We start from the raw sequence: 144,179 nt of genomic DNA, 5'->3' as shown, positions 1-144,179 counted from the left end.
TGTCAAAGAACCATACAAGGACAGGCAACAAACTGATTTAATGTGCTGTGACATGTTTATGGCTGCTTTTTTTTTTATTGCTACAACAATTGTCGCAGAACAGAATGTTTCTTTTCCCTGTGTTCTTAATCAGCAATCGCAAGCAGCGAAAAAAAAACGAGGCGCGGCTGATGTGTGTGTAGGGTGAACGGGAAACTGAAGGCGAGGATTCACAAAGGGTAGCAACGTACGAGGCAAAGGCTGAGGGAATCGCAGCACCTGCCATGGAGATCTTGCATTTATGCAGATATCCTGTTTTCTTGAACAGTATGTAATGGAACCGACGAGGGAGCAAGCTATCCTAGATCTAGTACTGTGTAATGAGACAGGAATAATTAATGACCTCATGGTTAGGGATCCTCTTGGAAGGAGTGATCACAGTATGCTTGAATTTAGAATACAGATGGAGAGTGCGAAGATAAAATCCAATACCAGGGTCCTGTGCTTGAACAAGGGGGACTACAATAGAATGAGGGAGGACTTGGCTAAAGTGGACTGAAAACAAAGATTTTACGGTGGGACAGTTGACGAGCAGTGGAGGACTTTCAAAGCAATTTTTCAAAGTGCTCAGCAAAAGTATATTCCAGTGAAAAGGAAGGACTGGAAGAAAAGGGGTAATCTGCCATGGGTGTCTAAGGAAATAAGGGAGGCTATCAAATTGAAAAAGAAGGCATACAAAGTGGCCAAAAGCAGCATGAAACTAAAAGATTGGGAAAACTTTAAAGGTCAACAGAAAGCTACAAAAAGAGCTATAAAGAAAAGTAAGATGGAACATGAGATAAAACTAGCACAGAATATAAAGACTGATAGCAAAAGTTGCTATAAATATATAAAACGAAAAAGAGTGGCTAAAGTAAATGTTGGTCCTTTAGAGGATGAGAAGGGGAATTTAGTTATGGGATATGATGAAATGGTCGAGGCACTGAACAGGTATTTTGTATCGGTCTTCACAGTGGAGGACAATAATAACATGCCAGTAATTGACAAAGAGACGAACGTAGGTGAGGACCTGGGAACAATCATTATTACGGAAGAGGTAGTGTTGGGCAAGCTAATGGAGCTAAGGATTGATAAGTCTCCTGGCCCTGATGGAATGCATCCCAGGATACTAAAAGAGATGGCGGGAGAAATAGCAGGTGCACTGACGGTAATTTTCCAAAATTCGCTGGACTCTGGGGTAGTCCCAGTTGATTGGAAAACAGCAGATGTGACGCCACTGTTTAAAAAGGGAGGTAGACAAAAGATGGGGAATTATAGACCGATTAGCTTAACCTCTGTAGTGGGGAAGATGCTTGAGTCTATTATCAAGGAAGAAATACCAGGGCATCTCGATAGAAATTGTCCCGTTGGGCAGACGCAGCATGGGTTCATGAAGGGCAGATCATGCTTGACAAATCTTTTGGAATTCTATGATGACATTACGAGCAAGGTGGACAATGGGGACCCAGTGGATGTGGTGTACCTAGATTTCCAAAAGGCCTTTGACAAGGTGCCGCACAAGAGGCTGCTGCATAAGATAAGGATGCATGGCGTTAGGGGTAAAGTATTAGCATGGATAGAGGATTGGTTGGCTAACAGGAAGCAGACAGTGGGGATAAATGAGTGCTATTCTGGTTGGCAATCAGTCACTAGTGGTGCTGCCTCAGGGATCGGTGTTGGGACCGCAATTATTTACAATTTATATAGACGATTTGGAGTTGGGGACCACTTGTAGGGTGTCAAAGTTTGCAGATGACACTAAGATGAGTGGCAGAGCAAAGTGTGCAGATGACTGTGAAACTTTGCAGAGGAACATAGATACATTGAGTGAGTGGGCAAAGGTCTGGCAGATGGAATACAATGTTAATAAATGTGAAGTCATTCATTTCGGTAGGAGTAACAGGAAAAAGGATTATTACTTGAATGGTAAAAAGTTGCAGCATGCTGCTATGCAGAGGGACCTGGGTGTCCTTGTGCATGAATCGCAGAAGGTTGGTCTGCAGGTACAGCAAGTAATTAGGAAGGCAAATGGAATTTTGTCCTTCATTGCTAAAGGGATTGAGTTTAAAAGCAGAGAGGTTATTTTGCAGCTGTATAAGGTACTGGTGAGGCCGCACCTGGAGTACTGTGTGCAGTTTTGGTCTCCTTACTTGAGAAAGGATATACTGGCACTGGAGAGGGTGCAGAGGAGGTTCACTAGGTTGATTCCGGAATTGAGGGGGTTGGCTAATGAGGAGAGACTGAGTAGATTGGGATTATATTCATTGGAGTTCAGAAGAATGAGGGGGGATCTTATAGAAACATATAAAATCATGAAGGGAATAGATAAGATACAAGTAGAGAGGGTGTTTCCACTGGCAGGTGAAGCTAGGACAAGAGGGCATAGCCTCAAGATCAGAGGGAGCAGATTTAGGACTGAATTAAGAAGGAACTTCTTCACCCAGAGGGTTGTTAATCTATGGAATTCCTTGCCCAGTGAAGTAGTTGACGCTTCTTCAGTAAACGTCTTTAAAGCTAAGGTAGATATCTTTTTGAACAATAAAGGAATTAAGGGATACGGTGGGAGCGCAGGTAAGTGGATCTGAGTCCACAAAAAGATCAGCCATGAGCTTATTGAATGGCGGAGCAGGCTCGAGGGGCCGGACAGCCTACTCCTGCTCCCAGTTCTTATGATCTTATGATCCTCCATTCTAGACCTGTTTGCAACCTCCTGGGAAATGCTAAACAGAGGAAGTCTGGAAGAATGCAACTATGAACTCCACAATACACTGATCCATCCTCATAGAGACATGTCAAACAGTGCCTACGGACGCAGTGGGACAGTCCACAATTGAAGAGAGTTCATCGAACACCATGGAATAAGAGACACAGTCCCTTTACTCCTGTGCCCTCTCTCTGAAAGAGCTCTCCCCTCAGTCCCTTTCCCCATTCACCCCATGTACCATGTCTCTCTGAAAGAGCTCTCCCCTCAGTCCCTTTCCCCATTCACCCCATGTACCATCTCTCTCTGAAAGAGCTCTCCCCTCAGTCCCTTTCCCCATTCACCCCATGTACCATCTCTCTCTGAAAGAGTTCTCCCCTCAGTCCCTTTCCCCATTGCCCCCTTTGCCCTCTCTCTGAAAGAGCTCTCCCCAGTCCCTTTCTCCAATTGCCCTCTGTACGACTATCTCTGAAAGAGCTCTCCCCTCAGTCCCTTTCCCCATTGTCCCCTGTGCCCTCTCTCTCTGAAAGAGCTCTCCCCTCAGTCCCTTTCCCCATTCACCCACTGTGCCCTCTCTCTGAAAGAGCTCTCCCCTCAGTCCCTTTCCCCATTCACCCCATGTACCATCTCTCTCTGAAAGAGCTCTCCCCTCAGTCCCTTTCCCCATTCACCCCATGTACCATCTCTCTCTGAAAGAGTTCTCCCCTCAGTCCCTTTCCCCATTGCCCCCTTTGCCCTCTCTCTGAAAGAGCTCTCCCCAGTCCCTTTCTCCAATTGCCCTCTGTACGACTATCTCTGAAAGAGCTCTCCCCTCAGTCCCTTTCCCCATTGTCCCCTGTGCCCTCTCTCTCTGAAAGAGCTCTCCCCTCAGTCCCTTTCCCCATTCACCCCCTTTGCCCTCTCTCTCTGAGAGCTCTCCCCTCAGTCCCTTTCCCCATTCACCCTAGTGCCTAGATACATAGAAAATAGGAGCAGGAGTAGGCCATTCGGCCCTTCTAGCCTGTTCCGCCATTCATTATGATCATGGCTGATCATCCAACTCAGTAGCCTGTTCCCGCTTTTCCCCCATACCCTTTGATCCCTTTAGACCCAAGAGCTATATCTAACTCCTTCCTGAAAAAATACAATGTTTTGGCCTCAACTGCTTTCTGTGGTAGTGAATTCCACAGGCTCACCACTCTCTGGGTGAAGAGATTCTCCTCATCTCAGTCGTGAAAGGTTTACCCCGTATCCTTAGACTATGACCCCTGGTTCTGGACTCCCCCACCATCGGGAACATCCTTCCTGCATCTACCCTGTCAAGTCCTGTTAGAATTTTATAGGTTTCTTTGAGTACCCCCTCATTCTTCTGAACTCCAGTGAATATAATCCTAACCGACTCAATCTCTCCTCATACGTCAGTCCCTCCATCCCAGGAATCAGTCTGGTAAACCTTCGCTGCACTCCCTCTATAGCAAGAACATCCTTCCTCAGATAAGGAGACCAAAACTGCACACAATATTCCAGGTGTGGCCTCACCAAGGCCCTGTATAATTGCAGCAAGACATCCCTGCTCCTGTACTCGAATCCTCTCGCTATGAAGGCCAACATACCATTTGACTTTTTTACCGCCTGTTGCACCTGCATGCTTATCTTCAGCGACTGGTGTACGAGAACACCCAGGTCTTGCTGCATATTCCCCTCTCTCAGTTTATAGCCGTTCAGATAATAATCTGCCTTCCTGTTTTTGCTACCAAAGTGAATAACCTCAGATTTATCCACATTATACTGCATCTGCCATGCATTAGCCCACTCACTCAACTTGTCCAAATCACCCTGAAGCCTCTCTGCATCCTCCTCACAACTCACCCTCCCATCCAGTTTAGTGTCATCTGCAAATCTGGAGATATTACATTTAGTTCCCTCATCTAAATCATTAATGTATATTGTGAATAGCTGGGGTCCGAGCACCGATCCGTTCGGTACCCCAGGAGTCACTGCCTGTCATTCGGAAAAAGACCCATTTATCCCTACTCTTTGTTTCCTGTCCGCCAACCAATTTTCTAACCATCGCAATACATGTTCTTTAATTTTACACAATCTCTGATGTGGGACTTTGTCGAAAGCCTTCTGAAAGTTCAAATAAACCACATCCACTGGCTCCCCTTCACCAACTCTACCAGTTACATCCTTGAACAGTAGATTTCCAGTAGATTAGTCAAGCATGACTTCCCTTTCGTAAATCTATGCTGGCTCTGCTCGATTCTACCACTATTCTCCAAGTGCTCTGTTATAAAACCTTTGACAATATAGTCTAAAATTTTCCCCACTACCGACGTCAGGCTGACTGGTCTATAATTCCCTGCTTTCTCTCTACCTCCCTTTTTAAATAGTGGGGTTACATTAGCTACCCTCCAATCTGTAGGAACTGTTCCAGAGTCTATAGAATCTTGGAAGATGATCACCAATGCATCCACTAATTCTAGGGCCACTTGCTGAAGTACTCTGGGATGCAGACCATCAGGTTTTTTATTTTATTCATTCATGGGATTTGGGCGTCGCTGGCTCGGCCAGCATTTTTGCCCATCCCTAATTGCCCTTGAGAAGGTGGTGGTGAGCTGCCTTCTTGAACCACGACAGTCCATGTGGGGTAGGTACACCTGCAGTGCTGTTCGGAAGGGAGTTCCAGGATTTTGACCCAGCGACAGTGAAGGAACAGTGATATAGTTCCAAGTCAGGATGGTGTGTGTACCAAAGGGAACGTGCAGGTGGTGGTGTTCGCATGTATTTGCTGCCCTTGTCCTTCTAATTGGTAGAGGTCGCGGGTTTGGAAGGTGCTGTCTAAGGAGCCTTGGTGCGTTGCTGCAGTGCATCTTGTAGATGGTACACACTGCTGCCACTGAGCGTCGGTGGTGGAGGGAGTGAATGTTTGTAGATGGGGTGCCAATCAAGCGGTCTGCTTTGTCCTGGATGGTGTCGAGCTTCTTGAGTGTTGTTGGAGCTGCACCCATCCAGGCAAGTGAAGAGTATTCCATCACACTCCTGACTGGTGCCTTGTGGATGGTGGACAGGCTTTGGGGAGTCACGAAGTGAGTTACTCGCCTCAGGATTCCCAGCCTCTGACCTACTCATGTTGCCACGGTATTAATATGGCTACTCCAGTTCAGTTTCTGGTCAATGGCCCTGGGATTTATCAGCCTTCAAACCCATCAATTTCCCCAACACCATTTCTCTACTAATACTGATTTCTTTCAGTTCCTGTCTCTCACTAAACCCTATGTTCCCCAACATTTCTGGTATGATATTGGTGTCCTCCTTTGTGAAGACAGAAACAAAGTATGCATTTAGTTGGTCTGCCATTTAAATTCCCCTGTTTCTGACTGTAACCTCTCCCTTAAAGGGCTCGACCCTCAGTCGCCTTCCCCATTGCTCCCTGTGCCATATCCCACCAACTGAACCACTAGCCTCAGGAATTGCTCGATGCACCAAATCCCCAAATTAATCCCACTGCCCCGCTCGCTCCCCATAGCCCTGTATCAATCCCAAACTAATCCCACTGCCCCACTTACTCCCCAAAACCCTGGATCAAACCCAAACTAATCCCACTGCCCCACTTACTCCCCAAAACCCTGGATCAAACCCAAACTAATCCCACTGCCCGACTTGCTCCACAAAACCCTGGATCAAACCCAAACTAATCCCACTGCCCGACTTGCTCCATAAAACCCTGGATCAAACCCAAACTAATCCCACTGCCCCCCTCTCTCCCCATAGCCCTGTATCAATCCCAAACTAATCCCACTGCCCCCCTCTCTCCCCATAGCCTTGTATCAATCCCAAACTAATCCCACTGCCCCCCTCTCTCCCCATAGCCTTGTATCAATCCCAAACTAATCCCACTGCCCGACTTGCTCCACAAAACCCTGGATCAAACCCAAACTAATCCCACTGCCCCCCTCTCTCCCCATAGCCCTGTATCAATCCCAAACTAATCCCACTGCCCCCCTCTCTCCCCATAGCCAGCATGAATCTCAAACTAATCAAACTGCCCCGCACTCTCTCCATAGCCCTGGATCAATCTCAAACTAATCCCACTGCCCACTCTTTCGCCATAGCCCTGCATCACTCCCAAACTAATTCCACTGCCCCACTCACTCCCCAAAACCCTGGATCAATCCCAAACTAATCCCACTGCCCCCCTCTCTCCCCATAGCCCTGTATCAATCCCCAAACTAATCCCACTGCCCCCCTCTCTCCCCATAGCCCTGCATCACTTCCAAACTAATCCCACTGCCCCCCTCTCTCCCCAAAACCCTGTATCAATCCCAAACTAATTCCACTGCCCCCCTCTCTCCCCATAGCCTGCATGAATCTCAAACTAATCAAACTGCCCCGCACTCTCTCCATAGCCCTGGATCAATCTCAAACTAATCCCACTGCCCACTCTTTCGCCATAGCCCTGCATCACTCCCAAACTAATTCCACTGCCCCACTCTCTCCCCATCACCCTGCATCAATCACAAACTAATCCCACTTCTCCACTCTCTCCCCATAGCCCTGTATCAATCCCCAAACTAATCCCACTACCTGGCTCTCTCCCCATAGCCAGGTATCAATCTCAAACTAATCCCACTGCCCACTCTCTCACCATAGCCCTGCATCAATCCCTAAACAAATCCCGCTGCCCAATCTCTCCCCATAGCCCTGTATCAATCCCCAAACTAACCCCACTGCCCCGCTCTCTCCTCCTAGCCCTCTAACAATCCCCAAACTAAACCCACTGCCCCGCTCTCTCCCCATAGCCCTGTGTCAATCCCAAACCAATCAAACTGCCCTGCTCTCTCTCCATAGCCCTGCATCAAACTCCAAACATATCCCACTGCCCTGCTCACTCCCCATAGCCCTGTATCAATCCAAAAACTAATCCCACTGCCCCGCTCTCTTGCCATAGCCCTGTATCCATCCCCAAACTAATCCCACTGTACTGCTCTCTCCCCATAGCCCTAAACCAATCCCCAAACTAATCCCACTGCCCCGCTCTCTCTCCCCATAATCCTGTGTCAATCCCCAAACTAATCCCACTGCCCCGCTCTCTCCCCACAGCCCTGTCAATCCCAAACTCTACCCACTGCCCCACTCTCTCCCCATAGCCCTGTATTAATCCCCAAACTAATCCCACTGCCCAATTTCTCCCCATAGCCCTGTATCAATCCCCAAGCAAATCCCACTGCTCCAGTCTATCCCCATTGCCCTTTATCAATCCCAAACTAATCCCACTGCCCTGCTCTCTCCCCATTCGCCCTGTATCAATCCCAAACTAATCCCACAACCTGGCTCTCTCCCCATAGCCTTGTATGAATCCCAACCTAATCCCACAGTCCTGTTCTCACCCCATAGCCCTGTGTCAATCCCAAACTAATCCCACTGCCTTGCTCACTCCCCGTAGCCCTGTATCAATCCCAAACTAATTCCACTGCCCCACTCGCTCCCCATAGCCCTGTATCAATCCCAAACTAATTCCACTTCCCCACTCTCTCCCCATAGCCCTGGATCACTCCCAAACTCATCCCACTGCTCCACTCTCTCCCCATAGCCCTGTATCAATCCCAAACTAATCCCACTGCCCCACTCGCTCCCCATAGCCCTGTATCAATCCCCAAACTAATTCCACTTCCCCACTCTCTCCCCATAGCCCTGGATCACTCCCAAACTCATCCCACTGCTCCACTCTCTCCCCATAGCCCTGTATCAATCCCTAAACTAATCCCACTGCCCTGCTCTCTTCTTCGCCCTGTATCAACCCCTACACTCATCCCACTGCTCCTGCAACCTCCTCTGCTTTGAATGGCTCTTCAATTTTTGTTTGAAAGATACTGGGTTTTGGATCACACTGTGGCAAAGGATTCCGTACTCCAATAACCCTCTGCGCAAAGTAATTTTTTTTGACCTCTCTCCTCATGTCTCACAGTGACGATTTTGAATTTCTGGCCCCCACATATAACTGACATCCCAGCCAAAGAAAATACAAATTCATTATTCATGCTATAAAAATGTTTTTCAAAAAATGTAATTCAAAAACCTCCTTAGCCTCCCCTGCACTATTTTAAGTGAGCAACGTATTGGAATGACGCAGCATTGCAAAGCCTGCTATTTCCCTCTAGCCATGCCTTCGCTGCATATCGGACTTCAATCAGCTACACATTTTCTGAAGCTGTTTGATCAGTGATCCACATCGCTGATGTTTGATGATTGGTCACATAAACTGGCAGGCTGCTCGACTCAATCGTCTCACGCTCAGCTTGTGTTCTTTCAAATACAGGTCGTGATCTGGCAGGTGAGGTCGACGGTGGGCAAATGAGCCAAAAGCCATGGCGGAATTGCGGAACGCTTCAGCCTTAAAGCACTTGAGATATGCTGTGCACCGTCCTGACCTCGAATCTTCCACTAATCCCTAACAGTCACGGTAAATTAATTTTTTTCAACAAAGATTGAAAACAAAGAATTTTCATTGAAAGGCTAAAAAAAAGTCAATGCTCATTTCTAAAGATCCAGGGCTGCCCTAGATCCTAAATAATGTGATATTTTTTCTCTATCAGGCAACATCCGCCCCCACTCCACCCCATCCTCCCTGCAACCACATGCGCAGATGATGCTAATTTGAAGCTGAGCTCAGGATTAGGCATGGAGGGACCTTGGAGTGCATGTCCACAGATCCTTGAGGGTGGCAGGACAGGTAGAAAAAAATGGCCTCATCAGAAGGCTCCGGGTTGAAGTCCCACTCCAGCACTTGAGCACAGAAGTCAAAGCTGACACTCCCATGCAGTGCTTAGGGGGTGCCACACTATCGGAGGGTCAGTGCAGTGGGAGCGCTGCACTGATGAAGGGTCAGTACAGCGGGGTGTGCTGCAGTAACACAGATTTGGATGAGACATTAAACTAAGGCCCTATCTGCCCCCTCAGGTGGAGGAAAAAGAGCCCATGGCACTATTTTGAAGAACAGGGAAGTTCCTGGCCAATATTTATTGTTCATTCAACATCACAAAAAAACAGATTTTCTGGTTATTTGTGGGAGCTTGCTGTGTGCAAATTGGCCGCTGTGTTTCTTACATTTTACAACGATGACTGTGTTGCTATGTACGTGTTATTCTATCATGCTGCTACGTTCTCTCTTGTTTTGTACTACTCTCTCTGTACACTTGTTGCTTTCTCAGTCTCTCTCTCTTGGTTCTGTGTCTGTTTCTGTGTCGCTGGACCTGATTTCCTTCTGGAGTCAGGAAATGGACAATGGGAGTGTTTGTGGGTCCTAAACTGCACCCCCCCCCCCCACTGTGTTTCACAGGGACGACCTGTCAATTGAGTGGCTGGAGGGCAGATTGGCAATCAGCAAACGTGGGGGCATGAATGGAAGCCAAGCTGAGTGAGCGTGGGCAGAATTTAAACCGACCATGACAGCCACTGCTGTCAATTGCAGTAGCAAACATGGTGCAGGAAAGGCAGAGGGCAGTGAGGTAGAGGAGGGTGGTCCTCTTTCCAGAGAGTGACTAGGGGAAGGTCACCCTCCCAAACCATGCAGACCTGGTTACATGTGGCTGAGAACATGTGCGCAGACAGTGTGGTCAGGAGGAACTGAGTTCGGTTGTAGGACAAGACTTATTCGCTCTGGCGCGATGAATGCAATATCAGACCCTAGTGCTCCTAATGTCAATGAGCTGATAGCAATAGCCATTAGAGGCTAGCAGTGCCTTATCTATCTCTCTTTTGTCCTTGCAAGAAAAGAGGACGTGTAATGCCTGTGAACAGACGCCGACTGGAGGAGGAGTGCCCATTCTACACATCTGGACCACTACGAAGGAGGGAGCAATGGAGATTGTCAGGGTGGCTCACCATGAGCAGGTTGGGAAGACAAGATGGGGGTCCCTGGTGGTGCGGGTGAGTAAATACTGCAGTGCATAGATGAAGGGGGCACAGCGAACTGCGGCATGTCCGCCTGACAACACGCCACAAATTCAGCTGCGTCGGGAAGCTTCAGCGCTGCAGAGACTGTTACTCACCAAGGCTACTTCTCGTGATCTCTTCTTGCATGGCCCACAGGTCCAGTTGTCGAGGGGGGTGGGGGAGAAGGCCAGATTTCTGTGTCCTCACTGGACGAGTGCTGCCAGCAGAGACATCAGAGCCATCACCATGACTATCGCATGCCACGCTCCGTAGCATTAACTGGTCAGTGGTGCTGGTAGTGCAGAGACATTTGGAAAGGGGTGCCAATTGAACCCCAACTGGTGGACTCCTCCAGCCATCTGGAGCGTCAGCCAAGGGCTGAGACGATCACCAAGGAGGAAGAGGGTGCCACCTCTCACAGAGTGCCACCATCAGCCTCCTTGGCCCCTCTGACTGAGAGACTGTGCAACAGGGTCCTGTAATGGAGGCTACCCCTGCATTGATGCCAGAGCAGCAGCCTCTGGAGGTGGCCCCACGGGCACGTCTGCGACCAAGATAACCGTCACGTGCAACTCAGCCATTAGAAGAGACAAGTGAGCCAGTTTCCTCCACCCCCATTGAGGCTAAAGTGGACCATCACATCGAAGGGGCTGAGAGCAGAGGCTCTCGCATTGGACAGGGAACTGAGTGGGTCACTGGGGGGGACTCGTTTCACCCGTAACTGTGCACTATTTCTATTTTTTGACGCTGAACGATCTGTACTTGGCAAAGGACTCAGTTTTATCCACTTATGCCCCCACCTCAATGAATTTCGTACTCGTCATGACGTTGAACTCTTCTTCCATCGCCTTTACCTATGGACTTACTCCTTTGGCCAGGAGTACTCACCTCACTACCACCCCCCCACCGCCCCCACCCCCCCGACCAGCAGACACATTCACCAGCCTCCAGTATTCTCCCTCCACCTGGAGTTCTCCCTCTGGCCTCTTACCCACTCTTAATCTTTTCATTGAGAACTGCTGGCGTGACATCTGCCTCTGCTCCTCTCACTCACTCTAACCTGTCTCCCTCTGAACTTGCTGCACTCCGTTCTCTCAGGTCTAACCCCGACATTGTTAAACCTGCTGTTGTTATCTGGTGTACTGATCTCTATCATGCAGAGGCTGAGCACCAACTCTCAGACACTTCTTTCTACCTCCCCCTGGACCATGATCTCACCATCAAACACTGTCTCCAGGACTGTCACTGACGTCATCTCCTCTGGAGACCTTCCCTCTATAGCTACTCACCTCATAGTCCCACAACCCCAGACTGCCCATTTCTACCTCCACCCCAGAATCGACAAACAGGACCAACTGTTTCAGTCTAATCCTGCCCACTGAACTTATTTCTTCCTATCTTGACTCCATCTTTTCTCCCCTGGTCCAGTCTCTTCCCACCTACATCCGTGATTCTTCTGACGCCCTATGTCATTTCAACAATTTCCAGTTTCCTGGCCGTAACCGCCTCCTCTTCACTATGGACGTCCAATCGCTCGAAACCTCCATCCCCCACCAGGATAGTCTGAGCTCTCCGCTTCTTCCTTGAACAGAGGCCCAACCAGTCCCCATCCACCACCACCCTCCTCCTCTCACATTAAACAACTTCTCCTTCAACTCCACTCACTTCCTCCAAATAAAAGATGTTGCTATGGGTTTCCGCATGGGTCCCGGTCATGTCTATCATTTCGGGTCACTGACCCGAAACGTTAACTCTGCTTCTCTTTCCACAGATGCTGCCAGACCTGCTGAGTGATTCCAGCATTTCTTGTTTTTGTTTCAGATTTCCAGCATCCGCAGTATTTTGCTTTTATTCCCTTGTTCCAGTCCTACTCAGGCCCCCTTCCCCAACTCTTTTTCCGGTACATTGATGACTGTATCGGTGCCGTTTCCTGCTCCCGCCCCGAACTGGAAAACTTTATCAACTTTGTTTCCAGTTTACACTCTTCTCCCACCTTCACCTCCAACATTTCCCTTCCCTTCCTCGACTTCTCTGTCTCCATCTCTGGGGTTAGGCTGTCTATTAATATTCATTATAAGCCCAACATCTCCCACAACAATATTAAAATAAAAGCAAAATACTGCTGATGCTGGAAATCTGAAATAAAAATACTCAGCAGGTCTGACAGCATCTGTGCAGAGAGAAGCAGAGTTAACGTTTCAAGTCAGAGACCCTTCTTCCCACAGCTACCTCGACTACACTTCCTCACACCCTGCCTCCTGTAAGGACTTCATTCCATTCTCCCAGTTTCTCCGTCTCCGAAGCATTTGCTCTGATGATGCTACCGTCCATGACGGTGCTTCTGATATGTCTACCTTTTCCTCAACCGAGGATTCTCCCCCACTGTGGTTGACAGGGCCCTCAACCGTGTCCAGCGCATTTCCCGCACCTCTGCCCTCACCCCTTCCCCTCCCTTCCAGAACTGTGAAAGGGTTCTTCTTGTTCACATTTTCCATCCGAACAGCCTCCACATCCAAATGATCATCCTCCGCTATTTCCGCCACCTCCAACACGATGCCACCACCAAATACATCTTCCCTTCCTCTCCCCTGTCAGCATTCTGAAGGGATCGTTCCCTCCACGACACCCTGGTCCACTCCTCCATCGCCCCCAACACCTCGTCCCCTTTCCACGTCACCTTCCCATGCAATCGCAGGAGGTGTAATACCTGCCCTTTCACCTCCTCTCTCCTCACTATCCCAGGCCCCAAACACTCCTTCCAGGTGAAGCAGTGATTTACTAGTACTCCTTTCAATTCAGTATACTGTATTCACAGCTCACAATGCAGCCAACTCTACCAAACGCCGCTTTGGGGGACCGTTTTGTGGAACACTTCCACTCAGACTGCAAGCATGACCTCGAGCTTCTGGTTGCATTTCAACACCCCTACCCCCCCCACCCCACTGCTCTCACGCCAACATTTCTGTCCTTGGCCTGCTGCAGTGTTCCAGTGAACCTCAACGCAAGCTCGAGAAACAAACACCTCATTTTCTGATTAGGAACTCTACAGCCTTCCGGACTGAACATTGAATTCATCAATTTCAGAGCATGGTTGCTGTTTTTTGAAATCAATTTAATTTTGTTTTGTTTTATTTTACTTCATTCCATTTTTTTTAACCATGGGCCTGTCGAAAACTTGTTTTTCGGTTTTTGGACAGAGCTGTTCATTATTCTGCCATTAACACCCTCTCTGGACTAATGTTTTGGATTTTCACACAACTATTAACACTCCCTTTGCCTTTGTTCCGTGACATCGTTGTCATTTAATCTCTCCAGCCCTCTGCCCCATCACACACCTTCCCTTTTGTTGTCCTTCCCCTCCCCCCTATTCGCTGGCTAACCTTTCCCAGTCCTGATGAATGGTGAAAGTCCTGAAAGGTTAACTCTGTTTCTCTCTCCACAGATGCTGCCAGATCTGAGAAGTATTTACAGCACTTTCTGTTTCAAGAACAAGAACAAAGAACAGTACGGCACAGGAACAGGCCATTCGGCCCTCCAAGCCTGTGCCGATCTTGATGCCTGTCTAAACTAAAACCTTCTGCACTTCCGGCGCCCATATCCCTCTATTCCCTTCCTATTCATATATTTGTCAAGATGTCTCTTAAACGTCGCTATCGTACCTGCTTCCACCACCTCCCCTGGCAGCAAGTTCCAGGCCCCCACCACCCTCTGTGTAAAAAACATGCCTCACACATCCCCTCTAAACTTTGCCCCTCGCACCTTAAACCTATGTCCCCTGGTAACTGACTCTTCCACCCTAGGAAAAAGCTTCTGACTATCCAATCTGTTCATGCCGCTGAGAACTTTGTAAACCTCTCTCATGTCGCCCCTCCACCTCCGTCGTTCCAGTGAAAACAATCCGAGTTTATCCAACCGCTCCTCATACCTAATGCCCTCCAGACCAGGCAACATCCTGGTAAACCTCCTCTGTACCCTCTCCAAAGCCTCCACGTCCTTCTGGTAGTGTGGCGACCAGAATTGCACACAATATTCTAAGTGTGGCCGAAATAAGGTTCTGTACAGCTGCAACATGACTTGCCAATTTTTATACTCTATGCCCCAAACGATGAAGGCAAGCATGCCGTATGCCTTCTTGACTACCTTATCCACCTGTGTTGCCACTTTCAGTGACCTGTGGACCTGTATGCCCAGATCTCTCTGCCTGTCAATACTCCTCAGGGTTCTGCCATTTACTGTATACTTCCCACCTGGATTAGATCTTCCAAAATGCATTACCTCATATTTGTCCGAATTAAACTGCATCTGCCATTTCTCTGCCCAAGTGTCCAACCGATCTCTATCCTGCTGTATCCTCTGACAATCCTCATTACTGTCCGTAACTCCACCAACCTTTGTGTCGTCCGCAAACTTACTAATCAGACCAGCTACATTTTCCTCCAAATCATTTATATATACTACAAACAGCAAAGGTCCCAGCACTGATCCCTGAAGAACACCACTAGTTACATCCCTCCATTCAGAAAAAAAACCCATCCACTGTTACCCTCTGTCTTCTGTGACTGAGCCAGTTCTGTATCCATCTTGCCAGCTCACCTCTGATCCAGTGTGACTTCACCTTTTGTACCAGTCTGCCATGTGGGACCTTGTCAAAGGCTTTCCTAAAGTCCATATAGACAACATCCACCGCCCTTCCCTCATCAATCATCTTCATCACTTCCTCAAAAAACTCAATCAAATTAGTAAGACACGACCTCCCCTCAGAAAACCATACTGCCTCTCGCTGATAAGTTTGTTTGTTTCCAAATGGGAGTAAATCCTGTCCCGAAGAATCCTCTCTAGTAGTTTCCCGACCACTGACGTAAGGCTCACCAGCCTATAATTTCCTGGATTATCCTTGCTACCCTTCTTAAACAAAGGAACAACATTGGCTATTCTCCAGTCCTCTGGGACCTCACCTGTAGCCAATGAGGATGCAAAGATTTCTGTCAAGGCCCCAGCAATTTCTTCCCTTGCCTCCCTCAGTATTCTAGGGTAGATCCCATCAGGCCCTGGGGACCTATCTACCTTAATGCTTTGCAAGACACCCAACACCTCCTCCTTTTTGATAATGAGATGACTGAGACTATCTGCACTCCCTTCCCTAGGCTCATCATCCACCAAGTCCTTTTCCTTGGTGAATACTGATGCAAAGTACTCATTTAGCACCTCACCCATTTCCTCTGGCTCCACACATAGATTCCCATCTCTGTCCTTGAGTGGGCCAACCCTTTCCCTGGTTACCCTCTTGCTCTTTATATACGTATAAAAAGCCTTGGGATTTTCCTTAATCCTGTTTGCCAATGACTTTTCATGACCCATTTTAGCCCTCCTAACTCCTTGCTTAAGTTCCTTCCTACTGTCTTTATATTCCTCAAGTGCTTTGTCTGTTCCTAGCCTTCCAGCCCTTACAAATGCTTCCTTTTTCTTTTTGACTAGGCTCACAATATCCCGCGTTATCTAAGCTTCCCAAAACTTGCCAAACTTTTCTTTCTTCCTCACAGGAACATGCTGGTCCTGGATTCTAATCAGTTGACATTTGAAAGACTCCCACATGTCAGATGTTGATTTACCCTCAAACAGCCGCCCCCAATCTAAATTCTTCAGTTCCTGCCTAATATTGTTATAATTAGTCTTTCCCCAATTTAGCACCTTCACCCGAGGACTATTCTTATCCTTATCCACTAGTACCTTAAAACTTATGGAATTATGGTCACTGTTCCCGAAATGCTCCCCGACTGAAACTTTGACCACCTGGCCGGGCTCATTCCCCAATACCAGGTCCAGAATGGCCCCATCCCTAGTTGGACTATCTACATATTGTTTCAAGAAGCCCTCCTGGATGCTCCTCACAAATTCTGCCCCATCCAGGCCCCTAGCGCTAAGTGAGTCCCAGTCAATATTGCGGAAGTTAAAATCACCCACCACTACAACTCTGTTACCTTTACATCTTTCCAAAATCTCTCTACAGATCTGCTCTTCTACCTCCCGCTGGCTGCTGGGAGGCCTGTAGTAAACCCCCAACATCGTGACTGCACCCTTCCTATTCCTGAGCTCCATCCATATTGCCTCGCTGCATGACCCCTCTGAGGTGTCCTCCCGCAGTACAGCTGTGATATTCTCCTTAACCAGTAATGCAACTCCCCCACCCCTTTTACATCCCCCTCTGTCCCACCTGAAGCTTCTAAAGCTTGGAACATTTAGCTGCCAATCCTGCCCTTCCCTCAACCAAGTCTCTGTAACAGCAACAACATCATATTTCCAAGTACTAATCCAAGCTCTAAGTTCATCTGCCTTACCTGTTATACTTCTCGCATTGAAACAAATGCACTTCAGACCACCAGTCCCGCTGTGCTCAGCAACATCTCCCTGCCTGATCTTCCTCTTAGTCCTACTGGCCTTATTTACTATGTCCTCCTCATTTACTTCACTAGCTGTCCTACATCTCTGGTTCCCACCCCCCTGCCATACTAGTTTAAACCCTCCCGAGTGACGCTAGCAAACCTTGCAGCCAGGATATTAGTGCCCTTCCAGTTTAGATGCAACCCGTCCTTCTTGTACAGTCCCATCTGTCCCTGAAGAGAGCCCAATGGTCCAGATATCTGACACCCTCCCTTCTACACCAGCTGCTCAGCCACGTGTTTAGTTGCACTATCTTCCTATTTCTAGCCTCACTGGCACGTGGCACAGGGAGTAATCCAGAGATTACAACCCGAGAGGTCCTGTTTTTTAACTTACTACCAAACTCCCTAAACTCCCTCTGCAGGACCTTATCACTCTTCCTGCCTCTGTCATTGGTACCGATGTGTACCACAACCTCTGGCTGTTCACCCTCCCCCTTCAGAATGCCCTCTGTCCGTTCAGAGACATCCTTGACCCTGGCACCAGGGAGGCAACATACCATCCTGGAGTCTCTTTCACGTCCACAAAAGCGCCTATCTGTGCCCCTGACTATAGAGTTCCCTATAACTATTGATCTTCTGCGCTTTGTCCCGCCCTGCTGAACAACAGTGCCAGCCGTGGTGCCACTGCTCTGGCTGCTGCTGTTTTCCCCTGATAGGCCATCCTCCCCAACAGTATCCAAAACGAGAGGGGGAGAGCCACAGGGGATTCCTGCACTGACTGCCTGCCCCTTCTAGCAGTCACCCATCTATCTGCCTGCACCTTGGGTGTAACCACTTCTCTAAAACTCCTGCCTATGACACTTTCTGCCACCTGCATGCTCCTAAGTGCATCCAGTTGCCGCTCCAACTGATCCATGCGGTCTGTGAGGAGCTGCAACTGGGTACACTTCCTGCAGATGTAGTCGCCCGGAACGCTGGAAGCGTCACAGACCGCCCACATCTCACAGGTGAAGCACTTCACCCCTCTAACTGACATTTCTAGCACTAATTAGTTAATTAATATAAAACAGTGTACAAAATCATGAGAGGTATAGACAGGGTGGAAAACAAGAAGCTTTTTCCCAGAGTGGGGGATTCAATTACTAGGGGTCACTAGTTCAAAGTGAGAGGGGAAAAGTTTAGGGGGGATATGCGTGGAAAGTTCTTTACGCAGAGGGTGGAGGGTGCCTGGAACACGTTGCCAGTGGAGGTGGTAGACGCGGGCACGATAGCGTCTTTTAAGATGTATCTAGACAGATACATGAATGGGCAGGAAGCAAAGAGATACAGACCCTTAGAAAATAGGCGACATGTTTAGATAGTGGATCTGGATCGGCGCAGGCTTGGAGGGCCGAAGGGCCTGTTCCTGTGCTGTAATTTTCTTTGTTCTTTGTACTTATTAAATCCTTACTAAATTATGATACACTTCACTATGTGATCCCTAGTGTGAGATTTCTGCAGTAAATATTCCTTCAAGTGGTGAACCTTGTCCCTGAGAAGCCATCCGCATTGATTCGTGGGTGGGGGAAGGGTGGGGGGGGAAGGCATCCTGGACTGCCGGAGGATGAAGGAGTCATGGCAGCTGGCCAGCAAGATAAAGGGCACACATGCAGGAAGTGCTTGTTGTGCCTGCAGACCTGTTGTACGCGGAGGGAGTGGAAGCCCTTTGGTTGATAGACCTCACTAGCTGCTCACTGTCCACGCTGGATGGCAGCTGTGATCCAAAGGCTGAGTGCCCCTCTCAGCCGTTCTCCCTTTTATGGGCCCATCTAGTTTCCTAGTTTTTCAGGAGTGCACTGCCTGAAAGGATGGCAAGAGGCAGAAACCTTCGCTACATTAAAATAGTACTTGGATATGCACTTGAACTGCCGTAACCTACAGGGCTATGCACCAAGAACTGGAAAGTGGAATTAGGCTCGATAACTCTCTCGGCTGGCACGGACACAATGGGCTGAATGTCCTCAAACTGCATTGTATATTTCTATTTTCCATGACTCTATCACCGTCTCTATTTCTAGCCTTCATCCTGTTTATTTTGCTTTTAAATGAGTTTTTTCTTAACCATATGCCCTGCCTTAAACTTGGTTTTTCATGCTGTGCCTTCGGACAGAGCTGTTCATTACTTTGCCATTAACACTCTCTCTGCACTAATGCTTTGTTTTTCACTGCAACCATTAACAGTCTCTTTGCTTTTGTCCCATGACCTCTTATTTAATCTCTCCTACCCTCTGTCCTATCAAACACCTTCCATTTTATTCTCTTCCCCACCACCCCCCAACACAACTCTCACCCACCATTTGATTAAAATCTAATTCTTTTCTGCCTCTCAGTCTGTGCCTGTGTCTTTTAACCTCTATTTTCGGTCATATCTCAGTGAAAGTGCAAATGAGTCAATCAAAGAGTGAATTAACCATGCATAAAAGATGGTTTCCGGCACCAACCTGCCAACGGCAATGTCCCAATCGTTTGCAACTTTGGTGTCCTATTTGAGCCTCAGCTGAGATTCCAATCGCCTATCCATGTCAACACTAAGACTACCTACTTCTACATCCATAAATGAGAGCTCATCCAATACACTGCTGCTTGCAATCTAACTCGCATCGAGCTCCAGTCACCCCCTGCGCTCACTGACCTACATCGGCTCCTTAGGCTCTTTCACTCTGTTATATTATCTGTTCATTTGTCGCTCTCTCACTGTCTCTGTATTTCTATCACGTTCTCAGCTATTTCTGTCTTTCCATCATTCTGTCGATTTATTTATCTTTCTCTCACTCTGTCTCTCTATTATGTCTTTATCTCGCTCGGTCACCGTTCATTTGTCTCTCACATTCTCTGTTTACTTGTCTTTCTCTCTCTCTCATCACTCCTCTGTTTATCATTGCCTCTGTGCATGGCTTTTTATTTTAAAGGGTGGCCCTGAGGCTTTATGGTGATGCTAAAGATTCCAGGGGTTGAGCAGCCACAGGTTTTGTGGTACGTCGAGGCTTCTGGTATGTCCCAGAGCATCTATGGCGGCACACAGAGAGCCTCCAGGCTCTCTAGGTGGTCTCAGAGCTCCATAGACAGTCTGCAATACTCTACAGTAACCACATATGTCGCTCAAAGGTGATGTTTCAAAACACTTGACCTAGATTCTCAAGTGAAGCCAGTCACGGATATGCATGGAGACAAGAGCATTAGTTACCGGGCCACAGCTGCGTACAAGGTTCCGGGACCTCTCAGTCTGGGCAGACATTGACCTGAATATTTTAGAAAGCATGCTCTTGCTCTATTCTGAATTAGGGAGCACTCAGTCGGGCTCAGTGAGCCTGTGCTAGGCATAAAATCAGCATTGTGCCCTACTCTGAATGACTGTGCACTCCCTTCTTACAAGAAACTATGCCTGACTTTGCTCCAGGCTGGGCTTATGAGCATGCCATGGGTTAACGGCCTCAATGACTGCACTCAAACCATGAAGGACTGTTATTTCAGTGAAACCTTCAAGTGGCCAGAGAGGATACCCAGACAGAAAGCACCTTCACCCAGGTGTGTAAAGCAAAGAACGTCACTGAAAATGTTATTTCACAACTAAAAAACTTTGCTGATACTTTACAGCTCTTGTCACCCCCTCACATCGTGTTTCACTTTGGACACACCTGCTCAACATGATGCCAGATGCCACGTCGAACACTGGGCACTCTCAAACAAGTCACACTTTGGCAATAAACTGAAGCCAATTAAATGACACACTGTACTTTATTTTATCGAAGAGTGCATCAGAGGACAGATTGTTCCTCAGGCTATTTTTTGCTTCAGATCACTCCAATCAATCACAAAAAAGAAATGATCTGGGTGGGACCAAACAAACACATCCACAGCGGAATGTATGAAAAAGGAAAGGAATAATGAATCAATCTATAATGATAAAGAGACAGTTAATTAGAGAAATAACACTCAAGGAAAAGCGGAAAGGCGTTAAATACAGGGTACACAGGCCACATCAACAGGAGCTGTGATGGAAATATCCAAGCAAAGAAGACATTTTGCTTCCTCTGTAGTAAATAACAACCTGGCAGAAGAGGTAGATGGTCCAAAAACAAAAGCAGAGACCAATCAATCATCAAACCCTGTACCCTCTCTCTCTGAAAGAGCTCTCCCCTCAGTCCCTTTCCCCACTCACCGCGTGCCCTCTCTCTCTGAAAGAGCTCTCCCCTCAGTCTCTTTCCCCATTCACCCCCTGTACCCTCTCTCTCTGAAAGAGCTCTCCCCTCAGTCCCTTTCCCCATTCACCCCCTGTACCCTCTCTCTCTGAAAGAACTCCCCACTCAGTCCCTTTCCCCATTCACCCCCTGTACCCTCTCTCTCTGAAAGAACTCCCCACTCAGTCTCTTTCCCCATTCACCGCCGCCCTCTCTCTCTGAAAGAGCTCTCCCCTCAGTCCCTTTCCCCATTCACCCCCTGTACCCTCTCTCTCTGAAAGAACTCTCCCCTCAGTCTCTTTCCCCATTCACCCCCTGTACCCTCTCTCTCTGAAAGAGCTCTCCCCTCAGTCCCTTTCCCCATTCACCCCCTGTACCCTCTCTCTCTGAAAGAACTCTCCCCACTCAGTCCCTTTCCCCATTCACCGCCGCCCTCTCTCTCTGAAAGACCTCTCCCCTCAGTCTCTTTCCCCATTCACCCCCTGTGCCCTCTCTCTCTGAAAGAGCTCTCCCCTCAGTCCCTTTCCCCATTCACCCCCTGTACCCTCTCTCTCTGAAAGAGCTCACCCCTCAGTCCCTTTCCCCATTCATCCCCTGTGCCCTCTTTCTCTGAAAGAGCTCTCCCCTCAGTCACTTTCCCCATTGCCCCATGTACCCTCTCTGAAAGAGCTCACCCCTCAGTCCCTTTCCCCATTCATCCTCTATGCCCTCTCTCTCTCTGAAAGTGCTCTCCCCTCAGTCCCTTTCCCCATTCACCCCCTGTACCCTCTCTCTCTGAAACACCTCTCCCCCCAGTCTCTTTCCCCATTCACCCCCTGTACCCTCTCTCTCAGAAAGACCTCTCCCCTCAGTCCCTTTCCCCATTCACCCCCTGTACCCTCTCTCTCTGAAAGAGCTCCCCCCTCAGTCCCTTTCCCCATTTCCCCCTGGACCCTCTCTCTCTGAAAGAGCTCTCCCCTCAGTCTCTTTCCCCATTCACCCCCTGTACCCTCTCTCTCTGAAAGACCTCTCCCCTCAGTCTCTTTCCCCATTCACCCCCTGTACCCTCTCTCTCTGAAAGAACTCTCCCCTCAGTCCCTTTCCCCATTCACCCCCTGTACCCTCTCTCTCTGAAAGAGCTCTCCCCTCAGTCCCTTTCCCCATTCATCCCCTGTACCCTCTCTCTCTGAAAGAGCTCTCCCCTCAGTCCCTTTCCCCATTCATCCCCTGTACCCTCTCTCTCTGAAAGAGCTCTCCCCTCAGTCCCTTTCCCCATTCATCCCCTGTACCCTCTCTCTCTGAAAGAGCACTCACCTCAGCGCCTTTCCCCATTCACCCCTTGTACCCTCTCTCTCTGAAAGAGCTCTCCCCTCAGTCCCTTTCCCCATTCACCCCCTGTACCCTCTCTCTCTGAAAGAGCTCACCCCTCAGTCCCTTTCCCCATTCATCCCCTGTGCCCTCTTTCTCTGAAAGAGCTCTCCCCTCAGTCACTTTCCCCATTCATCCTCTATGCCCTCTCTCTCTCTGAAAGAGCTCTCCCCTCAGTCACTTTCCCCATTGCCCCATGTACCCTCTCTGAAAGAGCTCACCCCTCAGTCCCTTTCCCCATTCATCCTCTATGCCCTCTCTCTCTCTGAAAGAGCTCACCCCTCAGTCCCTTTCCCCATTCATCCTCTATGCCCTCTCTCTCTCTGAAAGAGCTCACCCCTCAGTCCCTTTCCCCATTCATCCTCTATGCCCTCTCTCTCTCTCTGAAAGAGCTCTCCCCTCAGTCCCTTTCCCCATTCACCCCCTGTACCCTCTCTCTCTGAAACACCTCTCCCCTCAGTCCCTTTCCCCATTCACCCCCTGTACCCTCTCTCTCTGAAACACCTCTCCCCTCAGTCCCTTTCCCCATTCACCCCCTGTGCCTTCTCTCTCTGAAAGACCTCTCCCCTCAGTCCCTTTCCCCGTTCATCCCCTGTGCCCCCTCTCTCTGAAAGAGCTCTCCCCTCAGTCCCTTTCCCCATTCATCCTCTATGCCCTCTCTCTCTCTGAAAGTGCTCTCCCCTCAGTCCCTTTCCCCACTCAACCCCTGTACCCTCTCTCTCCGAATGAGCTCTGCCCTAATTCCCTTTCCCCATTGCCCCCTTTTCCCTCTCTCTGTGAAAGAGCTCTCCCCTCAGTCCCTTTCCCCACTCAACCCCTGTACCCTCTCTCTCCGAATGAGCTCTGCCCTAATTCCCTTTCCCCATTGCCCCCTTTTCCCTCTCTCTGTGAAAGAGCTCTCCCCTCAGTCCCTTTCCCCATTGCCCCCTGGCCCCCTCTCTCAGAAACAGCTCTCCCCTCAGTCCCTTGCCCCATTCATCCCCTGTGCCCTCTCTCTCAGAAACAGCTCTCCCCTCAGTCCCTTGCCCCATTCATCCCTTTTCCCTCTCTCTGTGAAAGAGCTCTCCCCTCTGTCCCTTTCCCCATTCACCCCCTGTGCCCTCTCTCTGTGAAAGAGCTCTCCCCTCAGTCCCTTTCCCCGTTCATCCCCTGTGCCCCCTCTCTCTGAAAGAGCTCTCCCCTCAGTCCCTTTCCCCACTCAACCCCTGTACCCTCTCTCTCCGAATGAGCTCTGCCCTAATTCCCTTTCCCCATTGCCCCCTTTTCCCTCTCTCTGTGAAAGAGCTCTCCCCTCAGTCCCTTTCCCCACTCAACCCCTGTACCCTCTCTCTCCGAATGAGCTCTGCCCTAATTCCCTTTCCCCATTGCCCCCTTTTCCCTCTCTCTGTGAAAGAGCTCTCCCCTCAGTCCCTTTCCCCATTGCCCCCTGGCCCCCTCTCTCAGAAACAGCTCTCCCCTCAGTCCCTTGCCCCATTCATCCCCTGTGCCCTCTCTCTCAGAAACAGCTCTCCCCTCAGTCCCTTGCCCCATTCATCCCTTTTCCCTCTCTCTGTGAAAGAGCTCTCCCCTCAGTCCCTTTCCCCATTGCCCCCTGGCCCCCTCTCTCAGAAACAGCTCTCCCCTCAGTCCCTTGCCCCATTCATCCCCTGTGCCCTCTCTCTCAGAAACAGCTCTCCCCTCAGTCCCTTGCCCCATTCATCCCCTGTCCCCTCCCTCTGAAAGAGCTTTCCCCTCAGTCCCTTTCCCCACTTACCGCGTGCCCTCTCTCTCTGAAAGGGCTAACCCCTCAGTCCCTTTCCCCATTTCCCCCTGGACCCTCTCTCTCTGAAGGAGTTCTCCCCTCAGTCCCTTTCCTCATTCACCCCCTGTACCCTCTCTCTCTGAAAGAGCACTCCCTGCAGCACCTATCCTCATTCACCCCCTGGACCCTCTCTCTCTGAAAGAGCTAACCCCTCAGTCCCTTTCCTCATTCACCCCTTGTACCCTCTCTCTCTGAAAGAGCTAACCCCTCAGTCCCTTTCCTCATTCACCCCCTGGACCCTCTCTCTCTCTGAAGGAGCTCTCCCCTCAGTCCCTTTCCCCATTCACCCCCTGTACTCTCTCTCTCTGAAAGAGCTCTCCCATCAGTCCCTTTCCCCATTTCCCCCTGTACCCTCTCTCTCTGAAAGAGCTCTCCCCTCAGCGCCTTTCCCCATTCACCCCCTGTACCCTCTCTCTCTGAAAGAGCTCTCCCATCAGTCCCTTTCCCCATTCACCCCCTGTACCCTCTCTCTCTGAAAGAGCTCTCCCATCAGTCCCTTTCCCCATTCACCCCCTGTACCCTCTCTCTCTGAAAGAGCTCTCCCCTCAGCGCCTTTCCCCATTCACCCCCTGTACCCTCTCTCTCTGAAAGAGCTCTCCCCTCAGTCCCTTTCCCCATTCACCCCCTGTACCCTCTCTCTCTGAAAGAGCTCACCCCTCAGTCCCTTTCCCCATTCATCCCCTGTGCCCTCTTTCTCTGAAAGAGCTCTCCCCTCAGTCACTTTCCCCATTGCCCCATGTACCCTCTCTGAAAGAGCTCACCCCTCAGTCCCTTTCCCCATTCATCCTCTATGCCCTCTCTCTCTCTGAAAGTGCTCTCCCCTCAGTCCCTTTCCCCATTCACCCCCTGTACCCTCTCTCTCTGAAACACCTCTCCCCCCAGTCTCTTTCCCCATTCACCCCCTGTACCCTCTCTCTCTGAAAGACCTCTCCCCTCAGTCCCTTTCCCCATTCACCCCCTGTACCCTCTCTCTCTGAAAGAGCTCTCCCCTCAGTCCCTTTCCCCATTCATCCCCTGTACCCTCTCTCTCTGAAAGAGCTCTCCCCTCAGTCCCTTTCCCCATTCATCCCCTGTACCCTCTCTCTCTGAAAGAGCTCTCCCCTCAGTCCCTTTCCCCATTCATCCCCTGTACCCTCTCTCTCTGAAAGAGCACTCACCTCAGCGCCTTTCCCCATTCACCCCTTGTACCCTCTCTCTCTGAAAGAGCTCTCCCCTCAGTCCCTTTCCCCATTCACCCCCTGTACCCTCTCTCTCTGAAAGAGCTCACCCCTCAGTCCCTTTCCCCATTCATCCCCTGTGCCCTCTTTCTCTGAAAGAGCTCTCCCCTCAGTCACTTTCCCCATTCATCCTCTATGCCCTCTCTCTCTCTGAAAGAGCTCTCCCCTCAGTCACTTTCCCCATTGCCCCATGTACCCTCTCTGAAAGAGCTCACCCCTCAGTCCCTTTCCCCATTCATCCTCTATGCCCTCTCTCTCTCTGAAAGAGCTCACCCCTCAGTCCCTTTCCCCATTCATCCTCTATGCCCTCTCTCTCTCTCTGAAAGTGCTCTCCCCTCAGTCCCTTTCCCCATTCACCCCCTGTACCCTCTCTCTCTGAAACACCTCTCCCCTCAGTCCCTTTCCCCATTCACCCCCTGTACCCTCTCTCTCTGAAACACCTCTCCCCTCAGTCCCTTTCCCCATTCACCCCCTGTGCCTTCTCTCTCTGAAAGACCTCTCCCCTCAGTCCCTTTCCCCGTTCATCCCCTGTGCCCCCTCTCTCTGAAAGAGCTCTCCCCTCAGTCCCTTTCCCCATTCATCCTCTATGCCCTCTCTCTCTCTGAAAGTGCTCTCCCCTCAGTCCCTTTCCCCACTCAACCCCTGTACCCTCTCTCTCCGAATGAGCTCTGCCCTAATTCCCTTTCCCCATTGCCCCCTTTTCCCTCTCTCTGTGAAAGAGCTCTCCCCTCAGTCCCTTTCCCCACTCAACCCCTGTACCCTCTCTCTCCGAATGAGCTCTGCCCTAATTCCCTTTCCCCATTGCCCCCTTTTCCCTCTCTCTGTGAAAGAGCTCTCCCCTCAGTCCCTTTCCCCATTGCCCCCTGGCCCCCTCTCTCAGAAACAGCTCTCCCCTCAGTCCCTTGCCCCATTCATCCCCTGTGCCCTCTCTCTCAGAAACAGCTCTCCCCTCAGTCCCTTGCCCCATTCATCCCTTTTCCCTCTCTCTGTGAAAGAGCTCTCCCCTCTGTCCCTTTCCCCATTCACCCCCTGTGCCCTCTCTCTGTGAAAGAGCTCTCCCCTCAGTCCCTTTCCCCGTTCATCCCCTGTGCCCCCTCTCTCTGAAAGAGCTCTCCCCTCAGTCCCTTTCCCCACTCAACCCCTGTACCCTCTCTCTCCGAATGAGCTCTGCCCTAATTCCCTTTCCCCATTGCCCCCTTTTCCCTCTCTCTGTGAAAGAGCTCTCCCCTCAGTCCCTTTCCCCACTCAACCCCTGTACCCTCTCTCTCCGAATGAGCTCTGCCCTAATTCCCTTTCCCCATTGCCCCCTTTTCCCTCTCTCTGTGAAAGAGCTCTCCCCTCAGTCCCTTTCCCCATTGCCCCCTGGCCCCCTCTCTCAGAAACAGCTCTCCCCTCAGTCCCTTGCCCCATTCATCCCCTGTGCCCTCTCTCTCAGAAACAGCTCTCCCCTCAGTCCCTTGCCCCATTCATCCCTTTTCCCTCTCTCTGTGAAAGAGCTCTCCCCTCAGTCCCTTTCCCCATTGCCCCCTGGCCCCCTCTCTCAGAAACAGCTCTCCCCTCAGTCCCTTGCCCCATTCATCCCCTGTGCCCTCTCTCTCAGAAACAGCTCTCCCCTCAGTCCCTTGCCCCATTCATCCCCTGTCCCCTCCCTCTGAAAGAGCTTTCCCCTCAGTCCCTTTCCCCACTTACCGCGTGCCCTCTCTCTCTGAAAGGGCTAACCCCTCAGTCCCTTTCCCCATTTCCCCCTGGACCCTCTCTCTCTGAAGGAGTTCTCCCCTCAGTCCCTTTCCTCATTCACCCCCTGTACCCTCTCTCTCTGAAAGAGCACTCCCCGCAGCACCTATCCTCATTCACCCCCTGGACCCTCTCTCTCTGAAGGAGCTCTCCCCTCAGTCCCTTTCCTCATTCACCCCTTGTACCCTCTCTCTCTGAAAGAGCTAACCCCTCAGTCCCTTTCCTCATTCACCCCCTGGACCCTCTCTCTCTCTGAAGGAGCTCTCCCCTCAGTCCCTTTCCTCATTCACCCCCTGGACCCTCTCTCTCTGAAGGAGTTCTCCCCTCAGTCCCTTTCCTCATTCACCCCCTGTACCCTCTCTCTCTGAAAGAGCACTCCCCGCAGCACCTATCCTCATTCACCCCCTGGACCCTCTCTCTCTGAAGGAGCTCTCCCCTCAGTCCCTTTCCTCATTCACCCCTTGTACCCTCTCTCTCTGAAGGAGCTCTCCCCTCAGCGCCTTTCCCCATTCACCCCCTGTACCCTCTCTCTCTGAAAGAGCTCTCCCATCAGTCCCTTTCCCCATTCATCCTCTATGCCCTCTCTCTCTCTGAAAGTGCTCTCCCCTCAGTCCCTTTCCCCATTCACCCCCTGTACCCTCTCTCTCTGAAACACCTCTCCCCTCAGTCCCTTTCCCCATTTCCCCCTGTACCCTCTCTCTCTGAAAGAGCTTTCCCCTCAGTCCCTTTCCCCATTCATCCCCTGTGCCCTCTTTCTCTGAAAGAGCTCTCCCCTCAGTCCCTTTCCCCATTCACCCCCTGCACCCTCTCTCTCTGAAAGAGCTCACCCCTCAGTCCCTTTCCCCATTCACCCCCTGTACCCTCTCTCTCTGAAAGAGCTCACCCCTCAGTCCCTTTCCCCATTCATCCCCTGTGCCCTCTTTCTCTGAAAGAGCTCTCCCCTCAGTCACTTTCCCCATTGCCCCCTGGCCCCCTCTCTCAGAAACAGCTCTCCCCTCAGTCCCTTGCCCCATTCATCCCTTTTCCCTCTCTCTGTGAAAGAGCTCTCCCCTCAGTCCCTTTCCCCATTCACCCCCTGTGCCCTCTCTCTCAGAAACAGCTCTCCCCTCAGTCCCTTTCCCCATTCATCCCCTGTGCCCTCTCTCTCAGAAACAGCTCTCCCCTCAGTCCCTTGCCCCATTCATCCCCTGTCCCCTCTCTCTCTGAAAGAGCTCTCCCCTCAGTCCCTTGACCCATTCACCCCCTGTGCCCTCTCTCTCGGAAACAGGTCTCCCCTCAGTCCCTTTCCCCATTGCCCCCTGGCCCCCTCTCTCAGAAACAGCTCTCCCCTCAGTCCCTTGCCCCATTCATCCCCTGTGCCCTCTCTCTCAGAAACAGCTCTCCCCTCAGTCCCTTGCCCCATTCATCCCCTGTCCCCTCTCTCTCTGAAAGAGCTCTCCCCTCAGTCCCTTGACCCATTCACCCCCTGTGCCCTCTCTCTCGGAAACAGGTCTCCCCTCAGTCCCTATCCCCATTGCCCCCTGAGCCATCTCTTTGTGAAACACCTCTGCCCTCAGTCCCTTTCCCCAAATGCCCCTCTGCCTCTGAAAGAGCTCTCCCCTCAGTCCCTTTCCCCGTTCATCCACTGGACCCACTCTCTCGGAATGAGCTCTGCCCTCATTCCCTTTCCCCATTGCCCCCTTTGCACTCTCTCTGTGAAAGAGCTCACCCCTCAGTTCCTTTCCCCATTCATCCCCTGTGCCCTCTCTCTCTGAAAGAGCTCTCCCCTCAGTCCCTTTCCCCATTCACCCCCTGGACCCTCTCTCTCTGAAAGAGCTCTCCCCTCAGTTCCTTTCCCCATTCATCCCCATGTACCCTCTCTCTCTGAAAGAGCTCTCCCCTCAGTCCCTTTCCCCATTCCCCCTGTACCCTATCTCTCTGAAAGAGCTCGCCCCTCAGTCCCTTTCCTCATTCACCCCCTGTACCCTCTCTCTCTGAAAGAGCTCGCCCCTCAGTCCCTTTCGCTTCACCCCCTGTGCCTTCTCTCTCTGAAAGAGCTCATCCCTCAGTCCCTTGCCCCATTCATCCCCTGTGCCCCCTCTCTCAGAAACAGCTCTCCCCTCAGTCCCTTTCCCCATTCCCCCTGTACCCTATCTCTCTGAAAGAGCTCGCCCCTCAGTCCCTTTCCTCATTCACCCCCTGTACCCTCTCTCTCTGAAAGAGCTCGCCCCTCAGTCCCTTTCGCTTCACCCCCTGTGCCTTCTCTCTCTGAAAGAGCTCATCCCTCAGTCCCTTGCCCCATTCATCCCCTGTGCCCCCTCTCTCAGAAACAGCTCTCCCCTCAGTCCCTTGCCCCATTCATCCCCTGTGCCCTCTCTCTCAGAAACAGGTCTCCCCTCAGTCCCTTGCCCCATTCATCCCCTGTCCCCTCTCTCTCTGAAAGAGCTCTCCCCTCAGTCCCTTGACCCATTCACCCCCTGTGCCCTCTCTCTCGGAAACAGGTCTCCCCTCAGTCCCTTTCCCCATTGCCCCCTGAGCCATCTCTTTGTGAAACACCTCTGCCCTCAGTCCCTTTCCCCAAATGCCCCTCTGCCTCTGAAAGAGCTCTCCCCTCAGTCCCTTTCCCCGTTCATCCACTGTACCCACTCTCTCGGAATGAGCTCTGCCCTCATTCCCTTTCCCCATTGCCCCCTCTCTGTGAAAGAGCTCACCCCTCAGTCCCTTTCCCCATTCATCCCCTGTGCCCTCTCTCTCTGAAAGAGCTCTCCCCTCAGTTCCTTTCCCCATTCATCCCCTGTGCCCTCTCTCTCTGAAAGAGCTCTCCCCTCAGTTCCTTTCCCCATTCACCCCCTGTGCCCTCTCTCTCTGAAAGAGCTCTCCCCTCAGTTCCTTTCCCCATTCATCCCCTTTGCACTCTCTCTGTGAAAGAGCTCACCCCTCAGTCCCTTTCCCCATTCATCCCCTGTGCCCTCTCTCTCTGAAAGAGCTCTCCCCTCAGTCCCTTTCCCCATTCACCCCCTGTGCCCTCTCTCTCTGAAAGAGCTCTCCCCTCAGTCCCTTTCCCCATTCATCCCCTGTGCCCTCTCTCTCTGAAAGAGCTCACCCCTCAGTCCCTTTCCCCATTCATCCCCTGTGCCCTATCTCTCTGAAAGAGCTCGCCCCTCAGTCCCTTTCCTCATTCACCCCCTGTACCCTCTCTCTCTGAAAGAGCTCTCCCCTCAGTCCCTTTCCCCATTCATCCCCTGTGCCCTCTCTCTCTGAAAGAGCTCACCCCTCAGTCCCTTTCCCCATTCATCCCCTGTGCCCTCTCTCTCTGAAAGAGCTCACCCCTCAGTCCCTTTCCCCATTCATCCCCTGTGCCCTATCTCTCTGAAAGAGCACGCCCCTCAGTCCCTTTCCTCATTCACCCCCTGTACCCTCTCTCTCTGAAAGAGCTCTCCCCTCAGTCCCTTTCGCTTCACCCCCTGTGCCCTCTCTCTCTGAAAGAGCTCACCCCTCAGTCCCTTTCCCCATTCATCCCCTGTGCCCCCTCTCTCTGAAAGAGCTCTCCCCTCAGTCCCTTTCCCCATTCACCCCCTGTGCCTTCTCTCTCTGAAAGAGCTCATCCCTCAGTCCCTTGCCCCATTCATCCCCTGTGCCCCCTCTCACTGAAAGAGCTCTCCCCTCAGTCCCTTTCCCCGTTCATCCCCTGTACCCTCTCTCTCTGAAAGAGCTCTCCCCTCAGTCCCTTTCCCCATTCCCCCTGTCCCCTCTCTCTCTGAAAGAGCTCTCCCCTCAGTCCCTTTCCCCATTCCCCCTGTACCCTCTCTCTCTGAAAGAGCTCTCCCCTCAGTCCCTTTCCCCATTCCCCCTGTACCCTCTCTCTCTGAAAGAGCTCTCCCCTCAGTCCCTTTCGCTTCACCCCCTGTGCCCTCTCTCTCTGAAAGAGCTCTCCCCTCAGTTCCTTTCGCTTCACCCCCTGTGCCCTCTCTCTCTGAAAGAGCTCTCCCCTCAGTCCCTTTCCCCATTCCCCCTGTACCCTCTCTCTCTGAAAGAGCTCTCCCCTCAGTCCCTTTCGCTTCACCCCCTGTGCCGTCTCTCTCTGAAAGAGCTCTCCCCTCAGTTCCTTTCCCCATTCATCCCCTGTACCCTCTCTCTCTGAAAGAGCTCTCCCCTCAGTCCCTTTCCCCATTCCCCCTGTACCCTCTCTCTCTGAAAGAGCTCTCCCCTCAGTCCCTTTCGCTTCACCCCCTGTGCCCTCTCTCTCTGAAAGAGCTCTCCCCTCAGTTCCTTTCCCCATTCATCCCCTGTGCCTTCTCTCTCTGAAAGAGCTCTCCCCTCAGTCCCTTTCCCCATTCCTCCTGTACCCTCTCTCTCTGAAAGAGCTCTCCCCTCAGTCCCTTTCGCTTCACCCCCTGTGCCCTCTCTCTCTGAAAGAGCTCTCCCCTCAGTCCCTTTCCCCATTCCCCCTGTACCCTCTCTCTCTGAAAGAGCTCTCCCCTCAGTCCCTTTCCCCATTCATCCCCTGTGCCCTTTCTCTCTGAAAGAGCTCGCCCCTCAGTCCCTTTCGCTTCACCCCCTGTGCCCTCTCTCTCTGAAAGAGCTCTCCCCTCAGTCCCTTTCCCCATTCATCCCCTGTGCCCTTTCTCTCTGAAAGAGCTCGCCCCTCAGTCCCTTTCGCTTTACCCCCTGTGCCCTCTCTCTCTGAAAGAGCTCTCCCCTCAGTCCCTTTCCCCATTCATCCCCTGTACCCTCTCTCTCTGAAAAAGCTCGCCCCTCAGTCCCTTTCCCCATTCCCCCTGTGCCTTCTCTCTCTGAAAGAGCTCATCCCTCAGTCCCTTGCCCCATTCATCCCCTGTGCCCCCTCTCTCTGAAAGAGCTCTCCCCTCAGTCACTTTCCCCATTCACCCCCTGTACCCTCTCTCTCTGAAAGAGCTCGCCCCTCAGTCCCTTTCCCCATTCATCCCCTGTGCCCTTTCTCTCTGAAAGAGCTCACCCCTCAGTCCCTTTCGCTTCACCCCCTGTGCCTTCTCTCTCGGAATGAGCTCTGCCCTAATTCCCTTTCCCCATTGCCCCCTGAGCCATCTCTTTGTGAAACACCTCTGCCCTCATTCCCTTTCCCCATTGCCCCCTTTGCTCTCTCTCTGTGAAAAAGCTCTCCCCTCAGTCCCTTTCCCCATTGCCCCCTTTGCTCTCTCTCTGTGAAAAAGCTCTCCCCTCAGTCCCTTTCCCCATTGCCCCCTGGCCCCCTCTCTCAGAAACAGCTTTCCCCTCAGTCCCTTTCCCCATTGACGCTTGCACCCTCTCTTTGTGAAGGAGATCCATCCTCAGACCCCTACCCAATTCACCCCCTGTACCCTCTCTCTTTGAAACAGTTCTCCCCTCAGACCCTTTCCCCATTTCCCCCTGTACCCTCTTTCTCTGAAAGAGCTCTCCCCTCAGTCCCCTTCCCCATTTCCCCCTGTACCCTCTCTCTCTGAAAGAGCTCTCCCCTCAGTCCCTTTCCCCATTCATCCCCTGTACCCTCTCTCTCTGAAAGAGCTCTCCCCTCAGTCCCTTTCCCCATTCACCCCCTGTGCCCTCTCTCTCGGAAACAGGTCTCCCCTCAGTCCCTTTCCCCATTGCCCCCTGTGCCCTCTCTTTGTGAAACACCTCTGCCCTCAGTCCCTTTCCCCAATTGCCCCTCTGCCTCTGAAAGAGGTCTCCCCTCAGTCCCTTTCCCCGTTCATCCACTGTACCCTCTCTCTCGGAATGAGCTCTGCCCTCATTCCCTTTCCCCATTGCCCCCTTTGCTCTCTCTCTGTGAATAAGCTCTCCCCTCAGTCCCTTTCCCCATTGCCCCCTGGTCCCCTCTCTCAGAAACAGCTTTCCCCTCAGTCCCTTTCCCCATTGATGCTTGCACCCTCTCTTTGTGAAGGAGATCCATCCTCAGACCCCTACCCAATTCACCCCCTGTACCCTCTCTCTTTGAAACAGTTCTCCCCTCAGACCCTTTCCCCATTTCCCCCTGTACCCTCTTTCTCTGAAAGAGCTCTCCCCTCAGTCCCCTTCCCCATTTCCCCCTGTACCCCCTCTCTCTGAAAGAGCTCTCCCCTCAGTCCCTTTCCCCATTGTCCCCTTTGCCCTCTCTCTCTGAAAGAGATCTCAGTCACTTTTCCCATTCAAAGAACAAAGAAAGAACAAAGAAAATTACAGCACAGGAACAGGCCCTTCGGCCCTCCAAGCCTGCGCCGATCCAGATCCTCTATCTAAACCTGTCGCCTATTTTCTAAGGGTCTGTATCTCTTTGCTTCTTGCCCATTCATGTATCTGTCTAGATACATCGAAAAAGACGCTATCGTGCCCGCGTCTACCACCTCCGCTGGCAACGCGTTCCAGGCACCCACCACCCACTGCGTAAAGAACTTTCCACGCATATCCTCCCTAAACCTTTCCCCTCTCACTTTGAACTCGTGTCCCCTCGTAATTGAATCCCCCACTCTGGAAAAAAGCTTCTTGCTATCTACCCTTTCTATACCTCTCATGATTTTGTACACCTCAATCAGGTCCCCCCTCAACCTCCGTCTTTCTAATGAAAATAATCCTAATCTACTCAACTTCTCTTCATAGCTAGCGCCCTCCATACCAGGCAACATCCTGGTGAACGTCCTCTGCACCCTCTCCAAAGCATCTACATCCTTTTGGTAATGTGGCGACCAGAACTGCACGCAGTATTCCAAATGTGTCTGAACCAAAGTCTTATACAACTGGAACATGACCTGCCAACTCTTGTACTCAATACCCCGTCCGATGAAGGAAAGCATGCCGCATGCCTTCTTGACCACTCTATTGACCTGCGTTGCCACCTTCAGGGAACAATGGACCTGAACATCCAAATCTCTCGGTACATCAATTTTCCCCAGGACTTTTCCATTTACTGTATAGTTCATTCTTGAATTGGATCTTCCAAAATGCATCACCTCGCATTTGCCCTGATTGAACTCCATCTGCCATTTCTCTGCCCAACTCTCCAATCTATCTATATTCTGCTGTATTCTCTGACAGTCCCCTTCGCTATCTGCTACTCCACCAATCTTAGTGTCGTCTGCAAACTTGCTAATCAGACCACCTATACTTTCCTCCAAATCATTTATGTATATCACAAACAACAGTGGTCCCAGCACAGATCCCTGTGGAACACCACTGGTCACACGTCTCCATTTTGAGAAACTCCCTTCCAGTGCTACTCTCTGTCTCCTGTTGCCCAGCCAGTTCTTTATCCATCTAGCTAGTACACCCTGGATCCCATGCGCCTTCACTTTCTCCATCAACCTACCATGGGGAACCTTATCAAACGCCTTACTGAAGTCCATGTATATGACAAATACAGCCCTTCCCTCATCAATCAACTTTGTCACTTCCTCAAAGAATTCTATTAAGTTGGTAAGACATGACCTTCCCTGCACAAAACCATGTTGCCTATCACTGATAAGCCCATTTTCTTCCAAATGGGAATAGATCCTATCCCTCAGTATCTTCTCCAGCAGCTTCCCTACCACTGACGTCAGGCTCACCGGTCTATAATTACCTGGATTATCCCTGCTACCCTTCTTAAACAAGGGGACAACATTAGCAATTCTCCAGTCCTCCGGGACCTCACCCGTGTTTAAGGATGCTGCAAAGATATCTGTTAAGGCCCCAGCTATTTCCTCTCTCGCTTCCCTCAGCAACCTGGGATAGATCCCATCCGGACCTGGGGACTTGTCCACCTTAATGCCTTTTAGAATACCCAACACTTCCTCCCTCCTTATGCCGACTTGACCTAGAGTAATCAAACATCTGTCCCTAACCTCAACATCCGTCATGCCCCTCTCCTCGGTGAATACCGATGCAAAGTACTCGTTTAGAATCTCACCCATTTTCTCTGACTCCACGCATAATTTTCCTCCTTTGTCCTTGAGTGGGCCAATCCTTTCTCTAGTTACCCTCTTGCTCCTTATATATGAATAAAAGGCTTTGGGATTTTCCTTCACCCTGTTTGCTAAAGATATTTCATGACCCCTTTTAGCCCTCTTAATTCCTCGTTTCAGATTGCGCCTACATTCCCGATATTCTTCCAAAGCTTCGTCTTTCTTCAGCCGCCTGGACCTTATGTATGCTTCCCTTTTCCTCTTAGCTAGTTTCACAATTTCACCTGTCATCCATGGTTCCCTAATCTTGCCATTTCTATCCCTCATTTTCACAGGAACATGTCTCTCCTGCACGCAAATCAACCTCTCTTTAAAAGCCTCCCACATATCACATGTGGATTTACCTTCAAACAGCTGCTCCCAATCTACATTCCCCAGCTCCTGCCGAATTTTGGTATAGTTGGCCTTCCCCCAATTTAGCACTCTTCCTTTAGGACCACTCTCATCTTTGTCCATGAGTATTCTAAAACTTACGGAATTGTGATCACTATTCCCAAAGTAGTCCCCTACTGAAACTTCAACCACCTGGCCGGGCTCATTCCCCAACGCCAGGTCCATTATGGCCCCTTCCCGAGTTGGACTATTTACATACTGCTCTAGAAAACCCTCCTGGATGCTCCTTACAAATTCTGCTCCATCTAGACCTCTAACACTAAGTGAATCCCAGTCAATGTTGGGAAAATTAAAATCTCCTATCACCACCACCCTGTTGCTCCTACATCTTTCCATAATCTGTTTACATATTTGTACCTCTATCTCACGCTCGCTGTTGGGAGGCCTGTAGTACAGCCCCAACATTGTTACCGCACCCTTCCTATTTCTGAGTTCTGCTCATATTGCCTCACTGCTCGAGTCCTCCATCGTGCCCTCCTTCAGCACAGCTGTGATATCCTCTTTGACCAGTAATGCAACTCCTCCACCCCTTTTACCTCCCTCTCTATCCCGCCTGAAGCATCGATATCCTGGGATATTTAGTTGCCAATCGTGCCCTTCCCTCAACCAAGTCTCAGTAATAGCAATAACATCATACTCCCAGGTACTAATCCAAGCCCTAAGTTCATCTGCCTTACCTACTACACTTCTTGCATTAAAACAAATGCACTCAGACCACCATTCCCTTTGCGTTCATCATCTGCTCCCTGTCTACTCTTTCCCTTAGTCACGCTGACTTCATTATCTAGTTCCTTACAGGCTTTAGTTACTACCTCCTTACTGTCCACTGACCTCCTCATTTGGTTCCCATCCCCCTGCCATATTAGCTTAAACCCTCCCCAACAGCGTTAGCAAAAGCACCCCCAAGGACATTGGTTCCAGTCCGGCCCAGGTGTAGACCGTCCAATTTGTAATAGTCCCACCTCCCCCAGAACCGGTCCCAATGTCCCAAAAATCTGAACCCCTCCTTCCTGCACCATCTCTCAAGCCACGCATTCATCCTGACTATTCTTTCATTTCTACTCTGACTATCACGTGGCACTGGTAGCAATCCTGAGATTACTACCTCTGAGGTCCTACTTTTTAACTTGGCTCCTAACTCCCTAAATTCTGCTTGTAGGACCTCATCCCGTTTTTTACCTATATCATTGGTGCCTATGTGCACAACGACAACTGGCTGTTCACCCTCCCCCTTCAGAATGTTCTGCAGCCAATCTGAGACATCCCTGACCCGTGCACCTGGGCGGCAACATACCATTCGGGAGTCTCGTTTTCAACCACAGAACCGCCTATCTACTCCCCTTACAATCGAATCCCCTTTGCCCTCTCTCCGGATGAGCTCTTCCCTCAGTTCCTTTCCCCATTGACCTCCTGTGCCCCCTCGCTCTGAAAGAGCTCTCCCCTCAGTCCCTTTCACCATTGCCCCTTGTGCCCTCTCTCAGAAAGAGCTCTCCCCTCAGTCCCCTTCCCCTTGGCCCCCTGTACCCTCTCTCTCTGAAAGAGCTCTCCCCACAGTCCCTTTTCCCATTCACCCCGTGCCCGTTCTCTGAAACAGTCTCCCCTCACTCCCTTTCGCCATTGCCCGCTCTGCCCTTACTCACTCTCTGAGTCTCCCCTCAATCCCTTTCCCCATTGCCCCTGGTACCCTCTCTCTCTGAAAGAGCTCTCCCCTCAGTCCCTTTCCCCATTCACCCCCTGTGCCCCCTCTCTCTCTGAAAGAGTTTTCTCTGGCGTAATGCAGTTTTGCAGAACAGGTCTTTGCTGTAACACTTTGTCGATTAGGGAACACTTTACATACAATGCAGAATACGCCTGTGATAAGGTGCCTCTGAGCGGTCGACTGGTGAACAAAATAACAGGTACTTTGCTGAACAGTTTGAGAATTGTGCAAGGATACGCTGTCTCTGCTTAGCTCAACTCATTTGTTTGTTCTGCCATCTTTACCACGTGCCTAATAGTACAGAAAAAGCAGCTCTAAAGTAACCAAATTGAATGATAACATGCATTGCTATCGTGAGAGAGAGGGACTGAGAGACACCAAACAGTGTACAGATATCACCCTGAGAGAGAGGGGACTGAGAGACACCAAACAGTGTACAGATATCACCCTGAGAGAGAGGGGACTGAGAGACACCAGTCAGTGTACAGATAGCACCCTGTGAGAGAGAGGGACTGAGAGACACCAGTCAGTGTACAGATATCACCCTGAGAGAGAGGGGACTGAGAGACACCAGTCAGTGTACAGATATCACCCTGAGAGAGAGGGGACTGAGAGACACCAGTCAGTGTACAGATACCACCTGAGAGAGAGGGGACTGAGAGATACCAGTCAGTGTACAGATATCACCCTGAGAGAGAGGGGACTGAGAGACACCAGTCAGTGTACAGATATCACCCTGAGAGAGAGGGGACTGAGAGACACCAGTCAGTGTACAGATACCACCTGAGAGAGAGGGGACTGAGAGACACCAGTCAGTGTACAGATATCACCCTGAGAGAGAGGGGACTGAGAGACACCAGTCAGTGTACAGATATCACCCTGAGACAGAGGGGACTGAGAGACACCAGTCAGTGTACAGATATCACCCTGAGAGAGAGGGGACTGAGAGACACCAGTCAGTGTACAGATATCACCCTGAGAGAGAGAGGACTGAGAGACACCAGTCAGTGTACAGATATCACCCTGAGAGAGAGGGACTGAGAGACACCAGTCAGTGTACAGATATCACCCTGAGAGAGAGGGACTGAGAGACACCACTCAGTGTACAGATATCACCCTGAGAGAGGGGACTGAGAGACACCAGTCAGTGTACAGATATCACCCTGAGAGAGAGAGGACTGAGAGACACCAGTCAGTGTACAGATATCACCCTGAGAGAGAGGGGACTGAGACACCAGTCAGTGTACAGATATCACCCTGAGAGAGAGAGGGGACTGAGAGACACCAAACAGTGTACAGATATCACCCTGAGAGAGAGAGGACTGAGAGACACCAGTCAGTGTACAGATATCACCCTGAGAGAGAGGGAGTGAGAGACACCAGTCAATGTACAGATATCACCCTGTGAGAGAGGGAGTGAGAGACACCAGTCAGTGTACACATATCACCGTGAGACAGAGGGGACTGAGAGACACCAGTCAGTGTACAGGTATCACCCTGAGAGAGAGGGACTGAGAGACACCAGTCAGTGTACAAATAGCACCCTGAGAGAGAGGGACTGAGAGACACCAGTCAGTGTACAGATATCACCCTGAGAGAGAGAGGGACTGTGAGACACCAGTCAGTGTACAGATATCACCCTGAGAGAGAGGGGACTGAGAGTCACCAGTCAGTGTACAGATATCACCCTGAGAGAGAGGGGTCTGGGTGACACCGTTCGGTGTACAGATATCACCCTGAGAGAGAGAGAGGGGACTGAGAGACACCAGTCAGTGTACAGATAGCACCCTGTGAGAGAGAGGGACTGAGAGACACCAGTCAGTGTACAGATATCACCCTGAGAGAGAGGGGACTGAGAGACACCAGCCAGTGTACAGATATCACCCTGAGAGAGAGGGGACTGAGAGACACCAGTCAGTGTACAGATATCACCCTGAGAGAGAGGGGACTGAGAGACACCAGTCAGTGTACAGATATCACCCTGAGAGAGAGAGGGGACTGAGAGACACCAGTCAGTGTACAGATAGCACCCTGTGAGAGAGAGGGACTGAGAGACACCAGTCAGTGTACAGATATCACCCTGAGAGAGAGGGACTGAGAGACACCAGTCAGTGTACAGATATCACCCTGAGAGAGAGGGGACTGAGAGACACCAGTCAGTGTACAGATATCACCCTGAGAGAGAGAGGACTGAGAGACACCAGTCAGTGTACAGATATCACCCTGAGAGAGGGGGGACTGAGAGACACCAGCCAGTGTACAGATATCACCCTGAGAGAGAGAGGGACTGAGAGACACCAGTCAGTGTACAGATATCACCCTGAGAGAGAGAGGACTGAGAAACACCAGTCAGTGTACAGACATCACCCTGAGAGAGAGGGGACTGAGAGACACCAGCCAGTGTACAGATCGCACCCTGTGAGAGAGAGGGGACTGAAAGACCAGTCAGTGTACAGATTTCACCCTGTAGGAGTGGGGTCTGAGAGTACCGAATTCTGGACAGTTGAGGTTCCATATATTACACCTGCCCTCACATACAACTGTTAGTTTCTTCCCTTCACTTCCTTTGCTGTGTACATTAAACCAACACCTGAATGTACTTTTGAGGTACCCATGAGAGGATTCTCAACAGTTCACTGCTGCGGATGTTCACATTTCCAGAAAAAAAATCTGGGTGAACTGAATTTGTTTAGCATTTTTAATCAGTTGCGATCTTAATCTTGTTTTATATTGAAGCCAAGTGTACTGAGGCATTTCGGAATCTGATGAAATCTGTGATGTTATCAGTAAAATCAGAGGTTGCGATGCAATCTCAGCTTGTGACAAGCCTGCCAGGTCTAAGCGTTACAGGTATAAATGCCCAGTGTTGAGCGATGGAATTGATTCAGCCTCAGATTCAGAAGACAGCACGATGATCATGAAGTTGCAGAGCCTCCTGTTACTACTCTGTGGGCTGGTTGCAGGTAATGAACATCAACACTTGTACCAGATGCACTGGAGATTTTCGCTCTCGCTTGACTCCAGCGCAAAAAGTGGTTGGGGAGGTTTATCCTCACTGGTACTGGGTGTATGTGTGTATATATATACACACACATATATATATGATCAAAGTCCTCAACCTTTTGTTGCAAAATTGCGTACAAGCGGCCAACTGTTTCATTCCTGTTCCTTCGGAATGAAAAACTGACAACTGCTTGTGCTGATTTTTAGCCAGTTAACCGCTTACAGCTGGCCAAGACACCGAAAGTCAACCTCAATCTTGGAAAATTGGCCTGTGGGTTTGTGACTCTGGAGTGATCGCTTGAGGGGGCAGTAGGTCAGATACTGACCTATCACCGTTTTGGACCTGGATTCCAATCCTGCCCAAATAGAGGGAGCTGAAGGGATGAGGGTATGACATGATAACCATTACAGAGACATCGCTGCCAGACGGTGAGGGCTTGGAATTAAATACACCAGGTTATAAGGCTGACAGGAAAGGACAAGATCAGTACAGTAGGTTGAGAAATGATCTTGGCTCGGAGGTTCGAGATGTCGAATCAGTTTGGGCGGAGATAAGAAATAGCAAAGGAAAGAAGTCACAGATGAAAATCATTTAAGGGCAGCCCCCAACAGTAGCTACAATGTAGGACAGAGTATACAGGGAGAACTAATGGGGGCAATTTTAATCTTCATACAGATCTGGACTCACTACATTGGCAGAGGTAGCCTGGAGGATGGGTTCATGGAGTGTATTCGGGACAGCTTCTTCAAACAGAATGTTAATCAACCAGGGAACAACCTATTTTAGACTTGGTAACGTGCAGTGAGGCAACATGATAGAATTTCACATTCAGTTTGAAGTGAGAAACTTTGGTCTAAAACTAGTGTCTGAAACTTAAATAAAGACAACTGCAAAGGTATGAAGTCAGAGTTGGCTAAAATGGACTGGGAAAACAGGCGAACCGGTAAGACAGTAGCTAGCCAGTGGCAGCTATTTAAAAAGACATTTCATAACTCTCAACAAAGATATATTCCATTGAGAAAGAAAGACTCCACCAGAAGAATGCACCATCCGTGACAAACGAAGAAAGTTAAGGATGCTAACAAATTGAAAGAAAAGGCATACAATTCTGCAAAGATTGGTGATAGGGTAGAAGATTAGGAAAACTTTAGAAACCAGCAGAAGAGGGAGAAATTAGAATATGAGAGTAAACTAGCAAGATATAGAAAAACAGACAGTAAAAGCTTCTATAAATAAATAAAAAGGGAGAGAGTAGCTAAAGTAAGCATTGGTCATTTCGAGGATGAGATGGGGAATTAATAATGGAAAACAAGGAAATGGCGGAGACTTTGAACAAGTATTTTGCATCTGTCTTCATGGTAGAAAGCACTAAAAGCATCCCAATAATTGTAGGTATTCAAGATGCAAAAGGGAGGGAGGAACTTAAAACAATCACTATTATTAGAGACAAAGTACGAGGAAAACGAATGGGACTAAAGACAGACAAGCCCCCAGGACTTGATGGCCTGCATCCTAGGGTCTGAAAAGAAGTGGCTGCAGAGATAGTCGATGCATTGGCTGTAATCTTCTAAAATTGCCTAGTTTCTGGAAAGGTGCCAGCGGATTGGAAAACCGCAAATGTAACACCTCTATTCAAGAAAGGTGGGAGGCACAAAGCAGGAAACTATAGGCCAGTTAGCCTACCATCTGTCATTGGGAAAATGCTAGAATCCATCAATATGGATGTAGTAGCAGGACATTTAGAAAATCATAATGCAATCAGGCAGAGTTAACATGGTTTTATGAAAAGGTAATCGTGTTTGACTGATTTATTAGAGTTCTTTGAGGATGTAACAAGCAGGGTAGAAACAGGGGGATCAGTAGATGTAGCGTATTTGGATTTTGAAAAGGCACTCAATAAGGTACCACATTAAAGATAAAAGCTCATGTTGGGTGACACAGGGCGCAAAGGGTGGTGCAGTGGTTAGCACCGCAGCCTCACAGCTCCAGGGACCCGGGTTCAGTTCTGGGTACTGTCTGTGCGGAGTTTGCAAGTTCTCCCTGTGACCGCGTGGGTTTTCGCCGGGTGCTCCAGTTTCATCCCACCGCCAAAGACTTGCAGGTGATAGGTAAATTGACCATTGTAAATTGCCCCTAGTGTAGGTAGGTGGTAGGGAATATGGGATTACTGTAGGGTTAGTATAAATGGGTGGTTCTTGGTCGGCACAGACTCGGTGGGCCGAAGGGCCTGTTTCAGTGCTGTATCTCTAAATAAAACAAAAATAAAATGTTGTTGGGAATAATATATTAGCATGGATAGAGGATTGGCTAACTAACAGGAAGCAAAGTCGGGATAAATGGGACATTTTCAGGTCGGCAAACCTTAACTAGTGGAGTGCCACAGGGATCAGTGTTGGGCCTCAACTATTTGCAAACTATATTAATGACCTAAAAAAGGGATGGGGTGCATTGTTGGCAAATTTGCTGACGATACAATGATAGGTGGTTAAGCAAATTTTGAGGAGGACACTGAGAGTCTGAAAAAGGATATAGATAGGTTAAGCGAGTGGGCAAAAATTTGGCAGATTGAGTATAATGTGGGAAAATGTGAGGTTGTCTACTTCGGTAGGAAAAATAGAAAAGCAAAAATATTATTTACATGGAGAGAGACTGCAGAATGCTGTGGTAAAGAGGGATTTGGGTGTACATGAATCACAAAAGGTTAGAGGACAGGTACAGCAAGTAATTAGGAAGGCAAATGGAATGTTGGCACTTATTGCAAGGGCGATGGATTATAAAAGTAGGGAAGTCTTGCTGCAATTGTACAGGACATTGGTGAGACCACACCTAAAGTGCTGCATAAAGTTTTAGTTTCCTTATTTAAGGAGGGATATTCTTGCATTAGAAGCAGTTCAGAGAAGGTTCACTAGGTTGATTCCTGGGATGAAGGGGTTATCTTAAGAGGAAAGGTTGAACAGGTTGGACCTAAACTCACTGGAGTTTAGAAGAATGAGAGGTGATCTTATTGAAACATGTAAGGTCTGAGGGGATGTGACGGGTGTCAGGCAAACCAAGAATGAGGAAAATTAATTTCGCCACATGAACATTGATTTTAAACTGCTGATGAAGAAAAAAACTTGCTTTAAAAAACACTTGGAGACTTTGGCTGGAGAGAGACAAGGGCAGAGGAGCTATTCCCTGTTCCAATTTAATCCACAATTGGACTTTTGATTACCAGACGTTGGAACATTCTCGGTTATCTGCTAAAATGGCTGAATACACAAACAGACGTGGTCAGACCAGTTTAGTCACATCTCTTTGAGAGAAAGAGAGAGAGAGAAAGCACAGTGCGAGCAGAACTTTAATTTTTGGGTATTTTAAGGGAGTAAAACAGAGAGGAAAAACACATAGAGTGACATCAGAGGAAAACCGTAAGTTCATTGATTAGTAAGTAGCTGCCAGTTGAATTACCTATTCTAAACTGATTTCAGATTAAAGGTGAATAGGAGAAAACTTTGACCAGTCAGAAATTTACAAAACAAATTAAAATCTAATCAAATAAAATAGAGATGCAGGGCCAGGTGATGTGTTGTACCTACATGATGTGGGAGCTGGTGGACCCCATTGTGGTTCCTGGTGAACACATCTGGAGCAAGTGTTGGCTGCTCGAGGAACTCCAGCTCAAAGTTGATGAGCTGGAGTCTGAGTGTCAGACATTGCGACACATCAGGGAGGGGGAGAGTTACCTGGATGCTGTGTTTCAGCACACAGTCACACCCCTTAGATTAACTACCTTGAATTCGGCCAGTGGTCAAGTACAGGAGGCTGTGACTATGAGTGAGGCAGGTAGAGGGATCCAGGAGGTAGTGTTACAGGAGCCTCAGCCCTTGTCCTTGATAAACAGGTTCATGATTCTTGCTCCCTGTGTGGATGAGAGCAGGGACTGTAGGGAGGATGAGCAAACTGACCATCGCACCATGGTACAAGGAGCCATTCAAGTGTGAGGGGAAAAGAGAAAGGTAGCTATAATCGGGGATAGAATAGTTAGGGGCATAGACACTGTTCTCTGTGGCCAGGATTGAGAGTCCCGAAGACTCTGTTGCTGACCTGGTGCCAGGGTTCAGCATGATATCTCATCTAGGCTGCAGAGGAACTTGGAGTGGGAGGGGAAAGATCCAGTTGTCGTGGTCCACGTAGGTACCAACGATATAGGTAGAACGAGGATAGAAACATAGAAAATAGGAGCAGGAGTAGGCCATTCGGCCCTTCGAGCCTGCTCCACCATTCATTGTGATCATGGCTGATCATCCAACTCAGTAGCCTGTTCCCGCTTTCGCCCCATACCCTCTGATCCCTTTAGACCCAAGAGCTATATCTAACTCCTTCCTGAAAACATACAATGTTTTGGCCTCAACTGCTTTCTGTGGTAGTGAATTCCACAGGCTCACCACTCTCTGGGTGAAGAAATTTCTCATCTCAGTCCTGAAAGGTTTACCCCGTATCCTTAGACTATGACCCCTGGTTCTGGACTCCCCCGCCATCGGGAACATCCTTCCTGCATCTACCCTGTCAAGTCCTGTTAGAATTTTATGGGTTTCTATGAGATCCCCCCCTCACTCTTCTGAACTCCAGTGAATATAATCCTAACCGACTCAATCTCTCCTCTTACGTCAGTCCCTCCATCCCAGGAAGCAGTCTGGTAAGCCTTCGCTGCACTCCCTCTGTAGCAGGAACATCCTTCCTCAGATAAGGAGACCAAAACTGCACACAATATTCCAGGTGTGGCCTCACCAAGGCCCTGTATAATTGCAGCAAGACATCCCTGCTCCTGTATTTGAATCCTCTCGCTATGAAGGCCAACATACCATTTGCCTTTTTTACCGCCTGTTGCACCTGCATGCTTATCTCCAGCGACTGGTGTACGAGAACACCCAGGTCTCATTGCATATTCCCCTCTCTCAGTTGATAGCCGTTCAGATAATAATCTGCCTTCCTGTTTTAGCTACCAAAGTGGATAACCTCACATTTATCCACATTATACTGCATCTGCCATGCATTAGCCCACTCACTCAACTTGTCCAAATCACCCTGAAGCCTCTCTGCATCCTCCTCACAACTCACCCTCCCACCCAGTTTAGTGTCATCTGCAAATTTGGAGATATTACATTTAGTTCCCTCATCTAAATCATTAATATATATTGTGAATAGCTGGGGTCCTAGCACCAATCCCTGCGGTACCCCAGGAGTCACTACCTGCCATTCGGAAAAAGACCCATTTATTTGTTTCCTGTCCGCCAACCAATTTTCTATCCATCGCAATACACTACCCCCAATCCCATGTGCTTTAATTTTATATGCTAATCTCTGATGTGGGACTTTGTAGAAAGCCTTCCGAAAGTCCAAATAAACCACATCCACTGGCTCCCCCTCATCAACTCTACTAGTTACATCCTTGAAGAATTCTAGTAGATTCGTAAATCCACGTGGGAACGCAGTATGTAAGTTATTGTGTGACATTTTGTGTGGCACAGTAGCGCAGGGGCAGCACAGTGACGCAGTGGTTAGCACTGCAGCCTCACAGCTCCAGGGACCCGGGTTCAATTCTGGGTACTGCCTGTGCGGAGTTTGTAAGTTCTCCCTGTGACCGTGTGGGTTTTCGCCGGGTGTTCCGGTTTCCTCCCACATGCCAGAAGACTTGCAGGTGATAGGTAAACTGGCTATTGTAAATTGCCCCTAGTGTAGGTAGGTGGTAGGGAATATGGGATTACTGTAGGATTAGTATAAATGGGTGGTTGTTGGTCAGCACAGACTCGGTGGGCCGAAGGGCCTGTTTCAGTGCTGTATCTCTAAATAAATAAAAATAAATAAATATTACACAATACCCAGTCAATCAGATTAAAGAGGTAACAGCGTGGCTCAAAGTTTGGTGCGGGAGGAAAGGGTTTGAATTCATGGGACATTGGCAACAGTACTGGGGAAGGAGGGAGCTGTTCCGATGGGACGGGCTCCACCTGAATCATGTTGGGACCAGAGTCCTGGCAAATCGCATAACAAGGGCTGTAGATAGGGCTTTAAACTATACTGTGGAGGAGGGTTCTGTTACATGGAAAATTAGGAAGTCAAAGTTAAAGGAGAAGGTAGGAGTGCAGGTTAGTGATGAGGCTGATTGTTACCAGAAAATAAAAGGAGGGACAGAACGTGTGAGGTCATATTGCACCAAGGAATCATACAAGGGTAGGGAAATTTGATAATAGAACAAACTTAAAGGCTTTGTATCTGAATGCACAAATGATTCAGAATAAAATTAATGAGTTAACAGCGCAAATAGATGAATGGATATGAATTAGTGGCGATTACTGAGACATGGTTGCAGGGAAAACAGGTTTGGGAATTGAATAGCCAAGGGTACTCAGTATTTCGGAAAGATAGACAGAAAGGAAAAGGAGGTGGTGTAGCTTTGTTAGTAAAGGAAGAGATCAATGCTGTAGTGAGAAATGATATAGGCACTGGAGATCAAAACGTAGAGCCAGTCTGGGTAGAAATAAGAAATAGCAAGGGAAAGAAGACCCTGGTGGGAGTAATCTACAGGTCCCCAAACAGTAGTTCCGCAGTGGGGCACAATATAAACCAGGAAATACTGGGGGCTTGTAAGAAAAGTACGGCAATATTATGGGCGAATTTAATATGCATATAGACTGGATTAATCAAATTGGCAAGGGTAGCCTCGAGGGAGAGTTATTTGAATGTATTAGAGATTGCTTTTTGGAGCAATATGTTGTGGAACCAACCAGAGAGCAAACTATTCTAGATTTGGTAATGAGGTGGGATTAATTAATGATCTCTAGGGAAGAATGATCATAGCATGCTTGAATTTCAAATTCAGTTTGAGGGCGAGAAACTGGAGTCCCAGACTAGCATTCTGGAGTTAAGCAAAGGTAATAGGCATGACGACAGATTTGGCCCTAGTGGACTGGGCAGGAAGACTAAAAGGTAGGACAGTTGATGAGCAGTGGCAGATGCTTAAGGAGATATTCAATTCCTCCCAACTAAATATATTCCAGAGAGGAAGAGGGGAAAAAACATCCATGGCTAAGCAAGGAAGTTAAGGATAACATAAAAGACAAAAACTAAGGCATACCATATTGCAAAGGCCAGTGGCAGGCTGGAAGATTGGGAAACTTTTAAAGATCAACAAAGTGTTACTAAAAAAGTAATAAAAAGAGCAAAGGTAAATTATGAATGAAAACTAGCGCAAAATATAAAACGGATAGCAAAAGTTTCTATAAGTATATAAAAGGGAAGAGAGTAGCTAAAGTGAATGTTGGGCTCTTGGAGGATGTGACTGGGGAGTTAATAGTGGGGAAGATCGAAATGGCGGAGACGCTAAATCAGAATTTTGCCTCAGTTTTCACAGTGGAGGACACTAGTACTATCCCAATAGTACCAGGTAATGCAAAGGTTATAGAAAGGGAGGAACTTAGAACAATCATCATCACTAGAGAAAAAGTACTGAGCAAACTATTGGGATTGAAGGCAGACAGGTCCCCAGGGCCTGATGGCCTACATCCTTGGGTCTTAAAGGAAGTGACAGTGGAGATAGTGGATCCATTGGTTATAATATTGCAAAATTCCCTGGATGAGGGGACAGTTCCAGTGGATTGGAAAAATTATATTATTATTATTCAAAAAGGGAGAGAGGTGGAAAGTAGGAAATTATAGACCAGTTAGTTTAACATCTGTCGTTGGGAAATTGTTAGAATCCATTATTAAGGAAGTAACAACAAGACATTTAGAAAGTCAAAACACAATCCATCAGAGTCAGCATGGTTTTATGAAGGGTAAATCGTGTTTGACTAATTTGCCAGAGTTCTTTGAAGATGTAACAAGTAAAGTGGATAATGGGGATCCTGTAGATGTAGTATATCTGGACTTTCAGAAGGCATTTGATAAGGTGCCGCACAAAAGATTAATACACAAGGTAAGATCACATGGGGTTAGGGGCAATAACAAGGTACTATAGCCAAATTTGCAGATGACACTAAAATAGACTGGATAGTAAGTTGCAATAAAGAAATAAGAAATTTACAAAATGGATATGGATAGGTTAGGTGAATGGGTCAAAATTTGGCAGATGGAGTTTTAACGTGGATAAGTGTGAGGTTATCCATTTTGGTCGGAAGAATAGAAAGGCAAATTATCATCTAAATGGAGAGAAACTTCCAAGTGCTTGGCTGCAGAGAGATCTGGGTGTCCTCTTGCATGAATCACAGAAAACTAGTATGCAGGTGCAGCAGGTAATAAGGAAGGCAAATGGAATTTTGGCATTTATTGCTAAAGGAATAGAATATAAAAGTAGGGAAGTGTTACTGCAACTGTACAAGGCATTGGTGAGACCGCACCTGGTGTATTACGTACAGTTTTGGTCCCCTCACTTGAGGAGGGATGCAGTTTCATTGGAGGTAGTTCAGAGGAGGTTCAGTAGATTGATTCCAGAGATGAGGGGTTTGTCTTATGAAGAGAGATTGAGCAGTTCAGGCCTTTACTCGCTAGAGTTTAGAAGAATGAGAGGAGATCTAATTGAGGTATATAAGATGATTAAGGGGATTGACAGAGTAGACGTAGAGAGGATGTTTCCTCTGGGGGGGAAATCTAGAATGAGAGGTCATAGTTTTAGGATAAGGGGTAGTAGATTTAAAACAGAGATGAGGAGAAATTACGTCTCTCACAGGGTCGTGAGTCTGTGGAATTCACTACCCCAGAGTGCGGTGGGTGCCAGAACATTGAGTAAATTTAAGGCGGAGATAGACAGACTTTTAATTAGTAATGGGTTGAAGGGTTATGGAGAACGGACAGGAAAGTGGAGTTGAGGCTGAGATGAGGTCAGCCATGATGGTATTGAATGGCGGAGCAGGCATGAGGGGCTGAATTGCCTACTCCTGCTCCTAGCTCTTATGTTCTTATAATTGGAAAGCTGTGAACAAGGATTCACCAAGGGGGAGCTCAAAACACAGTGTGTTTTAAAATTAAGCCCTGTTACAATAAGATCAGGTGAAGACACCTTTCTCACTTGGGCGTAAGATAAGGTAGATGCCGAGATGTTTCCCCTCATGGGGGAATCTAGAACTAGGGGTCACAGTTTCAGAATAAGGGGTCTCCCATTTAAGAGGTACATGAGGAGGAATTTCTTCTCTCAGAGGGCCGTTAATCTTTGGAATTCTCTACCCCAGATAACAGTGAAGGCTGGGGCACTGGGGGGACGGGGTGAGCAGGCAGAAAGTGGAGTTAAGACTACAATCAGATGAGCTAAGATCGTATTGACTGGCATAGCAGGCTCGAGGAGACGAATGGTCTATTCCTGCTCATATTTCTCCTCTTCCTATGTTCCTTAGGGGCCTTGGATTTAAATGCAGCCCACGACAGAAAAAGCAAAGAAAAGACTTGGATTTCACAACTCCGTTTATGACTTCAAAATGCCCCAGAGCACATTTGAAGCAATAAAGTACTTTGGAAGTGGAGTCACTGTTGTAATGTAGGAAACACGATAGCTAACTTGCACACAACAAACTTCCAAACGCAGCAGTGTGATAAATGACCAAACTGCCTGTTTTAGTGACATCGGTCGAGGCATAAATATTGACCAGGACACTGGTAACACCCCTGCTCTTCTCAAGCTCCCTCGACACTGTCCCCATCAAACACTCCCCAGGACAGGTACAGTACGGGGGGTTAGATACAGAGTAAAGCTCCCTCTACACTGTCCCCCATCAAACACTCCCCAGGACAGGTACAGCACGGGGGTTAGATACAGAGTAAAGCTCCCTCTACACTGTCCCCCATCAAACACTCCCCAGGACAGGTACAGTACGGGGGGTTAGATACAGAGTAAAGCTCCCTCTACACTGTCCCCCATCAAACACTCCCCAGGACAGGTACAGCACGGGGGTTAGATACAGAGTAAAGCTCCCTCTACACTGTCCCCATCAAACACTCCCCAGGACAGGTACAGTACGGGGGGGTTAGATACAGAGTAAAGCTCCCTCTACACTGTCCCCCATCAAACACTCCCAGGACAGGTACAGCACGGGGGTTAGATACAGAGTAAAGCTCCCTCTACACTGTCCCCCATCAAACACTCCCCAGGACAGGTACAGTACGGGGGGGTTAGATACAGAGTGAAGCTCCCTCTACACTGTCCCCATCAAACACTCCCCAGGACAGGTACAGTACGGGGGTTAGATACAGAGTAAATCTCCCTCTACACTGTCCCCCATCAAACACTCCCCAGGACAGGTACAGCACGGGGGTTAGATACAGAGTAAAGCTCCCTCTACACTGTCCCCATCAAACACTCCCCAGGACAGGTACAGCACGGGGGTTAGATACAGAGTAAAGATCCTCTACACTGTCCCCCATCAAACACACCCCAGGACAGGTACAGCACGGGGGTTAGATACAGAGTAAAGCTCCCTCTTCACTGTCCCCCATAAAACACTCCCAGGACAGGTACAGCACAGCATTAGATACAGAATAAAGATCCCTAAAAAGAGAGAAAAAACAAACCCGTGCTGTCAGATTAAGCCCGAGAAAATGCAGCCTAATGGTACAGTGGTGATGTTTACTGCTGAAATTCAGGATTCTTCTGGAATCTCTTGCAGTTAGAAATAGATGAATCAGGTTTGATGTTGAAATGTTGCCTGCCTGAGGGTCGAGATTACAATATTGAGACTTGAGAAACTATCCCTGGTGTCCTGGACATTACCAGATTGCTGTTTCTGGGACATTGCTGTGCATATAATGGCTGCCACATTTCCTACACAACAGTTATGATGCTTCAAAAAGTACTTGACTGGCTGTAAATTGCTTTGAGACGTCTGTGATCATGAAAGGCGCTATATAAAAGTCTTTCTTCTACATGAATTAAGTCAGTAGAATTCTCATGCCTATGTTATATTTGCAAAAACTTGGGTTGGGCAGTTACAAATGGAGCGAATTGGTGTGCGGGATTGTTACAGGGTGCTCAGCTAAATTCAATGTTAAATCCAATGTGTTTTCTCCACAGATCAGCTTTCTGCCAAACCAGGTAAGAATTCAAACTCAATTTATTCACATTTTGTTTTTTGGTGCAATGCTTAACAATTTAAATTTTACATCACTGATATCTGGGATGAGGCAAATGGATGGACTTTAGCTGACCCTCCCGTTACAATAGATCTAGATATCTTTTAAACAAATCCTCTGCACCAGTTCCCCTGGTCATTTCTTTCCATCTTCCAATTGTATTGTATTTTTAGCAGTCTGACTTTTCTCTCAACCAAGGGACAGACGTTTCTTCGGCTATCACTGAATCCGTTGCCTTCCTTCTTCTGGAGAAATTTGCAAACATGATTGGGCACATAAACTGTGTTCCTGCCAATGTTCTGCTGAATTGAGAAGAGGGGGGCGGAAATTCATTTGTGTGCAGAAATGGGCAGCTACATGGATGATGACTGCGCCTGAATCAAAAAGCCCAAGGCATCTAATATTGCCTTTGGATGAGGAGACGGTTCCAGTGGATTGGGAAAATAATAATATAACGCCCTTCATTCGAAAAGGCAGGGAGGCAGAAAGTCGGAAATGATAGACCAGTTAGTTTAACATCTGTCATTGAGAAATTGTTAGAATCCATTATTAAGGAAGTAACAACAAGACATTTAGAAAGTCAAAACACAATCCATCAGAGTCAGTGTGGTTTTATGAAGGGTAAATCGTGTTTGACTAATTTGCTAGAGTTCTTCAAAGATGTAACAAGTAAAGTGGATAATGGGGATCCTGTAGATGTAGTATATCTGGACTTCCAGAAGGCATTTGATAAGGTGCCGCACAAAAGATTAATACACAAGGTAAGATCACATGGGTTAGGGGCAATTTAATAGCTTGGATAGAGGATTGGCTAACCAACAGAAAACAGAGAGTTGGGATAAATGGGTCTTTTTCTGGTTGGCAAGATGTAACTAGTGGGATGCCACAGGGTTCGGGGTTCGGTCCTCGGGCCCCAACTATTAACAATATACATTAATGACTTGGATGCAGGGATCGAAGGTACTATAGCCAAATTTGCAGATGACACTAAAATAGACTGGATAGTAAGTTGCAATAAAGAAATAAGAAATTTACAAAATGGATATGGATAGGTTAGGTGAATGGGTCAAAATTTGGCAGATGGAGTTTTAACGTGGATAAGTGTGAGGTTATCCATTTTGGTCGGAAGAATAGAAAGGCAAATTATTATCTAAATGGAGAGAAACTTCCAAGTGCTTGGCTGCAGAGAGATCTGGGTGTCCTCTTGCATGAATCACAGAAAACTAGTATGCAGGTGCAGCAGGTAATAAGGAAGGCAAATGGAATTTTGGCATTTATTGCTAAAGGAATAGAATATAAAAGTAGGGAAGTGTTACTGCAACTGTACAAGGCATTAGTGAGACCGCACCTGGAGTATTACGTACAGTTTTGGTCCCCTTAGTTGAAGAGGGATATAGTTTCATTGGAGGCAGTTCAGAGGAGGTTCAGTAGATTGATTCCAGAGATGAGGGGTTTGTCTTATGAAGAGAGATTGAGCAGTTTAGGGCTTTACTCGCTAGAGTTTAGAAGAATGAGAGGAGATCTAATTGAGGTATATAAGATGATTAAGGGGATTGAAAAAGTAGACATAGAGAGGATGTTTCCTCTGGGGGGGGAAATCTAGAATGAGTGGTCATTGTTTTAGGATAAGGGGTAGCAGATTTAAAACAGAGATGAGGAGAAAGTACTTCTCTCAAAGGGTCTGAGTCTGTGGAATTCGCTACCCCAGAGTGCGGTGGATGCCAGGACATTGAGTAAATTTAAGGCGGAGATAGACAGATTTTTAATTAGTAATGGGTTGAAGGGTTATGGAGAACGGACAGGAAAGTGGAGTTGAGGCCGAGATGAGATCAGCCATGATCTTATTGAATGGCGGAGCAGGCACGAGGGGTTGAATTGCCTACTCCTGCTCCTAGTTCTTATGATTGGTCAGAATGCAAAGTGTAGCAGAGAATAACTAAAAGGTTAATTAGGAGAAAGACAGCAGTGGAGAATGGGTCATTGAACAATTTAAGACTGAGTTAGATAGATTCTTGATTGACAAGGGGGGTCAAAGGGTATAGGGGGTAGACAGGAAAGTAGGGTTCAGGACACAATCAGATCAACCATGATCTTATCAAATGGCGGAGCAGGCTTGAGGGGCCGAATGGCCTGACCCTGCTCCAAATTTGTATGTTCGTAAAAGGCTATTTACCAAAATGGAGGCTGACGGAATAGGAGGGTTATTGTCAGCTTATATGAAAAAAATTGGCTGAAGGACAGTAAACGCCAAGTCATGGTAAGCGGAGGATGGTAAACAGAACGGTTCCCCAAGGGTCAGTGCTGGGACCACTGCTTTTTTTGATACGCATAAATGACTTTGATATTGGAATACAGAGTAAACTTTCAATGATTCCAAACTTGGAGGTGTGGCAGACAGTGAAAATAATACCAATCCATTGCAACAGGACATAGATCGGCTAGCAGAATGGGCAAACAAGTGGCAGATGGAATTGAATAAAGAGAAATGTGAGGTGATGCATTTCGGCAAAAGGGATAGAGAGTGGCAATATAGACTAAAGGTTATAGTTCTGAAGTGCGTACAGGGACATAGGGACCTAGGGGTTCATGTGCATAGATCTTTAAGGGCAGCAGGACATATTGAGAGAGTGGTTAGCAAAGCCAATGGGATCTTGGGCTTCATAAATAGAGTACAAAAGGAGGGTGGTTATGCTGAACATTTATAAAGCTCTGGTTCGGTCACAACTGGAGTATTGCATGCAGTTCTGGTCACCACACTTTAGGAAGGATGTGAGGCTCCTTGAGCGAGTGCAGAAGTGATTTATGTTCCACGGATGAAGGATTTTAGTTATAAGTTTAGGCTGGAGAAGATGGGGTTGATCTCCCTGGAGCAAAGGAGATTGAGGGGAGATTTGGTAGAGGTGGGCAACATTCTGGCAAGAAGGTAAGAAAACAGGAAAGGAAAGTAATGGGAGTCAATGGGCATTTTTGAGGATGAGCTGGATGGATATTTTTACCGAGGGAGGATTGTGTTTTACAGGGAAGTTAACAATGTACCCTGAATTTATCTAGCTGAGGTTCGGTGACCGAATACTTGAAACAGTCAGAACTAGGTTTTGTGTGCTGGATGTAAAGTTTTAAATGACCCTTTTTTCTTTCTTGTACTCAGACATCTTTCTCTGTTAATACGCATGTTTTCTATTCATAGTGATTGTCACCAAAGAACCAACTAAAAGTAAGGATTTACAATTCTTTCAGATAACATTCTAAAGCACTTTTCCACCCATTAACTCCACTGTTGTAATGACAGGTTAACACAGCAACCTTTTTGCAGCACAATAAGGCAGATGGTTTAATCGGCTCACCTGATTTTCCATGGGATTCGCTGAAGAAGAAATGGTGTATTAAGGAACTCGGGGAAACTGTCAGATCTATTTCAATACTGCCAGCTGTGGCTGAAAAGTGGAGTCTCCCCTCTGAAACAGAAGGATGAAGGTTCAAGCCCTAGTACAGAGATCTGAGCACAAAATCAAGGCAGACAGTACTGCGCAATGCTGAGGGAGGTGCTGCTCTCTCTGAGATGCCATCTTTCTGACGCCCTCTCACTTGGCAAACCCACTCCCACGGAATTATTTTGAAAGTTAGCAGGAGCTGTCTCCCCTATGTCCTGACCAGTACACAATATAAAATCCTTCAAACGTCACACACAAAAAAAAGCAGATTATCTGAACATTATTATATTGCAGTTTGTGATCACTTGCTGTGTGAGAGAATCAGGAGGAACTAAAAGTTAACCATGAAGTGTGGGACTGCAGTCATCTCCATACCAGAGCACCTCGAGTTGGCAGGCTCTCATTTGCTCTGATAGATTATTGAAACAGTAGGACAGTGTGCCAACAATTTAGCAGATTTTGTGATAATTTCCTTGCTCCACCAGCACACAGATTATTGTTCAATTTTTAATATGGTGATTGCTGGTTTTAATATTCCAGTCCTGAACTACAACAGCTATAAGCAGTACTGGGAATACGTCCACAACCCTCAATTCTCCTTCCAGACACATTACTGGAGAGAGGTGTTTTCCAGACTGGTTTCTGCATTGTGTAAAGGGTACTAACACCCTCAGAATGTCAAAGCCTTCAAGTACAGAATAAAAACCAGAATTAATCTGATGGGAGTAAATGGACACTTTTAAGGATGGGATGGATGGATAGTTTTACTGAGGGAGGGTTGTGTTTTCCAGAGATATTAACAATTTACCCCGAATTTATCCAGCAGAGGTTGGGTGCCTGAATGCTTGGAACAACAGTCAGAACTAGTCTTTATGTGCTGGATTGAAAATATTAAGTGGCCTTTTCTCCTTGTACACAAACATCGTTCTCCATTAATATACATGTTTTCTATTCATAGTGAAGAAGTACCAAGCTTATGAACCTCCTAAAGTTATAACGAAGATCATTAAAACCCACAAACCTGATAAAGGTAAGTGTTATGGCCAGGTGAGGAGGGGGTCTCAGGCTTCCCTTTCGCCCTGTCTCTGGTTTGACCGCAACAGGGCTTATCCTTTTTAAACACAGTGATTGAACTTATCACCTCAGTGACTGCTTTCTCCTGTTCCGCTGATATAATTGCAAATGAACCAATCAGACAGGTTTTCTTGAGATTATACAAGAAAGATGTAAGTTTATTATTCTTAACATTCTAACCTGGTTGAAATTACTAAAATACGCTACGCATTCACACACACACACACACACACAAATAGATTACAGAGGGAAAACAGATTTGCTTGTTGGAGTAGAGTCCGTAATAAATGGAATTTAAATACTGAATATTAGTCCCAGAGTCCTCAGTTGAAATCGTAGTCATGAAGTTCTCGTTGGCCACGTGCACAGTTGCGGGTTTGCTTCTCAGGGTCTGGAAGGCAGAAGAGAGAGTTTGGTCCTTGTCCCTTAGTTGTTGGCTGTGGCAGTCTGGTCTTTACCAGAGAGACAGAGAGAGAGAAAGAGCTGCTCCCTGGATCACTTTTCAGTTATCACTGCGGTAAAAGATTACCACCTTCCCCAAGCTGCACAAGCAGTCACATGACATTACCAAAACATCTTTGCGGTTTTGAGATCCTTCTGGAATTTTCTCTGAGATTCAAGGCTTTACCCCTCAAGCTGTCCAGTCACATTTGGTGGGGAGGGAGAGGTTGGCTCTTTCAAAGACAATGGGTGTCGATGGCCTCTGATGACCACATTGATAAGGCCATTTCAGGTAATTTCATCAGAGAGCATCCCATTGTTCTGGCTGGATTGAGAAGGTCATGTTGTCTCCAGTCTAATATGTTTGTCCAAATGTAAATTGCAGTGGCCCTCTTGGCTGCCAGTTTTCTTTTTAAAAAAGTTATTTGTAAGAATTTCCAGTAAAAATTTAAGGCAAGATTCCAACCAATGAAATTAATATTTCCCATTTGGCATGTAGGGTTTTCATGACACCACCGTACCACGCAGAATGAAATGCGACATTGGGAGCATTTCATTACAGCAGTGGAAAAGAAAACAAAGGAAAATAGACATTCAATTTTTTCATTCACTGTCATTCACTTAGAAATCTTAGAATTGTTACAGCTTGTCTTTTTTTCTCTGCAGTAGCAAGACTGATTTAATTGCCCTTTTTCCCTTGAAGTTTGTCTGGGATGGTTAGATGTTGTCCAATGGGTTTAAAGTTTCTTTAGCATCAATTTGTAATAATGTGGGGATGGTCATCTTAATAAACATGTAGTTGTTGTGGAAGCTTTGTGTCTGCAAATTTCCATGATTGTCCAGGGCAAGTTCTCCTGCGGGCATCAGTTTTAACCCCTCGGTTGCTGTCTCTGCAGCATGTAGTTCTAACCTTCAGGTTCCAGCACTTTGCTAATTTCACTCCCTATGGTGACATTGGGTAATAAATTGGTTTTAAGCCCCTATGAGGTCTCAGGGATTTCCTCTGGGCCCTTGTGCTTGCTGGAGTCTGAAGTGAATTTGTGGGATTTGATTAGCTTTGGGCATGAGCCCTGTTCAGTAGGTCCTGCATTGGGTAGATCCACGCTGACCTCACTTTTAGTGTTTAGGTGAGTCAATCAGTCAGTGCTGTTCACTTTCAAGTATCTTTGTTTCCTATTACTCTTTGCTGTGTGAAGGGTCTCTTTGCTAATTTCCCCCATGTCCTCTGGGACATGCCTGCTTGCAGGTAGCTGTCCAACTTCCACTGCAGTGCCTGTGGCACGTCGACTAGGTGGAGCATCGCCCTCACTGTTGGTTTGCCTTTTTGGGAACTTTCCTTGTCCTTGCAGGGTTCTGTAAATGCTGATGGCAGCCTTGGTATGGTTTTTCTTTGGCCTGCATTTACATAGGAGGGTGTGGGGTCTAACTTTTCCAACATTTCAGAGTTGGCTAACTGGACAGTAAGGGATTTCACTGGGAATCCACCTAGCCCTCCTTTTCCCTGCCCTCACCGCCCTTTTTGTCCCCTTCCTGCCTAGCTGTCTGCCAGACCTGACCCTGTCTGTCCCCTTTTGTTTCCGGCAGGAGTCACCCACAATTCACCAGCCCTCTGCTGGAGGATTCCCCAAAAGCTGGTACAGGAGTTAGAGGTGCAGATTTTACTGTAGGTTGGGGCTTTCCCACAACCTGGCACAGGTTGGCAAGTTTTACAGAACTCCAACACATTTTTGTGGAGTTTTGGCCAGTCAAACTGGTGTCTTATGCGGGCTTTGGTTTCTCGTAAATCGAAATGTCCAGCCATTGTAAACTCGGAGGCCATTCTTAATATTTCTTTACGGTATCTCGGCAGCGCCAGTAACTGGTGATCCACTGTTCACTCTTTGCTCTCAGGAGAGCCCCACTTCCTCATCAGCACCTCATTCTTGAGGGCGGCACAGTGGCGCAGTGGTTAGCACTGCAGCCTCACAGCTCCAGGGACCCGGGTTCAATTCCGGGTACTGCCTGTGTGGAGTTTGCAAGTTCTCCCTGTGTCTGCGTGGGTTTTCTCCGGGTGCTCCGGTTTCCTCCCACAAGCCAAAAAAGACTTGCAGGCTGATAGGTAAATTGGCCATTATAAATTGTCACTAGTATAGGTAGGTGGTAGGGAAATATAGGGACAGGTGGGGATGTTTGGTAGGAATATGGGATTAGTGTAGGATTAGTATAAATGGGTGGTTGATGTTCGGCACAGACTCGGTGGGCCGAAGGGCCTGTTTCAGTGCTGTATCTCTAATCTAATCTAATCTTTAAATAGTAGCAATCAGGGGCTCCCTCTGCTTCAGTTTGGGCAGCTTGTGCTAACTTCCTTAATACGGGGTCGGCTTGCTGAGCCTCAACCAGAGAAGACTAGTTTAACCTATTCCCTGGGCCCTCTAACTCCCCAAAGGAGGTTTCAGACAAGCAGGGTCATCTGTCTGTAGTGCCAGTTCAGTCTCCTCTGAGGGAGCTGGTCTGGCCATGGTCCGAGTCACCACAGAAACATGGGGCATGCAGGGCTCCATCTTCTGCAACTGCCCTGTTTCTCTGACCTCCTACGGTCTACCACTACAGGGGAAGCTACCACCTTTGGCTCTGCCAGATCATTACCTAGGAGCAGGTCAACCCCATCCAGAGACAGAACGGGGACAATCCTCATGGTCACCGGTCCTGAAACTAGGTCGCTCTCCAAGTGCACCCGATATAAAGGGACAGGCGTACACCGCCCTCTGATACCATTCACTACCAGTTTCCTATTTCACTGCACTCTCTGGGGGAGAGGTCATGCCTTTTGCCAGCAAAAAGGATCTGGTGGCCCCTGTATTCCTGAGTATGATGATTGGCTTGCTTGCCCCACTCGAGGGGTATGGGGCTCACTGCATTTGGATACAAAATCCTGATCTATTGTTCCACTCTCAGGTGAGATTCAATGGAGGAAGCCTGAATGCAGAACTCCCCCGAAGCACAGACTACTACGATCACTGATACATTGCTCCCACTGTTCTCTGTCACTCATTGCTTTACAAAGATATCTCAATGATACTTTCTGTGAAATGAACCATCAGTGTTCAGCTTCCAGTTCCTGGGCTGCAGCTGTAGTTTGCCCATTAATAAAGCATCTTTAATCCAATCAAAGTAATGCTGGTTATCCTGATGTTAATTTGCTGAGAATTTCAGGAAAAACATTTAAAGCGCTAGAATTTGTCTTGTGCAGTGGAAATTTTTTTAATTCTTTCATGGGAACTGAGGCAAGGCCAGCATTTGTTGCCCATCCCTCACTGCCCTTGACAACACAGTGGTTTGCAAGGCGATTTCAGAGAACATTTAAGAGTTAACCAGGTTGATATGGGTCTGGAGACACAGAAAGGTCAGATGAGATAAGGACGGTAGATTTCCTTCCCTAAAAGGCATGAGTGAACCAGATGGGTTTTTATGACAATGGATTAATGGGCCGTACTGGATCAGCAGCCCATTATACCCAGTTCCTGATACTCAGTTCCACTTTGCTCAGTGGAATTCAATATCAGGTGCTGGGTAGAACAGGCGGCTGACCCAATACCATCCAATATACGTCACTGTCTGAGACACATTTCTATCCGAAAGTCTATCACCGGTTGTAGCATTCATGCTTTTGTCCCACAGAGTGTACATTCAGATTCGTTTATTGAACAATGATCACTGAATCCTGAAATTACCATGAAATATAGAAAAGAATTCTGATTAATGTAACCTGCACCTTCCCAATATACCGACACACCCAGCATACAAAGCAGGAATCCACGATTACATTTATTTTCCACCCCTTGTTTCTCCGATGAACCGTACATCAGGAGGCCCGAAAGGATAAAGAAATGGTTAGAGGGAGGGCAGCGTCCATTCCTCAGTTCTGATTACTGATCTTGTTGGGATCTGACCGCTTTCAAGCACATTTTTCCTTCCAACAATTTAATCCTGAATTTGTGCTATAAAGATGGTGAAATATTCAACATCAGCAGGGTGTTTCAAAGGGCAATCGCGGATTGGCCGGCCATTTCAAACCCACCTAACTGTGCTCTCTATTAACTTGAATAAAATGGAGATACAGGCGGGATGTATAACTGATGGTCATTCCGTTATCACCTGTTCCATATACTGGCTGAAATTGAATTCCAAACTCCTGATCTCACATTAGCTCGCCCAGTGTTAACCCAATTGGTTTCAATATTCCAATCCCAAACTCATAAACAGTGATGATAATATCACCATGATCCTCAACCTTCCTCCCAGACAGCTGTCCACCCAGTCCCATTTGCAGGTGTCAATAGGCACCAAGCAGTTACCTTCTCGAATGATCCAAAGCTGTGTGACTGTGGAGCTGTTACTGAGAGTGAACCGTGTGGAACAACCTCCCAGGATCTGAAGTTAAACCATGTGATACCAATGACCAAACATTGAGCAGGTTCACCTCAACCACCCATTTCTCCTAAACAGCTTGGTGACTCCACTGAAATAGTAGATCGAAGTGATTTGCACCAAAATGGAAAGAATTTATACACTGATATTCACCTGCTCAGAATGTCAAAGCTTTTAAAAAGGTTTAGACAACAGAGAAGGAATCTGATGGGAGTCAATGGACACTTTTAAGGATGGGCTGGTTGGATAGTTTTACTGAGGGAGGGTTGTGTTTTACAGAGATATTAACAATTTTACCCTGAATATATCTGGCTGAGTTTGGGTGACTGAATGCTTGAAACAGTCAGAACGACTCTTTATGCGCTGGATTGAAAGTATTAACAGGCCTTTTCTCCTTGTACTCAAACATCTTTCTCGATTAATATACATGTTTTCTATTCACAGTTCCCAAGTACCAAACCTATCAACCTTATGGTAAGTATTTACAATTCTTTCCGATAACATTCCAAAGCACTTACCCACCCATTAACCCACTCTCAAAATGACAGGTTAACACAGGAACCTTTTTGCAGTCCCATAAGGGAGATGCTTCATCAATTCATCTGATTTTCCACAGTATTCGCTGAAGGAGAAATGGTCTATGTGGGATCTTGGGGAAACTGTCTGATCTATTTTAACTTGTTCCAATCAGATCTTTTACATGAAAAGGAAGATGGGACATTGATTAAAGCTGTCACTAAACTCCCAGATTTCCTTGTTGAGGTTATTATTTTGAATTGATCTATTGTTCCACTCTCAAAGAACAATACAGCACAGGAACAGGCCATTTGGCCCTCCAAGCCTGCACTGATCTTGATGCCTGCCGAAACTAACACCTTCTGCACTTCCGGGGTCCGTATCCCTCTATTCCCTTCCTATTCATGTATTTGTCAAGATGTCTCTTAAACGTCGCTATCGTATCTGCTTCCACCACCGCCCCTGGCAGCAAGTTCCAGGCACTCACCACCCTCTGTGTAAAAAACATGCCTCACACATCCCCTCTAAACTTTGCCCCTCGCACCTTCAACCTATGTCCCCTAGTACTGACTCTTCCACCCAGGGAAAAAGCTTCTGACTATCCAATCTGTTCATGCCGCTGAGAACTTTGTAAACCTCTATCATGTCACCCCTCCACCTCCGTCATTCCAGTGAAAACAATCCGAGTTTATCCAACCGCTCCTCATAGCTAATGCCCTCCAGACCAGGCAACATCCTGGTAAACCTCCTCTGTACCCTCTCCAAAGCCTCCACGTCCTTCTGGTAGTGTGGCGACCAGAATTGCACGCAATATTCTAAGTGTGGCCTAACTAAAGTTCTGTACAGCTGCCACATGACTTGCCAATTTTTATACTTTATGGCCCGAACGATGAAGGCAAGCATGCCGTATGCCTTCTTGACTACCTTATCCACCTGCGTTGCCACTTTCAGTGACCTGTGGACCTGTATGCCCAGATCTCTCTGCCTGTCAATACTCCTCAGGGTTCTGCCATTTACTGTATACTTCCCACCTGCATTACACCTTCCAAAATGCATTACCTCACATTTGTCCGAATTAAACTCCATCTGCCATTTCTCCGCCCAGGTCTCCAACCGATCTCTATCCTGCTGTATCCTCTGACAATCCTCATTACTGTCCGCAACTCCACCAAACTTTGTGTCGTCCGCAAACTTACTAATCAGACCAGCTACATTTTCCTCCAAATCATTTATATATACTACAAACAGCAAAGGTCCCAGCACTGATCCCTGCAGAACACCACTAGTTACATCCCTCCATTCAGAAAAAAACCCATCCACTGTTACCCTCTGTCTTCTGTGACTGAGCCAGTTCTGTATCCATCTTGCCAGCTCACCTCTGATCCAGTGTGACTTCACCTTTTGTACCAGTCTGCCGTGCGGGACCTTGTCAAAGGCTTTACTAAAGTCCATATAGACCACATCCACCGCCCTTCCCTTATCAATCATCTTCGTCACTCCCTCAAAAAACTCCATCAAATTAGTAAGACACGACCTCCCCTTCACAAAACCATGCTGCCTCTCGCTAATAAGTTTGTTTGTTTCCAAATGGGAGTAAATCCTGTCCCGAAGAATCCTCTCTAATAGTTTCCCTACCACTGATGTAAGGCTCACCGGCCTATAATTTCCTGGATTATCCTTGCTACCCTTCTTAAACAAAGGAACAACATTGGCTATTCTCCAATCCTCTGGGACCTCACCTGTACCAATGAGGATGCAAAGATTTCTATCAAGGCCCCAGCAATTTCTTCCCTTGCCTCCCTCAGTATTCTAGGGGAGATCCCATCAGGCCCTGGGGACTTATCTACCTTAATGCTTCGCAAGACACCCAACACCTCCTCCTTTTTGATAATGAGATGACTGAGACTATCTGCACTCCCTTCCCGAGGCTCATCATCCACCAAGTCCTTCTCTTTGGTGAATACTGATGCAAAGTACTCATTTAGCACCTCACCCATTTCCTCTGGCTCCACGCATAGATTCCCATCTCTGTCCTTGAGTGGGCCCACCCTTTCCCTGGTTACCCTCTTGCTCTTTATATATGTATAAAAAGCCTTGGGATTTTCCTTAATCCTGTTTGCCAATGACTTTTCATGACTCCTTTTAGCCCTCCTAACTCCTTGCTTAAGTTCCTTCCTACTGTCTTTATATTCCTTAAGTGCTTCATCTGTTCTTCGCCTTCCAGCCCTTACGAGTGCTTCCTTTTTCTTTTTGACTAGGCTCACAATATCCCGCGTTATCTAAGCTTCCCAAAACTTGCCAAACTTTTCTTTATTCCTCACAGGAACATGCTGGTCCTGGATTCTAATCAGCTGACATTTGAAAGACTCCCACGTCAGATGTTGATTTACCCTCAAACAATCTAAATTCTTCAGTTCCTGCCTAATATTGTTATAATTAGTCTTTCCCCAATTTAGCACCTTCACCCGAGGACTATTCTTATCCTTATCCACAAGTACCTTAAAACTTATGGAATTATGGTCACTGCTCCCGAAATGCTCCCCCACTGAAACTTCGACCACCTGGCCGGGCTCATTCCCCAATACCAGGTCCAGAATGGCCCCATCCCTAGTTGGACTATCTACATATTGTTTCAAGAAGCTCTCCTGGATGCTCCTTACAAATTCTGCCCCATCCAAGCCCCTAGCACTAAGTGAGTCCCAGTCAATATTGGGGAAATTAAAATCACCCACCACTACAACCCTGTTACCTTTACATCTTTCCAAAATCTCTCTGCTCTTCTACCTCCCGCTGGCTGCTGGGAGGCCTGTAGTAAACCCCCAACATCGTGACTGCACCCTTCCTATTCCTGAGCTCCACCCAGATTGCCTCGCTGCATGACCCCTCTGAGGTGTCCTCCCGCAGTACAGCTGTGATATTCTCCTTAACCAGTAATGCAACTCCCCCACCCCTTTTACATCCCTCTCTATCCCACCTGAAGCTTCTAAAGCTTGGAACATTTAGCTGCCAATCCTGCCCTTCCCTCAACCAAGTCTCTGTAATAGCAACAACATCATATTTCCAAGTACTAATCCAAGCTCTAAGTTCATCTGCCTTACCTGTTATACTTCTCGCATTGAAACAAATGCATTTCAGACCACCAGTCCCTCTGTGCTCAGCAACATCTCCCTGCCTGCTCTTCCGCTTAGTCTTACTGGCCTTATTTACCATGTCCTCCTCATTTACTTCACTAGCTGTCCTACATCTCTGGTTCCCACCCCCCTGCCACACTAGTTTAAACCCTCCCGAGTGACGCTAGCAAACCTTGCAGCCAGGATATTAGTGCCCTTCCAGTTTAGATGCAACCCGTCCTTCTTGTACAGGTCCCATCTGTCCCCGAAGAGAGCCCAATGACCAGATATCTGAAACCCTCCCTTCAACACCAGCTGCTTAGCCACGTGTTTAGCTGCACTATCTTCCTATTTCTAGCCTCACTGGCACGTGGCACAGGGAGTAATCCCGAGATTACAACCCGAGAGGTCCTGTTTCTTTAACTTACTACCTAACTCCCTGAACTCTCCCTGCAGGACCTCATCACTCTTCCTGCCTATTTCATTGGTACCGATGTGTACCACAACCTCTGGCTGCTCACCCTCCCCCTTCAGAATGCCCTCTGTCCGTTCAGAGACATCCTTGACCCTGGCACCAGGGAGGCAACATACCTTCCTGGAGTCTCTTTCACGTCCACAGAAGCACCTATCTGTGCCCCTGATTATAGAGTCCCCTCTAACTATTGCTCTTCTGTGCTTTGTCCCTCCCTGCTAAACAACAGTGCCAGCCATGGTGCCACTGCTCTGGCTGCTGCTGGTTTCCCCTGATAGGCCATCCCCCCCAACAGTATCCAAAACGGTATCAGATGAGAGTCAATGGAAAAAGCCTGAATACAGAACTCCCACTAAGCATAGACTACTACCATCACTGATACATTGCTCCCACTGTTCTCTGTCACTCACTGCTTTCCAAAGATATCTCAATTACACTTTCTGTGAATTGCAGAAAGGAACCATCAGTGTTCAGTTCTCAGTTCCTGGGCTGGAGATGTAGGTTTGAAATAGAACAAAATGTTTGACCATTAATAAAACATCTTTAATCTGTAGTCTACATGGACTTCAGTAAGATTTTTGATAAGGTCCCGCATGAGAGATTGGTTCAAAAGGTAAGTGCCCATGGGATCCAGGGCAATTTGGCCAATTGTATCCAAACTTGGTCCAGTGGCAGGAAGCAGAGGGTGATGGTCAAGGGTTGTTTTTGCAAGTGGAAGGCTATGACCAGTGGTGTACCGCAGGGATCAATGCTGGGACCCTTGCTGTTTGCAGTGTACATTAATGATTTAGACGTGAATATAGGAGATATGATCAGTAAGTTCACAGATGACACAAAAATTGGTGATGTAGTAAATAGTGAGGAGGAAAGCCTTAGATTACAGGATGACAGAGATGGGCTGGTAAAATGGGCGGAGCTGTGGCAAATCAAATTTAATCCTGAGAAGTGTGAGGTGATGAATTTTGGGAGGACTAACAAGGCAAGGGAATATACAATGCATGGTAGGACCTTGGGAAGTACAGAGGGTCAGAGGGACCTCGGTGTACTTGTCCATAGATCACTGAAGGCAGAAGTCACAGGTAGATAAGGTGGTTAGGAAGGCATTTGGGATACTTGCCTTTATTAACTGAGCCACAGAATATAAGAGCAGGGAGGTTCTGATGGAGATGTATAATACGCTAGCTAGGCCACAGCAGGAGTATTGTGTACAGTTCTGGTCACCACACAATAGGAAGGATGTGATTGCACTGGAGAGGGTGCAGTGGAGATTCACCAGGATGTTGCCTGGGCTGGAGCATTTCAGCTATGAAGAGAGACTGAAATCGCTCGGGTTGTTTTCCTTAGAGCAGAGAAGGCTGAGGGGGAACCTGATTGAAGTATACAAAATTATGAAGGGCATTGATAGGTTAGATCGGAAGAAACTTTTTCCCTTCGCGGAGGGGTCAATAACCAGGCGTCATTGATTTCAGGTAAGGGGCACGAAATTTCGAGGGGCTTTGAGGAAATATTTTTCACCCAGAGGGTGGTTGGAATCTGGAACACACTGCCTGAAGAGGTGGTCGAGGCAGGAACCCTCACAACATTTAAGAAATATTTAGATGAGCACTTGAAATACCATAGCATACAAGGCAGCGGGCCAAGTGCTGGAAAATGGGATGAGAGTAGATAGATGATTGAAGGCCGGCAGAGAGACGATTGGGCAAAGGGCCTGTGTCTGTGATGTATAACTCTCGGACTCTATTTAATCCAATCCAAGTAATGCTGGTTATCCTGAGGTTAATAAACTGATAATTTCAGGAGAAACATTTAAAGCACCAGAATTTGTCTCGAGTAGTGGGGATTAACGTGTGATGAGTAGAAGGATTAGAGGGGACATGAGGAAAAACCTTTTTACCCAGAGGGTGATGGGGGTCTGGAATTCACTGCCTTGATCGCTGGTGGAGGCAGAAACCCTCAACTCATATAAAACATACCTGGACCTGCACCTGAAGTCCTGTAAGCCAGAAGGCTACAGTGGTGGGATAGTATTAGATGGCTAGTTTATTCAGCCAGTGCAGTGAAAATGGGCTGAATGGCCTCTTTCTGTGCCGTAACTTTTCTATGCTTCTCTGGTACTAGATCAGCAGCCCATTATACCCAGTTCCTGATACTCAGTTCCACTTTGCTCAGTGGAATTCAATATCAGGCGCTGGGTAGAACAGGCGGCTGACCCAATACCATCCAATATACGTCACTGCCTGAGACACATTTCTCGCCCAGTGTTAACCCAATTGGTTTTCATATTCCAATCCCAAACTCATAAACAGTGATGATAATATCACCATGATCCTCAACCTTCCTCCCAGACAGCTGTCCACCCAGTCCCATTTGCAGGTGTCAATAGGCACCAAGCAGTTACCTTCTCGAATGATCCAAAGCTGTGTGACTGTGGAGCTGTTACTGAGAGTGAACCGTGTGGAACAACCTCCCAGGATCTGAAATTAAACCATGTGATACCAATGACCAAACATTGAGCAGGTTCACCTCAACCACCCATTTCTCCTAAACAGCTTGGTGACTCCACTGAAATAGTAGATAGAAGTGATTTGCACCAATATGGAAAGAATTTATACACTGATATTCACCTGCTCAGAATGTCAAAGCTTTTAAAAAGGTTTAGACAACAGAGAAGGAATCTGATGGGAGTCAATGGACACTTTTAAGGATGGGCTGGATGGATAGTTTTACTGAGGGAGGGTTGTGTTTTACAGAGATATTAACAATTTACCCTGAATATATCTGGCTGAGTTTGGGTGACTGAATGCTTGAAACAGTCAGAACGACTCTTTATGCGCTGGATTGAAAGTATTAAGTGGCCTTTTCTCCTTGTACTCAAACATCTTTCTTCATTAATATACATGTTTTCTATTCACAGTTCCCAAGTACCAAACCTATCAACCTATGGGTAAGTATTTACAATTCTTTCAGATAACATTCCAAAGGACTTACCCACCCATTAACCCACTCTTAAAATGACAGGTTAACACAGGAACCTTTTTGCAGTCCCATAAGGGAGATGCTTCATCAATTCATCTGATTTTCCACAGTATTCGCTGAAGGAGAAATGGTCTATGTGGGAACTTGGGGAAACTGTCTGATCTATTTTAACTTGTTCCAATCAGCTCTTTTACATGAAAAGGAAGATGGGACATTGATTAAAGCTGTCACTAAACTCCCAGATTTCCTTGTTGAGGTTATTATTTTGAATTGATCTATTGTTCCACTCTCAAAGAACAAAGAACAGTACAGCACAGGAACAGGCCATTTGGCCCTCCAAGCCTGCGCTGATCTTGATGCCTGCCGAAACGATCACCTTCTGCACTTCCGGGGTCCGTATCCCTCTATTCCCTTCCTATTCATGTATTTGCCAAGATGTGTCTTAAACGTCGCTATCGTATCTGCTTCCACCACCTCCCCTGGCAGCAAGTTCCAGGCACTCACCACCCTCTGTGTAAAAAACATGCCTCGCACATCCCCTCTAAACTTTGCCCCTCGCACCTTAAACCTATGTCCCCTGGTAACTGACTCTTCCACCCTGGGATAAAGCTTCTGACTATCCAATCTGTTCATGCCGCTGAGAACTTTGTAAACCTCTATCATGTCACCCCTCCACCTCCGTCATTCCAGTGAAAACAATCCGAGTTTATCCAACCGCTCCTCATAGCTAATGCCCTCCAGACCAGGCAACATCCTGGTAAACCTCCTCTGTACCCTCTCCAAAGCCTCCACGTCCTTCTGGAAGTGTGGCGACCAGAATTGCACACAATATTCTAAGTGTGGCCTAAGGTTCTGTACAGCTGCAACATGACTTGCCAATTTTTATACTTTATGCCCCAAACGATGAAGGCAAGCATGCCCTATGCCTTCTTGACTACCTTATCCACCTGCGTTGCCACTTTCAGTGACCTGTGGACCTGTATGCCCAGATCTCTCTGCCTGTCAATACTCCTCATGGTTCTGCCATTTACTGTATACTTCCCACCTGCATTAGATCTTCCAAAATGCATTACCTCACATTTGTCCTGATTAAACTCCATCTGCCATTTCTCCGCCCAAGTCTCCAACCGATCTCTATCCTGCTGTATCCTCTGACAATCCTCATTACTGTCCGCAACTCCACCAACCTTTGTGTCGTCCGCAAACTTACTAATCAGACCAGCTACATTTTCCTCCAAATCATTTATATATACTACAAACAGCAAAGGTCCCAGCACTGATCCCTGAAGAACACCACTAGTTACATCCCTCCATTCAGAAAAACACCCATCCACTGTTACCCTCTGTCTTCTGTGACTGAGCCAGTTCTGTATCCATCTTGCCAGCTCACCTCTGATCCAGTGTGACTTCACCTTTTGTACCAGTCTGCCATGCGGGACCTTGTCAAAGACTTTACTAAAGTCCATATAGACAACATCCAACGCCCTTCCCTCATCAATCATCTTCGTCACTTCCTCAAAAAACTCAAACAAATTAGTAAGACACGACCTCCCCTTAACAAAACCATGCTGCCTCTCGCTAATAAGTTTGTTTGTTTCCAAATGGGAGTAAATCCTGTCCCGAAGAATCCTCTCCAATAGTTTCCCTACCACTGACATAAGGCTCACCGGCGTATAATTTCCTGGATTATCCTTGCTACCCTTCTTAAACAAAGGAACAACATTGGCTATTCTCCAATCCTCTGGGACCTCACCTGTACCAATGAGGATGCAAAGATTTCTGTCAAGGCCCCAGCAATTTCTTCCCTTGCCTCCCTCAGTATTCTGGGGTAGATCCCATCAGGCCCTGGGGACTTATCTACCTTAATGCTTTGCAAGACACCCAACATTTCCTCCTTTTTGATAATGAGATGACTGAGACTATCTACACTCCCTTCCCGAGGCTCATTATCCACCAAGTCCTTCTCTTTGGTGAATACTGATGCAAAGTACTCATTTAGTAACTCGCCCATTTCCTCTGGCTCCACGCATAGATTCCCATCTCTGTCCTTGAGTGGGCCCACCCTTTCCCTGGTTACCCTCTTGCTCTTTATATATGTATAAAAAGCCTTGGGATTTTCCTTAATCCTGTTTGCCAATGACTTTTCATGACTCCTGTTAGCCCTCCTAACTCCTTGCTTAAGTTCCTTCCTGCTGTCTTTTTATTCCTTAAGTGCTTCATCTGTTCTTAGCCTTCCAGCCCTTACGAATGCTTCCTTTTTCTTTTTGGCTAGGCTCACAATATCAAACGTTATCAAAGCTTCCTGAAACTTGCAAAACTTTTCTTTCTTCCTCACAGGAACATGCTGGTCCTGGATTCTAATCAGCTGACATTTGAAAGACTCCCACATGTCAGATGTTGATGTACCCTCAAACAGCCAGCCCCAATCTAAATTCTTCAGTTCCTGCCTAATATTGTTATAATTAGTCTTTCCCCAATTTAGCACCTTCACCCGAGGCCTAGTCTTATCCTTATCCACAAGTACCTTAAAACTTATGGAATTATGGTCACTGTTCCCGAAATGCTCCCCCACTGAAACTTCGACCACCTGGCCGGGCTCATTCCCCAATGCAAGGTCCAGAATGGCCCCATCCCTAGTTGGACTATCTACAGATTGTTTCAAGAAGCCCTCCTGTATGCTCCTTCCAAATACTGCCCCATCCAAGCCCCTAGCACTAAGTGAGTCCCAGTCAATATTGGGGAAGTTAAAATCACCCACCACAACAACCCTGTTACCTTTACATCTTTCCAAAATCTCTCTGCATATCTGCTCTTCTACCTCCCGCTGGCTGTTGGGAGGCCTGTAGTAAACCCCCAACATCGTGACTACACCCTTCCTATTCCTGAGCTCCACCCATATTGCCTCGCTGCATGACCCCTCTGAGGTGTCCTCCCGCAGTACAGCTGTGATATTCTCCTTAACCAGTAATGCAACTCCCCCACCCCTTTTACATCACCCTCTATACCACCTGAAGCTTCTAAAGCTTGGAACATTTAGCTGACAATCCTGCCCTTCCCTCAACCAAGTCTCTGTAATAGCAACAACATCATATTTCCAAGTACTAATCCAAGCTCTAAGTTCATCTGCCTTACCTGTTATACATCTCGCATTGAAACAAATGCACTTCAGACCGCCAGTCCCACTGTGCTCAGCAACATCTCCCTGCCTGCTCTTCCGCTTAGTCTTACTGGCCTTATTTACCATGTCCTCCTCATTTACTTCACTAGCTGTCCTACATCTCTGGTTCCCACCCCCCTGCCACACTAGTTTAAACCCTCCCGAGTGACGCTAGCAAACCTTGCAGCCAGGATATTAGTGCCCTTCCAGTTTAGATGCAACCCGTCCTTCTTGTACAGGTCCCATCTGTCCCCGAAGAGAGTCCAATGACCAGATATCTGAAACCCTCCCTTCAACACCAGCTGCTTAGCCACGTGTTTAGCTGCACTATCTTCCTATTTCTAGCCTCACTGGCACGTGGCACAGGGAGTAATCCAGAGATTACAACCCGAGAGGTCCTGTTTTTTTAACTTACTACCTAACTCCCTGAACTCCCCCTGCAGGACCTCATCACTCTTCCTGCCTATTTCATTGGTACCGATGTGTACCACAACCTCTGGCTGTTCACCCTCCCCCTTCAGAATGCCCTCTGTCCGTTCAGAGATATCCTTGACCCTGGCACCAGGGAGGCAACATACCATCCTGGAGTCTCTTTCACGTCCAGTGAAGCGCCTATCTGTGCCCCTGAATATAGAGTCCCCTCTAACTATTGCTCTTCTGCGCTTTGTCCCTCCCTGCTAAGCAACAGTGCCAGCCATGGTGCCACTGCTCTGGCTGCTGCTGTTTTCCCCTGATAGGCCATCCCCCCCAACAGTATCCAAAACGGTATCAGGTGAGAGTCAATGGAAAAAGCCTGAATACAGAACTCCCACTAAGCATAGACTACTACCATCACTGATACATTGCTCCCACTGTTCTCTGTCACTCACTGCTTTCCAAAGATATCTCAATTACACTTTCTGTGAATTGCAGAAAGGAACCATCAGTGTTCAGTTCTCAGTTCCTGGGCTGGAGACGTAGGTTTGAAATAGAACAAAATGTTTGACCATTAATAAAACATCTTTAATCTGTAGTCTACATGGACTTCAGTAAGATTTTTGATAAGGTCCCGCATGAGAGATTGGTTCAAAAGGTAAGTGCCCATGGGATCCAGGGCAATTTGGCCAATTGTATCCAAACTTGGTCCAGTGGCAGGAGGCAGAGGGTGATGGTCGAGGGTTGTTCTTGCAAGTGGACCCCTGTGACCAGCGGTGTACCGCAGGGATCAATGCTGGGACCCTTGCTGTTTGCAGTGTACATTAATGATTTAGACGTGAATATAGGAGATATGATCAGTAAGTTCACAGATGACATGAAAATTAGTGGTGCAGTAAATAGTGAGGAGGAAAGCCTTAGATTACAGGATGACAGAGATGGGCTGGTAAGATGGGCGGAGCTGTGGCAAATCAAATTTAATCCTGAGAAGTGTGAGGTAATGAATTTTGGGAGGACTAACAAGGCAAGGGAATATACAATGCATGGTAGGACCCTAGGAAGTACAGAGGGTCAGAGGGACCTCGGTGTACTTGTCCATAGATCACTGAAGGCAGAAGTCACAGTCAGAGACTGAAAAGGCTCGGGTTGTTTTCCTTAGAGCAGAGAAGGGTGAGGGGGAACCTGATTGAAGTATACAAAATTATGAGGGGGATTGATAGGTTAGATAGGAAGAAACTTTTTCCCTTAGCGGAGGGGTCAATAACCTGGCGTCATTGATTTAAGGTAAGGGGCACGAGATTTCGAGGGGCTTTGAGGAAATATTTTTCACCCAGAGGGTGGCTGGAATCTGGAACACACTGCCTGAAGCGGTGGTCGAGGCAGGAACCCTCACAACATTTAAGAAGTATTTAGATGAGCACTTGAAATGCCATAGCATACAAGGCAGCGGGCCAAGTGCTGGAAAATGGGATGAGAGTAGATAGATGATTGATGGCCGGCAGAGAGACGATTGGGCAAAGGGCCTGTTTCTGTGCTGTATAACTCTCGGACTCTATTTAATCCAATCCAAGTAATGCTGGTTATCCTGAGGTTAATAAACTGATAATTTCAGGAGAAACATTTAAAGCACCAGAATTTGTCTCGAGTAGTGGGGATTAACGTGTGATTAGTAGAAGGATTAGAGGGGACATGAGGAAAAACCTTTTTACCCAGAGGGTGATGGGGGTCTGGAATTCACTGCCTTGATCGCTGGTGGAGGCAGAAACCCTCAACTCATATAAAACATACCTGGACCTGCACCTGAAGTCCTGTAACCCAGAAGGCGACAGTGGTGGGATAGTATTAGATGGCTAGTTTATTCAGCCAGTGCAGTGAAAATGGGCTGAATGGCCTCTTTCTGTGCCGTAACTTTTCTATGCTTCTCTGGTACTGGATCAGCAGCCCATTATACCCAGTTCCTGATACTCAGTTCCACTTTGTTCAGTGGAATTCAATATCAGGCGCTGGGTAGAACAGGCGGCTGACCCAATACCATCCAATATACGTCACTGCCTGAGACACATTTCTATCCGAAAGTCTATCACCGGTTGTAGCATTCATGCTTTTGTCCCACAGAGTGTACATTCAGATTCGTTTATTGAACAATGATCACTGAATCCTGAAATCACCATGAAATATAGAAAAGAATTCTGATTAATGTAACCTGCACCTTCCCAATATACCAACACACCCAGCATACAAAGCAGGAATCCACGATTATATTTATTTTCCACCCCTTGTTTCTCCGATGAACCGCACATCGGAGGCCCGAAAGGATAAAGAAATGGTTAGAGGGAGGGCAGCGTCCATTCCTCAGTTCTGATTACTGATCTTGTTGGGATCTGACCGCTTTCAAGCACATTTTTCCTTCCAACAATTTAATCCTGAATTTGTGCTATAAAGATGGTGAAATATTCAACATCAGCAGAGTGTTTCAAAGGGCAATCGCCGATTGGCCGGCCATTTCAAACCCACCTAACTGTGCTCTCTATTAACTTGAATAAAATGGAGATACAGGCGGGATGTATAACTGATGGTCATTCCGTTATCACCTGTTCCATATACTGGCTGAAATTGAATTCCAAACTCCTGATCTCACATTAGCTCGCCCAGTGTTAACCCAATTGGTTTTAATATTCCAATCCCAAACTCATAAACAGTGATGATAATATCACCATGATCCTCAACCTTCCTCCCAGACAGCTGTCCACCCAGTCCCATTTGCAGGTGTCAATAGGCACCAAGCAGTTACCTTCTCGAATGATCCAAAGCTGTGTGACTGTGGAGCTGTTACTGAGAGTGAACCGTGTGGAACAACCTCCCAGGATCTGAAATTAAACCATGTGATACCAATGACCAAACATTGAGCAGGTTCACCTCAACCACCCATTTCTCCTAAACAGCTTGGTGACTCCACTGAAATAGTAGATAGAAGTGATTTGCACCAAAATGGAAAGAATTTATACACTGATATTCACCTGCTCAGAATGTCAAAGCTTTTAAAAAGGTTTAGACAACAGAGAAGGAATCTGATGGGAGTCAATGGACACTTTTAAGGATGGGCTGGATGGATAGTTTTACTGAGGGAGGGTTGTGTTTTACAGAGATATTAACAATTTACCCTGAATATATCTGGCTGAGTTTGGGTGACTGAATGCTTGAAACAGTCAGAACGACTCTTTATGCGCTGGATTGAAAGTATTAAGAGGCCTTTTCTCCTTGTACTCAAACATCTTTCTCGATTAATATACATGTTTTCTATTCACAGAGCCCAAGTACCAAACCTATCAACCTATTGGTAAGTATTTACAATTCTTTCAGATAACATTCCAAAGCACTTACCCACCCATTAACCCACTCTTAAAATGACAGGTTAACACAGGAACCTTTTTGCAGTCCCATAAGGGAGATGCTTCATCAATTCATCTGATTTTCCACAGTATTCGCTGAAGGAGAAATGGTCCATGTGGGAACTTGGGGAAACTGTCTGATCTATTTTAACTTGTACAAATCAGATCTTTTACATGAAAAGGAAGATGGGACATTGATTAAAACTGTCACTAAACTCCCAGATTTCCTTGTTGAGGTTATTATTTTGAATTGATCTATTGTTCCACTCTCAAAGAACAAAGAACAGTACAGCACAGGAACAGGCCATTTGGCCCTCCTAGCCTGCGCTGATCTTGATGCCTGCCGAAACTAACACCTTCTGCACTTCCGGGGTCCGTATCCCTGTATTCCCTTCCTATTCATGTATTTGTCAAGATGTCTCTTAAACGTCGCTATCGTATCTGCTTCCACCGCCGCCCCTGGCAGCAAGTTCCAGGCACTCACCACCCTCTGTGTAAAAAACTTGCCTCGCACATCCCCTCTAAACTTTGCCCCTCGCACCTTCAACCTATGTCCCCTAGTACTGACTCTTCCACCCTGGGATAAAGCTTCTAACTATCCAATCTGTTCATGCCGCTGAGAACTTTGTAAACATCTATCATGTCACCCCTCCACCTCCGTCATTCCAGTGAAAACAATCCGAGTTTATTCAACCTCTCCTCATAGCTAATGCCCTCCAGACCAGGCAACATCCTGGTAAAACTCCTCTGTACCCTCTCCAAAGCCTCCACGTCCTTCTGGTAGTGTGGCGACCAGAATTGCACACAATATTCTAAGTGTGGCCTAAGGTTCTGTACAGCTGCAACATGACTTGCCAATTTTTATACTTTATGCCCCAAACGATGAAGGCAAGCATGCCCTATGCCTTCTTGACTACCTTATCCACCTGCGTTGCCACTTTCAGTGACCTGTGGACCTGTATGCCCAGATCTCTCTGCCTGTCAATACTCCTCAGGGTTCTGCCATTTACTGTATACTTCCCACCTGCATTAGATCTTCCAAAATGCATTACCTCACATTTGTCTGCCATTTCTCCGCCCAGGTCTCCAACCGATCTCTATCCTGCTGTATCCTCTGACAATCCTCATTACTGTCCGCAACTCCACCAAACTTTGTGTCGTCCGCAAACTTACTAATCAGACCAGCTACATTTTCCTCCAAATCATTTATATATACTACAAACAGCAAAGGTCCCAGCACTGATCCCTGCAGAACACCACTAGTTACATCCCTCCATTCAGAAAAAAACCCATCCACTGTGGCCCTCTGTCTTCTGTGACTGAGCCAGTTCTGTATCCATCTTGCCAGCTCACCTCTGATCCAGTGTGACTTCACCTTTTGTACCAGTCTGCATGCGGGACCTTGTCAAAGGCTATACTAAAGTCCATATAGACAACATCCACCGCCCTTCCCTCATCAATCATCTTCGTCACTTCCTCAAATAACTCAATCAAATTAGTAAGACACGACCTCCCCTTAACAAAACCATGCTGCCTCTCGCTAATAAGTTTGTTTGTTTCCAAATGGGAGTAAATCCTGTCCCGAAGAATTCTCTCTAATAATTTCCCTACCACTGACGTAAGGCTCACCGGGCTATAATTTCCTGGATTATCCTTGCTACCCTTCTTAAACAAAGGACCAACATTGGCTATTCTCCAATCCTCCGGGACCTCACCTGTACCAATGAGGATGCAAAGATTTCTGTCAAGGCCCCAGCAATTTCTTCCCTTGCCTCCCTCAGTATTCTCGGGTAGATCCCATCAGGCCCTGGGGACTTATCTACCGTAATGCTTTGCAAGACACCCAACACCTCCTCCTTTTTGATAATGAGATGACTGAGACTATCTACACTCCCTTCCCGAGGCTCATCATCCACTAAGTCCTTCTCTTTGGTGAATACTGATGCAAAGTACTCATTGAGTAACTTGCCCATTTCCTCTGGCTCCACGCATAGATTCCCATCTCTGTCCTTGAGTGGGCCAACCCTTTCCCTGGTTACCCTCTTGCTCTTTATATATGTATAAAAAGCCTTGGGATTTTCCTTAATCCTGTTTGCCAATGACTTTTCATGACTCCTGTTAGCCCTCCTAACTCCTTGCTTAAGTTCCTTCCTGCTGTCTTTTTATTCCTTAAGTGCTTCATCTGTTCTTAGCCTTCCAGCCCTTACGAATGCTTCCTTTTTCTTTTTGGCTAGGCTCACAATATCCCGCGTTATCTAAGCTTCCCAAAACTTGCCAAACTTTTCTTTCTTCCTCACAGGAACATGCTGGTCCTGGATTCTAATCAGCTGACATTTGAAAGACTCCCACATGTCAGATGTTGATGTACCCTCAAACAGCCAGCCCCAATCTAAATTCTTCAGTTCCTGCCTAATATTGTTATAATTAGTCTTTCCCCAATTTAGCACCTTCACCCGAGGACTATTCTTATCCTTATCCACAAGTACCTTAAAACTTATGGAATTATGGTCACTGTTCCCGAAATGCTCCCCCACTGAAACTTCGACCACCTGGCCGGGCTCATTCCCCAATACCAGGTCCAGAATGGCCCCATCCCTAGTTGGACTATCTACAGATTGTTTCAAGAAGCCCTCCTGTATGCTCCTCACAAATACTGCCCCATCCAAGCCCCTAGCACTAAGTGAGTCCCAGTCAATATAGGGGAAGTTAAAATCACCCACCACTACAACCCTGTTACCTTTACATCTTTCCAAAATCTCTCTGCATATCTGCTCTTCTACCTCCCGCTGGCTGCTGGGAGGCCTGTAGTAAACCCCCAACATCGTGACTGCACCCTTCCTATTCCTGAGCTCCACCCATATTGCCTCGCTGCATGACCCCTCTGAGGTGTCCTCCCGCAGTACAGCTGTGATATTCTCCTTAACCAGTAATGCAACTCCCCCACCCCTTTTACATCCCCCTCTATCCCACCTGAAGCTTCTAAAGCTTGGAACATTTAGCTGACAATCCTGCCCTTCCCTCAACCAAGTCTCTGTAATAGCAACAACATCATATTTCCAAGTACTAATCCAAGCTCTAAGTTCATCTGCCTTACCTGTTATACATCTCGCATTGAAACAAATGCACTTCAGACCGCCAGTCCCGCTGTGCTCAGCAACATCTCCCTGCCTGCTCTTCCGCTTAGTCTTACTGGCCTTATTTACCATGTCCTCCTCATTTACTTCAGTAGCTGTCCTACATCTCTGGTTCCCACCCCCCTGCCACACTAGTTTAAACCCTCCCGAGTGACGCTAGCAAACCTTGCAGCCAGGATATTAGTGCCCTTCCAGTTTAGATGCAACCCGTCCTTCTTGTACAGGTCCCATCTGTCCCCGAAGAGAGCCCAATGACCAGATATCTGAAACCCTCCCTTCAACACCAGCTGCTTAGCCACGTGTTTAGCTGCACTATCTTCCTATTTCTAGCCTCACTGGCACGTGGCACAGGGAGTAATCCAGAGATTACAACCCGAGAGGTCCTGTTTTTTTAACTTACTACCTAACTCCCTGAACTCCCCCTGCAGGACCTCATCACTTTTCCTGCCTATTTCATTGGTACCGATGTGTACCACAACCTCTGGCTGTTCACCCTCCCCCTTCAGAATGCCCTCTGTCCGTTCAGAGACATCCTTGACCCTGGCACAGGGAGGCAACATACCTTCCTGGAGTCTCTTTCACGTCCACAGAAGCGCCTATCTGTGCCCCTGAATATAGAGTCCCCTCTAACTATTGCTCTTCTGCGCTTTGTCCCTCCCTGCTAAACAACAGTGCCAGCCATGGTGCCACTGCTCTGGCTGCTGCTGTTTTCCCCTGATAGGCCATCCTCCCCAACAGTATCCAAAACGGTATCAGATGAGAGTCAATGGAAAAAGCTTGAATACAGAACTCCCACTAAGCATAGACTACTACCATCACTGATACATTGCTCCCACTGTTCTCTGTCACTCACTGCTTTCCAAAGACATCTCAATTACACTTTCTGTGAATTGCAGAAAGGAACCATCAGTGTTCAGTTCTCAGTTCCTGGGCTGGAGACGTAGGTTTGAAATAGAACAAAATGTTTGACCATTAATAAAACATCCTTAATCTGTAGTCTACATGGACTTCAGTAAGATTTTTGATAAGGTCCCGCATGAGAGATTGGTTCAAAAGGTAAGTGCCCATGGGATCCAGGGCAATTTGGCCAATTGTATCCAAACTTGGTCCAGTGGCAGGAGGCAGAGGGTGATGGTCAAGGGTTGTTTTTGCAAGTGGAAGGCTATGACCAGTGGTGTACCGCAGGGATCAATGCTGGGACCCTGGCTGTTTGTAGTGCACATTAATGATTTAGACGTGAATATAGGAGATATGATCAGTAAGTTCACAGATGACATGAAAATTAGTGGTGCAGTAAATAGTGAGGAGGAAAGCCTTAGATTACAGGATGACAGAGATGGGCTGGTAAAATGGGCGGAGCTGTGGCAAATCAAATTTAATCCTGAGAAGTGTGAGGTGATGAATTTTGGGAGGACTAACAAGGCAAGGGAATATACAATGCATGGTAGGACCTTGGGAAGTACAGAGGGTCAGAGGGACCTCGGTGTACTTGTCCATAGATCACTGAAGGCAGAAGTCACAGGTACATAAGGTGGTTAGGAAGGCATATGGGATACTTGCCTTTATTAACTGAGCCATAGAATATAAGAGCAGGGAGGTTCTGATGGAGATGTATAATACGCTAGCTAGGCCACAGCTGGACTACTGTGTACAGTTCCGGTCACCACACTATAGGAAGGATGTGATTGCACTGGAGAGGGTGCAGTGGAGATTCACCAGGATGTTGCCTGGGCTGGAGCATTTCAGCTATGAAGAGAGACTGAAAAGGCTCGGGTTGTTTTCCTGAGAGCAGAGAAGGCTGAGGGGGGAACCTGATTGAAGTATACAAAATTATGAGGGGGATTGATAGGTTAGATAGGAAGAAACTTTTTCCCTTAGCGGAGGGGTCAATAACCTGGCGTTATTGATTTAAGGTAAGGGGCACGAGATTTCGAGGGGCTTTGAGGAAATATTTTTCACCCAGAGGGTGGTTGGAATCTGGAACACACTGCCTGAAGCGGTGGTCGAGGCAGGAACCCTCACAACATTTAAGAAGTATTTAGATGAGCACTTGAAATGCCATAGCATACAAGGCAGCGGGCCAAGTGCTGGAAAATGGGATGAGAGTAGATAGATGATTGAAGGCCGGCAGAGAGACAATTGGGCAAAGGGCCTGTTTCTGTGCTGTCTAACTCTCGGACTCTATTTAATCCAATCCAAGTAATGCTGGTTATCCTGAGGTTAATAAACTGATAATTTCAGGAGAAACATTTAAAGCACCAGAATTTGTCTCGAGTAGTGGGGATTAACGTGTGATTAGTAGAAGGATTAGAGGGGACATGAGGAAAAACCTTTTTACCCAGAGGGTGATGGGGGTCTGGAATTCACTGCCTTGATCGCTGATGGAGGCAGAAACCCTCAACTCATATAAAACATACCTGGACCTGCACCTGAAGTCCTGTAACCCAGAAGGCTACAGTGGTGGGATAGTATTAGATGGCTAGTTTATTCAGCCAGTGCAGTGAAAATGGGCTGAATGGCCTCTTTCTGTGCCGTAACTTTTCTATGCTTCTCTGGTACTGGATCAGCAGCCCATTATACCCAGTTCCTGATACTCAGTTCCACTTTGTTCAGTGGAATTCAATATCAGGCGCTGGGTAGAACAGGCGGCTGACCCAATACCATCCAATATACGTCACTGTCTGAGACACATTTCTATCCGAAAGTCTATCACCGGTTGTAGCATTCATGCTTTTGTCCCACAGAGTGTACATTCAGATTCGTTTATTGAACAATGATCACTGAATCCTGAAATCACCATGAAATATAGAAAAGAATTCTGTTTAATGTAACCTGCACCTTCCCAATATACCGACACACCCAGCATACAAAGCAGGAATCCACGATTACATTTATTTTCCACCCCTTGTTTCTCCGATGAACCGCACATCGGAGGCCCGAAAGGATAAAGAAATGGTTAGAGGGAGGGCAGCGTCCATTCCTCAGTTCTGATTACTGATCTTGTTGGGATCTATCAGCTTTCAAGCACATTTTTCCTTCTAACAATTTAATCCTGAATTTGTGCTATAAAGATGGTGAAATATTCAACATCAGCAGAGTGTTTCAAAGGGCAATCGCCGATTGGCCGGCCATTTCAAACCCACCTAACTGTGCTCTCTATTAACTTGAATAAAATGGAAATACAGGCGGGATGTATAACTGATGGTCATTCTGTTATCACCTGTTCCATATACTGGCTGAAATTGAATTCCAAACTCCTGATCTCACATTAGCTCGCCCAGTGTTAACCCAATTGGTTTTAATATTCCAATCCCAAACTCATAAACAGTGATGATAATATCACCATGATCCTCAACCTTCCTCCCAGACAGCTGTCCACCCAGTCCCATTTGCAGGTGTCAATAGGCACCAAGCAGTTACCTTCTCGAATGATCCAAAGCTGTGTGACTGTGGAGCTGTTACTGAGAGTGAACCGTGTGGAACAACCTCCCAGGATCTGAAGTTAAACCATGTGATACCAATGACCAAACATTGAGCAGGTTCACCTCAACCACCCATTTCTCCTAAACAGCTTGGTGACTCCACTGAAATAGTAGATAGAAGTGATTTGCACCAAAATGGAAAGAATGTATACACTGATATTCACCTGCTCAGAATGTCAAAGCTTTTAAAAAGGTTTAGACAACAGAGAAGGAATCTGATGGGAGTCAATGGACACTTTTAAGGATGGGCTGGATGGATAGTTTTACTGAGGGAGGGTTGTGTTTTACAGAGATATTAACAATTTACCCTGAATATATCTGGCTGAGTTTGGGTGACTGAATGCTTGAAACAGTCAGAACGACTCTTTATGCGCTGGATTGAAAGTATTAACAGGCCTTTTCTCCTTGTACTCAAACATCTTTCTCGATTAATATACATGTTTTCTATTCACAGAGCCCAAGTACCAAACCTATCAACCTATTGGTAAGTATTTACAATTCTTTCAGATAACATTCCAAAGCACTTACCCACCCATTAACCCACTCTCAAAATGACAGGTTAACACAGGAACCTTTTTGCAGTCCCATAAGGGAGATGCTTCATCAATTCATCTGATTTTCCACAGTATTCGCTGAAGGAGAAATGGTCTACGTGGGAACTTGGGGAAACTGTCTGATCTATTTTAACTTGTTCCAATCAGATCTTTTACATGAAAAGGAATATGGGACATTGATTAAAGCTGTCACTAAACTCCCAGATTTCCTTGCTGAGGTTATTATTTTGAATTGATCTATTGTTCCACTCTCAAAGAACAAAGAACAGTACAGCACAGGAACAGGCCATTTGGCCCTCCAAGCCTGCACTGATCTTGATGCCTGCCGAAACTAACACCTTCTGCACTTCCGGGGTCCGTATCCCTCTATTCCCTTCCTATTCATGTATTTGTCAAGATGTCTCTTAAACGTCGCTATCATATCTGCTTCCACCGCCGCCCCTGGCAGCAAGTTCCAGGCACTCACCACCCTCTGTGTAAAAAACATGCCTCGCACATCCCCTCTAAACTTTGCCCCTCGCACCTTCAACCTATGTCCCCTAGTACTGACTCTTCCACCCTGGGATAAAGCTTCTAACTATCCAATCTGTTCATGCCGCTGAGAACTTTGTAAACCTCTATCATGTCACCACTCCACCTCCGTCATTCCAGTGAAAACAATCCAAGTTTATCCAACCTCTCCTCATAGCTAATGCCCTCCAGACCAGGCAACATCCTGGTAAAACTCCTCTGTACCCTCTCCAAAGCCTCCACGTCCTTCTGGTAGTGTGGCGACCAGAATTGCACGCAATATTCTAAGTGTGGCCTAAGGTTCTGTACAGCTGCAACATGACTTGCCAATTTTTATACTTTATGCCCCAAACGATGAAGGCAAGTATGCCGTATGCCTTCTTGACTACCTTATCCACCTGCGTTGCCACTTTCAGTGACCTGTGGACCTGTATGCCCAGATCTCTCTGCCTGTCAATACTCCTCAGGGTTCTGCCATTTACTGTATACTTCCCACCTGCATTAGATCTTCCAAAATGCATTACCTCACATTTGTCTGCCATTTCTCCGCCCAAGTCTCCAACCGATCTATATCCTGCTGTATCCTCTGACAATCCTCATCATTATCCGCAACTCCACCAAACTTTGTGTCGTCCGCAAACTTACTAATCAGACCAGCTACATTTTCCTCCAAATCATTTATATATACTACAAACAGCAAAGGTCCCAGCACTGATCCCTGCAGAACACCACTAGTCACATCCCTCCATTCAGAAAAAAACCCATCCACTGTTACCCTCTGTCTTCCGTGACCGAGCCAGTTCTGTATCCATCTTGCCAGCTCACCTCTGATCCAGTGTGACTTCACCTTTTGTACCAGTCTGCATGCGGGACCTTGTCAAAGGCTATACTAAAGTCCATATAGACAACATCCACCGCCCTTCCCTCATCAATCATCTTCGTCACTTCCTCAAAAAACTCAATCAAATTAGTAAGACACGACCTCCCCTTAACAAAACCATGCTGCCTCTCGCTAATAAGTTTGTTTGTTTCCAAATGCGAGTAAATCCTGTCCCGAAGAATTCTCTCTAATAGTTTCCCTACCACTGACGTAAGGCTCACCGGGCTATAATTTCCTGGATTATCCTTGCCACCCTTCTTAAACAAAGGAACAACATTGGCTATTCTCCAATCCTCCGGGACCTCACCTGTACCAATGAGGATGCAAAGATTTCTGTCAAGGCCCCAGCAATTTCTTCCCTTGCCTCCCTCAGTATTCTAGGGTAGATCCCATCAGGCCCTGGGGACTTATCTACCGTAATACTTTGCAAGACTCCCAACACCTCCTCCTTTTTGATAATGAGATGACTGAGACTATCTACACTCCCTTCCCGAGGCTCATCATCCACCAAGTCCTTCTCTTTGGTGAATACTGATGCAAAGTACTCATTGAGTAACTTGCCCATTTCCTCTGGCTCCACGCATAGATTCCCATCTCTGTCCTTGAGTGGGCCCACCCTTTCCCTGGTTACCCTCTTGCTCTTTATATATGTATAAAAAGCCTTGGGATTTTCCTTAATCCTGTTTGCCAATGACTTTTCATGACTCCTTTTAGCCCTCCTAACTCCTTGCTTAAGTTCCTTCCTACTGTCTTTATATTCCTTAAGTGCTTCATCTGTTCTTAGCCTTCCAGCCCTTATGAATGCTTCCTTTTTCTTTTTGACTAGGCTCACAATATCCCGTGTTATCCAAGCTTCCTGAAACTTGCCAAACTTTTCTTTCTTCCTCACAGGAACATGCTGGTCCTGGATTCTAATCAGTTGACATTTGAAAGACTCCCACATGTCAGATATTGATTTACCCTCAAACAGCCAGCCCCAATCTAAATTCTTCAGTTCCTGCCTAATATTGTTATAATTAGTCTTTCCCCAATTTAGCACCTTCACCCGAGGCCTAGTCTTATCCTTATCCACAAGTACCTTAAAACTTATGGAATTATGGTCACTGCTCCCAAAATGCTCCCCCACTGAAACTTCGACCACCTGGCCAGGCTCATTCCCCAATACCAGGTCCAGAATGGCCCCATCCCTAGTTGGACTATCTACATATTGTTTCAAGAAGCCCTCCTGTATGCTGCTCACAAATTCTGCCCCATCCAAGCCCCTAGCACTAAGTGAGTCCCAGTCAATATTGGGGAAGTTAAAATCACCCACCACTACAACCCTGTTACCTTTACATCTTTCCAAAATCTCTCTGCATATCTGCTCTTCTACCTCCCGCTGGCTGCTGGGAGGCCTGAAGTAAACCCCCAACATCGTGACTGCACCGTTCCTATTCCTGAGCTCCACCCATATTGCCTCGCTGCATGACCCCTCTGAGGTGTCCTCCCGCAGTACAGCTGTGATATTCTCCTTAACCAGTAATGCAACTCCCCCACCCCTTTTACATCCCCCTCTATCCCACCTGAAGCTTCTAAAGCTTGGAACATTTAGCTGACAATCCTGCCCTTCCCTCAACCAAGTCTCTGTAATAGCAACAACATCATATTTCCAAGTACTAATCCAAGCTCTAAGTTCATCTGCCTTACCTGTTATACTTCTCGCATTGAAACAAATGCACTTCAGACCACCAGTCCCGCTGTGCTCAGCAACATCTCCCTGCCTGATCTTCCTCTTAGTCCTACTGGCCTTATTTACTATGTCCCCCTCATTGAATTCACTAGCTGTCCTACATCTCTGGTTCCCACCCCCCTGCCACACTAGTTTAAACCCACCCGAGTGACGCTAGCAAACCTTGCAGCCAGGATATTAGTGCCCTTCCAGTTTAGATGCAACCCGTCCTTCTTGTACAGGTCCCATCTGTCCCCGAAGAGAGCCCAATGACCAGATATCTGAAACCCTCCCTTCAACACCAGCTGCTTAGCCACGTGTTTAGCTGCACTATCTTCCTATTTCTAGCCTCACTGGCACGTGGCACTGGGAGTAATCCAGAGATTACAACCCTCGAGGTCCTGTTTCTTTAACTTACTACCTAACTCCCTGAACTCTCCCTGCAGGACCTCATCACTCTTCCTGCCTATTTCATTGGTACCGATGTGTACCACAACCTCTGGCTGTTCACCCTCCCCCTTCAGAATGCCCCCTGTCCGTTCAGAGACATCCTTGACCCTGGCACCAGGGAGGCAACATACCATCCTGGAGTCTCTTTCACGTCCACAGAAGTGCCTATCTGTGCCCCTGATTATAGAGTCCCCTCTAACTATTGCTCTTCTGCGCTTTGTCCCTCCCTGCTAAACAACAGTGCCAGCCATGGTGCCACTGCTCTGGCTGCTGCTGTTTTCCCCTGATAGGCCATCCCCCCCAACAGTATCCAAAACGGTATCAGGTGAGAGTCAATGGAAAAAGCCTGAATACAGAACTCCCACTAAGCACTCAGCATAAGGGGCAAAGTTTCGAGGGGATGTGTGAGGCAAGTTCTTTACACAGAGAGTGGTGAGTGCCTGGAACTTGTTGCCGGGGGAGGTGGTGGAAGCAGGTACCATAGAGACGTTTAAGAGACATCTTCACAAATACATGAATCGGAAGGGAATAGAGGGATATGGACCCCGCAAGTGCAGAAGGTTTTAGTTTAGGCAGGCATCAAGATCGGCGCAGGCTTGGTGGGCCGAATGGCCTGTTTCTGTGCTGGACTGTCCTTTGTTCTTTATTAAGTGGCCTTTTCTCCTTGTACTCAAACATCTTTCTTCATTAATACACATGTTTTCTATTCACAGAGCCCAAGTACCAAACCTATGATACTTATGGTAAGTATTTACAATTCTTTCCGATAACATTCCAAAGCACTTACCCACCCATTAACCCACTCTTAAAATGACAGGTTAACACAGGAACCTTTTTGCAGTCCCATAAGGGAGATGCTTCATCAATTCATCTGATTTTCCACAGTATTCTGTGAAGGAGAAATGGTCTATGTGGGAACTTGGGGAAAACTGTCTGATCTATTTTAACTTGTTCCAATCAGATCTTTTACATGAAAAGGAAGATGGGACATTGATTAAAGCTGTCACTAAACTCCCAGATTTCCTTGTTGAGGTTATTATTTTGAATTGATGTATTGTTCCACTCTCAGGTGAGATTCAATGGAAAAAGCCTGAATACAGAACTCCCACGAAACATAGACTACTACCATCACTGATACATTGCTCCCACTGTTCTCTGTCACTCACTGCTTTCCAAAGACATCTCAATTACACTTTCTGTGAATTGCAGAAAGGAACCATCAGTGTTCAGTTCTCAGTTGCTGGGCTCGAGCTGTAGGTTTGAAATAGAACAAAATGTTTGACCATTAATAAAACATCTTTAATCTGTAGTCTACATGGACTTCAGTAAGACTTTTGATAAGGTCCCGCATGAGAGATTGGTTCAAAAGGTAAGTGCCCATGGGATCTAGGGCAATTTGGCCAATTGTATCCAAACTTGGTCCAGTGGCAGGAGGCAGAGGGTGATGGTCAAGGGTTGTTTTTGCAAGTGGAAGGCTATGACCAGTGGTGTACCGCAGGGATCAATGCTGGGACCCTGGCTGTTTGTAGTGCACATTAATGATTTAGACGTGAATATAGGAGATATGATCAGTAAGTTCACAGATGACACAAAAATTGGTGATGTAGTAAATAGTGAGGAGGAAAGCCTTAGATTACAGGATGAAAGAGATGGGCTGGTAAAATGGGCGGAGCTGTGGCAAATCGAATTTACTCCTGAGAAGTGTGAGGTGATGCATTTTGGGAGGACTAACAAGGCAAGGGAATATACAATGGATGGCAGGACCCTAGGAAGTACAGAGGGTCAGAGGGACCTTGGTGGACTTGTCCATATATCACTGAAGGCAGAAGTCACAGGTAGATAAGGTGGTTAGGAAGGCATATGGGATACTTGCCTTTATTAACTGAGCCACAGAATAAAAGAGCAGGGAGGTTCTGATGGAGATGTATAATACGCTAGCTAGGCCACAGCAGGAGTATTGTGTACAGTTCTGGTCACCACACAATAGGAAGGATGTGATTGCACTGGAGAGGGTGCAGTGGAGATTCACCAGGATGTTGCCTGGGCTGGAACATTTCAGCTATGAAGAGAGACTGAAATCGCTCGGGTTGTTTTCCTTAGAGCAGAGAAGGCTGAGGGGGGACCTGATTGACGTACACAAAATTATGAGGGGCATTGATAGGTTAGATAGGAAGAAACTTTTTCCCTTAGCGGAGGGGTCAATACGCGGGCGGAATAAATTTAAGGTAAGGGGCAGTACGTTTAGAGGGGATTTGAGGAAATATTTTTCACCCAGAGGATGGTTGGAATCTGGAACACACTGCCTGATGCGGTGGTAGAGGCAGGAACCCTCACAACATTTAAGAAGTATTGAGATGAGCACTTGAAATGCCATAGCATACAAGGCAGCGGGCCAAGTGCTGGAAAATGGGATGAGAGTAGATAGATGATTGAAGGCCGGCAGAGAGACGATTGGGCAAAGGGCCTGTGTCTGTGATGTATAACTCTCGGACTCTATTTAATCCAATCCAAGTAATGCTGGTTATCCTGAGGTTAATAAACTGATAATTTCAGGAGAAACATTTAAAGCACCAGAATTTGTCTCGAGTAGTGGGGATTAACGTGTGATGAGTAGAAGGATTAGAGGGGACATGAGGAAAAACCTTTTTACCCAGAGGGTGATGAGGGTCTGGAATTCACTGCCTTGATCGCTGGTGGAGGCAGAAACCCTCAACTCATATAAAACATACCTGGACCTGCACCTGAAGTCCTGTAACCCAGAAGGCTACAGTGGTGGGATAGTATTAGATGGCTAGTTTAGTTTAGTTTAGTTTAGTTTAGAGATACAGCACTAAAACAGGCCCTTCGGCCCACCGAGTCTGTGCCGACCATCAACCACCCATTTATACTAATCCTACACTAATCCCATATTCCTACCACATCCCCACCTGTCCCTATATATTCGGCTACCACCTACCTATACTAGGGGCAATTTATAATGGCCAATAAACCTATCAACCTGCAAGTCTTTGGCATGTGGGAGGATACCGGAGCACCCGGAGGAAACCCACGCAGACACAGGGAGAACTTGCAAACTCCACACAGGCAGTACCCAGAATCGAACCCGGGTCCCTGGAGCTGTGAGGATGCAGTGCTAACCACTGCGCCGCCCTGGTTTATTCAGCCAGTGCAGTGAAAATGGGCTGAATGGCCTCTTTCTGTGCCGTAACTTTTCTATGCTTCTCTGGTACTGGATCAGCAGCCCATTATACCCAGTTCCTGATACTCAGTTCCACTTTGCTCAGTGGAATTCAATATCAGGCGCTGGGTAGAACAGGCGGCTGACCCAATACCATCCAATATACGTCACTGCCTGAGACACATTTCTAGCCGAAAGTCTATCACCGGTTGTAGCATTCATGCTTTTGTCCCACAGAGTGTACATTCAGATTCGTTTATTGAACAATGATCACTGAATCCTGAAATCACCATGAAATATAGAAAAGAATTCTGATTAATGTAACCTGCACCTTCCCAATATACCGACACACCCAGCATACAAAGCAGGAATCCACGATTATATTTATTTTCCACCCCTTGTTTCTCCGATGAACCGTACATCAGGAGGCCCGAAAGGATAAAGAAATGGTTAGAGGGAGGGCAGCGTCCATTCCTCAGTTCTGATTACTGATCTTGTTGGGATCTGACCGCTTTCAAGCACATTTTTCCTTCCAACAATTTAATCCTGAATTTGTGCTGTAAAGATGGTGAAATATTCAACATCAGCAGAGTGTTTCAAAGGGCAATCGCCGATTGGCCGGCCATTTCAAACCCACCTAACTGTGCTCTCTATTAACTTGAATAAAATGGAGATACAGGCGGGATGTATAACTGATGGTCATTCTGTTATCACCTGTTCCATATACTGGCTGAAATTGAATTCCAAACTCCTGATCTCACATTAGCTCGCCCAGTGTTAACCCAATTGGTTTTAATATTCCAATCCCAAACTCATAAACAGTGATGATAATATCACCATGATCCTCAACCTTCCTCCCAGACAGCTGTCCACCCAGTCCCATTTGCAGGTGTCAATAGGCACCAAGCAGTTACCTTCTCGAATGATCCAAAGCTGTGTGACTGTGGAGCTGTTACTGAGAGTGAACCGTGTGGAACAACCTCCCAGGATCTGAAGTTAAACCATGTGATACCAATGACCAAACATTGAGCAGGTTCACCTCAACCACCCATTTCTCCTAAACAGCTTGGTGACTCCACTGAAATAGTAGATCGAAGTGATTTGCACCAATATGGAAAGAATTTATACACTGATATTCACCTGCTCAGAATGTCAAAGCTTTTAAAAAGGTTTAGACAACAGAGAAGGAATCTGATGGGAGTCAATGGACACTTTTAAGGATGGGCTGGATGGATAGTTTTCCTGAGGGAGGGTTGTGTTTTACAGAGATATTAACAATTTTACCCTGAATATATCTGGCTGAGTTTGGGTGACTGAATGCTTGAAACAGTCAGAACGACTCTTTATGTGCTGGATTGAAAGTATTGAAGCATTCGTAAGGGCTGGAAGGCTAGGAATAGACAAATCCCTTGAGGAATATAAAGACAGTTGGAAGGAACTGAAGCAAGGAGACAGGAGGGCTAAATGGGGTTATGAGAAGTCATTGGCAAACAGGATTATGGAAAATCCCAAGGCATTTTATACGTATATAAAGACCAAGAGGGTACCCAAGGAAAGGGTTGGCCTACTCAAGGACAGAGATGGGAATCTATGTGTGGAGCCAGAGGAAATGGGCAAGGTACTAAATGAGTACTTTGCATCAGTATTTACCAAAGAGAAGGACTTGGTGGATGATGAGCCGCGGGAAGGGAGCGTAGATAGTCTCAGTCATCTCATTATCAAAAAGGAGTTGGTGTTGGGTGTCTTGCAAAGCATTACGGTAGATAAGTTCCCAGAGCCTGATGGGATCAACCCCAGAATACTAAGGGAGGCAAGGGAAGAAATTGCTGGGGCCTTGACAGAAATCTTTGCATCCTCATTGGCTGCAGGTGAGGTCCCAGAGGACTGGATAATAGCCAATGTTGTTCCTTTGTTTAAGGAGCGTAGCAAGGATAATCCAGGAAATTATAGGCCTGTGAGCCTTACATCAGAGGTAGGGAAATTATTAGAGAGGATTCTTCAGGACAGGATTTACTCCCATTTGGAAACAAATGGACTTATTAGCGAGAGGCAGCATGGTTTTGTGAAGGGGAGGTCGTGTCTTACTAATTTGATTTGAGTTTTTTGAGGAAGTGACAAAGATAATTGATAAAGGAAGGGCAGTGCATGTTATCTATATGGACTTCTGTAAAGCCTTTGACAGGGTCCCTCATGGCAGACTGGTACAAAAGGTGAAGTCACATGGGATCAGAGGTGAGCTGGCAAGATGGATACAGAACTGGCTCGGTCATAGAAGACAGAGGGTAGCAGTGGATGGGTGTTTTTCTGACTGGAGGGATGTGACTAGTGGTGCTCCACAGGGATCAGTGCTGGGACCTTTGCTGTTTGTGCTATATATAAATGATTTGGAGGAAAATGTAGCTGGTCTGATTAGTAAGTTTGTGGACGACACAAAGTTTGGTGGAGTTGCGGACAGTAATGAGGATTGTCTGAGGATACAGCAGGATAGAGATCGGTTGGAGACTTGGGCGGAGAAATGGCAGATGGAGTTTAATTTTGACAAATGTGAGGTAATGCATTTTGGAAGGTGTAATGCAGGTGGGAAGTATACAGTAAATGGCAGAACCCTTAGGAGTATTGACAGGCAGAGAGATCTGGACATCCAGGTCCACAGGTCACTGAAAGTGGCAACGCAGGTGGATAAGGTAGTTAAGAAGGCATATGGCATGCTTGCCTTCAACGGTCGGGGCATAGAGTATAAAAACAGGCAAGTCATGCTACAGCTGTACAGAACTTTAGTTAGGCCACACTTAGAATATTGCGTGCAATTCTGGTCGCCACACAACCAGAAGGACGTGGAGGCTTTGGAGAGGGTACAGAGGAGGTTTACCAGGATGTTGCCTGGTCTGGAGGGCAATAGCTATGAGGAGAGGTTGGATAAACTTGGATTGTTTTCACTGGAACGCCAGAGGTGGAGGGGCGACATGATAGAGGTTTACAAAGCTTTCAGCGGCATGAACAGAGTGGATAGTCAGAAGCTTTTTCCCAGGGTGGAAGAGTCAGTTACTAGCGGACATAGGTTTAAGGTGCGAGGGGCAAAGTTTAGAGGGGATGTGTGAGGCAAGTTCTTTACACAGAGAGTGGTGAGTGGCTGGAACTTGTTGCCGGGGGATGTGGTGGAAGCAGGTACCATAGAGACGTTTAAGAGACATCTTGACAAATACATGAATCGGAAGGGAATAGAGGGATACGGACCCCGCAAGTGCAGAAGGTTTTAGTTTAGGCAGGCATCAAGATCGGCGCAGGCTTGGTGGGCCGAATGGCCTGTTTCTGTGCTGGACTGTCCTTTGTTCTTTCTTAAGTGGCCTTTTCTCCTTGTACTCAAACATCTTTCTTCATTAATACACATGTTTTCTATTCACAGAGCCCAAGTACCAAACCTATGATACTTATGGTAAGTATTTACAATTCTTTCCGATAACATTCCAAAGCACTTACCCACCCATTAACCCACTCTTAAAATGACAGGTTAACACAGGAACCTTTTTGCAGTCCCATAAGGGAGATGCTTCATCAATTCATCTGATTTTCCACAGTATTCTGTGAAGGAGAAATGGTCTATTTGGGAAATTGGGGAAAACTGTCTGATCTATTTTAACTTGTTCCAATCAGATCTTTTACATGAAAAGAAGGATGGGATATTGATTAAAGCTGTCACTAAACTCCCAGATTTCCTTGTTGAGGTTATTATTTTGAATTGATGTATTGTTCCACTCTCAGGTGAGATTCAATGGAAAAAGCCTGAATACAGAACTCCCACTAAGCATAGACTACTACCATCACTGATACATTGCTCCCACTGTTCTCTGTCACTCACTGCTTTCCAAAGACATCTCAATTACACTTTCTGTGAATTGCAGAAAGGAACCATCAGTGTTCAGTTCTCAGTTCCTGGGCTGGAGCTGTAGGTTTGAAATAGAACAAAATGTTTGACCATTAATAAAACATCTTTAATCTGTAGTCTACATGGACTTCAGTAAGATTTTTGATAAGGTCCCGCATGAGAGATTGGTTCAAAAGGTAAGTGCCCATGGGATCCAGGGCAATTTGGCCAATTGTATCCAAACTTGGTTCAGTGGCAGGAGGCAGAGGGTGATGGTCAAGGGTTGTTTTTGCAAGTGGAAGGCTATGACCAGTGGTGTACCGCAGGGATCAATGCTGGGACCCTGGCTGTTTGTAGTGCACATTAATGATTTAGATTTGAATATAGGAGATATGATCAGTAAGTTCACAGATGACACAAAAATTGGTGATGTAGTAAATAGTGAGGAGGAAAGCCTTAGATTACAGGATGAAAGAGATGGGCTGGTAAAATGGGCGGAGCTGTGGCAAATCGAATTTACTCCTGAGAAGTGTGAGGTGATGCATTTTGGGAGGACTAACAAGGCAAGGGAATATACAATGGATGGTAGGACCCTAGGAAGTACAGAGGGTCAGAGGGACCTTGGTGGACTTGTCCATATATCACTGAAGGCAGAAGTCACAGGTAGATAAGGTGGTTAGGAAGGCAGATGGGATACTTGCCCTTATTAACTGAGCCACAGAATATAAGAGCAGGGAGGTTCTGATGGAGATGTATAATACGCTAGCTAGGCCACAGCAGGAGTATTGTGTACAGTTCTGGTCACCACACAATAGGAAGGATGTGATTGCACTGGAGAGGGTGCAGTGGAGATTCACCAGGATGTTGCCTGGGCTGGAACATTTCAGCTATGAAGAGAGACTGAAATCGCTCGGGTTGTTTTCCTTAGAGCAGAGAAGGCTGAGGGGGGACCTGATTGACGTATACAAAATTATGAGGGGCATTGATAGGTTAGATAGGAAGAAACCTTTTCCCTTAGCGGAGGGGTCAATACGCGGGCGGAATAAATTTAAGGTAAGGAGCAGGAGGTTTAGAGGGGATTTGAGGAAATATTTTTCACCCAGAGGGTGGTTGGAATCTGGAACACACTGCCTGAAGCGGTGTTAGAGGCAGGAACCCTCACAACATTTAAGAAGTATTTAGATGAGCACTTGAAATGCCATAGCATACAAGGCAGCGGGCCAAGTGCTGGAAAATGGGATGAGAGTAGATAGATGCTTGAAGGCCGGCAGAGAGACGATTGGGCAAAGGGCCTGTTTCTGTGCTGTCTAACTCTCGGACTCTATTTAATCCAATCCAAGTAATGCTGGTTATCCTGAGGTTAATAAACTGATAATTTCAGGAGAAACATTTAAAGCACCAGAATTTGTCTCGAGTAGTGGGGATTAATGTGTGATTAGTAGAAGGATTAGAGGGGACATGAGGAAAAACCTTTTTACCCAGAGGGTGATGGGGGTCTGGAATTCACTGCCTTGATCGCTGGTGGAGGCAGAAACCCTCAACTCATATAAAACATACCTGGACCTGCACCTGAAGTCCTGTAACCCAGAAGGCTACAGTGGTGGGATAGTATTAGATGGCTAGTTTATTCAGCCAGTGCAGTGAAAATGGGCTGAATGGCCTCTTTCTGTGCCGTAACTTTTCTATGCTTCTCTGGTACTGGATCAGCAGCCCATTATACCCAGTTCCTGATACTCAGTTCCACTTTGCTCAGTGGAATTCAATATCAGGCGCTGGGTAGAACAGGCGGCTGACCCAATACCATCCAATATACGTCACTGCCTGAGACACATTTCTATCCGAAAGTCTATCACCGGTTGTAGCATTCATGCTTTTGTCCCACAGAGTGTACATTCAGATTCGTTTATTGAACAATGATCACTGAATCCTGAAATCACCATGAAATATAGAAAAGAATTCTGATTAATGTAACCTGCACCTTCCCAATATACCGACACACCCAGCATACAAAGCAGGAAGCCACGATTATATTTATTTTCCACCCCTTGTTTCTCCGATGAACCGTACATCAGGAGGCCCGAAGGGATAAAGAAATGGTTAGAGGGAGGGCAGCGTCCATTCCTCAGTTCTGATTACTGATCTTGTTGGGATCTGACCGCTTTCAAGCACATTTTTCCTTCCAACAATTTAATCCTGAATTTGTGCTGTAAAGATGGTGAAATATTCAACATCAGCAGAGTGTTTCAAAGGGCAATCGCCGATTGGCCGGCCATTTCAAACCCACCTAACTGTGCTCTCTATTAACTTGAATATAATGGAGATACAGGCGGGATGTATAACTGATGGTCATTCTGTTATCACCTGTTCCATATACTGGCTGAAATTGAACTCCAAACTCCTGATCTCACATTAGCTCGCCCAGTGTTAACCCAATTGGTTTTAATATTCCAATCCCAAACTCATAAACAGTGATGATAATATCACCATGATCCTCAACCTTCCTCCCAGACAGCTGTCCACCCAGTCCCATTTGCAGGTGTCAATAGGCACCAAGCAGTTACCTTCTCGAATGATCCAAAGCTGTGTGACTGTGGAGCTGTTACTGAGAGTGAACCGTGTGGAACAACCTCCCAGGATCTGAAATTAAACCATGTGATACCAATGACCAAACATTGAGCAGGTTCACCTCAACCACCCATTTCTCCTAAACAGCTTGGTGACTCCACTGAAATAGTAGATCGAAGTGATTTGCACCAATATGGAAAGAATTTATACACTGATATTCACCTGCTCAGAATGTCAAAGCTTTTAAAAAGGTTTAGACAACAGAGAAGGAATCTGATGGGAGTCAATGGACACTTTTAAGGATGGGCTGGATGGATCGTTTTACTGAGGGAGGGTTGTGTTTTACAGAGATATTAACAATTTTACCCTGAATATATCTGGCTGAGTTTGGGTGACTGAATGCTTGAAACAGTCAGAACTAGTCTTTATGTGCTGGATTGAAAGTATTGAAGCATTCGTAAGGGCTGGAAGGCTAGGAATAGACAATTCCCTTGAGGAATATAAAGACAGTTGGAAGGAACTGAAGCAAGGAGACAGGAGGGCTAAATGGGGTTATGAGAAGTCATTGGCAAACAGGATTATGGAAAATTCCAAGGCATTTTATACGTATATAAAGACCAAGAGGGTACCCAAGGAAAGGGTTGGCCTACTCAAGGACAGAGATGGGAATCTATGTGTGGAGCCAGAGGAAATGGGCAAGGTACTAAATGAGTACTTTGCATCAGTATTTACCAAAGAGAAGGACTTGGTGGATGATGAGCCGCGGGAAGGGAGCATAGATAGTCTCAGTCATCTCATTATCAAAAAGGAGTTGGTGTTGGGTGTCTTGCAAAGCATTACGGTAGATAAGTTCCCAGAGCCTGATGGGATCAACCCCAGAATACTAAGGGAGGCAAGGGAAGAAATTGCAGGGGCCTTGACAGAAATCTTTGCATCCTCATTGGCTACAGGTGAGGTCCCAGAGGACTGGAAAATAGCCAATGTTGATCCTTTGTTTAAGAAGCGTAGCAAGGATAATCCAGGAAATTATAGGCCTGTGAGCCTTACATCAGCGGTAGGGAAATTATTAGAGAGGATTCTTCAGGACAGGATTTACTCCCATTTGGAAACAAATGGACTTATTAGCGAGAGGCAGCATGGTTTTGTGAAGGGGAGGTCGTGTCTTACTAATTTGATTGAGTTTTTTGAGGAAGTGACAAAGATAATTGATAAAGGAAGGGCAGTGCATGTTATCTATATGGACTTCTGTAAAGCCTTTGACAGGGTCCCTCATGGCAGACTGGTACAAAAGGTGAAGTCACATGGGATCAGAGGTGAGCTGGCAAGATGGATACAGAACTGGCTCTGTCATAGAAGACAGAGGGTAACAGTGGATGGGTGTTTTTCTGACTGGAGGGAGGTGACTAGTGGTGCTCCACAGGGATCAGTGCTGGGACCTTTGCTGTTTGTGCTATATATAAATGATTTGGAGGAAAATGTAGCTGGTCTGATTAGTAAGTTTGTGGACGACACAAAGTTTGGTGGAGTTGCGGACAGTAATGATGATTGTCTGAGGATACAGCAGGATAGAGATCGGTTGGAGACTTGGGCGGAGAAATGGCAGATGGAGTTTAATTTGGACAAATGTGAGGTAATGCATTTTGGAAGGTCTAATGCAGGTGGGAAGTATACAGTAAATGGCAGAACCCTGAGGAGTATTGACAGGCAGAGAGATCTGGGCATACAGGTCCACAGGTCACTGAAAGTGGCAACGCAGGTGGATAAGGTAGTTAAGAAGGCATATGGCATGCTTGCCTTCAACGGTCGGGGCATAGAGTATAAAAACAGGCAAGTCATGCTACAGCTGTACAGAACTTTAGTTAGGCCACACTTAGAATATTGCGTGCAATTCTGGTCGCCACACTACCAGAAGGACGTGGAGGCTTTGGAGAGGGTACAGAGGAGGTTTACCAGGATGTTGCCTGGTCTGGAGGGCAATAGCTATGAGGAGAGGTTGGATAAACTTGGATTGTTTTCACTGGAACGACGGAGGTGGAGGGGCGACATGATAGAGGTTTACAAAGCTTTCAGCAGCATGAACAGAGTGGATAGTCAGAAGCTTTTTCCCAGGGTGGAAGAGTCAGTTACTAGGGGACATAGGTTTAAGGTGCGAGGGGCAAAGTTTAGAGGGGATGTGTGAGGCAAGTTCTTTACACAGAGAGTGGTGAGTGCCTGGAACTTGTTGCCGGGGGAGGTGGTGGAAGCAGGTACCATAGAGACGTTTAAGAGACATCTTGACAAATACATGAATCGGAAGGGAATAGAGGGATATGGACCCCGCAAGTGCAGAAGGTTTTAGTTTAGGCAGGCATCAAGATCGGCACTGCTTGGTGGGCCGAATGGCCTGTTTCTGTGCTGGACTGTCCTTTGTTCTTTATTAAGTGGCCTTTTCTCCTTGTACTCAAACATCTTTCTTCATTAATATACATGTTTTCTATTCACAGAGCCCAAGTACCAAACCTATGAACCTTATGGTAAGTATTTACAATTCTTTCAGATAACATTCCAAAGCACTTACCCACCCATTAACCCACTCTTAAAATGACAAGTTAACACAGGAACCTTTTTGCAGTCCCATAAGGGAGATGCTTCATCAATTCATCTGATTTTCCACAGTATTCGCTGAAGGAGAAATGGTCTATTTGGGAACTTGGGGAAAACTGTCTGATCTATTTTAACTTGTTCCAATCAGATCTTTTACATGAAAAGGAAGATGGGACATTGATTAAAGCTGTCACTAAACTCCCAGATTTCCTTGTTGAGGTTATTATTTTGAATTGATGTATTGTTCCACTCTCAGGTGAGATTCAATGGAAAAAGCCTGAATACAGAACTCCCACTAAGCATAGACTACTACCATCACTGATACATTGCTCCCACTGTTCTCTGTCACTCACTGCTTTCCAAAGATATCTCAATTACACTTTCTGTGAATTGCAGAAAGGAACCATCAGTGTTCAGTTCTCAGTTCCTGGGCTCGAGCTGTAGGTTTGAAATAGAACAAAATGTTTGACCATTAATAAAACATCTTTAATCTGTAGTCTACATGGACTTCAGTAAGATTTTTGATAAGGTCCCGCATGAGAGATTGGTTCAAAAGGTAAGTGCCCATGGGATCCAGGGCAATTTGGCCAATTGTATCCAAACTTGGTCCAGTGGCAGGAGGCAGAGGGTGATGGTCAAGGGTTGTTTTTGCAAGTGGAAGGCTATGACCAGTGGTGTACCGCAGGGATCAATGCTGGGACCCTGGCTGTTTGCAGTGTACATTAATGATTTAGATTTGAATATAGGAGATATGATCAGTAAGTTCACAGATGACACAAAAATTGGTGATGTAGTAAATAGTGAGGAGGAAAGCCTTAGATTACAGGATGAAAGAGATGGGCTGGTAAAATGGGCGGAGCTGTGGCAAATCGAATTTACTCCTGAGAAGCGTGAGGTGATGCATTTTGGGAGGACTAACAAGGCAAGGGAATATACAATGGATGGCAGGACCCTAGGAAGTACAGAGGGTCAGAGGGACCTTGGTGGACTTGTCCATATATCACTGAAGGCAGAAGTCACAGGTACATAAGGTGGTTAGGAAGGCAGATGGGATACTTGCCCTTATTAACTGAGCCACAGAATATAAGAGCAGGGAGGTTCTGATGGAGATGTATAATACGCTAGCTAGGCCACAGCAGGAGTATTGTGTACAGTTCTGGTCACCACACAATAGGAAGGATGTGATTGCACTGGAGAGGGTGCAGTGGAGATTCACCAGGATGTTGCCTGGGCTGGAGCATTTCAGCTATGAAGAGAGACTGAAATCGCTCGGGTTGTTTTTCTTAGAGCAGAGAAGGCTGAGGGGGGACCTGATTGAAGTATACAAAATTATGAGGGGGATTGATAGGTTAGATAGGAAGAAACTTTTTCCCTTAGCGGAGGGGTCAATACCCGGGGGGAATAAATTTAAGGTAAGGGGCAGTACGTTTAGAGGGGATTTGAGGAAATATTTTTCACCCAGAGGGTGGTTGGAATCTGGAACACACTGCCTGAAGCGGTGGTAGAGGCAGGAACCCTCACAACATTTAAGAAGTATTTAGATGAGCACTTGAAATGCCATAGCATACAAGGCAGCGGGCCAAGTGCTGGAAAATGGGATGAGAGTAGATAGATGATTGATGGCCGGCAGAGAGACGATTGGGCAAAGGGCCTGTTTCTGTGCTGTATAACTCTCGGACTCTATTTAATCCAATCCAAGTAATGCTGGTTATCCTGAGGTTAATAAACTGATAATTTCAGGAGAAACATTTAAAGCACCAGAATTTGTCTCGAGTAGTGGGGATTAACGTGTGATTAGTAGAAGGATTAGAGGGGACATGAGGAAAAACCTTTTTACCCAGAGGGTGATGGGGGTCTGGAATTCACTGCCTTGATCGCTGGTGGAGGCAGAAACCCTCAACTCATATAAAACATACCTGGACCTGCACCTGAAGTCCTGTAACCCAGAAGGCTACAGTGGTGGGATAGTATTAGATGGCTAGTTTATTCAGCCAGTGCAGTGAAAATGGGCTGAATGGCCTCTTTCTGTGCCGTAACTTTTCTATGCTTCTCTGGTACTGGATCAGCAGCCCATTATACCCAGTTCCTGATACTCAGTTCCACTTTGTTCAGTGGAATTCAATATCAGGCGCTGGGTAGAACAGGCGGCTGACCCAATACCATCCAATATACGTCACTGCCTGAGACACATTTCTAGCCGAAAGTCTATCACCGGTTGTAGCATTCATGCTTTTGTCCCACAGAGTGTACATTCAGATTCGTTTATTGAACAATGATCACTGAATCCTGAAATCACCATGAAATATAGAAAAGAATTCTGATTAATGTAACCTGCACCTTCCCAATATACCGACACACCCAGCATACAAAGCAGGGATCCACGATTATATTTATTTTCCACCCCTTGTTTCTCCGATGAACCGTACATCAGGAGGCCCGAAAGGATAAAGAAACAGTTAGAGGGAGGGCAGCGTCCATTCCTCAGTTCTGATTACTGATCTTGTTGGGATCTATCAGCTTACAAGCACATTTTTCCTTCCAACAATTTAATCCTGAATTTGTGCTATAAAGATGGTGAAATATTCAACATCAGCAGAGTGTTTCAAAGGGCAATCGCCGATTGGCCGGCCATTTCAAACCCACCTAACTGTGCTCTCTATTAACTTGAATAAAATGGAAATACAGGCGGGATGTATAACTGATGGTCATTCTGTTATCACCTGTTCCATATACTGGCTGAAATTGAATTCCAAACTCCTGATCTCACATTAGCTCGCCCAGTGTTAACCCAATTGGTTTCAATATTCCAATCCCAAACTCATAAACAGTGATGATAATATCACCATGATCCTCAACCTTCCTCCCAGACAGCTGTCCACCCAGTCCCATTTGCAGGTGTCAATAGGCACCAAGCAGTTACCTTCTCGAATGATCCAAAGCTGTGTGACTGTGGAGCTGTTACTGAGAGTGAACCGTGTGGAACAACCTCCCAGGATCTGAAGTTAAACCATGTGATACCAATGACCAAACATTGAGCAGGTTCACCTCAACCACCCATTTCTCCGAAACAGCTTGGTGACTCCACTGAAATAGTAGATCGAAGTGATTTGCACCAATATGGAAAGAATTTATACACTGATATTCACCTGCTCAGAATGTCAAAGCTTTTAAAAAGGTTTAGACAACAGAGAAGGAATCTGATGGGAGTCAATGGACACTTTTAAGGATGGGCTGGATGGATCGTTTTACTGAGGGAGGGTTGTGTTTTACAGAGATATTAACAATTTTACCCTGAATATATCTGGCTGAGTTTGGGTGACTGAATGCTTGAAACAGTCAGAACTAGTCTTTATGTGCTGGATTGAAAGTATTGAAGCATTCGTAAGGGCTGGAAGGCTAGGAACAGACAAATCCCTTGAGGAATATAAAGACAGTTGGAAGGAACTGAAGCAAGGAGACAGGAGGGCTAAATGGGGTTATGAGAAGTCATTGGCAAACAGGATTAAGGAAAATCCCAAGGCATTTTATACGGATATAAAGACCAAGAGGGTACCCAAGGAAAGGGTTGGCCTACTCAAGGACAGAGATGGGAATCTATGCATGGAGCCAGAGGAAATGGGCGAGTTACGAAATGAGTACTTTGCATCAGTATTTACCAAAGAGAAGGACTTGGTGGATGATGAGCCGCGGGAAGGGAGCGTAGATAGTCTCAGTCATCTCATTATCAAAAAGGAGTTGGTGTTGGGTGTCTTGCAAAGCATTAAGGTAGATAAGTTCCCAGAGCCTGATGGGATCAACCCCAGAATACTAAGGGAGGCAAGGGAAGAAATTGCTGGGGCCTTGACAGAAATCTTTGCATCCTCATTGGCTACAGGTGAGGTCCCAGAGGACTGGAGAATAGCCAATGTTGTTCCTTTGTTTAAGAAGCGTAGCAAGGATAATCCAGGAAATTATAGGCCTGTGAGCCTTACATCAGAGGTAGGGAAATTATTAGAGAGGATTCTTCGGGCAGGATTTACTCCCATTTGGAAACAAATGGACTTATTAGCGAGAGGCAGCATGGTTTTGTGAAGGGGAGGTCGTGTCTCACTAATTTGATTGAGTTTTTTGAGAAAGTGACAAAGATAATTGATAAAGGAAGGGCAGTGCATGTTATCGATCTGGACTTCTGTAAAGCCTTTGACAGGGTCCCTCATGGCAGACTGGTACAAAAGGTGAAGTCACATGGGATCAGAGGTGAGCTGGCAAGATGGATACAGAACTGGCTCGGTCATAGAAGACAGAGGGTAGCAGTGGAAGGGTGCTTTTCTGAATGGAGGGATGTGACGAGTGGTGTTCCAAAGGGATCAGTGCTGGGACCTTTGCTGTTTGTACTCTATATAAATGATCTGAAGGAAAATGTAGCTGGTCTGATTAGTAAGTTTGCAGACGACACAAAGTTTGGTGGAGTTGCGGACAGTAATGAGGATTGTCTGAGGATACAGCAGGATCGAGATCGGTTGGAGACTTGGGCGGAGAAATGGCAGATGGAGTTCAATTCGGACAAATGTGAGGTAATGCATTTTGGAAGGTGTAATGCAGGTGGGAAGTATACAGTAAATGGCAGAACCCTTAGGAGTATTGACAGGCAGAGAGATCTGGGCATACAGGTCCTCAGGTCACTGAAAGTGGCAACGCAGGTGGATAAGGTAGTTAAGAAGGCATACGGCATACTTGCCTTCAACGGTCGGGGCATAGAGTATAAAAACAGGCAAGTCATGCTACAGCTGTACAGAACTTTAGTTAGGCCACACTTAGAATATTGCGTGCAATTCTGGTCGCCACACTACCAGAAGGATGTGGAGGCTTTGGAGAGGGTACAGAGGAGGTTTACCAGGATGTTGCCTGGTCTGGAGGGCAATAGCTATGAGGAGAGGTTGGATAAACTTGGATTGTTTTCACTGGAACGCCAGAGGTGGAGGGCCGACATGATAGAGGTTTACAAAGCTTTCAGCGGCATGAACAGAGTGGATAGTCAGAAGCTTTTTCCCAGGGTGGAAGAGTCAGTTACTAGCGGACATAGGTTTAAGGTGCGAGGGGCAAAGTTTAGAGGGGATGTGTGAGGCATGTTCTTTACACAGAGAGTGGTGAGTGCCTGGAACTTGTTGCCGGGGGATGTGGTGGAAGCAGGTACCATAGAGACGTTTAAGAGACATCTTGACAAATACATTAATAGGAAGGGAATAGAGGGATACGGACCCCGCAAGTGCAGAAGGTTTTAGTTTAGGCAGGCATCAAGATCGGCGCAGGCTTGGTGGGCCGAATGGCCTGTTTCTGTGCTGGACTGTCCTTTGTTCTTTATTAAGTTCTTTATTACTCCTTGTACTCAAACATCTTTCTTCATTAATACACATGTTTTCTATTCACAGAGCCCAAGTACCAAACCTATGAACCTTATGGTAAGTATTTACAATTCTTTCAGATAACATTCCAAAGCACTTTCCCACCCATTAACCCACTCTTGAAATGACAGGTTAACACAGGAACCTTTTTGCAGTCCCATAAGGGAGATGCTTCATCAATTCATCTGATTTTCCACAGTATTCTGTGAAGGAGAAATGGTCTATTTGGGAACTTGGGGAAAACTGTCTGATCTATTTTAACTTGTTCCAATCAGATCTTTTACATGAAAAGGAAGATGGGACATTGATTAAAGCTGTCACTAAACTCCCAGATTTCCTTGTTGAGGTTATTATTTTGAATTGATGTATTGTTCCACTCTCAGGTGAGATTCAATGGAAAAAGCCTGAATACAGAACTCCCACTAAGCATAGACTACTACCATCACTGATACATTGCTCCCACTGTTCTCTGTCACTCACTGCTTTCCAAAGATATCTCAATTACACTTTCTGTGAATTGCAGAAAGGAACCATCAGTGTTCAGTTCTCAGTTGCTGGGCTGGAGCTGTAGGTTTGAAATGGAACAAAATGTTTGACCATTAATAAAACATCTTTAATCTGTAGTCTACATGGACTTCAGTAAGACTTTTGATAAGGTCCCGCATGAGAGATTGGTTCAAAAGGTAAGTGCCCATGGGATCTAGGGCAATTTGGCCAATTGTATCCAAACTTGGTCCAGTGGCAGGAGGCAGAGGGTGATGGTCAAGGGTTGTTTTTGCAAGTGGAAGGCTATGACCAGTGGTGTACCGCAGGGATCAATGCTGGGACCCTGGCTGTTTGTAGTGCACATTAATGATTTAGATTTGAATATAGGAGATATGATCAGTAAGTTCACAGATGACACAAAAATTGGTGATGTAGTAAATAGTGAGGAGGAAAGCCTTAGATTACAGGATGAAAGAGATGGGCTGGTAAAATGGGCGGAGCTGTGGCAAATCGAATTTACTCCTGAGAAGCGTGAGGTGATGCATTTTGGGAGGACTAACAAGGCAAGGGAATATACAATGGATGGCAGGACCCTAGGAAGTACAGAGGGTCAGAGGGACCTCGGTGTACTTGTCCATATATCACTGAAGGCAGAAGTCACAGGTAGATAAGGTGGTTAGGAAGGCATATGGGATACTTGCCTTTATTAACTGAGCCACAGAATATAAGAGCAGGGAGGTTCTGATGGAGATGTATAATACGCTAGCTAGGCCACAGCAGGAGTATTGTGTACAGTTCTGGTCACCTCACAATAGGAAGGATGTGATTGCACTGGAGAGGGTGCAGTGGAGATTCACCAGGATGTTGCCTGGGCTGGAACATTTCAGCTATGAAGAGAGACTGAAATCGCTCGGGTTGTTTTCCTTAGAGCAGAGAAGGCTGAGGGGGGACCTGATTGACGTACACAAAATTATGAGGGGGGTTGATAGGTTAGATAGGAAGAAACTTTTTCCCTTAGCGGAGGGGTCAATACCCGGGGGGAATAAATTTAAGGTAAGGGGCAGTACGTTTAGAGGGGATTTGAGGAAATTTTTTCACCCAGAGGGTGGCTGGAATCTGGAACATGCTACCTGAAGCGGTGATAGAGGCAGGAACCCTCACAACATTTAAGAAGTATTTAGATCAGCATTTGAAATGCCATAGCATACAAGGCAGCGGGCCAAGTGCTGGAAAATGGGATGAGAGTAGATAGATGCTTGATGGTCGGCACAGAGATGATGGGCCAAAGGGCCTGTTTCTGTGCTGTATAACTCTCGGACTCTATTTAATCCAATCCAAGTAATGCTGGTTATCCTGAGGGTAATAAACTGATAATTTCAGGAGAAACATTTAAAGCACCAGAATTTGACTCGAGTAGTGGGGATTAACGTGTGATTAGTAGAAGGATTAGAGGGGACATGAGGAAAAACCTTTTTACCCAGAGGGTGATGGGGTTCTGGAATTCAATGCCTTGATCGCTGGTGGAGGCAGAAACCCTCAACTCATATAAAACATACCTGGACCTGCACCTGAAGTCCTGTAACCCAGAAGGCTACAGTGGTGGGATAGTATTAGATGGCTAGTTTATTCAGCCAGTGCAGTGAAAATGGGCTGAATGGCCTCTTTCTGTGCCGTAACTTTTCTATGCTTCTCTGGTACTGGATCAGCAGCCCATTATACCCAGTTCCTGATACTCAGTTCCACTTTGCTCAGTGGAATTCAATATCAGGCGCTGGGTAGAACAGGCGGCTGACCCAATACCATCCAATATACGTCACTGCCTGAGACACATTTCTCGCCCAGTGTTAACCCAATTGGTTTTAATATTCCAATCCCAAACTCATAAACAGTGATGATAATATCACCATGATCCTCAACCTTCCTCCCAGACAGCTGTCCACCCAGTCCCATTTGCAGGTGTCAATAGGCACCAAGCAGTTACCTTCTCGAATGATCCAAAGCTGTATGACTGTGGAGCTGTTACTGAGAGTGAACCGTGTGGAACAACCTCCCAGGATCTGAAATTAAACCATGTGATACCAATGACCAAACATTGAGCAGGTTCACCTCAACCACCCATTTCTCCTAAACAGCTTGGTGACTCCACTGAAATAGTAGATAGAAGTGATTTGCACCAAAATGGAAAGAATTTATACACTGATATTCACCTGCTCAGAATGTCAAAGCTTTTAAAAAGGTTTAGACAACAGAGAAGGAATCTGATGGGAGTCAATGGACACTTTTAAGGATGAGCTGGATGGATAGTTTTACTGAGGGAGGGTTGTGTTTTACAGAGATATTAACAATTTTACCCTGAATATATCTGGCTGAGTTTGGGTGACTGAATGCTTGAAACAGTCAGAACGACTCTTTATGCGCTGGATTGAAAGTATTAAGTGGCCTTTTCTCCTTGTACTCAAACATCTTTCTCGATTAATACACATGTTTTCTATTCACAGAGCCCAAGTACCAAACCTATGAACCTTATGGTAAGTATTTACAATTCTTTCAGATAACATTCCAAAGCACTTACCCACCCATTAACCCACTCTTGAAATGACAGGTTAACACAGGAACCTTTTTGCAGTCCCATAAGGGAGATGCTTCATCAATTCATCTGATTTTCCACAGTATTCTGTGAAGGAGAAATGGTCTATGTGGGAACTTGGGGAAACTGTCTGATCTATTTTAACTTGTTCCAATCAGCTCTTTTACATGAAAAGGAAGATGGGACATTGATTAAAGCTGTCACTAAACTCCCAGATTTAATTGCTGAGGTTATTATTTTGTATTGATCTATTGTTCAATTTTTCATGCTGCTGCTTGAAGCAGGATTGGTGGATCTGAAAACCTAGAGAAACTGTCCGGACCATTTTACCTTGTTCCAAGCAGATCATTCAGAGCTACATGAAAAAGGAGATGTGACAGTGACTTAATATCTGCATTGAACAATGTAGGTCCCGTCAGTATTTCACATGTGTGTCAGATCTTCCTTACATTATCTCGGTGTGTGCTGCAATTTTAACGTACAAACTTCTAACACATTCTGAAGAGACAAGCTGCTACTCATCCCAGAGATCACAATTATAAGCTTGTTACCTGATCCTTGATTTCACTCTGAGATTTAATAGAAGAATCAGGGGTGCTGAAGTCCAATGAACATAAGGTCCATTCCTTAATCGTATTTCACTCAGTGGTTTACAAAGATATCTCAGTTACACTTGATGTGAATTGCAGAAAGCAACCATCAGTTATCAACTCCCAGTTCCTCAGGTGGAACTGTAAATTTGAAATTTAAAGAAAAGGTTGATGAGTGATAAAGTTAATTTGAATCCAATTTCAAGCAATGCTGATTATGCTGAGGTCAATAAACTAGCATCTCAGGAGAAGATTTCAACATATTTTCTCTGGTTGTATTATTCATGTTTTTGTCTCTGAGAATATAGTCAGAGATTTTATTCCAATAATCATCATTCCACCTTCAAATCACCCTAAGAACGAGAAAAGCTTTGATGGGTTTATTCTTCTTCTTCTTTGGCCTCCTTGTCTCGAGAGACAATGGGTAAGCACCTGGAGGTGGTCAGTGGTTTGTGAAGCAGCACCCGGAGTGACTATAAAGGCCAATTCTAGAATGACAGACTCTTCCACAGGTGCTGCAGATAAAATTGTTTGTCGGGGCTGTTACACAGTTGGCTCTCCCCTTGCGCTTCTGTCTTTTTTCCTGCCAACTGCTAAGTCTCTTTGACTCGCCACTCTTTAGCATGGCTGTCCGCCAGCTCTGGCGATCACTGGCAACTGACTCCCACGACTTGTGATCAATGTCACAGGACTTCATGTCGTGTTTGCAGACGTCTTTAAAGCGGAGTCACGGACGGCCGGTGGGTCTGATACCAGTGACAAGCTTGCTGTACAATGTGTCTTTGGGGATCCCGCCATCTTCTATGCGGCTCACATGGCCAAGCCATCTCAAGCGTCGCTGGCTCAGTAGTGTGTATATGCTGGGAATGTTGGCCGGCTCGAGGACTTCTGCGTTGGAGATATGGTCCTGCCACCTGATGCCAAAGATTCTCCGGAGGCAGCGAAGAAGGAATGAACTGAGACGTCGCTCTTGGCTGACGTATGTTGTCCAGACCTTTTATTAGTGACTATCTTATCTTGACAGGCCCTAGTTCTGGTCTCCCCTGCAGGTGTAAACATTTTCTCAATATAAAAGGCAACGCAAAGATCTTCTGCTGGCATGTAAATAGTAAGCAAGTCATAAGAGGCGGAGTGGGGCCTATTCCAGGACAAGGCTAAAATACTTGAGTACTTTGTATTGGTGTTGACTAAGGAAATGGAACCTGACAAAATATCAATGGAAGAGGAGAGATTATAGGCAATGGATAGGATAAAAACTGAAAGGGCGGTGAGGGTGGGGGGGAGGTCCTAAAAAGGCTGTGTATGCCTTAGGGTAGATAAGTCACCTGATCCAAATAGCTTGCATCCAAGTGTGCTAAAAGAAGTGGGGATGGAATAGTGGAAGGGCTTGTTATAACCTTCCAAATCTCCCTGGATACAGGAGAGGTGCCAGAGGATTGGAGAGTGGCAAATGTGACACGCTTATTCAAGAAAGGGTGTAAGGACAGTCCTAGTAACTACCGGCCAATTAGTTTAACACCAGTCACTGACCTGAAACGTTAATTCTGCTTCTCTCTCCACAGATGCTGCCAGACCTGCTGAGTATTTCCAGCATTTCTTGTTTTTATTTCAGATTTCCAGCATCTGCAATATTTTGATTTTAGTTTAACATCAGTGGTGGGCAAGGTTTGATAAACAATAATTAGGGAAAATATCAACGGATGCTTAGAGAGGTTTGAGTTAATTAAGGAGAGCCAGCATGGATTTGTAAAAGGCAGATCATACTTGGCTAGTCTAGCTGAAATTCTGATGAAGTAACTGAGAAGGCTGATGAAAGGAATGCGGTGGATGCTGTTTTTATGGATTTTAAGAAAGCATTTTATGGCTCATGGAATCGGAGGGTCAGTTACCAACTGGATAAAAAATTGGCTCAAGGACAGAAAACAGCAAGTCATGATAAATGGTTGCTGTTTAGAATATAGGATAGTGGACAGTGATGTTCCCGTGGAGGTGTGGCAAACAGTGAGGATGATATGAACCGTCAGCAAAAGGACATAGTCTAGCAAAATGGGCAGAGAGGTGGCAGATGGAATTTAATGCTGACAGGTGTGAGCTGATGCATTTTGGGAGAAGGAATAGGGAGAGCCAATATATAGATAATGGCACAATTTTAAAGAGTGTGCAAGAACAGAGGGATCTGGGGTTGCATCTGCATCGATCTCTGAAGGCTGAAGGACATATTGAGAGAGTGGTTAGCAAAGCATATGGGATCTTGGACTTCATAAATGGAGGCACTGAGTACAAAAGCAGGGAAGTTATGCTGAACCTTTATAAAGCTGTGGTTAGGTCCCACTGGAGTATTGTGTCCAGTTCTGGTCACCACACTTCAGGAAGGATATGAGGGTCCTTGAGAAGGTGGAGAGGAGATTTACCAGAATAGTTCCAGAGATGGAGGATTTTAGTTGCAAGGTTAGGTTGGAAAAGCTGGGTTTGTTCTTCTTGGAATAAAGGAGATTGAGGGGAGATTTAATAGAAGTGTACAAGATTATGAAGAGTTAGATAAATTAGACAAGGAAAAACTTCCCTTTAACCAATGGTATAAGAACTAGGGGACAGAGTGTAGGTTTTGGGAAAAAGATGAGGTTGGAATATGAGGAATTTTTTTTTTTACACAGTGGGTGGTATTGACCTGGAACTTGCTGTCCACAAGGGTGGTAGAAGCAGAGACAATCAATGAGTTCAAGAGGAAGCTGGATGGCCACTTCAGAGAGAGAGGCTTGCAGGGCTACGGGGATCGAATGGGAGAGTGGGATTGATTCGATAGCTCCGTGGAGAGCTGGCATGGACTCAATGGGCCAAATGGCCTCCTTCCGTGCCGTAAAAAGACATCTACCATATCAAGCCCCCTTCATCATTTTGAAGACCTCTATCAGGTCACCTCTCAGCCTTGTCTATTCAGTTGTTCCTGATAGTTAGAACCCAGGGGTGTCCAAACCTTTCACATGGAGGATGGGGCGAACCACAGAGCACCAGGAAAATTTCAGAAAGATAAACGCATAAAAAATATATCTATTAATCAAAACAACAACAAACTTGCATTTTTGTGAGGAAGCTTTAACTGAGAAGACTAATTGACTGATGTACTTTCTCGTCATTATGTTGAACACTGATTTAGTGACATAGCTGGCATTGTTTTTGCTTGCATAAGTACTCAATCTCTGCCCTCACACTTGATGTAGCGATGTGGAGTATTCCTCACAGATGTCCATCTGTCACGAGTGATCTCTCCCCCACCTCTCTGTCTGTCTCTCTCTTCCCCCTCGCTCTGTCTGTCTTTCTCTCCTCCCTCTCTCTGTGTCTGTCTCTCTCTCTCCTCTCTTCGTCTCTCTCTACCCCCCATTGGTCTTTCTCTCACCCCCCTCAACCTGTTTTTTGCTCCCCCCTTCTCTGTCTCTCTCTCCCCCCCACCTCTCTCCGTCTGTCTGTCTCTCCCTCCCCCCACCCCCATCTGTCTCTCCCCACCCTCACCCCGCCCCCCCCCCCCCGCCCCCATCTGTCACTCTAAGTCTGCTCTCTCCGTCTCCCTGCTCTCGGTCTGTCTGTCCACCCCGTCTATCTCTCTCCCCATCCCTTCCACCTCAATCTGTCACTCTCTTTCACCCCATCGCTGCCTGTCTCTCTCTGCCCTCATCTCTGCCCGTCTCCCCCCAACCCATCTCTGCCCGTCTCCCCCCAACCCATCTCTGCCTATCTCCCACCTCATCTCTGCCTGTCTCCCCCACCCCATCTCTACCTGTCACTCTCTTTTCCCCAATCTCTACCTCTCACTCTCTTTCCCCCATCTCTGCCTGTCTCTCTCTCTCTCCCCATCTCCCTCTCTGTCTCTCTCTCTTTCCCCCCATCTCTGCCTGTCTTCCCCCACCCCCATCTCTGCCTGTCTCCCCCTAACCCATCTCTGCCTATCTCCCCCCACCTCATCTCTGCCCGTCTCCCCCCACCCCATCTCTATCTGTCACTCTCTTTCCCCCCACCTCTGCCTGTCATCCCCCACCCCCATCTCTGCCTGTCTCCCCCTAACCCATCTCTGCCTGTCTCCCCACACCTCTTCTCTGCCCGTCTCTCCCCACCTCATCTCGATCTGTCACTCTCTTTCCCCCAATCTCTATCTGTCACTCTCCCCCCATCTCTCTCTGTCTCTCTCTCCCCCCCATCTCTGCCTGTCTCTCTCTCTCCCTCCATCTCTGCCTGTCTCCCCCCACCACATCTCTGCCTGTCTCCCCCCACCTCATCTCTGCCCGTCTCTCCCCACCCCATCTCTATCTGTCACTCTCTTTCCCCCAATCTCTATCTGTCACTCTCTCCCCCCATCTCTCTCTGTCTCTCTCTCCCCCCATCTCTCTCTGTCTCTCTCTCCCCCCATCTCTCTCTGTCTCTCTCTCCCCCCATCTCTCTCTGTCTCTCTCTCCCCCCATCTCTGCCTGTCTCTCTCTCCCCCCATCTCTGCCTGTCTCTCTCTCCCCCCATCTCTGCCTGTCTCCCCCCACCCCATCACTGCCTGTCTCCCCCCAACCTCATCTCTGCCCGTCTCTCCCCACCCCATCTCTATCTGTCACTCTCTTTCCCCCAATCTCTATCTGTCACTCTCTCCCCCCATCTCTCTCTGTCTCTCTCTCCCCCCATCTCTCTCTGTCTCTCTCTCCCCCCATCTCTGCCTGTCTCTCTCTCCCCCCATCTCTCTCTGTCTCTCTCTCCCCCCATCTCTGCCTGTCTCCCCCCACCCCATCTCTGCCTGACTCCCCCCACCCCATCTCTGCCTTTCTCTCTCTCTCCCCCCATCTCTGCCTGTCTCGCCCCACCACATCTCTGCCTGTCTCCCCCCACCTCATCTCTGCCCGTCTCTCCCCACCCCATCTCTATCTGTCACTCTCTTTCCCCCAATCTCTATCTGTCACTCTCTCCCCCCATCTCTCTCTGTCTCTCTCTCCCCCCATCTCTCTCTGTCTCTCTCTCCCCCCATCTCTCTCTGTCTCTCTCTCCCCCCATCTCTGCCTGACTCCCCCCACCCCATCTCTGCCTTTCTCTCTCTCTCCCCCCATCTCTGCCTGACTCCCCCCACCCCATCTCTGCCTTTCTCTCTCTCTCCCCCCATCTCTGCCTGTCTCGCCCCACCACATCTCTGCCTGTCTCCCCCCACCTCATCTCTGCCCGTCTCTCCCCACCCCATCTCTATCTGTCACTCTCTTTCCCCCAATCTCTATCTGTCGCTCTCTCCCCCCCCCCATCTCTCTCTGTCTCTCTCTCCCCCCATCTCTCTCTGTCTCTCTCTCTCCCCCATCTCTCTCTGTCTCTCTCACTCTCCCCCATCTCTCTCTGTCTCTCTCTCTCTCATCTCTGCCTGTCTCCCCCCACCCCATCTCTGCCTGTCTCGCCCCACCCCATCTCTGCCTGTCTCCCCCCAACCTCATCTCTGCCCGTCTCTCCCCACCCCAATCTCTATCTATCACTCTCTTTCCCCCAATCTCTATCTATCACTCTCTTTCCCCCAATCTCTATCTGTCACTCTCTTTCCCCCAACCTCTCTCTGTCTCTCTCTCCCCCCATCTCTGCCTGTCTCTCTCTCTCCCCCCATCTCTGCCTGTCTCTCTCTCTCCCCCCATCTCTGCCTGTCTCTCTCTCTCCCTATCTCTGCCTGTCTTCCCCCACCTCATCACTGCCAGTCTCTCCCCACCCCATTTCTGCCTGTCTTCCCCCACCTCATCTCTGCCTGTCTCTCCCCACCCCATCTCTGCCTGTCTTCCCCCACCCCATCTCTGCCTGACTCCCCCCACCCCATCTCTGCCTGTCTCCACCCCCCCCATCTCTGCCTGTCTCCCCCCACCCCATCTCTGCCTGTCTTCCCCCACCCCATCTCTGCCTGTCTTCCCCCCACCCCATCTCTGCCTGACTCCCCCCACCCCATCTCTGCCTGTCTTGCCTCACTCCATCTCTGCCTGTCTCCCCCCACCTCATCTCTGCCCGTCTCTCGCCACCCCATCTCTATCTGTCAATCTCTTTCCCCCAATCTCTGTCTGTCTCTCTCTCCCCCCATCTCTCTCTGTCTCTCTCTCCCCCCATCTCTCTCTGTCTCTCTCTCCCCCCATCTCTCTCTGTCTCTCTCTCCCCCCATCTCTGCCTGTCTCTCCCCACCCCATCACTGCCAGTCTCTCCCCACCCCATTTCTGCCTGTCTCCCCCCACCCCATCTCTGCCTGTCTCCCCCCACCCCATCTCTGCCTGTCTCTCCCCACCCCATCTCTGCACGTCTCCCCCCCACCCCATCTCTGCCCGTCTCCCCCCCACCCCATCTCTGCCCGTCTCCCCCCCACCCCATCTCTGCCCGTCTCCCCCCCACCCCATCTCTGCCCGTCTCTTCCACCCCATCTGTATCTGTCACTCTCCTTCCCCCCATCTCTGTCACTCTCTCTCCCTCCCCTCTGTCTGTGTCTCTCTCCCCCTCTCTCTGTCTGTCTCACTCCCCCCACCGACTGTCTCTTCCTCTCTCCCTCCCCCCCCCCACATCTGTCGCTCTCTCCCCTCTCTCTGTCTCTCCCACCCTTCTCTGTCTGTCTCTCTCCTTCCCGCCTGTATGTCTCTCTCCCCCTTCTCTCTGTCTGTCTCTCTCCCCCCAGCCTTTCTGTCTGCTGTCTGTCTGCCCCCCCTCTCTGTCTGACTCTCTCTGCGCCCCCCCACCCCCGCTCTTATTGTCTGCCTTTCTCCCCCACCTCTGTCTGTCTCTCCCCCACCCCCACCACGATCCCGTCTGTCTCTTATTTTGATAGCTCATAGTTCTGTTGTCCCCTGCAGGTGGAAACACCTTCTCTACATCTACCTTATCAAACCCCCTTCATCATTTTAAAGACGACAATAAGGTTATCACTCAGCTTTCTCTTTTCTAGAGAAAAGATCCCCAGTCTGTTTAGTTGTTCCTCATAGTTAACCTTTCAGTTCTCGTATCATACAAGTAAATATTTTTACACCTCACATATCTCTATATCATTTTCATAATATGGAGACCAGAATACTATGCAGTGCTCCAAGTGTAGTCTAACCAAGGTATATGGAGACCAGAACTGAGGACAGCTTTGAAAGTGTGATCTAACCAAGGGATATAGCGACCAGAACTGTGCACAGTGTTCCCAGTGTGGTCTAACCCAGGGATATGGAGAGCGGAACTGTGCACAGTGCTCCCAGTGTGGTCTAACCGAGGGATATGGAGAGTGGAACTGTGCACAGTGCTCCCAGTGTGGTCTAACCGAGGGATATGGAGACTGGAACTGTGCACAGTGCTCCCAGTGTGGTCTAACCGAGGGATATGGAGAGCGGAACTGTGCACAGTGCCCCGAGTGTGGTCTAACCCAGGGATATGGAGAGTGGAACTGTGCACAGTGCTCCCAGTGTGGTCTAACCGAGGGATATGGAGAGTGGAACTGTGCACAGTGCTCCCAGTGTGGTCCAACTGAGAAATATGGAGAGTGGAACTGTGCACAGTGCTCCCAGTGTGGTCTAACTGAGGGATATGGAGAGTGGAACTCTGCACAGTGCTCCCAGTGTGGTCTAACCGAGGGATATGGAGAGCGGAACTGTGCACAGTGCTCCCAGTGTGGTCTAACTGAGGGATATGGAGAGTGGAACTGTGCACAGTGCTCCCAGTGTGGTCTAACCGAGGGATATGGAGACTGGAACTGTGCACAGTGCTCCCAGTGTGGTCTAACCGAGAGATATGGAGAGTGGAACTGTGCACAGTGCTCCCAGTGTGGTCTAACCCAGGGATATGGAGAGTGGAACTGTGCACAGTGCTCCCAGTGTGGTCTAACCCAGGGATATGGAGAGTGGAACTGTGCACAGTGCTCCCAGTGTGGTCTAACCGAGGGATATGGAGAGCGGAACTGTGCACAGTGCACCCAGTGTGGTCTAACCGAGGGATATGGAGAGTGGAACTGTGCACAGTGCTCCCAGTGTGGTCTAACCGAGGGATATGGAGACTGGAACTGTGCACAGTGCTCCCAGTGTGGTCCAACTGAGAAATATGGAGAGTGGAACTGTGCACAGTGCTCCCAGTGTGGTCTAACTGAGGGATATGGAGAGTGGAACTGTGCACAGTGCTCCCAGTGTGGTCTAACCGAGGGATATGGAGAGCGGAACTGTGCACAGTGCTCCCAGTGTGGTCTAACTGAGGGATATGGAGAGTGGAACTGTGCACAGTGCTCCCAGTGTGGTCTAACCGAGGGATATGGAGACTGGAACTGTGCACAGTGCTCCCAGTGTGGTCTAACCGAGAGATATGGAGAGTGGAACTGTGCACAGTGCTCCCAGTGTGGTCTAACCCAGGGATATGGAGAGTGGAACTGTGCATAGTGCTCCCAGTGTGGTCTAACCCAGGGATATGGAGAGTGGAACTGTGCACAGTGCTCCCAGTGTGGTCTAACCGAGGGATATGGAGAGCGGAACTGTGCACAGTGCACCCAGTGTGGTCTAACCGAGGGCTATGGAGAGCGGAACTGTGCACAGTGCTCCGAGTGTGGTCTAACCGAGGGATATGGAGACTGGAACTGTGCACAGTGCTCCCAGTGTGGTCTAACCGAGGGATATGGAGACTGGAACTGTGCACAGTGCTCCCAGTGTGGTCTAACTGAGGGATATGGAGAGGGGAACTGTGCACAGTGCTCCCAGTGTGGTCTAACCGAGGGATATGGAGAGCGGAACTGTGCACAGTGCTCCCAGTGTGGTCTAACCGAGGGATATGGAGAGCGGAACTGTGCACAGTGCACCCAGTGTGGTCTAACCGAGGGATATGGAGACTGGAACTGTGCACAGTGCTCCCAGTGTGGTCTAACCGAGGGATATGGAGACTGGAACTGTGCACAGTGCTCCCAGTGTGGTCTAACCGAGGGATATGGAGACTGGAACTGTGCACAGTGCTCCCAGTGTGGTCTAACCGAGGGATATGGAGACTGGAACTGTGCACAGTGCTCCGAGTGTGGTCTAACCGAGGGATACGGAGAGTGGAACTGTGCACAGTGCTCCGAGTGTGGTCTAACCGAGGGATACGGAGAGTGGAACTGTGCACAGTGCTCCGAGTGTTGACTAACCGAGGGATACGGAGAGTGGAACTGTGCACAGTGCTCCGAGTGTGGTCTAACTGAGGGATATGGAGAGCGGAACTGTGCACAGTGCTCCGAGTGTGGTCTAACCGAGGGATACGGAGAGTGGAACTGTGCACAGTGCTCCCAGTGTGGACTACATTTCGTCTACATTTTGATCAATCAATTGTACATAGTAAGAAGCCAAAGCTCCAATTATTGCCCATTCGAAGTTTCACCGAAAGATCGAGCATTATAAGGCACTAGAAGTCAACCATACAATGTTAGGATAGAGTCATACGTAGACTAGACAGCCAAGGAGTGTCAGCCTTCCTTCTAGAATAGTAGTGAAACAATCAGACTGTTTGTGGATACTTTCACGGTCATGTTCTCCTGTTGCCAGCTCACGGTTTATTATTGACATTTTGACATTGTGTGAAATGGCGACATCGCACATCGTGTTGCTGGCTTAAGTTGAGGTTGTTGAATTGCTCATTGAAAATCCTGAGTGGATATGGTCTCCTGGTAAGAGCTCCTCCTCACCCGCCCCCCCTCCTCCCTCCCTCTTTAAGCAGCTTATTCTCTTCTGTGTCACCTCTACTCATTTTTCCTGTCGAGCTACAAGCCAAGGTGGACAGAACTGTAGCACCCACACGCAGCGAGTGGTTAAGGTCTGGAACACGCTGCCTGAGAACATGGTGGAGGCAGGTTCAATTGAAGCATTGAAAAAGGAATTAGACAGTTATATGAAGAGGAAGAATGTGCTGGGTTACCGTGAGAAGGCAGGGGGATGGAACTGAGGGAGTTGCTCTTTCTGAGAGCCAGTGCGGACACGATGGGCCAAATGGACTCCTTCTGCGCTGTAACAATTCTGTGATAAATAGAAAATGCCAGAAATACTAGCAGCTCAGGCAGCATCTCTGGAGAGAAAAGCAGAGGTAACGTTTCAGGTCGATGGCCTTTCATCAGAACTGCTGTACCTTGCAGTTAATAGATTGGACTGCTCCAGCCTATAACACAGGTAACTGTTTTAGAATTAGAATTAGAATATTACAGCGCAGTACAGGCCCTTCGGCCCTCGATGTTGCGCCGATCATCTGACCTACACTATTCCATTTACATCCATATGTCTATCCAATGACCACTTAAATGCCCTTAAAGTTGGCGAGTCTACTACTGTTGCAGGCAGGGCATTCCACGCCCCTACTACTCTCTGCGTAAAGAAACTACCTCTGACATCTGTCCTATATCTTTCACCCCTCAACTTAAAGCTATGTCCCCTCGTGTTTGCCATCCTCATCCGAGGAAAAAGACTCTCACTATCCACCCTATCTAACCCTCTGATTATCTTGTATGTCTCTATTAAGTCACCTCTCCTCCTCCTTCTCTCTAACGAAAACAACTCCAAGTCCCTCAGCCTTTCCTCGTAAGACCTTCCTTCCATACCAGGCAACATCCTAGTAAATCTCCTCTGCACCCTTTCCAAAGCTTCGACATCCTTCCTATAATGCGGTGACCAGAACTGCACGCAATACTCCAGGTGCGGCCTCACCAGAGTTTTGTACAGCTGCATCATGACCCCGTGGCTCTGAAACTCGATCCCCCTACTAATAAAGGCTAACACACCATATGCCTTCTTAACAGCCCTATTAACCTGGGTAGCAACTTTCAGGGATTTATGTACCTGGATACCAAGATCTCTCTGCTCATCTACACTACCAAGAATCTTCCCATTAGCCCAGTACTCTGCATTGCTGTTACTCCTTCCAAAGTGAATCACCTCACACTTCTCCGCATTAAACTCCATTTGCCATCTCTCAGCCCAGCTCTGCAGCCTATCTATGTCCCTCTGTACCCTACAACACCCTTCGACACTATCCACAACTCCACCGACCTTCGTGTCATCCGCAAATTTACTAACCCACCCTTCTGCACCCTCATCCAGGTCGTTTATAAAAATGACAAACAGCAGTGGCCCCAAAACAGAACCTTGCGGTACACCATTAGTAACTAAACTCCAGGATGAACATTTGCCATCAACCACCACCCTCTGGAACAGAATATAAACATCCATAGACATTCCCCTGCACACTACTTTAGTCACCTCTTCAAAAAATCCAATCAGGTTCACCAGGTATGACCTACCCTTTACAAATCCATGCTGCCTCTCCCTGATCAGCAGAACATTTTCCAGGACTATCCTCAATTATAAACTCACAAAATTCCATGACAGCAGATAGCGGAGTGACTCGTGCAATTTTCCTGAATCGAGAGAACGTTGGAAGAATATAGTTATGGAATCAACAATGCTGTTACTGACTTCCTTGAAACCATCCAGGGAATTTGTTACTCCCTAGTTCCATTACTTACATCTTTACTGTTATTTTTCTTAACATTAGTTTTGGTGAGACCCTGTCCCTTAGTCAACACTAGTTTCCTTGGAGTATAGGACATGCTATCCCATTCCTCTACTGTAAATACAAAGTAATTGTTCTACATATCCGTCATTTCCTTATTTTCCTTTACACCATCATCAAATTTCAGGCACACCCACATGACTGAAAGAAGTTTATGGTTGTTGTATTTTACAGCACTCCCTCGTTTTTCCCCCAAATGATGTTGGGAAAGGGAATTCTTGAAACAATTCGATCTAGATTGTGTAACAGTTGAATGGCCTTTTCTACCCTTCAGGAATCATATACTGATATATCTTGCTGTTAATTTAAATGTTTTCTATCCACAGATAGCCATAATGACTTTTACAATGGTAAGGATTTTAATGACTTTCATTAACATTCCAAACACATCCGCACCAATTAATCTTTGCATTGTATTGTCAGGTTAACACAGCAACCATGTTGTATAAGGTAGAGATAACCAATGAGATAGGAACATAAGAACAGGAGTGACCGGAGTCATACCAAGCACAAAGGAAGATAGTTGTGGTCTTTGGAGGGCCAATAATCCTAGCACCAGGAGATCGCTGCAGGAGTTCCTCAGGGTAGTGTCCTAAGCCCAACCAAAGGTCAGTTCAATTTGCAACTCCTCAGAACCATGCAGCAACACTTGGACAACATTCAGGCTTGGGCTGATAAGTAGCAAGTAACACTCATGCTTACACAGCCTATTCATCTCCCCTTGATGTTCAACAGCATTCTTTTTCTTCTTCTTCTTTGGCCTCCTTGTCTCGAGAGACAATGGGTAAGCGCCTGGAGGTGGTCAGTGGTTTGTGAAGCAGCGCCTGGAGTGGCTATAAAGGCCAATTCTAGAGTGACAGACTCTTCCACAGGCGCTACGGGTAAATTTGTTTGTCGGGGCTGTTACACAGTTGGCTCTCGCCTTGCGCTTCTGTCTTTTTTCCTGCCAACTGCTAAGTCTCTTCGACCCGCCACACTTTAGCCCCGCCTTTATGGCTGTCCGCCAGCTCTGGCGATCTCTGGCAACTGATTCCCACGACTTGTGATCAATGTCACAGGACTTCATGTCGCGTTTGCAGACGTCTTTGCAGCGGAGACATGAACGGCCGGTGGGTCTGATACCAGTGGCGAGCTCGCTGTACAATGTGTCCTTGGGGATCCTGCCATCTTCCGTGCGGCTCACATGGCCAAGCTATCTCAAGCGCCACTGGCTCAGTAGTGTGTATATGCTGGGGATGTTGGCCGCCTCGAGGATTCCTGCCACCTGATGCCAAAGATTCTCCGGAGGCAGCATAGATGGAATGAATTGAGACGTAGCTCTTGGCTGACATACGTTGTCCAAGCCTTGCTGCTGTAGAGCAAAGTACTGAAGACACAGGCTTGATACACTTGGACTTTTGTGTTCTGTGTCAGTGCGCCATTTTCCCACACTATCTGAGTGAGGCAGAGCAGCGGACGCCTTTCCCATGCGCTTGTTGATTTCTGCATCGAGAGACAGGTTACTGGTGATAGTTGAGCCTAGGTAGGTGAACTCTTGAACCATTTCCAGAGCGTGGTCGCCGATATTGATGGATGGAGCATTTCTGACGTCCTGTCCCATGATGTTAGTTTTCTTGAGGCTGATGGTTAGGCAAAATTTGTTGCAGGCAGCCGCAATCCTGTCAATGAGACTCTGCAGACACTCTTCAGTGTGAGATGTTAAAGCAGCATCGTCAGCAAAGAGGAGTTCCCTGATGAGGACTTTCCGTACTTTGGTCTTCGCTCTTAGACGGGCAAGGTTGAACAACCTGCCATCTGATCTTGTGTGGAGGAAAATTCAACCGCATTACCATCGCTAAATCCTCCCCACCTATCAACATCCTGGGGTCAACATGGACCAGAACATTAACTGGACCAGCTAATATACTGTGGCTGGGAAATCTGTGGTGAGTGGCTCACCTCCTGACTCCACAAAGCCTTTCTATCATTGCAGCAATCTCTTCCCTCGCTTCCCGTAATATCCTTGGGTATATCCCGTCTGGCCCCGGGGACTTATCTGTCCTCATATCATTCAAAATTTCCAGCACATCCTCCCTCTTAACCTCAACCTGTTCGAGCATATCAGCCTGTTCCACGCTGTCCTCACAAACGACCAGGTCCCTCTCACTAATGAATACTGAAGCAAAGTATTCATTTATGACCTCCCCTACCTCCTCCGACTCCAGGCACAAGTTCCCTCCACTATCCCTGATCGGCCCTACCCTCACTCTGGCCATCCTCTTGTTCCTCACATAAGTATAGAACGCCTTGGGATTTTTCTTAATCCTATCCGCCAAGACATTTTCATGTCCCCTTCTAGCTCTCCTAAGTCCATTCTTCAGTTCCTTCCTGGCTACCTTGTAACCCTCCAGAGCCCTGTCTGATCCTTACTTCCTCAACCTTAAGTAAGCTTCCTTCTTCATCTTGACTAGCTGTTCCACATCTCTAGTCATCCAAGTTTCCTTCACCCTACCATCCCTTCCCTGCCTCATCGGGACAAACCTATCCAGCAGTCGCAGCAAGTGCTCCCTAAACAACCTCCACATTTCTGTCGTGCATTTCTGAGAACATCTGTTCCCAATTTATGCTCCCCAGTTCCTACCTAATAGCATTATAATTCCCCCTCCCCCAATTAAATATTTTCCCATCCCGTCTGCTCCTGTCCCTCTCCATGACTATAGTAAAGGTCAGGGAGTCGTGATCACTATCACCGAAATGCTCTCCCACCGATAGATCTGCCACCTGGCCTGGTTCGTTGCCAAGCACCAAGTCCAACATAGTCTCCCCTCTAGTCGGCCTATCTACATATTGAGTCAGGAAACCTTCCTGGACACACCTGACAAAAACTGCTCCATCCAAACTATTTGCACTAAGGAGGTTCCAATCAATATTAGGGAAGTTGAAGTCACCCATGACAACAACCCTGTTACTTCTGCACCTTTCCAAAATCTGCCTCCCAATCTGTTCCTCCGTGTCTCTGTTGCTATTGGGGGGTCTATAGAGAACTCCCAACAAAGTGACTGCTCCTTTCCTGTTTCTGACTTCCACCCATAATGACTCAGTAGACAAACCCACCTCGACGACCTCCCTTTCTGCAGCTGTGATACTATCACTGATTAGCAATGCCACTCCCCCACCTTTTTTACCTCCCTCCCTATTCCTTTTGAAACATCTAATCCCGGAACATCCAACATCCATTCCTGCCCCTGTGATATCCACGTCTCCGTAATGGCCACCACATCGTAGCTCCAAGTACTGATCCATGCTCTAAGTTCATCACCCTTATTCCTGACACTTCTTGCGTTAAAATAGACACACTTCAACCCATCATACTGGCTGCAACTTTGCCCTGTCAACTGTCTAACCTTCCTCACAGACTCTCTGCACTCGGTATCTGCCTGTTCAACAGCTACCCCATCCACTGATCCGTAGCTCCGGTTCCCATCCCCCTGCCAAACTAGTTTAAATCCTCCTGAAGAGCTCTAGCAAACCTCCCGCCCAGGATATTGGTGCCCCTCAGATGCAACCCGTCCTTCTTGTACAGGTCCCACCTTCCCCAGAAGGTATCCCAATGATCCACAGATCTGAATCCCTCCCTCCTACACCAGTTCTGTCGCCACGTGTTCAGTTGCACTCGCTGTTTGTTTCTAGCCTCACTAACACGTGGCACCGGTAACAATCCTGAGAATACTACTCGGCTCGTCCTGCCTTTCAGCTTCCAACTAACTCCCTATATTCGCTTTTCAGGTCCTCATCCCTTTTCCTAGCTATGTCATTGGTACCGATATGTACCACGACCTCTGGCTGCTCCCCCTCCCCCTTAAGAATCCTGTAGACTCGGTCTGAGACATCCCTGACCCTGGCACCCGGGAGGCAACATACCATCCGGGAGTCTCGTTCGCGACCACAGAATCTCCTGTCTGTTCCTCTAACCACTGAATCTCCTATCACTATCGCTCTCCCTTCTGAGCCACTGGGCCAGGCTCAGTGCCAGAGACCTGGCCAATGTGGCTTTCCCCTGGTAGGTCGTCCCCCTCAACCGTATCCAAAACGGTATACTTATTATTCAGGGGGACGGCCACAGGGGATCCCTGCACTGTGCGCCTATTCCCTTTCCCTCCCCTGATGGTCATCCAGCTACCTTTATCCTGTATTATCCTTAATACCTTTGGTTAACAAAAATCTATCAGACTCAAACTTAAAATTAACAGCTGATCTAGCATCACTTGCCATTTGCGGAAGAGGGTTCCAAATTTCTACCACCCTTTTGTGTGTAGGAGCGTTTCCTAAATTCACTCTTGAAAGGTCTGACTATCATTTCTAGGCTATGCTGCCTAGTCTGAGACTCCCCAACCAGCAGAAATAGTTTCCCCCAAGTTACCCTATTTGTTCCCCTTAATATTTTGAAAACTTCAATCAAATCATGCTTTAACCTTTGAAATCCCAGGGAACACGACCCGAGTTTGTGTTATCTGTCCTCGTAATTTAACCCTTGGAGACCGGGTAACATTCTGGTAAATTTATGCTCTACTCCCACCAAAGCCAATATATCCTTTCTGAGGCGTGGTGCTCATATGATCACAGTAACTCCAGGTGTGATCCTTGTATTGCTGAAACATGACTTCACCCCTTTGGAGTCTAGCCTTTTCGATACAAAGGCCAACATTCCATTGGCCTTTTTGATTATTTTCTGTACCTGACATTTTAATGCACTATGGACCTGGACTCCCAAGTCGCTTTGGACCTCCACTATTTCCACCTTTTCACCATTTAGAAAGTACCCTGCTCTGTATGTTTTCTGCCCAAACTACATGACCTTATATTTGCCGAAAATGAAATCCATTTGCCACAGTTTTGCCCATTCAATTAATCAATATTTCTTTGTAAATGTATGCTTCCATCTATTTGGCTTACAAAGCCACTTTATCATCATATCATCAGCAAATCTGGATATGTAGCTCTCTATCCCATGTTATGCCCCGGTGAGAAAGGGGTCAAAGGTTCCCTCTCAGCCTTCACCCGGCCTTACCGTAACAGGGTTTACTTTTTAACACACTGTGTTTTTAGCTCCCCCTTAGTGAATCCTTTTTTTTTAATTCATTCATGGGATGTGGGCGTCACTGGCTAGGCCCTAACTGCCCCTTGAGAAGGTGGTGGTGAGCTGCCTTCTTGAACCACTGCAGTCCATGTGGGGTAGGTAGACCCACAGTGCTGTTAGGAAGGGAGTTCCAGGATTTTGACCCAGTGACAGTGAAGGAATGGCGATATAGTTCCAAGCCAGGATGGTGTGTGGCTCGGAGGGGAACTTGCAGGTGGTGGTGTTCCCATGCGTCTGCTGCTCTTGTCCTTCTAGTTGGTAGAGGTCGCGGGTTTGGAAGGTGCTGTCGAAGGATCCTTGGTGCGTTGCTGCAGTGCATCTTGTAGATGGTACACACTGCTGCCACTGTGTGTCGGTGGTGGAGGGAGTGAATGTTTGTAGATGGTGTGCCAATCAAGCGGGCTGCTTTGTCCTGGATGGTGTCGAGCTTCTTGAGTGTTGTTGGAGCTGCACCCTTCCAGGCAAGTGGAGAGTATTCCATCACACTCCTGACTTGTGCCTTGTAGATGGTGGACAGGCTTTGGGGAGTCAGGAAGTGAGTAACTCACCTCAGGATTCCTAGCCTCTGACCTGCTCTTGTAGCCACGGTATTTATATGGCTACTCCAGTTCAGTTCCCCAGGAACTGCTCTTTTTGATATATATTAGTGAATAACCTGGCCTACAGTATGTAGCACAGAACTTCAAAGTTTGCAGATGTTTCCATTTGTACATTCCTCTTCTTCATTTCGACTCAAAGGTACCCGAGTTACTGATTAAACCTACACAAGTACAAGTTTGTTGTGTTTTAGAAAGACCTACAGCAATCTGTAATCTGTGTCATTGTGAATCACACCTCACACAATGTGTCGAACATTTTGATTTCCAATTGATTGACAACAGACAATGTTAACACAACTCTGTTTGTTTCACAGATGGGGGTGACTACATCGATAATGGTAATTTCATTCATTCAGAGTTTTTATTATCTTGTGATACTACTGACTTCAATCTCTAGGAGGGGTATTTGCAGACCCTGTCAGTACAATCCTTCCACAATATCCAAGGTCAAAACCCCTTCACTCATTCCCCTCTTATTTATTTCTACTCACGAGTTAACAAATGACTAGAAACTCCTGCTGCTGACATTAGTGGCCAAACAGTGAAAGTATGTCTGTGATTATCCTCAGTCTGTACTTCACAGGAGGTGTTAACCTGTGGAAATGAACAGGTTAACACCTGTGTTATGTAATGGGTGGACAGATGTCACCTGAACTCATTAATCATCTGTCCCCCAACATCATCAACAGGAATTTCTGGACCCAGAACTCTACTTGCTCAGATCATCGGAGCAGTGTTCAGTTCCCAGTTCCCCCAATCCCAGTGTTGATCCAGTGGCTTTCCAACACTAACTTCCAATTATAAGGCAAAGAAACTAGCCAAACAGGTTTTCATAGGTTTCAAGAAAAAAGGGTGAACCTTATTAAACTTGAGCTCTAATTCGGTTAACGCCTACAGATACGCAATGCGCCCACGCGAGCATGCATACGCAATACACGCATGCAGATAGAGACAGAAAAGAGAAGAAATAAAGTGGAAAAGTTTGAGGCAATATCTGAAGATAGTTTTGGTTACTGATCTTTGAGCTCGCTGTAAAGTCCTTGATTTTAGGTAGGTCTTGCTTTTCGTTGGGGCCCTGTATTCTTCTTGAACCTTGTTCGATGTAGGAGACGTTTCTCTCTTGAAGTTCATGTGTTCTCAGTGGGTCCAGAGGCTTCTGAGAAAGAGATGGGAGCAGACAGGATAGGTCTTCTCACTCCAGCAGCAAACAGTCTTTCTGAGTTCAAAAACTCTGTGGCTAGTTCAGAAAAACCCTAGACCAGCCAGTTAGTCATATGACTAGCTGGCTTAACCATTCTGTGGATTGTATCACCTTAGCAGTCTTTGGAATGCTCTTCCTTACACCTTCAGTGTCTGGTGATCAAAATCCATTGTGGGTTGAATGTGTCAGGGAATGGTCCTTTTGTCTCCACAAGCACTGTCTGTTAGTATGCAAATGTTTTTCAGTTAATTGTCTGGCAGCCCTTGTAACAGACCTTCTCTTCTTCCCAGCAAGTTTAAAATCAATGTTCATATGACAAAATTAATATGCCTCGTTCTTGGCAGATGGGGGCCTGCATGGCACCCATCATCTAAGCCATTAATAAATAGTTGAGGCCCCCAACACAGATCCCTGCGGGACACTATTAATCACATCCTGCCAATTAGAGTACCGGCCCATTATCCCTGCTCCCAGTTTCCTGCCGCTCAGCCATTTCCTAGCCAGGTCAATAATTCGCCTTCAATTCCATTAGCTTTAACTTTAGCTAACAGCACAGGTTGTTCTGACGGACTTCTTCAAATATCTTCTGGAAGTCCATACATATAACATCCCATAGACATTTCCCACCCACTACTTTAGATCTAAAGGAATGATTCCCAAATGGAGAGATATTTGGAAGATTATAGTTATGGCATCTGAAATGGTCTCACATACTTCTTTTAAAACCCTGGCATAGGACCCATCTGGTCCTGGGGATTTAATACTCTTTAGTGCCATGTTTTCTTCATTACTATTGTTTTTCTTATGTTAATTTTGGTGAGACCCTATCCCTTAATCAATATTAGTTTCCTTGGGATGTCTGGCATGCTGATGCGGAATAATTATTGAACATCTCCTCCATTTCCTTATTTTCATTGACAATATGACCAGTTTGCTCCTGATCACCCTCTTCCTCCTAATGTAATTGTAAAAATTTTTGTCTTGATTTTGATATCCTTTGGAAATTTCTTTTCATATTCCCTTTTTGTACCCCTTCCTATTTGCTTTGTCGCCCTTTGCTATTCTTTATATCTTTCCCAGTCGCCAGGATCTATGCTATTTTTTGCACTTATGTAAGCTTTTCCTTTATGTTTTCTGTTGCCTCTTAACTCTTTGGTCATCCATGGCTGTATTTTTTTGGTAAGTCGAGCTCTTGCCCTTTAGGGGTAGAAACTGATTCTGTATGACCTTAAATTATTCATTGAACACCCCTCATTGATCGTCTATCATTTTCCCCATTAACAGATTTGTCCAGTTTACTGTGGACAGTCTCTATCTCATCCCATTAAAGCCAATTTACCTAAATTTGGAATCTTAGGAGCTGTCTCATGTTTCTCTCTTTCAAACACTACAATGAACTTAATTATATTATGATTGCTGTTTGATAAATATTCACACACCATTAGACTGTTAACCAAATCTGGCTCATTATTATTATTAAATCTAATATGACCAACCATCTTGCTGGTTTGGGATATACTGTTGCAGAAAACTACCCTGAACACACTCAAGAAATTTGCTCCTACCACTGCCATACTATACTTCCCCTCCCATTCCCTTTGGACAGCCTCCTTCTCCAAGATGCCATGGTCAGCACTCTGACTGCCTATACGATGGTCTTTATCCTTATTCTCACAGGTAGCAAGTACGTTGTCCCTGTTGGATAGGATCAGTTTCTGCAGGTCCTCTTTCTCCATCTCACCTGGGTTCCCCTTACTCTGTAAAATATAGATCACACCAACCCCATTCTGAATATGCACGCTCTACAAGGTGTGATCAAGGTCTGGAGCAACCTGTCCAGATACTCCTCCCCCTCCCTTATGTGTCGGAGTGTCTCCATCTCAATGACTGAGCTGGAGAGATCCAAGGCAGACACATGTGACATTCACGTTCGCTCAGGGCAGTCTTGCTGTCCACAAACTCCCACATACTGCAGTCCAGACATATAACCTGCTCTAAAAGCAAAATACTGCAGATGCTGGAAATCTGAAATAAAAACAAGAAATGCTGGAAATATTCAGCAGGTCTGGCAGCATCTGTGGAGAGAGAAGCAGAGCTAACGTTTCAGGTCAGTGACCCTTCTTCAGGTGAACCTGCCAGGCCTGCTGAGTATTTCCAGCATTTCTTGTTTTTATTCCATTGCTCTGTACGTTGCACCATGTGACTCTAATGACTAAACATTTATTCATTAAAGCCGCCCATTTGGTGACTCCGCTAAAATATTACAGAGAATTCTTCTGCATCAAGGGTGTAAAGGATTTGTAGACTGGTATTCATCTCGCCTTGAAGGTGGGAAGACAACAGAGAAGGTAACTTATGGGGTCAATGGAAATTTTAAGCAGCAAAGCGAAGAGATAATTTTACTGACATAAGTTTGAAATTGATAGAAATGGTAACAGAGGTGATACTGGGAGAGGTAATACCTGAAACAATAGTCAGACTTCAAATGTGTGTTAAATGGTTAACTGGCCTTTTCCCTCCATTAAGACTGCTGTCATGTTCTACACGGTAGATTACCACGAATACGGCGCTTTAACTGATTATATGTACTTTCCATGGTGTTGGTTGAAGACGAAAGGGTGGGTCAGGAAACTTGGGAAATCAAGTGCATTAAGAGGTCAATATTGGCCCGCAACAGTGAGGTAATCCTGCCACTTTATAAATCATTGGAATGAAAGCATTTAGAATTCTGTGGTGGTACGAATGAGGTGGGAGGAGTGCACTGTCTTTTCTAGTTCCACTTCTCCACAGGTCACAACATATAGTTAAATGTTTACCCAGTTACCAATACTGTCAATCATAGACTTTACTCTTTATCACAGAATAAAATACACCAACCAGGTTTCATTAACAAACAACAAAATTATCAATTTATTATCAAACAAGACTTGTCCAGCAACAAAGCAAAGCATTAACACACAGATTGAAATATGAAAGTTCCCTTTTTAAATTCCCCCAAACACACACATACACACAGACACTGAAAAAAATACAGACATTCTCTCTGTGGAGGTCTGTTACAAAAAAATGAGAAGATACGGAAGGAAGTCAGTTGTCCCTTTAGGTCTGGCGTCCGGGTGTATTGAGACGGGTCATCGGGATCTTTTCAGAAGCAATTCTGGAAATGTTGAGAAATCGTCTGGTAGGCTTTCCAGGACATGTGGCATCAGGAGTTGCAGCCAACACACACTTAAGTCGCAGGGTTTTCCCAAATACAGGAGGAAAGAAGACCTGACACACTGGCCTTCTCAGGGTCTCTTAGAAAGTTGCAGGCAAAATGAGCTGTTTTCTTTTTCCTTGGCAGGCAAACCACCAACTGTCTTCAAAACAGTTCACAGCCCAACTCAGCTGGAAACAATAACCAAATCCCAAACAGAAAGTCAACCTCCTGACCTCCATAAACCTTGACATGTAGCTTCTCTGTAAACATCTTTCCCAGGTCACTAAGGTTTATGTTGTTTATTGAGCATAAAGCACATAATTTCCAGCAAAGATTGTTTTCAAACAACATCTCAAATGTCCTTTCAGGGAACTTCAGTCAAAAAAAAAATCCATGGAATCTTTTCAGTTTTAAAACACAAGTCTTCAAAAAAAAAATGGAAACACTCTTGTAACAGTGTACATTTCTGGTCACTACAGTACCAAACAGCAATTGATAGGAAAAGGAAGCATCAAGAATAATTGACAGGGTGGAGGGATTGGATTATATGGAGTGATTTGTATAAATTGGGCATGTCCTCACTAGAAAAGAGAAGTTTGAGAGATGATATCAGTCCTTTTAGAATTCTATAAACAGCAATCATAACGTCGACCATGCTGACCAGTTTCACCTTGTCCAGACCTGCACTTGGCAGGGGGTTAAATTCAAAACTACTCTGTGGAAACAATGTCTGGAATTCTCTCAGTAGGTCAGTAGCCCTGTCACTGGGGCTGAAAGCAGGGCTTGACTACCCCTGCCCCCCACGGGCGGGCAGTGGGATCCTGCGAGGCATTTTACCAGAGGTGGCCAATTAAGAGGCCGCGACCATGACCGCCGTCCAATTGGGGTCAGTGGCCCGGCAGCTTGGCAGCCTCAGCACCACCACCAATAGAGGTGGCCACTGCTGATAAGAGGCTGCAAGAAGGAGAGGGTCAAAGACAAGGTCAGTTTATTTACATGCTGCCCCGGGTTGGGGGGTTTGGGGAGGTATACCCTTCCAGCAGCAGTGCTGTCGTCACAGCTGAGGTCATTGTCGCCGGGGGAGGGGGAGGGGGAGCCTCAGTGCACCACGGAGCGGCCATAAAGGAGGGCCCCACCCCTGGGAACCCACGAGAGTTTACCTGCTGGACTCCCTATGCAGTGGCAGCGTTGCCCCCTGATGCCAGTGGGGGCGGAAAGCGGCTCTTAATTGAGCAATTAACTGGCTTTGCTGGCCACCCTGTGAGCACTCCCGCTGCTGAGATGCCAGCCACTGGTAAAGTCCCAGGGTGGCTTCTGCCACCATTTTACAAGGCCCCCTGCCTCCCAGCCTGTCTCCAGGTTCCTGGGAAAATCCAACCCAATATCTCGGTGAGCGACTGTGGAACAGACTTCTCAGGGGGATGGTGGGAGCAGTTAGTTTTGATTAATTCAATGCACATTGGATAGATTTCTTTCAGAAAATAACATTTTAGTATACAGAATATGAGGAATTTGATGCATAACACATGGTAAGGATAGCATGGCTTGGGAGGGAAAAGGTAACTTTGAAAATGAACCGGGGGCGGATTTTGATCCGTGTGGTGACAGTGATATCAGCTGTGGCAAGTGATGAGTGGAAACCTTAAATTTGCCTCTTAGCTGAGGGTTAATGGAGAAACCTTGAGTACCGAACTTTATCAAGGACACAGTCCTCTCTTTACAATTTGGAGTTTATAACAGAGAGGCAATTTGTTTCTTGTGTAAAGGATTTGTACACTGGTATCCACACTCCCCACCCCAGCAGAATCTCAAAGCTTTCAAGCAGGTGAAACAATGGAGGTCAATGAACAGTTTTAAGGGTGAACTCAGTGACTTTTGGGACATTTCAGGTCTTTTTCCGAATGACAGGCAGTGACTAGTGGGGTACCGCAGGGATCGGTGCTAGGACCCCAGCTATTCACAATATATATTAATGATTTAGATGAGGGAACTACTAAATGTAATATTTCCAAATTTGTAGATGACACAAAACTGGATGGGAGGGGAAGTTGTGAGGAGGATGCAGAGAGGCTTCAGGGTGATTTGGACAAGTTGAGTGAGTGGGCTAATGCATGGCAGATGCAGTATAATGTGGATAAATGTGAGGTTATCCACTTTGGTAGCAAAAACAGGAAGGCAGATTATTATCTGAATGGCTATAAACTGAGAGAGGGGAATATGCAGCGAGACCTGGGTGTTCTCGTACACCAGTCGCTGAAGGTAAGCATGTAGGTGGAACAGGCGGTAAAAAAGGCAAATGGTATGTTGGCCTTCATAGCGAGAAGATTTGAGTACAGGAGCAGGGATGTCTTGCTGCAATTATACAGGGCCTTGGTGAGGCCACACCTGGAATATTGTGTACAGTTTTGGTCTCCTTATCTGAGGAAGGATGTTCTTGCTACAGAGGGAGTGCAGCGAAGGTTTACCAGACTGATTCCTGGGATGGAGGGACTGACGTATGAGGAAAGATTGAGTCGGTTAGGATTATGTTCACTGGAGTTCAGAAGAGTGAGGGGGGGATCTCATAGAAACCTAGAAAATTCTAACAGGACTTGACAGGGTAGATGCAGGAAGGATGTTCCCGATGGTGGGGGAATCCAGAACCAGGGGTCATGCTCTAAGGATACGGGATTGAGATGAGGAGAACTGTCTTCACCCAGAGAGTGGTGAGCCTGCGGAATTCGCTACCACAGAAAGCAGTTGAGGCCAAAACATTATGTTTTCAGGAAGGAGTTAGATATAGCTCTTGGGTCTAAAGGGATCAAAGGATATGGGGAGAAAGCGGGAACAGGCTACTGAGTTGGATGATCAGCCATGATCATAATGAATGGCGCAGCAGGCTCGAAGGGCCGAATGGCCTACTGCTGCTCCTATTTTCTATGTCTCTGTTTGTGCTTTATGGAGATATTAATAGTGCTCCCTGATTTTAACTGCAGGAAGAGGAATGCTTGAAATAGTAGTTCGACCTAGACTGCTTGTGATGTACTTCGTTGAAGGCCCAGCCCAGCAGTGGAGTCTGACCCCACAATGCTTTAAGGCAACCTGCCACTCACCTGCCAGATTTAACTTATGAATTTAATACTTTGAATTGATTTGGTGTTTAAATCTTAGCTGCAAGTTAATGGGGAAACCTCGAGCACAGAACTCCAACAAGGGCAAGGTCTATTTCCATCCCTCACCTTACTGTCATCCATTCACTGGTTTCCAAATAATCTAACTGTGCTTACTGTGAATTGCAGAAAGGAACAGTAAGCATTCAGCTCCCAGTTCCTGCGCTGAAAATAAAGATATGAAATTCGAGGGAAGAAAGGCTGAAGATTAATGGATCATCTTTAGTCCAGTAAAAGGGCCCCGGTTATCCTGCGGTCAATAAACTTATATTCTAACAGCAATTTGTTTTTATATAGTGCCTTTACCATACAAAATCACCCCAAGGTGCTTCATATATAAAATATGACACTGAGCCACATATGGAGATATTATGACAGGTGACCAAAAACAAGGTCAAAGTGGTAGGTCTTATCAAGCATCTTAAAGGAAGAAAGAGAGGTGGAGAGGTTTGGGGAGCAAATTCCAGAGCTTACAGATCAGATAATCTAAGAAGAATAATTCAACGTACTTGGTCAGAAAGCTGGGCCTGAAATTGCCCAGTGTGGTACCAATGACCAAAAATCTAGTGTTTCTCCAGTAAATCGTTGACCCCACTAAAAATGATGGAGTCGGTTGATCTTCTGCCGTGTGTAAAGGAAACACCCCCCTCTCAGAATCTCACAGCTCTCAAGCAGGCACAAACAAGAGAGAAAGAAACTCGCGGGGTCTATGTGCACTTTTCAAGATGAGCGCTGTACGTACTTCCGCTGAAAAAAGTTTGAGGTTGGTGTGAAATACTAAGAGCGCTCCCTTAGTTTTCCCCCAGGTGCTGGTGGGAGAAAACTGCTTGAAACAGTGGTCAGACATAGACAGTGTGCCAGATTTAAAGGGTTAAATCACCTATTCTCCATCAAGACCCTTATGCTGATATACCTTTATGTATTAACATTCACCATTTGTATCCACAGACGGTTCGGGTATGTCGCATATGAAATAGGTATGGATTTAAACCACCATCATATAACATTCAGAGCACTTTCCCACAAATAAGCCTTATTGTTGTATTGTCATGTTCCCTCATCGACACTTTTTTTGCCCAAGGTCATCGACCTGAAACATTAACTCAGTTTCTCTCTCCACAGACGCCTCCTGACCTGCTGAGTATTTCCAGCATTTTCTAATTTTTATTTCAGATTTTCAGCATCTGCAGTTAAAATGAAGCTTTCACTGTTACAGATACTCTGGCTTTTTTACTTCCGTTTTTTTTAAAAAAACGGAATTCAAATTCATAAACTGCCGTGGTGGAATTTGAATGCCAGCTCAGATTATTAATCCAGGCTGCTGGATTACCCAATATAAATTAAAAACAGAAAGTGCTGGAAATACTCATACTCTGTGGAGAGAGAAACAGAGTTAACGTTTCAGGTCAGTGACATTTCATCAGAACTGGCCAAGGTTAGAAAAGTAACATAAAAGTTCGGTAACATAACCACTATACCACCACACCTGATGCTTTTTCTCAACATTAGGTTAGTCTCAAGCAATCAAATAACTGCTCTAATGGCAAGTGTACACAACCCCGACCAATTCTTGCACAATGCAGTCCCACACATGATAACAACGTGCCAGTTGATCTGTTTATTCCCCAGTTGCTGTTGGCTCAGGATCGAGTAGTGGGCAGGCCGCTGGGGAGAAAACGCCTGTGTTTTTTTTTTCCAAATAGTCCCATGATATATTCTGTGGCTTTCTAGCAAGGCAGATGGGACCTTGATTTAACCTTCGTACCTCCCACAGTTAATCAGCTCCTCAGCATAGGCACTGGAAAGTGAACTAACACAACTGGGTTAAGTAGAGATGGATGGGGTTCTAACAGCCTTCCAACACAGTGGGGAAGAGTACCCCCAACGGGGACAAGCTGCTACTCAACTACGTGGAGCCCCCTACGCTACTGTCAGCTTGGTTCAGCTGTTGACACTGCCCCCCTGCCCCACTCCAGAGACTCGAGCACCAAAATCTAGGTCGACACTCCTGCCCGGAGCGTACTGAGGGAGCACTGCACTGTTGGAGGTGTCGTCTTTAGGACGAGATGCTAAACTGAGGCCCTGTCTGCCCTCTCATATGGGCCTAAAAGGAGCCAATGGAACTATTTGGAGGAAGAGCAGGGGGAAGTTCTCCCAGTTGTTCTGGGGCCAATATTTATTCCTCAACCCCTGTCATGAAAGAACAGATTACCTGGCCATTTGTGGGAGCTTGCTGTGCGCAAATTGGCAGCTGTGTTTCCTACATTACAACAGTGGCTATGCTTCCAAAGTACTTCAACAGCTATAAAGAACTTTGGGACATTGAGAGGTCATGAAAGGTGCCGTGGAAATGCAAATTTTTCTTTCACTGGAAGGGGAGGAGGGAGATCTTCTGGCATCACACCAACATTTCTCCCTGCACCAAACACCCGAAACAGATTTCTCTCCTGAAATGCTTTTGACTGGATCAAGGGGAATGATCTTGCTTCTTTTCAGCACTTTTCTCATCTAAAAGAGTTTAATTTGATATGATGTCATTGCTAAGTATAAAGAAATAATCTACTCGACCTGGGGAGAGCTATTCTAGAAAATAAGGCCAATCTAGCTTTTCCTGGAAGACATCTGATATGATCTATTCCATATTGCTCATTTCTGTTTGGAAAATGTTTGTCACATTTAACTTTTAACCCTCAACCAGCCAGATTAACTGGTCATTTATTACATACGCTGTTTTGTGAGTCCGCGGTGCGGGCAACCAACAGCTGGTATCAGGAGAGGAAGGGAGACAACGCGAGTGAGGGAGACACATTCAGTCAGCTGAGAAATCGGAATTCGAAACAAGGACGTCTAATGCATTTGTGTAATGTTTTTCAGGAAAGTTCCAAGACGACTGATTTGTGATCGCCAGCTTCAGCTATGAATGTTCTTTCTGGATGCAATTTGGTGCAGATATAGCTGCCTCTGCTCATCTCTTTTCACATTCACCTTCAAGGGAAATCACTATTCTTTCTCTTCATCATCACAATTAAAACCTACAGGTGGAAGGAGAGGGCGGGCGAGGCGGGGGGGGGGGGGGTGGAGGGAGGGGAGGGCGTGGGTGGCGGGGTGCGTGCTTGACTCTACGTCAGTGATTGTTCCAATCTCAAATTAATAATTCCTCGAAAGGCACGACTGTTCATCACTGAGAAAGTAGCAGGGATAGCACCAGAACACAACTCAATGATGCAAGACCCTCAGTTTCACTGAAAACATCCCAACGTGCCCTAAATCATACCAACTGTTTGCATGTCCACCCACAGTGACCAGGAAATCTTCTCCTTGATGCTGCAGGGAACATGGTGGAATGGTTCCTGTAAAGGGGGGGCAACAATGTGATCGCCACTGGTGAGAATCCAACGTGTCTGTAACCCCATCACTAAATAAATATGGCAAGTAACCAAGATGTTTCAAGACTGAATTGGGAACTCTTCTGTTGATAAGACCCTCACAAAACGTTTGAGAATCTCACATTAACTACACCCCATAGGAAGATTAGCGGTTGAAGACAGAACTGACCCAGAGGGGGATGTTAAGAGTAGGATTGACGAGAGAGCTGTGACCTCAATTCAGCCACGGAACCATCAGATATCAGACAGAACCTAGCATTCTGCTCGAGTTGAGCAGAGCCCTGTTAGATTCGGCTGCTCTGGGCTCCAGAGGGCTGAGTTGACCTTGGTGGGGTTTAATTCAGCTCCACTTGAATTGGGTCCAATTTGGTTTCAGTCGGGTCGGGTCGAGTTTCGCTCAAGTTAGGTTAGATTGAGTTTCAGCCGGATTGGGCTACAGGGACGTTGGGTTTCAGTTGGGCTCGGTTACGTTCAGTTGAGCTGAGTCGGATTTTATGTTCAGCTTCACTTGGGTCAAGTTTGGTTCATTCCATTTCAGTTGATGGGCGGCCCCCTTTCCGCGTGATTGACCAATAAATAATCGAAATCAGTTGAAGTGGTATTGTACGCTGTTGCTTACTTACAATGTAGTTGTGCAATTAATTGGATAATAAAAATGGATAAGACCACCAAACAACTGCCTCCTCCTTCTTCCTTGGGAATTCGCCACTCATAGATCCGCATTCCAACCCCATCAGCAGGATAAACTCGTATTGAGCTTTCAAAAGCCAAGCCGGTTACAAGTTGTAAATCACCTTACCTGTGGACCCTTTGTGCTGGCCTGCAATGTGAGGCCGCAGGATTCGGCCAGGGCTCGATGGCCTCGCTCTGCCGCGCAGTTCGCTTTTCCACTCTGGCACTTGAATCGAAGAGCGAAAACCCAAACTCTGTACGTTCTACCGCGCGCCCGCGACTGCGGCTACCGAACTCCTCCCCTTGCGCATCTCCCAAACTGCAGGCTAACTGCCGGGTATTATATAAAACCGAGGTTTCGAATGCAAAACTGCAACTGGCGCCGGGGTTGTCGTGCATTTATTTACAATAAGCACACACGCATGATCGCACAATGTAATAGATCTGTCAACAGTCTAGTGCGATGTTTGTAGTTGAATTGATGGACATGACCCACTGACCAGCACCAGATGCAGCGTTGAATGCTCACAAACTTCGAAGGTCGAAATACATGGCATCGGAAGACTTACCAAGGAGGTCAAGGCAGCTGGTCCAGTGGGATCTTGCTCACCAACAGCAATATTGACTGCTGGTTCCCAGGGAGCTGGTCGACAGATACTCAATCTCTCTGCGTCCATGTGGATGAAGTCAGATGGGGTCATGCTAAGCCGGTGCCTGATTCACACTGACCACTCCCACTGCCGATTCTCTCCCTCACACACCTCCAGCCCAGCCTGGGAGAAAGACCAGCAGATCCTGTGGCTCTGTCGACTCCTGGAGAATTACCCGCAAACCCCACCCTCACAACAAACCCCACTCTCATCCCAAATCCCACCCTCACATCAAACCCCACTCTCATCCCAAACCCCACTCTCATCCCAAACCCCACCCTCACACCAAACCCCACCCTCACCCCAAACCCCACCCTCACCCCAAACCCCACCCTCACCCCAAACCCCACTCTCATCCCAAATCCCACCCTCACATCAAACCCCACTCTCATCCCAAACCCCACCCTCACATCAAACCCCACCCTCACCCCAAACCCCACCCTCACCCCAAACCCCACTCTCATCCCAAACCCCACCCTCACATCAAACCCCACCCTCACATCAAACCCCACCCTCATCCCAAACCCCACTCTCATCCCAAACCCCACCCTCACATCAAACCCCACCCTCACATCAAACACCACCCTCACCCCAAACACCACCCTCACCCCAAACCCCACTCTCATCCCAAACCCCACTCTCATCCCAAACCCCACTCTCAACCCAAACCCCACTCTCATCCCAAATCCCACCCTCACATCAAACCCCACTCTCATCCCAAACACCACCCTCACCCCAAACCCCACCCTCACAACAAACCCCACTCTCATCCCAAACCCCACTCTCATCCCAAACCCCACTCTCATCCCAAACCCCACTCTCATCCCAAACCCCACCCTCACATCAAACCCCACTCTCATCCCAAACCCCACTCTCATCCCAAACCCCACTCTCATCCCAAACCCCACTCTCATCCCAAACCCCACCCTCACATCAAACCCCACTCTCATCCCAAACCCCACTCTCATCCCAAACCCCACTCTCATCCCAAACCCCACTCTCATCCCAAACCCCACCCTCACAACAAACCCCACCCTCACAACAAACCCCACTCTCACAACAAACCCCACTCTCACAACAAACCCCACCCTCACAACAAACCCCACTCTCATCCCAAATCCCACCCTCACATCAAACCCCACTCTCATCCCAAACCCCACTCTCATCCCAAACCCCACCCTCACATCAAACCCCACCCTCATCCCAAACCCCACTCTCATCCCAAACCCCACTCTCATCCCAAACCCCACCCTCACAACAAACCCCACCCTCACAACAAACCCCACCCTCACAACAAACCCCACTCTCACAACAAACCCCACTCTCACAACAAACCCCACTCTCACAACAAACCCCACTCTCATCCCAAACCCCACCCTCACATCAAACCCCACTCTCATCCCAAACCCCACCCTCATCCCAAACCCCACCCTCATCCCAAACCTCACCCTCACATCAAACCCCACTCTCATCCCAAACCCCACCCTCACATCAAACCCCACCCTCACATCAAACCCCACCCTCACATCAAACCCCACTCTCATCCCAAACCCCACTCTCATCCCAAACCCCACTCTCATCCCAAACCCCACTCTCATCCCAAACCCCACCCTCACAACAAACCCCACTCTCATCCCAAACCCCACCCTCACATCAAACCCCACCCTCACATCAAACCCCACCCTCATCCCAAACCCCACCCTCATCCCAAACCCCACCCTCATCCCAAACCCCACTCTCATCCCAAACCCCACTCTCATCCCAAACCCCACTCTCATCCCAAACCCCACTCTCATCCCAAATCCCACTCTCATCCCAAATCCCACTCTCATCCCAAATCCCACCCTCACAACAAACCAAACTCTCATCCCAAATCCCACCCTCACATCAAACCCCACTCTCAACCCCAAACCCCACCCTCACAACAAACCCCACCCTCACAACAAACCCCACCCTCACATCAAACCCCACCCTCACATCAAACCCACCCTCACATCAAATCCCACCCTCACATCAAATCCCACCCTCACATCAAACCCCACTCTCACATATTAATCCCACCCTCACATCAAACCCCACTCTCACATCAAACCCCACCCTCACATCAAACCCCACCCTCACATATTAATCCCACCCTCACATATTAATCCCACCCTCACATATTAATCCCACCCTCACAACAAACCCCACCCTCACAACAAACCCCACCCTCACATCAAACCCCACCCTCACATCAAATCCCACCCTCACATCAAATCCCACTCTCATCCCAAATCCCACCCTCACATCAAATCCCACTCTCAACCCCAAACCCCACCCTCACCCCAAACCCCACCCTCACAACAAACCCCACCCTCACAACAACCCCACTCTCATCCCAAATCCCACCCTCATCCCAAATCCCACCCTCATCCCAAACCCCACCCTCATCCCAAACCCCACCCTCATCCCAAACCCCACTCTCATCCCAAACCCCACTCTCATCCCAAACCCCACTCTCATCCCAAACCCCACTCTCATCCCAAACCCCACACTCACAACAAACCCCACACTCACAACAAACCCACACTCACAACAAACCCCACACTCACAACAAACCCCACACTCACAACAAACCCCACACTCACAACAAACCCCACTCTCAACCCCAACCCCCACCCTCACATCAAACCCCACCCTCACATCAAACCCCACTCTCATCCAAATCCCACTCACAACCCGAAATCCCACCCTGACATCAAACCCCACTCTCATCCCAAATCCCACTCTCAACCCCACACCCCACCCTCACAACAAACCCCACTCTCATCCCAACACCACCCTCACATCAACCCACTCTCATCCCAATCCCACCCTCACATCAAACCCCACTCTCATCCCAATCCCACTCTCACCCCAAACCCACCCTCACAACAACCCCACCCTCATCCCAAACACCACCCTCACATCAAACCCCACTCTCATCCCAAACACCCACCCTCACATCAAACCCCACCCTCACATCAAACCCCACTCTCATCCCAAATCCCACCCTCACATCAAACCCCACTCTCATCCCAAACCCACACTCACCCCAAACCCCACCCTCATCCCAAACCCCACTCTCATCCCAAATCCCACCCTGACATCAACCCCACTCTCATCCCAAATCCCACTCTCAACCCCAAATCCCACCCTGACATCAACCCCACTCTCATCCCAAACCCCACTCTCAACCCCAAACCCCACCCTCACATCAACCCCACCCTCATCCCAAACCCCACTCTCAACCCCAAACCCCACCCTCACATCAAACCCCACTCTCATCCCAAACCCCACCACAACCACCCAACCCCCACCCTCATCCCAAAACCCACCCCTCAACCCAAAACCCACCCTCACATCAAACCCCACCCTCACATCAACCCCCCACCTCAACAACCCCACTCTCATCCCAAACCCCACTCTCATCCCAAACCCCACTCTCATCCCAAATCCCACTCTCATCCCAAATCCCACCCTGACATCAAACCACACCCTCATCCCAAAACCCACCCTCACATCAACCCCACTCTCATCCCCAAACCCCACCCTCACATCAACCCCACCCCACATCAACCCCACCCTCACCCAACCCCACCCTCAGCCCAACCCCACTCTCCACCCCCAACCCCACCCTCACAACAACCCCACTCTCACCAAACACCACCCTCACATCAAACCCCACCTCATCCCAACCCCACTCTCACCCCAAACCCCACCCTGACATCAACCCCACTCTCATCCCAATCCCACCCTGACATCAACCCCACTTCATCCCAAATCCCACTCTCAACCCCAAACCCACCCTCACATCAAACCCCACCCTCATCCCAAACCCACCCTCACATCAAACACCACCCTCACATCAACCCCACCCTCATCCCAACCCCACCCTCACATCAACCCCACCCCACATCAACCCCACCCTCACATCAAACCCCACTCACAACCCAACCCCACCCTGACATCAAACCCCACTCTCATCCCAAACCCCACTCTCAACCCAAACACCACCCTCACATCAAACCCCACCCTCACACAACCCCACCCTCATCCCAAACACCACCCTCACATCAAACCCCACTCTCAACCCCAACCCCCACCCTCACATCAACCCCACTCACACCCCCAAACCCCACCCTCACATCAAACCCCCTCATCCCAAACCCCACCCCTCACATCAACCCCACCCCACATCAAACCCCACTCACAACCCCAAACCCCACCCTCACATCAACCCCACTCTCATCCCAAACCCCACCCTCACATCAAACCCCACCCTCACATCCCAACCCCACCCTCACAACAAACCCACTCTCATCCCAAACCCCACCCTCACATCAAACCCACTCACAACCCCAAACCCCACCCTCACAACAAAACCACTCTCATCCCAAACCCCACCCTCACACAAACCCCACCCTCATCCCAACCCCACCCCACATCCCAACCCCACCCACACAACAAAATCCACTCCACCCAAACCCCACCCTCACATCAAACCCCACTCACCAACCCAAACCCCACCCTCACAACAAACCCACTCACACCCCAACCCCACCCTCACAACAAATCCACTCTCATCCCAAACCCCACCCTCACATCAACCCCACCCTCACATCAACCCCACTCACCAACCCAAACCCCACCCTCACAACAAACCCCACTCACACCCCAAACCCCACCCTCACAACAAATCCCCTCTCATCCCAAACCCCACCCTCACATCAACCCCCACCCTCACATCAAACCCCACTCTCACCAACCCCACCCTCACATCAAACCCCACTCACAACCCCAACCCCACTCACAACCCCAAACCCCACTCACACCCCAAACCCCACCCTCACATCAACCCCTCTCAACCCAAACCCCCACCCTCCCATCAACCCCACTCTCATCCAAACCCACTCACATCCCAAACCCCACCCTCAAATCAAACCCACTCTGATCCAAACCCCACCCTCACATCAAACCCCACTCACAACCCCAAACCCCACCCTCACATCAAACCCCACTCTCATCCCAAACCCCACCCTCACATCAACCCCACCCTCACATCAACCCCACTCACAACCCCAAACCCCACCCTCACATCAAACCCCACTCTCATCCCAAACCCCACCCTCACAACAAACCCCACCCTCACAACAAACCCCACCCTCACAACCCAAACCCTACCCTCACAACAAACCCCACTCTCATCCCAAACCCCACTCTCATCCCAAACCCCACTCTCATCCCAAACCCCACTCTCATCCCAAATCCCACTCTCATCCCAAACCCCACCCTGACATCAAACCCCACCCTCATCCCCAAACCCACCCTCACATCAAACCCCACTCTCATCCCAAACCCCACTCTCATCCCAAACCCCACCCTCACATCAAACCCACCCTCACATCAACCCCACCCTCACATCAAACCCCACCTCAGCCCAAACCCCACCCTCAGCCCAAACCCCACCCTCAGCCCAAACCCCACCCTCACAACAAACCCCACCCTCATCCCAAACCCCACTCTCAACCCCAAACCCCACCCTCACAACAAACCCCACTCTCACAACAAACCCACTCTCATCCCAAACACCACTCTCATCCAAACCCCACTCTCAACCCCAAACCCCACCCTGACATCAAACCCCACTCTCATCCCAAACCCACCCTGACATCAAACCCACTTCATCCCATATCCCACTCTCAACCCCAAACCCACCCTCACATCAAACCCCACCCTCATCCCAAACCCCACCCTCACATCAAACACCACCCTCACATCAAACCCCACCCTCACATCAAACCCCACCCTCATCCCAAACCCCACCCTCACATCAAACCCCACCCTCACATCAAACCCCACTCACAACCCCAAACCCCACCCTACATCAAACCCCACTCTCATCCCAAACCCCACTCTCAACCCAAACACCACCCTCACATCAACCCCACCCTCACATCAAACCCCACCCTCATCCCAAACACCACCCTCACATCAAACCCCACTCTCAACCCCAAACCCCACCCTCACATCAAACCCCACTCACAACCCCAAACCCCACCCTCACATCAAACCCCTCTCATCCCAAACCCCACCCTCACATCAAACCCCACCCTCACATCAAACCCCACTCACAACCCCAAACCCCACCCTCACATCAAACCCCACTCTCATCCCAAACCCCACTCTCATCCCAAACCCCACCCTCACATCAAACCCACCCTCACATCCCAAACCCCACCCTCACAACAAAATCCACTCTCATCCCAAACCCCACCCTCACATCAAACCCCACTCACAACCCCAAACCCCACCCTCACAACAAAATCCACTCTCATCCCAAACCCCACCCTCACATCAAACCCCACCCTCATCCCAAACCCCACCCTCATCCCAAACCCCACCCTCACAACAAAATCCACTCTCATCCCAAACCCCACCCTCACATCAAACCCCACTCACCAACCCAAACCCCACCCTCACAACAAACCCCACTCACAACCCCAAACCCCACCCTCACAACAAAATCCACTCTCATCCCAAACCCCACCCTCACATCAAACCCCACTCACCAACCCAAACCCCACCCTCACAACAAACCCCACTCACAACCCCAAACCCCACCCTCACAACAAAATCCACTCTCATCCCAAACCCCACCCTCACATCAAACCCCACTCTCATCCCAAACCCCACCCTCACATCAAACCCCACTCACAACCCCAACCCCACTCACAACCCCAAACCCACTCACAACCCCAAACCCCACCCTCACATCAAACCCCACTCTCATCCCAAACCCCACTCACATCCCCAAACCCCACCCTCACATCAAACCCCACTCTCATCCCAAACCCCACTCTCATCCCCAAACCCCACCCTCAAATCAAACCCCACTCTGATCCCAAACCCCACCCTCACATCAAACCCCACTCACAACCCCAAACCCCACCCTCACATCAAACCCCACTCTCATCCCAAACCCCACCCTCACATCAAACCCCACCCTCACATCAAACCCCACTCACAACCCCAAACCCCACCCTCACATCAAACCCCACTCTCATCCCAAACCCCACCCTCACAACAAACCCCACCCTCACAACAAACCCCACCCTCACAACCCCAAACCCTACCCTCACAACAAAATCCACTCTCATCCCAAACCCCACCCTCACATCAAACCCCACTCACCAACCCAAATCCCACCCTCACATCAAACCCCACCCTCACATCAAACCCCACTCTCATCCCAAACCCCACTCTCATCCCAAACCCCACCCTCACATCAAACCCCACCCTCAAATCAAACCCCACTCACAACCCCAAACCCCACCCTCACATCAAACCCCACTCACAACCCCAAACCCCACCCTCACATCAAAACCCTCAACCCCAAACCCCACCCTCACATCAAACCCCACTCTCATCCCAAACCCCACTCTCATCCCAAACCCCACCCTCACATCAAAACCCTCAACCCCAAACCCCACCCTCACATCAAACCCCACTCTCATCCCAAACCCCACCCTCACATCAAACCCCACTCACAACCCCAAACCCCACCCTCACATCAAACCCCACCCTCACATCAAACTCCACCTTCACATCAAACCCCACTCACAACCCCAAACCCCACCCTCACATCAAACCCCACCCTCACATCAAACCCCACTCACAGCCCCAAACCCCACCCTCACATCAAAGCCCACACTCACATCAAACCCCACCCTCACATCAAACCCCACTCTCAACCCCAAACCCCACCCTCACATCAAACCCCACCCTCACATCAAACCCCACCCTCACATCAAACCCCACTCTCACATCAAACCCCACTCTCACATCAAACCCCACTCTCAACCCCAAACCCCACTCTCAACCCAAACCCCACTCTCAACCCCAAACC

General features: G+C 47.5%; 1 protein-coding gene across 8 annotated transcripts; it reads left to right on the top strand.

Moving 5' to 3' along the window:
• Window positions 1-40,231: 40,231 nt before the first annotated feature.
• LOC137361949 (adhesive plaque matrix protein-like) lies at window positions 40,232-134,577 on the top strand. 8 transcript variants are annotated; one of them, XM_068026531.1, is made up of 16 exons: window positions 40,232-40,291; window positions 51,371-51,391; window positions 54,617-54,643; window positions 55,819-55,890; window positions 61,227-61,256; window positions 67,795-67,824; window positions 74,735-74,764; window positions 81,887-81,916; window positions 86,248-86,277; window positions 92,116-92,145; window positions 97,623-97,652; window positions 106,088-106,117; window positions 118,607-118,630; window positions 124,310-124,333; window positions 132,493-132,521; window positions 134,419-134,477. In XM_068026531.1, exons 1-15 carry the CDS (start codon window positions 40,240-40,242, stop codon window positions 132,519-132,521), a joined length of 489 nt encoding a protein of 162 aa, XP_067882632.1. In that variant the 5' UTR covers window positions 40,232-40,239; the 3' UTR covers window positions 134,419-134,477. The 8 variants fall into 8 exon arrangements, with proteins under 8 accessions (XP_067882632.1, XP_067882633.1, XP_067882635.1 ...); XM_068026532.1 differs by lacking the exon at window positions 54,617-54,643; XM_068026534.1 differs by lacking the exon at window positions 92,116-92,145.
• The last annotated feature ends 9,602 nt before the right edge of the window (window positions 134,578-144,179 follow it).

This window comes from Heterodontus francisci, unplaced genomic scaffold, assembly GCF_036365525.1.
Source record: "Heterodontus francisci isolate sHetFra1 unplaced genomic scaffold, sHetFra1.hap1 HAP1_SCAFFOLD_323, whole genome shotgun sequence".
Lineage (NCBI taxonomy): Eukaryota > Metazoa > Chordata > Chondrichthyes > Heterodontiformes > Heterodontidae > Heterodontus > Heterodontus francisci.
This window is presented reverse-complemented; position numbering and strand designations above follow the sequence as displayed.

Bases quoted from the DNA above. Each gene is read 5' to 3' on its own strand.
- LOC137361949 (XM_068026531.1), top strand. From the start codon at position 40,240: ATGATCATGAAGTTGCAGAGCCTCCTGTTACTACTCTGTGGGCTGGTT. The intron at 40,292-51,370 runs GTAATGAACATC...TTTTCTCCACAG, and splicing joins ACTCTGTGGGCTGGTTGCAG to ATCAGCTTTCTGCCAAACCA. The intron at 118,631-124,309 runs GTAAGGATTTTA...TTTGTTTCACAG, and splicing joins CCATAATGACTTTTACAATG to ATGGGGGTGACTACATCGAT.